Source organism: Scomber scombrus, chromosome 5 (genome assembly GCF_963691925.1).
Source record: "Scomber scombrus chromosome 5, fScoSco1.1, whole genome shotgun sequence".
NCBI lineage: Eukaryota > Metazoa > Chordata > Actinopteri > Scombriformes > Scombridae > Scomber > Scomber scombrus.
This window is the reverse complement of record NC_084974.1, coordinates 15,726,503-15,870,681: the sequence shown is the minus strand read 5'-3', so window position 1 is coordinate 15,870,681 and position 144,179 is coordinate 15,726,503. Positions and strand designations below refer to the sequence as shown.

The following is a 144,179-nucleotide window of genomic DNA, read 5'->3' as shown; positions in this document are numbered from 1 at the left end:
ACACACACACACACACACACACAAACATACACACACAATCTAAGAAAACACACCTCAGCTAATAGGCAGAGCAAGTCTGGTCCTTGAGTGGCCTTGGGAGCCTAGTTAAAGACTGCAGGGGAAGGTTTGTATGTAAATGGCTCTATTTCCAGCAGGAACAGGGTCAGAGGGGGCCCTGTGCTGTTTAACATTACCAGCAGCATCAAGCATGAATCAAGATGTCCATGCTTTGTTTGTGTACTGCCCATTTCTGCATGTATTTCCATCTGTGCAGGTGTGTGTAAAAGTCTTGATATGTTTATGTTTATGTCTTAGTGTCTCTCTATGGGCACATGCATGCTTGTGTGTCCCTGTGCAGGTTATCATCGACAGAGCGCAGCATTTAACGAGGGAGATGGGAGGAAAATAAATATAGTGCCTTTGAAAATGATTTCATCTCATCCTTTTATTGCCTTTCATTTCCACCCATTTACTGTGTGGGAGAGAGTATATGGAAGCACAGAGAGGAGAAAATTTGAATCATTACACCCCAGTGTCAACATTAGTTTGTCTTCCTTTATGCCTCTGTTTCTGCTGTGAATCACTAATACACAGCAGAAACTGCTGTGAATCACTAATACATTTCATGGAAATACATTCCCTTTTTCATGAAAAAAGAATGGATAAATTGCAAAGAACTCAACATTATGCATACACATATTTACATACTTACATGTTTTTCGGCAGAAGAGGTGCCGTTTATACCACATCTCCTTCCTCTTTGTCTATCTTCTCTGTGTAGCAACACCCTCCCTTTCCTCCTGCCATACTGTTAATTGGTTTGACATTTCCTGCCTCTGACCTAAAGAGAAACTGTCATTAGATGAGCTGACCAATGAGAGTGGTGGAATGCGACCTGTCCATCTTTTGGTGTGTGTGTGTGTGTGTGTGTGTGTGTGTGTGTGTGTGTGTGTGTGTGTGTGTGTGTGTGTGTGTGTGTGTGTGTGTGTGTGTGTGTGTGTGTGTGTGTGTGTGTGTGTGTGTGTGTGTGTGTTAGAGAGAGTCAGTGTGTTTGATTGCCAGGTTGAGAGGTCAGAAACTGTTGGCGTGCCATTCTTATTTCGTCTTCCCTTTTTCACTCATGCCTCACCATTCTATCTGTATGGTGAGGTTCCCTGCACTTCCTGTGCTTGTGTTTGACCGTGCTATATCTTTCTTTGGGTTGTCAGGGTCTGGGGTCAGCTGTTGGAGTGAAGGATTGTGGGATTCCATTAATTTAAGTAAAGTACCCTGTAATTGTCTGAAGAGGCCATGCACACAGGGACACAGTTCAGGTCAACAAGTAAACCATCTCTATATTTGGGTTACTAAATACATTTTTAAAATACAAATAAATACATTTTAAAAATAAATGAAAATGATACATAATAACTTATTTGATAAAGCAGCAAGAGCACTGTTTCCTTTCAGTCAGTAAGATTGAACCCAATGATTCCTACTCTTCACCCTTCATGTAACATGCATATACCTTCAGTTACTAATACAGTAAATGAAGGTATATGCATGTTACATGAAGGGTGAAGAGAGAAATATTAATTCCAGTTATAGAGAGGGATTACATTTTTGTAACCAGGCACATACATGTGTTAAAGTCTCCGCATTAAACTAATACATTGGATGGCCATGTGCACTCCAGAACAACATTAAGGAGTATTTTCTAAACTGGGATCCCTATTAAAAGTAATACATCATTTGTCCGTGCTTTCCAAGACTGTTAAAAATCACTGTTAAAAAATGATAACAATGTTTTCTAATGTTATGCTATGGTTAAGGTCTGGTTCACTGGCACACAAAAAATTAGGGAAAAGATCCTGTTTTGAGTTTACATTTCTTGCAATTGTTAAAGTGGGTTAAAGTTACTACTTCCTTAAAGTTAAGCAACCATCTTTGTCATGGTGACAGTAGTAACCATGAGGTTAAGGTGTGGCGATGATTGTAGTTACATTTGGTTTTTTTAAACAGCTGCTGGATGGCATCTGTCACCTCATTTAAATCTCAAATCGTTAGTGGTGAAGTAAAGAAGCCTCAGATCAGCCAGTAAAAAAAACATTAACTATCATTTATTCAGTTTAAAAGAACAAATTGTAATAGCAAATGACATCTTGAACCACAGTTGCATACATTTTATTTCCAACATGCATTTCATTCCAGAGAGATTGTTATATGTGGCTGGTGGGCTCTTAATTAAAGCTGTTCTATGTGTGAGGTCAGAGCCTACAACATTAGGACCATTACCCCAAGGAGCTGAGAATCAATGCAGTTGGAGAGGAGCATTCTTCTTTTTCTTTAACTCTATCGATTCTCATTTACCCCCACCCATCCACCCGCCATATACTACCACTGCCCAGTTCGATCAGGACGAGTGTGCACAGAGCAACTTGAAGGTGAAATCTTGGACTTTGCATGTGCGTGTGTCTGCGTGGGTGGATAGATGTCTGGTCCAGATGTTAAAGTAATGCTGTATGTATTATTTATTTTGATAATTCCCAGATTTCTGTTCCGTGATCTGTCTCCATCTCCCAATTTTTCCTCAGACAAACATCACCTACTCTTGTTTGCTACCTGTTCGCTCACACTAAACCCACTATCTGGCTGCGCCACAGCTGGAGGTGAGGGAACACTATGTGAAAGTAGAGTATGTACCGTGTTTCGCCTCGAGCCCTTCTCTTTATCTATCCTGCACTCCATTTTCACTTTTCCCCTCCAGCTCTTCTATCAAGCTGCGTTGTGTGTCTATGGTATTGCTGCATTCCTCTTTGCAATAGAAGCAGGAATCAAAGCACACCTTTCTACTTTTTTTGTTTCTTTTTTCATATATCAAACACATACCACACAGTCTCAGAAATGACACATTTTAAATTACCTCTCTCCTCCTCACTCTGGCTATGTTGTAGATGTTGGTATAATATACAGTGAAGGGCAGCAATTAAGAAAGTGGCCTTTAAGTGGTCTCTTGGTGTATTATATGTGAAATGATTACAGCAGTCTGCTTTTTTAAACAACATCTAAATCTGTCTCAGAAATGAGCGGCTGATAAACATCTGAAGTAAACCAGTTCACTGTGTAAATGTTAAGTATAAAATGTTTCCTCTACAACCCGTTGACATTTGCTATCATTTTTCAAGTTAGCTCTATGAGGCTCAATATTAGCTTAACTTAACAACAAAGTGCATTTTTTGGGTATTTTCAGTGGTGTAACTGGGAACCTGGGAGTGTTCATCATCATAGAAGTAGATTATAAGATTGTGGTGTTTTAACATATTAGGCAAGGCAAGGCAGTTTTATTTATATAGCGCATTTCATACACAGTGGCAACTCAATGTGCTTTACATAAAACAAACATTTAACAGAAAAAATTGAAAAAAACATGGAATTTGAGAAATAAAAATACAACCCAATCATAGTAAACACATACATACACCCCCCCCCCCCCCACACACACACACACACACACACACACACACACACACACATACTAATAATAAAAACAAAGTACAGAAACACAGAAAGAGAGAGAAATAAAATACTATAATAGAGCATTAAAAATAAGACTGCAGCATAAAATAATGATTTTGAAATGAAAATTTAAAGTGCTTTGAAAGAGCTCAATCATAAGCAGTGTAAAGAGTTGTGATGTTTATTGCAATTTCAACAATATCTGCTATCTTACATTTGAAACACAGGTCTGCTAGCTCACTGGAGCTGCTCCAGTCTGCAGATGCTTCTCTATGCCTATAGTGTTGATAGGCTATAACTAATGACATATAACCAATCGTATTGTGAGAGTGGTGATTACAGACAGCTGCATCACAAAGTACTTTTTCTTTTCTTTCTTTTTTAAAGGATTCCAATAACTGTAAAAATGCAGAATATCGGATCCAATAATCAGCCAGGCCAATAATTAGTTGACCCGCATCGTTCATTTCTCAGTCTGCCAGCATATAATCACACAAACAGCTACAGCATAGTTTGCTATAAATGATGGCACAAATAAAAACACAAATAAATACCACAAACTCTGTTTATGTAGAGGAAGGAATGAGGTTTATGATTCACTCCAAGCAATTTTCTTGATCATATGATTGATAGTCACACAACATCAGTATGATATTATGAGTATCATCACTCATGCAGGCAAACTGACAGTAAAATGGGCTGTAGGGGTTTGTGTCCACCCAGACTAATGTAGCAATATTAGCAAAAATATTCTTTACACACCCACACTAAACCGTCTGCACGTGTGATGTTTATGTTACGTGTGTGTTTGCAGCTACAAGGTTATTTCGGAGAGTAGTGCTTATATATATTAGCCCTGGATCTGATCATGTATTCTACAACATCACTGCAACCTGGAGTCCTGGGACTTTTTACAGCACGTTTGTCTTTGAGTTGGGAAATAATGGCTGTTATTCAGGGCACGGTTATCAAATCTGACTTTTAAATTGTATACAAATACACATCACACATTCAGTGACATCCCCTTTCCTCTGCATGCCCTCAAATGCTTTCCATTCTATTTTCTCTGTTTGCCGTCTCTCCGGGGAGGACTCGTATGAAAAGTCCACAGCCCAGGGACATGCACTATTAATAGCCCCCCTAAATGAAGCCATCCATAATGTTACACCACTTCCGTACACACACAGATACACTCACACATGCACACGCAGCGAGACACTCTCCTCTGTTTGCCCTGGGACATATTGGAAGTGGAGTCTGTTGGGATGTGGGTGTAGGAAAGTAAATTTGACTGGGTAACAAAGGAAATGATTGAATGAGTGACCTTGGAATGGTAATAGAGATAATAGACAGACGAGAGGTCTAGTTTTATTAAAGGTTGCAGGAGGTGAAAGACTTAAGTTTAAACTTAAGTTGCTTAAGTTTAGCAGGGGGAGTGGAGTGGCAGGGGATGGACAGGAGTAATGGTAAAGGTCCTTCAAGACAAGGAAGACATTGAGGGGGAAATGTTGTGAAGGAGGAATGATGGAGTAAAGTCAGTCAGTACTTTCCTGTATAAACCTATTTTTAAGGTTCACATTCCTTTGCATATTCATTTTGATTCTTTGTTTGAAATCGTCATTAAAACATGATGCAGAATTTGCATCACAAATGCATCAAACAATTTAATGAGATGTAGCACATAAGATATTTTTGGTTTCTCTGGAAACTTGCTCACTAATTCTAAATTTGTCACATTGTTTCATAACTTTGGAAATTAATATCAAAGCTGGCCCCGGAAACAAGGCTTTAAGCGGAGCACAGTTCTGTGGGCGTTGTTCCAGCATTGCAGCTGCATTACGTCACTGAGAGCCGGTGTTTCTGTTCCTGGTCTGTCTCTGGATATTTCACACTGCCGTTCGCTCCTGGGCTCTCGGAAAGGGAACCATAATAAATTGTGCTCTGCCACATCGCCCTACTTCCCTCTGCTCTTCTCTCCCTTCCTCTCCCTTCCTCCTCTCTCTATCCCTGTCTCTCTTTTCTCACCCAAACAGTTTGTTTTCAACCTCTGGCTTTCAGTCTCCGTCCTTTGATTCCCTGTCTGTGCTCTGCTACCACCTCCTCCCTATTCCCCAGTCAGAGTGGTAATGGGTCTGAAAGATCTATGTGATGTAATCCAAACAGACTGCAGTTCTGTGTCAGGGATGCCGCTCCCTCTGCTCCTGCCCTCCCCCCAATTCACCTCCACCCACCAACCTGCAGTCTCCATTCAGGCATCTCTTGTGTGCCACTGTGTCTCTCTGGCTTTATTGCATTTATGTTTCACCTTTTGATCAAAGAAGTCTGTTTAATCTGTCAGCCTTTCGCAGGCCAGGACCTTTTGATGCCCCCATCTATCATGCACTGAATTAGACCAAAATATATCTTGATAACATTGGCAATATATTTTATTGTTTAGAGTGAAATTGCAGTGATAAAGTCTTTAAAGAGGCATCCAGGTTATTCACTCACAACATTCAGTATTCTTTAGGCTTTTGCATCTTATCCAAATATGGCAACATTTTTTGCCAAAGTTAAATATCTCAATGTAGGATGTTGTTTTTACATAGGGGCATAGGATTAGAGTGCATATTGGCAGTATTTCTGTTGCAAACCATATAGCTCTGATGTTTCAAATGTACAAATGAATTGCAGATCATTGCATGGCTGACCTTGTGAACTGTGGTGGCCCTCGGGGCTGCAGACAGTTGTTCAGCTGATCAAAGGGCTGCATAAACGCAGTGAACTTTTGTACCTGCATATATCAGCGCTCTCCTCTTTCCGTCACTCACTTACCACTAACTTTCTCTCCCTCTCTGAGGAGGAAGCAGCAGAGTGTGTCTTGTCAAAGAGCGACAGCACTTTTATCTGTTCATATAAACTAAAGCAAAAGAGGGAGTGCGAGAGGGAGATGATGTGGAAACAAAAATGTGTTTATGCAGGGACCAAGAGGATAGATAAATAGATAAAGGGAAACCAGTAGAGAGAAACCAGCAGTGAGAGAATGCAAAGAGTGTTGGTATGGAGAGAGAAAAAAAGATATTTATAAAAAGCCACATGTGAGTTAAATATTGACAGCAAGGAATGCTGGATAGATGACTAAGATTGAAGCCTGACCTCCACCGAGGATTTCCCTTCTTTCTTTACATTTACATTTATTTTATTTATCCATGTCCCATTCTGTATTTTTGTCTGGCTGTTTATTGACCAGTTGCACTTGCCTCTGAAAATGTTTATGGGTGTGACTTTTTTAAGGAAAGCAAGACATACTGAACATCTTCACTTGTTTTCTCTCAGTGATTTCTGAAAGATTTTCCTCTTGTTTGTTATTCTGTCTGTTCTGTTCTTTAAATGCACATCCCAAGTTTCTTCTTTGAAGCCAAGCTATAGAAAAAACACACGGAAGCACATTTATTAATTATTCGGCCAAAAAATGCATCTATCTTTATATAGTATTCACTATGTCAGCAATTTATTTGAATTGACACCATTCTTTTAGTATAATTTGGCTCTTTTATATTGACTCTTCATTTTAATGGGTTACAAGTGGAATCTGCTGTTAGCCATGTAATGAAGTCTAAAGATTTAGGCCATGCTCTGTGAATGTGGGGCAATAGTACCCATTGCTCTAAATCTGTTTCAGGCCATGAAACCATAATTATGGTTTAGTAATCTAGTGGCTCATTGACATGCTGCTCTCCTGTTGCCGGAGGTCGGAGCTAAGCGTCGGCAGAAGTGGATGCAAACAGAGAAACAATGCACTGACGTCAATACACTTATAATTTCCTCTCCTCAAAATAGACATCCATACATGACAAAAAATCCCCCAAAAAGTGTTCCCAGAGAACAAAAGGCTCCACCAGTGCTGTGTGGCAGTCACACCAAGCAATGCTGCAGATTTAGGTCAATTGCTGGACAGTTGCCTCACAGCTCTGGAGCTGAGTTGCAGCTTTTTAACAGATTGGATTTACCCTCTCTTCTGCTCGCGGATGGGCACTTACTGTATTTCACATAATGTTTTGAGCGAGTGGATTGGGCAGCAGAGTAAAGCATGAGAGAAACAGGGACAGGGAGAGATGATGTGGACAGTTTTCAGGGAAGTTTCTAGATAATTACCAAGCAGGCGTCAGCTTTTGTTATAATAATATAATTGTTGGTTGTTGGATTGCATGTATTGAAATGTACCCCATTTCAAACTATTTAAATGTTCTTATGAATTGTTAAGCATAATACATTTTCACAAACACAGGTACATATAACTTTTCACTAATAATAATTATTAAAGAATCATTAAAGAATTACATTAAATTCAATGAACATTTGCATGATCATTGTAATTCGGTCCTGTCATAATCTGTAATGTTACTTTTGTGAGATTAATGTTGCTTTTCATGCAGAAAACAAGTTTTCTATGAAAATAGAAAACAGCCTGTCTGCTACGTCCATATTCTGAAATGCAGTGTCCATTAAGCCCCTACTTTAGTGCACTCTGCTGTCCTCTTTATTCAGATACACTTTCAGTTTGTATGTTTCTAGTTCTGTTCTGTTCAGGGTTGGCTGTATGTGTACTGCCTTGCAAGGGACTGTATGAGGCTGACAGGTAATAGTTTAACTTATTTCTTCCACACTCAGTTTCACTTGTTTCATCGTTGTCAAAAACAGTGCATCAGTGTGACAGCAGCATTCTAATTCGCCTTGGCAGAAGATATCATGAAAAGGGCAAGTGATACAGCTTTTCTTTTTTTTTATAAAATAGAAAAAAAACATAGTACAAGTGGTTGTTGACAGAGGCAACCGGACCAGATGAAAAACAGTTTACCAGCAACCGTATAACTGTAAAGCTATTTCTGTTTCTTTCTTACTTTCTTTTTTTCATTATTATTTTATTTTATTTCATTTATTTTATTTCACAGAAATAGGCAAGTTTTATTACTTCTTAGTCTTAGATTTCTCCTCATCCTCACTTTTTCTTCTTGACACCTGTCACACATACCCCATAACATATCTATTCAGCCTGACCTTTATACGTGCCACAGGCAAAAATTCTCATTTTCAGTTTAACCTGCTCAGTTCCTTTTAATTAAAAGTAATCTTAATTTCCAAAATGCACACACGCAAACAGTCTTAGATTCACACACAGTTCAACACACACATACTGTACACATGCTCACGCTTATCTCCCTAACTTCTTTCTGTCAGGATGTAAAGTCTGTGTGATAAACACTAATACTATCCCCTCTTAGTAATAGATAAATCAATGCTGTACTCTTCAGCCCAAACTGATACAGCAAGCACTCATTACTGCAGTAACGATCGGACCGCCTTTGCACTGACAGAATTGATATAATGTTATAATGTTGACGCTGGGATCATTGATTTTCTGTGAATCGTAGTAAGGAGCAAGGAAAGGAAAGGAAAGGAAAGGAAAGGAAAGGAAAGGAAAGGAAAGGAAAGGAAAGGAAAGGAAAGGAAAGGAAAGGAAAGGAAAGGAGGAGGTAAATGCCTATGCTTCATCTCACAGATTATTTGTTATTCAATCTCTCATCACTAAATCCTTGACTTCACAGGATTAAAGAACCAGTGTGTAAGATTTGGGGGTGTGGACTTGGCAAAAATGGAATATAATTGTATATAGAATTTTTTAAATAGTGTATAGTCCCATAAAAATAAGAATCATTGTGTTTTCACCATCTTAGAATGAGCCCTTTATATCTTGTCATGAACTGGCTCAGGGTTCAGACAAAGAAGGAGGAGAACACACATGGAGCAGGTTCACTTCCACAGAACCTACTATGCTGCACCACCATGTTTCCACAGTAACCCAGAGCAGACAAACCCAACACTGGTTCTAGAGAGGGCCTTTTGAGTTTTTTACAGGTTTCTCCTACACAGTTGGAAGGGGAGGTTTAGGACGAGGGCTATTCAGTTGGTAGCAATCTGCAACCTCTCCACTAGATGCCACTAAATCCTACACACTGGCCCTTTAAGAAAGACAGCGAAAGAGAAAAAATAAAGGACTACAGAGGGTGTCATTTTAATTCAGTGACTAATACCATCAGATGCTACATTTCACCTTGAGGATTCTTTATGTAAGTTGAATTTTGTATCATCTTATTCTCCCCCCACCTCTGTGACAGTGCAATAATGAGCTGCACTCATGGTAGAGTTCAAATCAAGTCTTCAGGCTGTTTGGTGGGTGGTGGAGCACACTGAGTGAGAGGAGAGGAGCTCAGTCACAACAGTGTGGCAGTGATTCAAAAAACAAGAAAAGAAATTTAGTTCATGCTTCTTTTTTTGTTGGCTGAATAAAAGCAGCTTGACTTCACATTTAGATAAAGATACAACAGGAGGATATTTTTAAAACGAAGAGACCTTTATACTTGAAAACTTTCCAAGGAGCAGAATCTTTTGAATTGGCATTGATATTCAACATGGTGGCCTCTTGTTTCTGACAGCAGATTGAACCTAAGTCCTTGAGCTAGTTGACAAGCTGTTTAATCACCACGCAACTGCAAAATAAAAGAAACATATGAAGATTGCATCACTGCTGTATTGTGTGACTTTGTTATAATGTGTCAGTGCCAGTTAAACAGGTCTCTTTGCACATGGTAAATTACTGAAAAAGTGCTGTAGTTTCCTGGGAAACCACCTCCTCCTCGTTTAATATATGATATTGAATCTTCTATAGCTTATATGGTGCACTTACATCTTTCATGTATTTTATGACTCTCTGCATTCTCACCAGGTTGTGTAAAAACCAAACCAGAAACTCACAAATACAGCTCTTTTTATTCTCTGCCATAACATAAGGGACTATTGGTGTTCATATTCAGAGCCGTCATAGTTTCAGTATCTCCCTTGAGACTCTAAGTTATTTCCATGCATATTATCGCATGTCAATTGTGTAAATTCTATTCACAGAGACCATATGTGGATTATTTTCACTTAGTCTGCAGTCTTAATTTACTGTTTCATGCATTTTCGCGGTTTAACAAAAGTTGTATCTAACTCGCCCACCACTCATATGAATGGCAGCTGGTTACTCTGCTTAATTCTGAGCCAGAAACCACATGGCTTGCCAAAACTAATCAACAACAAGTACACAGATGTACTCAGTCACCCTTTGCATAGCCCCATGATGCTAGAACATGTGACTGCCTTCACGCATGTGCTGCAATAACATTTTTTTAAATTTGAGATGGATGATCTATTTTTCATTTCTTCGCTCACAGTTAGTGGAGGAGTTAAGTAAGTGGACCAAAGTGTCATTGTGAATCTCATGTTCTAAATGTAGAGCAATCGCTTACAAGTGTAAAAGAAAGATTTCTTGTCTAACATTTACATTTTAAATTCAATATCTCTCAAAGACATTGCAGAGTCAAAGCAGACATTGCAAAGTTTGCATGTTTGCATTATGTGTAATAAGGTAAAGGTCATAGCTATAATTATTATTGTTATCAGGATTTTTTTTGTTGTTGTCTGTGTGTCAATTTCTTATGTTTGGATGAAAAATCGAGATTCTTTTCTGGATTTTTTCAACATTTTGCAGAGCTACTATAAATAGTATCATGATTTCACTCTGCCTGCTCCTCTTCTATTCCAAGTCGAATTCTGCATTGACAAAGACAAACTTTTCTATTGATCTGCTGAACGCTTCCCCTCCCCTTATATCCCACAGGAAAATTAAAGGAGGATAGAAAAGCTTATGTTTTTCTCCCTTCCTCCTCCCTATTCCTCTCCTTTGTCCTCTCTGCACTGCTGCCCCAGACAGCCCTGAAGTAATTCAGATCTTTGACACATGCCCCGTCTTTATGCCACCATCTCCTCTCTATGTGTCTTTGTGCGTTAGCAGTTCTAATGTGCGAGGCGTGAGTCTTTTACAACATGTTCAATATCACACCACAGGGCCTCACAGCCCAGACAACAACTATAACAATGCAGAGAGAGAGAAAGAGAGAGAGATAGAGGGATGTGATGAGAGATAGCACTGAACTATCAGCGCAGAGTAAACCCATTTGTCTTCGTCTTTCCATATTTGCAACACCTCCTACAGCCTATAAAACATACCACACACAAACAGACCCATGCACACTAACAAAGAAACATATATCTTCCAAATTCCACATCATACATCCCACAGAAGCTGAACCACTCAGATTTCTAGACACAAACACACCATTCTCCCCAGGCTATGCTTCAATTACTAAGCCAACAGGGCTAGAAAGTGGAGACAGATATATACACTGTTTGGACCATCTGTGTTGCCATACTGTACATATTTGTGATCTTGTGATATCCGTGAGTGCAATGTTGTAAGAATCATGACTCAAGATCGTGTAATGCTACAATAAAAGCATATATGACAAAATAGGAATGTATTCCGAATTAAAAAGTGTCACTTAAAAGGGACATATTATGCTTTATATGATGTTTTGTTATTTATTTACTGATATGGTGTCAGATATCTAAGCTAAACATAGTCAAAATTCCAAACCTAGAGGTGAACGTATGTAAAAATGCTTCCTGAAAATCAAAAGCCATTTCTTCAACCTGCTCTGAACACTTTGTTAGCGACATTTTATTTATTTTTTTAACATTGCTGGTGAGCTGGCATAAGCTTGTCTCCATAGCCTTTGTTACTAAGATTGTTACTTATTTGTGTTCACTCTCATATTTCAGATCAGATTTTGGCTCAAACATGTGCAGATGTATTTGAGAAGTGGACATTTCGAGTAAAAGAGAAAAAGTAGTGAAATCCCGCTGCTATAATTTGTTTAATGGATTGTTGACATAGTCTCCCAAGTAGCTATCGACAGAGACACAACTTCCAGAAGCTAACCAATCAGAACAGAGTGGGCCATAAAGAGACAGAGGTTGAAAGCAGAGTACAGTAAATCATGCAAAGATATTCCCAGATTTAAAATATAGACTTGTAAATGTGCATGATGTGCTCCCTTTAAGGTTTTATTTTGACTCAAGATAGGTTCTCCTCATGCAAAAACAAAACAAAATTGAAACTTTACTGGTGAAAGCTAAAGAATGATCTTATTCTATTGCTAATGTTTTTCTGGTTTATTTTCTGGCATCCAGCACTAACTGTATCCCAGTGAGGTTCTAGCTATGCACATGACTATTGAAGCCAAATGTATGAGCATGTAGATTACGAAATGGTGCTCAATGAACCAAATACATCAGACAAACCCTTTCAGTGTGTGTGTGTGTGTGTGTGTGTGTGTGTGTGTGTGTGTGTGTGTGTGTGTGTGTGTGTGTGTGTGTGTGTGTGTGTGTGTGTGTGTGTGTGTGTGTGTGTGTGTGTGTGTGTGTGTGTGGAGGGGGACCTTCAATAACCAGTTGGATACTAACATTTTGACTGAAAATCATTCAAATTACAGTCAAACTTTATTTAATGTAACCTAATTGGTCATTCAACAGAAAGGGATAATATATTTATACTAAGACAATGTACAATCAGAGTTATTGCTGCTGTAAAACATTTACAGCTCTTTTAGAATTCGAGTTTTAAGAGCCTATCAAGGTTAACTAGCGTGGTGCTCAGTGGACACGGACATAGTTCCTGAGTAGATTAAATTCCTAGTACAGACAGACCCAGTGATAGTCTGACAGGCGGGCAGACTGAGGGGAGATGTGTGCTAACATTTGCCCGGTTATCCATTGATCCATGCGGGTGAGTGTTGAGGCTTTGCAGATTAGGTGGCCTGCCTGGGGGCTCTGTGGAAATCAACAGGATACACTCACATCAGACCGTCTTAACTGGCCTCTGCTTGTTGGGGGATTTAATCTCATTGTCACAAGCCTGAGTAATAAAGGTATTAAAACATGGGAAAGTTGTTAGAGTGACTGAATGTTTAACAGTGGCTCCCAGATGGTGCTTGGTAACCAATACACATCATATTCAATTAGTGGTCACTGATACTCTGGTATAAGATGTTTAGATGTGTTTCAAGGCTCAGTTCTTGTGTGATTTAGCTAACTGACTGATGTCTCCAGTGATTTTTCTGTAAATGCTCGTAAACATTGGTGATTTGACAAGTCGGGCTGATTACTCTTCATTTAATGGTGCTAAAGCTGCCCATGGGGTAAATTATCATGGGAGGGAATATGATTATTGTGTTTCCCACTTAGTGATAGGCCTTCCTCCAAAGGGGGTTTTTAGTATCGATGCTGTGTCAACAAACACCATCTTTTTTTGCTTGCCTCGCAATAAATAGGTGCACTATCTCCATTTCCATTTCAGGCTCAATTAGGAACACATTGACTGGGTTATGGTCAAGTGAACACAAGCGAACATGGCCTGTAGGGAGGGGCGCAAGCTGATCATGCACAAGATGGCAGCCTGGTGTGGGAGTGTTATAAAAAAAAAAATCAGAATTGATACCACTAAGGGGCTCAGCCCCCTTTTTTCCCCTCTATAGCGATTGGTGTTCCTTAAATAGTGAATGAGTGTGTCATGTTTGTATATGTATGTTTGCGTGTGTGTGTGCGTGCCGGATGTAAAAGCAGGACAGGCGCTGAGTACCTCTCAGCTCTCAGCTCTCCTTTTTCTCACGTGTTCCCCAGAGATGCATATAGGCTTGTTTTAGAGTGCAGAAAAAGAAAGGAGAGGAAGCTGAGGAAAGAAAGGGATTTTGTTTTTTTAACATGTCAGTGTAAGGTGAGTTATGTAAGCATAAAACACATTGCCTCATGTGTTTTTGAATTTTTCAGTCCCCATTCCTCCTTTTCTTCCTTTCTTCCATTTCTTCCCTCATTCCTTCTCCTCTCCACCGCCCACGATCTTGCCCTCACTTCTTCTGCACTACCCGCCTGCCAAGTTTCCTCTACTCTAGCCCACCTGAGCCCAACACCTGTGTGAGCAATGAGTTCCAGGAAAGGGGGCCAGGATGCCGTCGCAAGCAGCTTGTCACGAGTTCTCTCCTGCTGGGTAGCTACCTCACACAGCCTGCCTGCCTGCCTGCCTGCCTGCCTCCCCTCTGGAAAGTCAGAGCTACCCCAGAGACTGCGTTTCTGGAGGAGACTTTTTCTGCACACTCTCTGTATTTAAGCAGCTGGGGACTCTCTATCTGTCTACTGTATTTACAGATACATTTACACTCAAACATAGCTGGTGTGCACAGATGCACACACATACAGTCACAGAAACACATTGTACTCTTAACATAATCTTCCTAAGTGTGGGCTGCTTGGTGGTTGCGAGTCATGATAACCCTCTCACCACCACCAGATGGCCTGCTCTCACTCATCAGTGTAATGATCTGGCACCCAATCACAGTCTATGTAATATTCATGAATGAAAACAAGACTGGATGGTAGTGTAAAGTGTTTGGTGAGGAGGAACAGACATAATGTGTGTTTCTCTCATTTATTCAGATTCAGTAGTGCTTCCACATTTTATGGTGTTTGGTGTGTTGATGTCATCCCAAAATCATCTCAGCCCACAATGTAGGAGTGCTCATCGGGTGTAGTGTGTAGTGTAAACAAAAGCTGGATTCATTCGTCAAACTGGGCTGCATCATCAGCTGAGTTAGCAACATTATGCAAGATAGAAAATTATGCTGCTTATAGAGTTTTGTAATTTAAGTTTCATATTGACTTTTCCAGACTGCAACACAAGACATTAAGCAATATAAAATAATTAAATAACTGATAATATAACAAATCTGCACACGTAAAAGTAGCTGATACAAATAAAATAAGGCAAATACATTCAAAACAAATACAACAAAAATGAGGCATCACATTTTCACATTAAAAATAGCAGTGAGACTCCTTATTCTGGTTCCTTTATACATTTTTAACCATTCAGCAAAATCAGGCTTTGTCTAATTTCCAACAGTGAAGAATATTTCTTGAAGCGCCAAACAAGCCTGCCATTTGTTTGGTTACACCAAGTTGAAGGACAGACCTGTTGCCTAAAGAATACAACCAGAGAGATCTGGGCCACAGCAATATTGCTCTGTGGGACTCGTCAATACTAAAACATTCCCATATTAAATGGAGGAACACACCTGCCTCATTAAGGAATCTGACTTTTCATCAGATGAAAATGTTAAAATGCTTTCACCCAGACCATTTGTTTTGCTATTGTGATTATATAAAATAGAGAGAACTTTTCAGGGCATAGATTCAGCTAATGCCATTACGTTTCTGTATGTATATAATATAATAATAATTATAATTATGAATTGAATTGTATTGACTTGATCAATGAATCATCTTATTGTTTCAGCATAACTCATTTTTTCAAATGATGTTGTATTTACCATCATCGCTGTGATTTATTTTTATTGTCTTAAATTTAATTTAAAACAAGCTCAAATCTGGCAAAGAGCGAAGCAATGAAACGTGACACTGCTTTGTTATCTGTGGCAGCCAATTAACTTCATACTACCCCCCCATGCAGCCACATAAATACGAATAAATACACAAACTTGCCTGCACAAAGGCACACATAAACAACATAAAGCTGTTATCTGTGATATGCAATTAGGGGAATATTTACCATTGTGCTGATGGTAGCAGTAATGACTGGAGTATTAATCTATTAGTATGCATAGGCTGTCTGTGATTTGCTCTGGAACACTACCTTGCATTGTTAAACAGTGAGAGAATAAAGTGTCTACCGCAATTATTTTCTCTCCTTCTTTGTTTCACTATCTTTCTCTTCTCTGTCCGAATAACATCTCCTGTCCTTTTACTTCTTTCTTTCTTCATCACATTCCTTTTTTCTCATGTTCAGTTTTTCTGCTCCACTCTTTCTCTCACTAATTCACCCTCCCTCTCTGTCCCCTGTCTCCTGTCTACTGTGTATATAACCATTTTCGAGACGAAAGGCCAGGGAGATTGTCATACCAAGAAAAACAACAGGATCAGTCATTACTGTAATACAAGTCACCTAAAACAACATATGTTTACGTTCAAGTGACAGGAGCCCTCTAGCAGTTGTAGTAATTATGATGGGAGTAAAGGAGGAAATCAAATGGCTTAAAAATATAACAAAACATCGGACTGCACTTTTTTACAACTATTATTGTAACCATGGCAACAAAGGTCGTCAAACGGAAAGGAAGTAGTTATTTCAACCCAAACCATCAAACCATGATTGTTTTTAAATTTGACCAAGTGGGTTTTGTGTCAAAACCTAACCAGACTTTTGCCATAGAAGTGTTACATCATAAAACATTTTTTTTATTCTCAACAGTGATTTGTAATGGTTTTTGGAAGGCACTTATAAATTAGGGTTACACCATTTAAATGTTCCATTTAAATTGTATTTGCTAGCATGTTTGCTAATTAACTCTAATTACAATTTACAACTGAGGCTGATAGTAATGTCATTTGCGAGTAATTGATCATAAGTATCGGCCCTGATTGCCGAGTGGTTACTGTGCATGACACATAACTGCAATGGACCTTTGTTGAACATCATACCCATCTCTATCTTCCCTTGTTTCCTGTTGGTCTCTTTGCCAGTAACTGTCCAATAAAGGCAAAAAGTGCTATAGAGTAATCCTTTGAAAACAAAATTTGCAAGATATTGCCGCAAGAGGAAACATCAGGGGATCAACAAGATCGTTAGGATTCATCCTCTCTGCACCATATCTGGGCCAAATGTTATGGAAATCCATCTGATAGTTGTTGAGACATCTTAGTCTGGTCCAAAGTGGCGATACTGTCCGACTAACCAACTAACAGACACAATGACCAACATCGTCACTCCTAGAGCTGTGCCACTAGTCTGGCTACAAAAGAAATGTTCATTGCTCACTACATAAAACTGAAAAATTAGCTTTTTGCTCTTAACATGAAAAAAATTAGAAGAACCTCAAGCAAAGTTTTTCTTTAATGTCAGCAATCATTTTGCAAGAGTAGAATATTCTGTTTTGGAGTCAACCTTTTTATCTCCTTTTTTTCTGCACTCATCCCCCTCCTGCTCCCTCACTCTCCCTGGTGTAATGACTCATCTAGAGTGTTGAAGCCCAGCTTCCAACCATGCCACTGGCCTCACAATCGCACACAAAGCAAGGCAAGCTTGAACCTAAAGAGTACACCACAGTCAGTCATCTCCCTCAAACCAGGAAGGAGGGGTGCCACATACAGAGAGAGTGAAAGCAAGAGGTGAAGAAGAGGCTGCGATCAATGGCACATAAGCACAGTGAGAGACAAAATAGAAAAAAACACAAGAGAAAGAGACAGAGGGAGAGCTTGTATGTCTAAGAAGAGACAGAGACCTTACGCAGAAAAATATATAAGAGTTTAACCACTACAGAAAGTGTGCATACATGTATGTTAACCTATCTCAAGTCTACTTATTGTGCATGGTCAACCCAGTCTTACATCAAAATGTGTAATAGCTACATTGGTCCACAGTGCAAAACATGCTAGCTTCACAAACTACCTTAAAATTGTGCATCCCATGAAGAATAAAAGGAATGGTAGCCATTTTGTCTGTTTGAACAGTCACCTGACATGGATACAAAGCAATAGAAAAGAATAGGCTGCGAAAATGTGCTGTGGACCAACATAGCTATTTTGATCTGAGACTGAGTTGCCTGAAACCAACTTAACTCATCCTCAGTAGAGAATTACAGCCCTCCCTACAGCACAAGAAAATACAGTGAAGAGTACACTTAATCCATGTACACACAGAATGGGGTGGGGAAGGTCTGCGTACAGCTCGTGAAGCATCTGCTCAGTCAGAGGCAGCCATGAACTGCACATGAACCAAGGACCTGCATTTCTCTCAGTAAGAGATCTACCACTGTGTTGGAAAAGTAGCCACTGAGGTGCATTAGATGGCGAAAGGATGGACTGGCTAAATCTATGTTATATTGATCTTGTGATGTTTTTCCAGTGCAGTCAGACAGGTGTGAAGAGTATGAGAAGATATGGGACAAAGGTGTTAACAGGCTACAGCAGAGGAGCAAATGAGTGTGATTAAAGTAGCTGGTCGGTCAAACTGAATGTTAATATGATGATGTGGCTCAGAAAAATGTATCTGGGGTTAAAATAAACCCACAATTAACTATAGCTCTGTTTTGTATCAAAGATTGAACCAAAAAAATCTAAACACATCTATTATCAGGAGCATTTCATGACTGTTAGGTGTAAACCATGTATCTCCAATGCTGTAAAATGTTTACGTTCACAGGTAAGCTAACGAAAGATACGTGTATTTTTAGGGTTAGGGTTAGCAATTACCAATGAGTTGTATGACTATGTACGTGAAAGGGGTTCACTGAATTCAGCTTATGGAATCTTTCAGTTCATTGATGTGGTTTTCCAGTTTACAACTTTACTGTTTTGGTTCACTCTCTCTGTTCTTATAGTGTCCTTTTCAGCTATTGTAGCAACTGTTTTCGACAGAAAAGGTCTGATAAGCTTTGGTGAGCAGCACACAGAAGACAAGTGGTACCTACCTGGTGAACTGAGTGGAGCATTTAGCAGCTAAAGAGCCAGTTATTTTCTCTGGAGTAGATTGAGACCAGACCAGAACTAAAGGGAGAGTGAATAGTGGACTTTGGCCGTGTAACAGCCGATAATGTAATGACAACCGATAACATAATAATTTTGCCCCATTTTTTAATGTAGTAAGCCAATAACGTAATAAAATTCCTGGACCAATAACGGGCGTTATCGGCCGTTATTGAGTTATTGGCTGCTACAGGCCCTCAATCATGACTCCATATGAAAGCTAATTTTGTCCCATATCTGCTGGAAGTGTAAACAGGGAACTATTTGCTAACCTATTTACCTTATGAATGTTGTGGAGTTATAATATGTCAATTTTGTGATTTGTGCTTCTTTTGCATGCTTGTTTTCTTGCTTTAAACGCCTTAAAAGTGACCCCTTGTGGTTATACAAAAAACACTGTCCTCTGTGAGACATTGTAAGTAGTGCAGTATTAGGGAGGCAGTCTGAGTGTGTGGTTGGACACATAAAGCATAAGACCTTACTGTGGTGTACATTCTATATCCCACATACTCAAAATGTGTTTGCCAATTTGCCTAACCAAACATTTACCAAAGTGGAGGGAGATAAGACAACGTGTGTATAAATATATATAGGCACTGAACAAATCATCATCCTCATTTAGGTATGACCAGTGTTGATAGAAAGATCAGAGGAAAGACCAGGTATGTACCAACACAGTCATTCGTTATGTCTGTTACCAGGCATAAGAATGTTTTTTTTTTATCGCCTGAAACTTACACTTTTTCAAGATACATGGTTCTCCTCTGAATGTGCTGATATTCTAATTTTCACCTCTGCATCTTGTTTGTGATTTAAAGATGGCTCTCCAGAGGAATGAGTCAATGGTAATGTTAGCAGTCAAGATAGAACACGTTTTCATAGCCCAACTTTCTCCTCTTTTCTAAAGGGTTTCTTGGCCTGCCATCCTATCTGTGGAAGAGACACCCAGTATTGATCTGGCTCTGACACATCACCAATGACTCACTGAAGAGGTAGAGAGAGGGAAATATGTGTGTCAGTGTGTGTTTGTGTGTGTAAGAGACACAGAGAGAGAGAGAGAGAGAGAGAGAGAAAGAGAGAGAGAAATAGAGGGACAGGAAGATGTGGGTCATCACAGTAATCCCTGCAATCGGACAACGTCCTTCAAAGAGAAGTCAGTAGGGATGATTTCTCTGTCTCTCTCTTTTTTCTTTCATGATAGCTCAAAGATAACAACATGTTCACATCAGATTGTTGTGTCACCCCAGTCTCATATCAAAATGTGCAATAGCTACGTTGATGCACAATAATGGTCCTAAAATTATTTCATGAGGCCATTAACTGTTTTTCCACAGAACACTTAACACTTAACTCTTCTCGAGGATCTCAGTCCAACAAGACCTATAACCTGTGTTATACCCTCACATGTATCTCCTGCCCTAATATGGTTTATTCTTTTAATCATATCTTTGAGGGATGGATATTACGAACCTTGAACTCTTAGTTGGCTTTTTGCTGCAACTCAATGTCCCAGCCAGGGTAGAGAAGTAAAAGCTTATCATTTTTATGGTGCAATTTTGATGCCTTTCAAGGTGATGTTACTTCAGCAGATAAATACAAGTCTTAAGGCTCCTCTGTCTCAGTTGTAAATGTTTTTCCAAAACAAGACCAATTTTCACATACTAAAAAAACTACTTTAGCAAGCTGCTGTTAATCATGATTTACCATAAATAATGTCCTCGTGCAGAAGCAAAGATCACAATTTAGAAAGTGAACAAAAAACTATGATTAATAGCAAATATGGCATTTTTTTGCCTTTATTGTACAGTTGACAGTGAAGTGACAGACAGGAAACAAGGGCAGAGAGATTGGTATGACATGCAGCAAGGCATACCTGGCTCGATCCAGGGACGTGCAATATTGTGGCACATAAGTCTCTATACGTGCACTTTTAAAATGTAATTATCACAAAGATATTGGTATTATAAAGCTTTATTTTGTTTCTTTTCCATCTTTTTCTTTTTTTACATATTTAAATAAACAAGGTTAGATTTCCAGAATAAAGGGAATGCATTTGCTCAAAAAGCATCTTTATTTTTCTTTTTTCCTTTTTACTTCTTTCCCACGGCTAAAAGAAATCACAAACAAACATGCAGGAGACAATGATGGCAAATCTGTGTTCTCACTTTAATTCATGCAGGGGTTTCTGATCAATTTATTTTCTTATAATACTATTACCAACACTTTGTATTGCAACAGAGCGTATACCATTTTTTACCATCAAAATCTGCCCATTTTTGTCACCCAGAGCACACTTGATGAAAAACTCTGGTTACATGCCTGAGTAGACAGCTCAACATGAAAGCCTGAATAGGATGAACAGCAGAAAAGGTACTCCATATTTTCAGATATATTCAATATCATAGTTAGTTTCAAGTTTCAAAGGACTCAGATACCCACATTTTCTTTAATAGAAGCAGCCCTATTAGAATTAGAATTAGAATTAGATGTCTGTATAAAAGAAAGCTGGACACTTTCTCACTATTCCATTGGTGTCCAGAGAGTCTGTCTCTAGTAGCACTGCTGTACCACAGCCCTCTAAAACGCATTACAGAATAGTATTTGATGGGAGAGTCTTAGAGGCATAGAGCTTTATTCACAGAGAGTGAGAAAGGATGTGAAAGTGTGTTGGAGGTTTAGTTTGGAGAAAAAAAGAACTAGGGAAGCACAGAGTGCATGAAGCAGAGTGGCAAATGAATCAATATGGTTTCCCTCACATGCTCCAAATGTGATTCTTAATCATCAGTAGACCTTTTCAGAGTTAGATGAGACTCTGCATCATCATCATGGCCATCTTTTTTTAGACAATCATCTGTGTGTCACATGCTGCACATCCTCGGAGCTGGAGAGGCAGAACACGTCATCTGATATGGAAGTCATATCACACTGTAATTTAATTAATTGAACCTTCTCTTTCCACTCACTGTTTCATTTGACTGCTTACTCTCTTTTTCCCTCTTGCCCTCTACCTTTAGAACATGTATATGGACTCACACACCCTCGAGTCCACCACACCTGTCATTTCTGCAGTGCAGGCTGACCTACATGCCATTGATCTGTCCAAGTGATTGATTGCAGCTGCTGAGGGGTTTCGGTCCCTTTTTTACCTTCAGTACTCATTTGCACATGACAATACACACTACACTTTTGTACATTAGTGTATACAGAAACACATGCATACCATATCTTGTGATTAGGATTGTGCAGACACTTAGTGTGCATTCTGTGAGCTATGGAGTTTTGTTGAGAAATTGTAAAAGTGGATAATACAGTATATAATGTAGGCATGGTTAAAAAGAAAACAAATACCCCAGCTTTTTCTCACTATATGTTGTCATTATGTGCTTTTAAAGACTTTAAGCCATATAGGCCAGACGACATGGCTCTTGCAGGATTTGTTTGTGTGACAAACTTATCACTATGAGGAAAGATAAAATGCCATTCATTCCTGTTTATGGGAAAACAGAGGGCAGGGGAAGGTGGATATAGTAGAAGGACGACTGGTGTCTAAGATTCCTGATAACACACAACTGCCTTGCTTTGTATACTGATAATGTTTCTGCTGCAACTGTGTGTGTGTGTGTGTGTGTGTGTGTGTGTGTGTGTGTGTGTGTGTGTGTGTGTGTGTGTGTGTGTGTGTGTGTGTGTGTGTGTGTGTGTGTGTGTGTGTGTGTGTGTGTGCCCCCTTGTGCTTTACATCTACCTTTGTTAAGGACCATATGTGCCGACAAATTTAATTAAATGAGAAAACAACATGAACATTTTAACCACAACTTCTGGGTTATTTCTGTTTGAGGGTTTGGAGAATGTAGTAATGTTCAGCATTAGCATTCAGTTCAGAGTTTAGGTAACGATTACATAGTCACTTGTTGGAATTTGTAAAAAAATAAAATAAAAAGGTTTAAGGTTAGAAAACAAATCAATTTAAAGCTTTTGTTAAAGATTTGCAGCTGAGAGTGCTGCCTCATGAACATGCAAAACTAGGATCCTACATCTATAAAGCCAAGGTGTCAATCAATATTGACCTTTCAGCCTTTTCTCCAACAGTTAATCCCTGACTCCAGGCCACCCAGGACCTGACTCGTGTGAACTCATCAAAAAACTCTCTGTCGCTTTGCCTTCTATCCCACTGTCTTTCTCTCGTTTCATGCCTCCTCTATCCTCTCATCTGTGTGATTGATGCTCGACTCAAACCCCAGTTCTCTCTATGACTCTCTCTCTCTCTCTGCCTTTCACCCCTCCTTTCCCTCCTCTCTCTAACCGCCTTTTTATAAGTATGGTAACAGCAAAACATTCTTTTTATGTTTCCTCTTGCGTTTCATCTGCCTGTCTCCGTCTGGCTGCCAGCGAGTTCAGGTTTTGTTTATTAGGGCTTCCTCTGATATCAAATGCTCAAACACATAAAAAATGTATGTAACGTTATTTGTGAATTTCAGGTTCAAATTCAGAATCATTCATACACTCAGATACCATCAGTGTTTACATACGGATTGATCAGTGATGTCCTAAGTACATTAGAGTCTTCTTTCTATTCTGATCTAATAGTTACCTTTTCCTAATTATTCACTTACAGTATACTTTCAGATTCATGAATGAATGAATTTTTTTGTTTGTTTTTTTTTGTTTCATAACACGCATTGTTTATTTGATGTTAATATGCACAGGGACAAGTCTGTAACATGAACTAATTCCATGTATAACAGCATTTATAGCCTAAGCTAGTTTGCAATGCCCATCCTTAGATTATTTAAAACGCTCTATCCCACGTGGGATTACATGACACAATCATACAACATATAAATAACAACATCCAGCGATTGACCTTTATGTTCAATATAAAAACAAATCTTTGCTGATGATAAATCTTATTTTGACAGTATTTTGCCTTTATAAATATCAAATATTCGGTTAACATATTGTTACCATATTTTACATTCTTTCAATACCAAAAATCTAGTAGCAGTTGAGCTCTAATCAGAACTGTTCAATTATCTTTTCATTTCCTGATTAGATTTATCATCAGATATTCAGCATACAGGGTCCTTAAGTTTTTACCTCATTGTGGCTAATGTACTCAGGCTTCTCTCTTATGAACTGTCATGTGCTGAGGTCTCAGCTTTTGTCATCTGTCCTCCTTCCTTCCTCGTTCTCCCCTTCATCAGGGCTAATAATAATGATGTCCAATTAGCACTTTGTAATTACCTCATCACCCAGAGAGGCCTGACGCTGATTGGCTAATCAGGAATGTGTGTGTATGTGATGAGAATGTGAAATCCCTAACTGATTTGGAATCTCTTCATGCATCTTTCTCTCTGGGTGTTATCCCTTTCACTCCCACCTGCAGTAGATTTATAATAGAGTTTGGTTGTGTGTTTTGCGTCACTGAGGGAGGGGGTGCAAACCAAAAACCTCTGTGTAGCTCATAGGAAGCAGGGGCCACACAGAGATATTTCCTCCAGAGGCACTGCTGTAAACTTATATGTACACACACATAAACAAAGAGACATATGTTTATTTCAACTGATCATTACCAACTGCTCTTCCCATCAGGCCTTTGAAAAGCAGCCACCCCTCTCAGATGTAGTGAAGCAGGCAGCTCCTCTGAGGTATCACAAACACACAACAAATCCGCTCAAGGTGTTGATTGTGCACATTTGTGTGTGTGTGTGTGTGTGTGTGTGTGTGTGTGTGTGTGTGTGTGTGTGTGTGTGTGTGTGTGTGTGTGTGTGTGTGTGTGTGTGTGCATTCTTTCAGTCTACCTCCTGCATCAATCATTGTCCACCTTCTAATGAGGGCGAAAGAACAGACTCATTAAAGCACCTCATTCTCCCACCAATAGAGCCAAGTTAAGGAATGGGTGCTAGAGAGAGAGACAGAAAAACTTAGAGATAGTGATAATGAAATAGACAGAAATAGAGAAACAGATTTATATATGGAGTGTAGAAAAGGTGTGACAGAGAAACTGCTAGTGAGAGAGGGAGACTTAGAGGTGGAGAGGAGTGACAGAGACATGAAGAGCTGGAAAGAAAGACAGACAGCCAGACAGAGGGAGGGATGGAGGATTCCTGGAAAGCGACAGACAGCAGGGTTGGTGGGGGTGCACATGGTGGATGATAGTTTTGTTTGTGCAGGCCTCCTTTGTGGCAAGTGGAGAAATCTCCCAGATTTCCTCTTTTCATGTGCTGTGTTTCTGATGCGGTGCCAATCCGTCTGCCTGGCTAAAACTCAAAAGACCCATTTACTCCCTTTATTTCTCTCTCTCTCTCCAGTTTTCTGTTCTCTTGTCCTATTTCTACACGACTCAGAGGCTTGTCAAGAGCTACTTTAAACCCCAATGTAGGCACATGGTTTTCATCTGGTTTATTATAATCCTATCAACCACATGGAGTCACATTGTTGTACCCTGTTTTCCTATTTGTAACCACACTTCAACAACAAATCTGCTGACATTACTCATTTTATTGGTCCTGGTCTTTTTCGTTGTTGTTTTGTCTTTCATGTTGCCCTTCTGACACCTCTGAGTGTTTCACATTTAGAGTGGTGTTATGGGGACGCAGTTTGCATTTCTAAATGTGTGTGAATGGGAGGTAAAAAAAAGTGGGGGTTTTTAAGTGTTCAAAAGTGTGTGACAAAAAGTTGGAGACCACACATAGTTCTTAAATAATGCAAAATATATTTTAATTTAGTAAATTAAATAAGAAAATACACCAGGGTGTGTCCATTAATTGGTCACTATGTATGCAATGTATTTGTGAGTGGCAAGGAGTGTGTTGGTGTATGGAGGTGAAACACAAAGTACACACAAGTTATGGAACCTTTAAGATTTGATTTATAGCTTCCTGGGGCCTGTAATAAGGGTAAGACAAAGCTCCATGAGACAGGGAATCCACTGTAATATTATCAATCCCCTTAACAGGCCGAATGTCCAATTGTAATGCTGCAAAAACAAACCACCACCACATGAGCCTCTGATTTGGGTTCAAAGAGAGTTCAAAAAGGTGAGTGGGTTATGGTCCGTAAACACTGAGATAGACGTTGCAGAGTCAAGGTAGGATGTGCCACTAAGCCAGGATTAATTCAAGTGCGTCTTTTTTTTTTACCATTGAGTAATTCAGCTGGTAGGTGTTGAAATTGTTGGCAAAGAAGCTAACTGGGCGTTTAATACCTTGTTTGTCAGCTTGAAGGAGTACGGCACCTGTTCCAATATGGCTTGCATACACATAAAGTTTGAAAGGCTGATCCAAGCGGGGAGCTAACAGAACTGGAGGAGAACACAAAAAAGCTTTAATGTTAACAAAAGCTTGCTGACATGGAGGACCAAATGATCACGGTAGTTTTTCCTGCAAAAACAGCAATAATACGCAACTGAACCAAAAAATCTCATTAATTTCTTTTTAGTTGTGAAACAGAAAAACTCATCAATAGCTGAAACCTTGCAAAAAGGCTACACAAGACCCTGGCGCATAACCATGATATGTCATATTGGCTTTTGCAAACTCACATTTCACTAAGTTTACAGTCAAATTTCCATCTGGTAGTCATTAAAACAAAGCATGGATACAACTTAGATTATCACCACATCTTCCAAATATACAGCTCAACCTTCAAGTCCATTAACGGCTATAATCATAAGTCACTGAAACATAGCTGGTGCGTTGTGTAAGCTAAAACCTATGACTGTATAAGAGAATAGTCCAAATTGTTTTATGAAAGCAGATATTTTTCTTGAGCTCTTGGGGTTAATGGCATCTGCCATTATCTTGAATTGGTTTTGCACTACCCCCATCAATGTCATATTTATTATTGAAGGCATGTCCCCAAATAAGGATGGATAACATCCAACCCAGTACACTATTCAACAGGCAGGTGACCTCACAAAACATCTAAACTGTGATTCAGAGTACTTTAAACGATCACTCGGTTAAGAATCATCTGTCACTGATAAACTCCCCCTACACATACACACACTAACACACACTAAATGCTGACTGCAAAACTGTAAAAGCAGCCAAAACAAGACACACTTCTGAGGAAGAGGATTTTGAGACATCAGCCCTAACCTGAGACGATGCACGAACATAATATGGTCTGATCTGAATGGACGCCATCAGGCCCAATATTGCCCTGCGGAAGACAGAAGCACTGTGATAGAGGATTAACTACTGTTTAAGCCCTTATGTCTGGGGCTGCTGCACTCTGTGCTCTTTGTGTGTGTGCATATGATTGTGTGCATATGTATCTGAATGCTTGTGTGTGTGTGTGTGTGTGTGTGTGTGTGTGTGTGTGTGTGTGTGTGTGTGTGTGTGTGTGTGTGTGTGTGTGTGTGTGTGTGTGTGTGTGTGTGTGTGTGTGTGTGTGTGTGTGTGTGTGCATGTCCGCTCTAGCACGCCAACGTGTCTGTGCTGCAATGTCTGCTGCTAATAGATTAGCAAAGAGAATGGCCGAGCTCTGAGACAAGAGGAGGGGAAAAAATCATGAGAGAAGAAAAGCAGTGGAGGAAAATGGAGAAATAATTAAGAGGGGAGGGGAAATATTGACTGATATTGGGAAATGACTAAATGAATAGGAGAAGGGTGGTATTAAATAGGAATGAAAAGAAGGAACCTCTCAGCACAGAGTAAATGAGGTTAGGAAAGGGTTGATGAGATTTGAAAATGGAATGAGGAAACTCAAGGAGCAAAGATATTTATGAGGAATGCAGGCTGGGCTTTAGATAGTTTACAGACCTGTGTTTGTTTGTTTGTTTGTGTGTGTGTGTGTGTGTGTGTGTGTGTGTGTGTGTGTGTGTGTGTGTGTGTGTGTGTGTGTGTGTGTGTGTGTGTGTGTGTGTGTGTGTGTGTGTGTGTGTGTGTGTGTGTGTGTGTGTGTGGGAGATAGATGGACAGATGAAAGCATAAAAGGCTGCAGATTTAGGTTCACTTATCTGTGAGGCAGCAGTTATAGTGCCAGGGGCTTCCCTCTTGCTTCCGCCTCGCTCTCTTTTTTAGTCCACTACCAAAGGAGCCTGTTAATTCTTTGGGATCCAACATGCTCATCGCTGTTATGCTGTTATGCATGCGTGCACACACAGATGTCTGCTTAAACATTCATAAATTCGCAGTGTGAAGCTGTACATGTGTGATAGATTTGTCTTTACACAAATGGCACATGCAAACACAAACAAACATACACACACACACACACACACACACACACACACACACACACACACCTAGTTGCCACCATCCATCAGGCCCATCCCTGGTGTGTCCTGTTCTTGCCCATGGCCAGCAGGTGTCACGTCGAGAGGAAACTTGGCTCACGCTGAGCTGTTGGCAGTGGACCAGGCTGTCTCCATGTCAAACACACAGAGAGAGACCAGTATTCTCACACTATGCTTGCACACAAATATACACTCGCTAATGTACACACACACACACACACACACACACACACACACACACACACACACACACACACACAGCTGCTGGCATGCCTCAGTTTTCTGACAGGCTGACAGAGGGCTACTGGCTTTACACCCACACAACTGTGCTTCCCACTGGCCTTCAACTCCATCAATCTCTGTAACATAAAACATAAGCAGACACATAAGCCCGCAAGCGTACAGTATGTGTGAAGAGAGAGGAGAATTTATTGTTAATTTTTTTATTTTAGTGTTAAATATAAAATCATCCAATGTATCACAATATATTTATGACATCATGGCGCACCAAATTATCCAAGCATCCCACTTTCCTACAGCTGCTGATTAACAACTTTCATAAACTGCAGTACCTCTAATATTCAGTGTTAATTCAATCAATTACCGGTCTGCCAAATTTTTATGTAGCCTAACACTCCAGCATGAATCCAGACCTCTGATTTACCGGTCCCAGTCCCAAATTTTGTTAATCAGTTAATTTAGCGATAGTGTTTTTCTACATTTGGAGAGAGCCAATCAGAACCTTTGTAGGTTAGTAACATCTTCTAACCATCCTACATCATAAAGAGCCAGGATCCAAACAAATATGGTGCAAAGTGTGAATGAAATCTACACACTTACCAAGGCTGTTGTAAATCAAACGACTGAAATAACAGCTTTTATATCAGAACAACACTGTGCATTGAATGCAGTTTAGCACTTCAGAAGAATGGTGTTTTTGCTGTACTCCCCCACGGACTTTCAGAAAAGGTTTAATTCATCATTTAGCCCCTGTGGTATTTGAGGAAATGGGTTGCAAGAATTTCATGTTTATAGTTTTTTTTTTCCCTTGATCACCTCGAAGCAGGATTAAGTGTAAAAAGATGAGAGCCATGTCTTGACAACAGCATGATTTTAAATGCACAGCATAAACGAAATAGTGAACACTAAATAGATAAATGAAGACTGCTCAGCATGTTACAAATAATGTAAGACTGGAAGCTAACTGCTCCTATCCACCATTAAAGAAGCTTCTGTATGAGGCACTTTTATGTTTTTGTACAATGCTTTTCTTGTATAAATTGAAAAAGTAATAAAGATATCTTTAAAAAAAAAAAGAAGCTTCTGTGTCACCTGAAAATGCCACAGGAACGGTTTAGGGCAAAAAAATCACCCGACAGAAAATGGTTAACAAGAAGCCAATGTCAGAGTGATAACAAAATGGCAATTCAGAGAACATCAGCTTATCAGCAGGAAAGAAGGACCCGCAGTTATTTGTTTGTAGGTCATTAGCATTGAGTTTGCACTGTTTACAAGGATTGTGCAGAAGCTTTGTATTATTATAGATGTATAAATGCAAATACAGTGTAAATGCACTGTAGATAAACATAATTGATGTTTCTGTCATCCTCTGGCTACATTAGATTTCCATTTTTACAGTACTTGTAAGCAGATATTGTTTCTCACCTTAGGAAATGTGTCTGTGGGATTTTTTTTCTGCGTATGTTATTTGGCCAATTTAAAAGGACAATGCTGCATGATGACAGTCAGAGAAATAAAATCCCCTTGGTGTCCTCATGTATGTCCATGTATATGTTCATACTGCAGTACATTGTATGTAGGACAGCAGAGCAGGACATTCATAGATCCATCAGTTTTCTGATGCTTTTTCAGACCCACTTTCAGTCTCTTACCTTACCATAGACAAGCATGCCTGTGCACACATAGACACACACCTAAATGACAGGTGTCCCACCTTGGCGGCTCCCCATTTGGGGTCAGAACAAGGTTAGTGGCTTTCTCATTATGTGCCATTTACTGTTTGGCTGTTTGGAGGGTATCTGGCAGTAAAGCACAGCTGAGGAAAGCCAGGAAGTGGCAGCAGTCAGAAGTCAGCCAGAGACCATGAAAAGGAAATCCTGCCTTGTTTAGTGGAGAATATGTGGCGGTGTGTCTCTTTCTACCCACTGCTGTGGTCAGTGTTCTTTGTTTATTCTGGAGCTTTGTTGTTCATGTTGTTGTTTTTGTCAAACTCTTGGCTGGAGAACAGTCACTTATACTCTTCATGCAATGTATTTGATGGACTGAATGTGAGCAGCTGGGCAGGACGATACAGCAGAGTGAGAAGGCTGTTAGTGATCGCTTAATTGAAATGAAAGACAATTGAATCATTCCTTCAAGTACATAAAAAATACCATCTGCATTGAAACACCTGCATGCTCAATAAATGTATTAATTTGTGGGAATATACATAATTTTATGGGCAATATGAAAAACATCAATTGTAAACCAAAATCATGATGTTTTTGTTTACATTACCATACACATGATAAAAGAAATAGGAAGTAGCTGGTTTTTGCAAAGCAAGGCAGAAGACTGACGATCGGATGTTATCGAAAAGGGCAGAGAAGATGGGGTAAAATGGTTGTTTTGGAGAGGTGATATTGTTTCTAGAAGTGAGAAGAATGGAAGGTGTGTTTAGTTGAGCCAGAGCATGGATGAAATTGTTGTTTAAAAGGGAAATGGAGGATGAAAGACAACTGTGACAAAAAACCATGACAACTTAAATTGTTCGTGTAATTGCCAGAGTGAACATAGTCTAGCATCCAGGTACTCTGCCGCACAGAAAGAGAAAGAGAGAGAGAGAGATAGAGAGAGAGAGAGTATGGCGGACAGAGAGATCATCACAAAATATGTTATATGCAATATATTGTATAATGTTTAGGTAAAATTTCCATGCACCTGCCTAATGCACACATTCAACTTCCACCAGCGTGGAAATACCAGAAATTCAGAAAAACGTATCAGGTTTTACTGTTTTGCTTTCTAATACATCTTGACATTACACTACTTGCCTCTTCTTTTTTCACTCTAGACAAAGCATTCATGTTATGCTTCCCTGCCTCTGCTTCACCAAAGCCTAAAAGACTGAAAGAGATATCAAACATAAAGAATGTTGGATTGCTGTGGGTGTATGTGAATGCAACATCCCTGGTTGAAGTCCAGACAGGGACTTGTCACATGTCACCTCCCCTCTCTATCTCAACAGTGGCTGATAAAAACGCTACATAGTCAACTCTGTCTAAAATAGACAACTAAATTGCAACAGCAAATATGTTTTCCTAGTAAGGAGATGCTGACTTATTTGCTATAATAATTGGTTTCTCTCCACATAATAAGAAACTGTTGTTAATTAACGTATTTGGCAAGTTGAAAAAATGTTGATAGTGAACATGAGTATGAGTAGCATATCAGACAATGTTGTTCTTTATTTTACCACCAAAATATCTGATCTTGCAGTACAATAACTGCTAGTACAGCAATACCAAACTTTTATGGTTATATTTAGGAACTGGCATCACTTGGTTAAGGTAAGGGTTAATGCGCATGTTCCCTGGCCATCTGTCTGTCCACACTGGCTTTTTTCTTCAAACCATTTACACACACACACACACACACACACACGCACACACACACACACACACACACACACACACACACACACACACGCACACATACACACGCACACACACACGCACACACACATACACCAACAAAACAGAGTCAAAATCCATTCAGCAGCTCCTTTTAGACAGATCTCTCACAGTAAATCTATAATTAGAGCAAAGTGGGACTGTGTCTGCAAACAGCAAATGAGATATACGAAAACAATTGTGTATCTTATAAATACAGGAACCACAGGATGGGAGGATTTGTAAGATGTAGAATGAGGTGATAGACAGGAGAAGGGAGTGAGATTCCCTGGGCAGTGTTGAAAGTGAATATCAAGGTTTTTTGGTCCAGATCAAAGGACTGACCTCCTCTTATCCTTCTGCTCATCACCCCCTTCCTCGCTTTTCCTTTTCATCATCACTCCTTCACTCACTTCCCTCCTATACTTTTTGAGTTTTTCTCTCATCCAGCCCTCTATCTCATCTGTTTTTCTGCTCTGACACTTTTCACCACCCTGCATTCATCACCACTCACTCTTTTCTTCCTCACTCACTTTTTCCTCTTCCTCTAGTCACTTCTAACTATACTGCCTGGCCACCCTTTTCCCATCCGTGATTCCCCCTATTTTCTCTCTCTACTTGTTGTGTTGTGTGAGGAATGGTCCAGACCCTTGCTATCTCCACCATATACCTCGAGCCTTTCTCTCTCTCTCTCAGCTGCATGTGAGGGATTGTGTACATTCAGTAGCCCAGCTATCTCCAAATAGCCCATAAATCATTGAGGCTTGGCATGGCGGGGAGAGACAGCCAGCCAGGGCAGAACTATTAACACAGCTGAACCACACTCATCATTGTCCCCCTCTCATTCTCACCTCCTCTGTCCCTCACAAACTCCTTTACTCACTCTCTCCTGTTTTATCCTCATGCTTTTGTCCTCTGTCTCACATTGGCAACAATTCTGCTTGTTGAGCATATTTGGTGAATATAATGGTGTGTCGTGCTAAAACAATTATATCAATTAACAATTGGAACTTGTATTAACTGATTGTTTTTAGATCATGTTAAGGCAGTGGAAACAAGCTGTAACAACACTGACATATCATCACATAAAGTTGTTTCAGAGAACTTCTACACACATCCAACAGATCAGGAGCAACATTAATTTCGGGTTTCATGTTTCTGGCTGCAGATAAAGATAAATCCAGTATTCTCTCTTGTTTTCATTCTGTTTTTTGGTTTCCATTAACTCCTGTCAAAAATATTTAGTTCTTTAGTGGCTTAATGGTCCACTATGTTCACCAGCTATTTGCTAACTTCATCTGTCAACAGTTTTGTGTCAGGCAGGTAGTGGTACTCAGCTTCCTGCTGGTTATCAAAACTGAACTGAACTAAAACAGAACTACATCCCCCTTGTCAAAGTCTCAGAAATAATTATAAGATGCTGTTAAACTCAGGTCTAAAATGATTGTCAAAACATTAACATCCCATGTACAGCTTAATACTTAACAAGTCCTCAAAAGTAAATATTATCAGAGACCCAACTCATGTTCTTTATGACTACTTTAACCTAATGACATCATAAAGGTGTTTTACATAACCCATATGTAAAAGAAACAAGGACATTTGGTTTGTATTCCAGAAGCCATTAGATTTGCCAAAAAACGAGAAATAAGCAATAAACGGTCAATTTATCTTGTGTATAAAATTGTATAGAGGAATGCACTTTGTCTTTGGACACGGTTTACATAATACACAGTGTTTTATATAATGTTATACATTAATCTCTATGTATTTTAACTCTTTCTAACATTGCCATATTTGTATTTTTAGATTGTCATTGTGTATGTTAATGAACTGGGTATTTTGTTTACAAATTTGCTTGCCTCAAATGACCCTTTGAGGGACAAATAAAGTATTTTGTATTAAAGAAACAAGACAATTAGCTGAACGATGCTTAAAAAGCTCTGTAGACATGAAGGGAATATGTAGGGTGATAATTTTCTGTGAGTTAATCACTGCAACCGTACACATGATCATATCATCTATTGTTAATAGAAATATTGAGTATAGCCACTTCATCAACTAAAAATACCAAGCATTTGCTAGTCCCAGCTTCCCAAATGCTAATATTTTCAGCTTTTCTCTGAAAATTTGATTTTGAATTGTTAGTCGTCCAAAACAACCTTTCATTGACTAAAAGTTTGATCAATGATCAACAGATTTGTTGTCCATAAAAATATTTGTTTTAGAAAGCTCTTTACAAAATGAATGATATTGTTCATGCAGAACTATTCAGCTTTTACATTGTCCTTTTCCTTTGCAAACCAGAGAGTGGTGCTCCTCTCTGAGTCACTCAGTAAGACATCTCACTGTGAGGAAGTCAACATGTTGAGCTCCAGCTGAGCTCCAGTCAGCCAACAGATGGATTATACTCCGCCACTGTGATGCATGGCTTTCATTTACCAGTTTGCTGAATGTGTTCTGTAGTCACTCATTGGTATTCATTGCTCCTAAATGCCTCTCTGTATGATGGCCATTTTATTAGGCTACAATGCTAAAGTGGGGTTCTCCCCGCCTAGCTAATCCCTGTGTGGGTGGAGGACGAGGAGCCATAATGCCAGCCTGTTATTGAGCTGTAATCCCTCATGCTATCCCTCCCTCTACTTTCCCCATTAAGAAGAGAAAGAGGCAAATAAATTAATCAGTGCGTTAACTTGTATGAACAACATCATTTCAACAGGTGCTGCTGAAAGTCAGTGTCTCTCTTTTAGTGATCTTATTCATCAGCTTTATTTCCTTGTAAGCATCTCTTTAGCAACCTTCAAGCAAAAAACCTGCTACTGTGGCACAGAACTCCACATCTCCCAACTGTTCCAATAGTTCAAATTTGTGGCCCATGAAAGAAATGAAAGGGAAACTGAGAGAAGAGTACTTCAAGCAATCTCTTCAGCTTTTCAAACAGATGCTCTGCTTGTCTGTGTGGGACAGACACTCTGATACATTGGTCTGGAAGTGTCAGTGGTATGCAAATTCATATTCATTTAAATATGTGCTTTTCATCGTCAAGTCATGGTGTGCACCCCCCTGACACCGCAGCCTTCCCATCTGTTAAAACAATACATATTCATATATACTCACACAGTATACATGCATCCTCAGATAGTTACTTTCTCTCTGTCCTCTTCTGTTTCCTCTCTCTCCCTCTCTTTCTCTCTCTCGATCACACCCATAAATGCACAGTCACATCAAAATTCCTATCTCTGTCCTCTTCTCTTTCCTCTCTTTCTCTGTCTCTCTTTCTATCACTCTCTCTCTATCTTTTTCACACTCATAAATGCACAGCCATATTAAAACTCTTATATTCAGTCGTGGGAGTTTGATTGGGAACACGAAGAGAAATTACTGATATTGTTTAATTTCCCTCGGGTCCACTGTCTTAGATGAGCCCAGAACCATATGGCTGCCTGCCTGTATGTGCGCTTATGTAGACCAGCATGCATTTCTGTGTGTTGCTATAAGTATTGGTGAGCTTTTTCTTTGGAAGAATTGACAGGTTTTGAAACTCCTCTTCTGTGTATTGTGTGTCTCTGTCAGTTTCGGAGTAAATGTTAAGTGTTGAGCTTTACATTCCCCGTTCGACAGATGGGTCAGGCAGTTTTTGGCGACCTCTCCATGTGTACTGAACCTGCCAGCCCATGCCTCTCAGCCACCTATGATTTCCTGTATAGTTCATGTCCCATAGGACTGGGATGATTGATATGTCAGGCAGTTTGCTGGCCACCTCTCAGGTCCTCAAGCCACTGAAGTCCCATCCCTGTGGTCTAAAGATGACTGATTTGTCAGGCGGCTCCTTTACTTTAACTGGGTTTTTTGCCTCCTGCTGAGCCTCATGTGACCAGTTGAACAGACTTCTGGAGGGTTGTATGTCAGCTTTCACAATATGGATGATAAATGCTATATATTCTCTCTGTTTTCTTTGTTTCTTATACCTTTTTCTTTGGCTCTCTTTTTTATTGTATCCCTAGCCAACTCAGTCTCTGAATCTCTTATTAGTTTTTGTCTGCGGGAATTGGCATGTAGAGTTATGATTTGTCTGGGCATAGTTGCAAGTTCTGCAACCTGTCAAAGAAACCTATCCAGACACAGTAACACACAGGGACACTTTTCATCTGTGTGTGTACGTGTGTGTGTGTGTGTGTTAGAACTTAGATAAGCTGATAGATAGATAGATAGATAGATAGATAGATAGATAGATAGATAGATAGATAGATAGATAGATAGATAGATAGATAGATAGATAGATAGATAGATAGATAGATAGATAGATAGATAGATAGATAGATAGATAGATAGATAGATAGATAGATAGATAGATAGGTCACTGTGTACACATACCATCACACACATTTCAGCATGTCTAATTGGATGTAAATGGTGGAAGGTGTTTTATCTGACAGCCTTTGGTATCACTGGCATACCAATCCGACGACGTAGTACCCTGAGACTGGCAGATCTGTCCATCATTCCATGGTTACAGACCTCTGGGGAGGAAGGGGAGCCTTTGGGGAAAGGTAGTTTAGAGTACAAAAATAAAGTAGATAAAGTGTGTTTGAGAACAGTTGCAAATGGAGTAAAGAAGGAGAAAGGAGGAGCTGGTCAGCAAGTTCAAAGAGAAGAGCAGAAATGTGGAGAATCAATGCTTATTATCTTCCTTGTTTGGAAAGCTATACACAGATTCTCTATAAATGAAGATTTTGAGGATGCTGCACAGGTGGAGTACCCATTCTGAGTCATAGTGACTGTAAGTAGTAGACAAGAGGTAGTTACTGTGTATAAAGTTGCCTTTTAGCTTCAGAGTCAAAAACAGCCGTCAGGATGGAGGCAGAAGTGGAGGTGGCCTTTCTCATTAAACATGACACACACACTCTGTTGTCCTTCTCCACTGTCTTCTTCCACCCTTCATTTTGTCCTCTAATCTGCTGCCACACACTGACAAACATTGACTTTCACAAAGTTGCCTCCTCCCGCTTATGTTCACCAAGGAAATACGTTGTGTTGAATCCTTGCAGTGCTGCTGCTGTTGATCAGATAGTTATGCTGCTGAGGAGAGTCAGTTCGGGAATAACACTAGACTGATAGTGAAGCCTTTTTGGCAGAGAGGGTAAAGATTGATCGCGCAGACACACACACACACATCCATGCATATAGTCACACACTCCCAATCTGAATCTGAACTATTTGCCTACGCTATTGTGGAAGCACTGGCCAAGAAATGGCAAATAGTTATAATTGTTTCACAGCCCTATCTAGCATATACACATGGACACACACACACACTTATGCATTTATAAGGGGACTAGGTGAGAACCACTGTTAAAAGCCTCACGTGTTCCTAACTAAAACTGGTCTGAATATGTGTGTGAATGTGTGTGTGCATCTGTTTACATGTCACATTGCTTATGCTCAATTTAACTAGCAGCTGCCCTGTGCAAGTCACCCTGCTCTCTCCACACACCCCTAACAAGTGATTCAGATGCACCGATAACAAGGAACACACACACACAAAACACAAGCACAGACCAACCTTTTCTGAAGTATCCTCCAGACAGTGGGTGTTAGCCAGCAGCAGTTTAAGGGAAATTAATGAGATCTTATAATGAATGCATCACCAACCTGTATGCAGTTGCCTATAGGAGGACTACAGAAACACACACACAAACACATAACAGGGAAGACTATATTAACAGACAGAGATGGAGACTGCTCAATCACTATGGTTACACAGATGGGCCCCAGAGAGAGGCCGGCCAGCACTGAGGCTGGAGGCAAATGACACACTCTGGATATGGTTTTATATTTGCTGGAAGTTGTCCTTTTCCTCCTTCCTCCTTCTTCAAAAGGTAGGATTTGTGAATGGGTGTTTGTAGTAATCATTTTCTTACACAATATTTTCTCACTTTGAAGAAATTATTTCAATTCACCCTGAACTGATAATGTCACGTTTGATTTGGTGTTCAAATAAAATGTAAAATAAAAATGTTTTGTATTTAATATCATCAGTCATAAAATATATGAAATCATTGATTATATAAACTGATTTCATTCAAGTTTCATTTATATTCTGTCTGGAGCGTGTACTCTGAAGTGTACCACTGTGCTTCCCTGTCTGTGTATTTAACTGAGCCTTTAGGCCTTATAGAATATGGCCTATGACAGCAAAGCAGACACAAACTCCTTTCTCTTCACACTATAAACTTTCATTGTCCCTTTTCTCATCAGGGAATTATAGTGAACGATATCGCTTGTATGTGCTTGTATGCGCTGGGACAGGCGGAGAATATATCATGTTGAGGAAAAGGGAATTGAGGTGAGGGAAGATGGTTTAGGACTTTCCTTCTCTGTCTTCACTCACATATTACTTTGTGGGGTTAAATCACATCACAGTCTACAACTCCTCTCACCTCTGTACTTCCTCTTCATCCCCCTGTTCTGCTTTCCTATTGCTCCTTCTGTCCCCTACCAATCCCTGAGGGGACGTATGTTGTCATCCCTCCCATCTCTGAGGGCTCTGCAGCCTGACAACCCAGCAGTCTGTTGTCCCTAGAGGCCAAGGGTGCTGCAAAAGCAGGAGGAGAGATACATTATAGGCCTGTGGTGCGAAATAGGAGATGGCTATGGCTGTGGTCGAAATAGAGCTCAAGATGGGGCACGTGGGATGCATGCACACATAAATCTGCGTGTAAAGTGGACGCATATAAACAGTGAGGCTGAGTACACTTCTGTGGGCAGTGAGATCCTGCTGTGTGTGAACTAAGGTCATCCAGTATGTGTGATCATGAGCTGAAAGCCTTTCTCAGTGAGTCGCCGCTTTAGATACATGGCTGACTATTCTTAGCATAGAGACGAGACACTGAAATACTAGCCACTCTGTTTATTGGGTAGCAGCTACACCTGTCTGCACTGGGACTGAGGCAGGCACACACAAAGAGAGAGAGAGAGACTTGACATATAGGCTTATATAATTGAATAGTTTGTAGGCGGTGAATTTTATCGTGATTCTTTTCACTGGCCAATATTGTCCCCATTTGTCCTCATCCATTTGTTCCCTGTAGTTTTATTCCTCCCTAATTCAGTGCATTCCTATGTTTATCTTTCCATACATCCATGAATCTTTCCTCTCATTCATTTATGTATTTATTCATCAACATTGCTGTTCATATAGAGCAATAAATCAATATAATATTAATACTGTGATATGAGATTCAGTATAGGGATTTAGTAAATTGTTGGGCCAGCATTCTTTCAAAATTACTCCCTCATCTGGTGTTTCAGTGACCCCTCATGTCCATTATGGCATTTCTATGTTAAGCTTTTTTCTTCATTTTGGGTCTGTATATTTCAACACTGTTCTTTCAGGATCTTTAAAGGCAGGGATTTTCTGATGCGATATGATGTGACAACCGTGCCTAAAGACAAAAGGGTTTGTAGATATTCCAAACAGCCACATTCACAGGTGGGAAAAGCCTGCTGTCACGGAGAAGGGCAAGACCCGATAATCTTTCAAATGGAGAAAGAGGTGCTCTTTTCTCGAAGATATTTATAGTGTTGCACTCATTTTAACAGTGTGAAGAATGAAAAAAAGAGAGCTTGAGAGAGAAGTTCAAACCCTGCTGACTTTCTCACCTCTAGTCAAGCACTGCGTGAAGTAGGCGTGCTCGTGGAATCGCTGGTTTTTGAAAGTTACAGTACAGCGGGGCTGCTTTCAGGTGCTGTTAGTCCATCTGACAAGCACCTTGGCTAGGACATACTGATGCCTTAAATCTGTGTTACGGTGAAGTGAATTTTCTTAGCTTAATTGCAGCATAATTGTTATCCTATTCACATTATTTATTAAATGTTTCATGAAGCAACAATACCACATTATATTATTAGTTTTAAGATATCACAGTATTTGAGTTAATCATAATTGACCAGTGCTTGTTGCGGTCTTGTTATATCTCTAACCAGTTTTCCAAATTGGATTTTCTAAGTAGTAGTACTATACAATGAATCTGCTTGTCCCTATCTTTTGTCTAATCACCCATCCATACTTAAATCCTTCCTTTCATCCATCATGGCATCCATCCTAACAAATAACCTTCTGTTGATCCCCTAGGACTTCATAGCACTTTTCTTTTGTGCCATATATATTTCCCTTATCTTTGCATTATTGCATCTCCAGTTTGTAGTGAGCAGGAGGCAGAGTGCAGGTGACAGTAAAAGACTCTGCAGCAGATCAAATGAGTCCGTCTCGCTGTGACCAGACCTGGGGAAGTGGTGGCCTTGTCGTCAGCATGTGACACGGGTACCCGGCTGGAGCTTCCAGACAAAACTAGTCAAGTGCGAAACTAATCTACCTATCTATTTGTCTGAGAGCAGCAGAGGCAGTCGGAGGTGGTATAATTGTGCTTGGTGCTATAAGTATTGCCACTTTTTTTTCTCACGGTTATGGAGGCCAGATTTCACAGTCCATTTTTAAAGCGCTCTGTCTATCTCTAAGCTGTTTTAAATTGCACAGGCATGCTGATAATTGAATGAAAAACAGGTCTTGAGTAGGAAGGTGTTTGTGTGTGCCTGTGCATGTGTGTGTGTATGGTTTAAAGCCTGGCTGCATTTATGAGCAATAAGCTGTTGTTTGTGATCCTCTGTGAATGCATAGATAATGCGTGTCTTAGTCAGCAAACTGGTAGCCTGTATATTATAAAACTGTGTTCAAGGTAATTGACTGAAAGGAGGCGAAACAGCAGAATAGAGGTGAAAGATAAAGCCAAATTGGGAATAACATAGATTGATGATGCCATCAAAATCTAGCACATCATGTCTATATCCAACCTGAATTTGAGTTTACACTTTCACATATTTGTATCTCTGCATTTCATTAGCATCTCCATCCAATTGCCCTTCTGACCAAATCGCCTAGGTGGTTAAAATGTTAATGAGTTGGATACGTTTAATAATGTCACCAGAGCAAGGCTCATCAATCACACCTTCATATGGAATACCATAATGCTGACATGAATACAGACTCAATGCAAATTGAGTCATAATGCCCCTTGATTTAAAAACAGAGCAGTTGTTCCTCATGTTCATAAAATGCTGTGTGTATGGCATTCCCTCTATCCCTCATACTTACTTCCTTTCATACTTTTCTTTTAAAAAAAAGATTATTTTCTTGTCTTTCAACTTCTCTTGCAGCTTTCCTGCCAGTCTCCTTTGAATAAACCTCATCTCTCCAGGCATTCCCTCTCAGTTTTACGCCGCAACTTGCTGTCGTTTCTCCCTTCAATTCCTGTCTCTCTGACAAGGCCTCCTGTGCAGACTGTTTCACGTGTTTTTCCACACACTACGCACTACACACATACACACAGTATACACACACACATATATACAGTACTAGCATAGGTGTTGCAGTCTCTCTCTCTCTCTCTGTTACTATGACAGTGCTGTCGTTCCCAGATAGATGTCAATTTAGATGGGTTGCACCAAGATGGCAGAGCATACTACGTCTCTCTAGGACTCTATACTGTTGGCTTTGTGTGTGTGTATGTGTGTGTGTGTGTGTGTGTGTGTGTGTGTGTGTGTGTGTGTGTGTGTGTGTGCGTACGTGCGTGCGTGCGTGCGTGCTTGCTTGCGTGCGCGTGTGCGCTGTGCGTGTGTGGGCGTTGTTATAGTGGGCCTACATACTTGAGTTAGGGGTGGACTGTATGACAGTATAAACCGTAAGATGTTAAAATGTATTAAATTTCAGATTTTGCCATGCAATTGATACTTAAGTAGATATTCGTTGAATTAATTGTTCGATCATACCATTGTGGGCAATGTCGAAAATTATTCAGGACTACAGAATGGCAGTACTATACTTAATCTTATTTCCCTTAATATATATTGATATTGCAATATGTGCTGTGATAAAAGATTATATCTATTATTGCACACAGCCTGATCTGTAGTTTAAGAAACTGTATGTGTGTAAATTATTCTAAGCACTTCTTAGGACTTCTTAACCATGTTGTCTTAGAGTTAAAGACATTTTCTTCTAAACACATTAAATAGGTCATAAATGTATTTCTAAAAAAGGTGTAAAAAGCATTTCAACCATTTAGATTTGAATTTTGGAGCTAGGCTTCACAAACTGTGTTTCAAGATTTCTGTGTTCAGGATTTAGTGGGCGGGTCTGAAAATCACCACTGTGTTATGTACTGTGGCGGTGATTGGCATAAACCCGCCCCTGCTGCTGTAGTGGTATGAATACATTCAGTGAACTCTACTACTATTACAGTCTACAGTTAGCCAGTTAGCTGAGATAGCCGCCGAGTTAGCCGCCGAGCTAGTGTAGCGGTTGTGTGCTCTATCTCTGTTGCGTTGTGTTATTGAAGAAGCACCACCACCGTCACTTTCGGCATCCACATGCCATTTATTCTGATGGTAAAAGGAGTGATATCCCACAGTCAGTCTCTCACATGGACTTCTCAAAAATGCACAGAGGTGGCATTCACAGACTGTTACCCGAGTTACAGGAAAATTAAATGAATAATACAGCATACCTGATGGTAAAAGGAGTGATATCCCACAGTCAGTCTCTCACAGGGACTTCTCAAAAATGCTAAAATAAAATAACATAAAATAAGGTAAGTTTGACTTGGTGCTAGCTAGCAGCTACTACTATTCACATACAGAGCTTGACTATCAAACCACCGATAACGAGGTGCACTCAACACCCTGACTTAAACAATTCAAAACACTGATAATATTGACATACAGCATTTTGTCATTGGAAGCTTAAGTCATGATATAAGATACAGAAAAATACTTTTAGCCATAAAATAAGGTTAATATCTCTATTTTTACGGAGCTGATAAAATGTGCACCTACCACAGAGACGGCATTCGCAGACTGTTACCCCGAGTTCGGGGCGCACCCCCCAAGTCTGCAGGGGCCCAGCAGAGGGCGCTGCACTCATATTACTCTCATAGTCTCTGTGGTAATAGCCATTATTCTTATGCAGAGAAATTAAATAATAAAATACTAAAATACATAACACAATAGGAAATAGACAAATGGCCAATAATGAATTAAAATCAGTGCAAATACATATTAGAAATGGCAAGTAGAATCATTAACTCCATTACACTAGCCCGCCGAGCTAGCAGCTGAGCTAGCCGCCGGGCTAGCAGCTGAGTTAGCAGCAGAAAGCTCTCAGACATAGCGTCCATGTTTCGGGTAGAGGTGGTGACTTTGATTGACAGGTGACACTTGGTAGGGGGAGGGGTTTCAGCGAACTCGGCGGGCACGCCCACAGCGTTTGGGAGCAGAGAAAAAGGTTGATTTTTACACAACTTTGAAGCCTAAATTCATATATTTGGCGATTTTTTTAATCATTCAAATTTGGCAGGGTGGTTAACAACACACTTTTCTGTGGTATGTCAAACTCAGAACACATATTTATTCTTACTTTAAAGGAAAAGGTTGGCAATTTCCAATTATTTATTCTTTTACTGTCAACAAATCTCATGTGCAGAGTAACACCAACAATTCATTCATTCTAATCACAAATATTGTGTGTATCCAAAGCATAATATATTGTATTAACCTATTAAAAACACATCAGCGAACCACACTGATGCACTGAGTGACATGTTCCTTCACCCTGAAGACTACAGTTACAGTAGTTTGTTTAGAAACAGCTTCAAATGACAGCAATCACATTTTCTGCTTCAGGAGAGAAGTTCCTTCCATGGCAGACGCCACTGTGTGTGCACAGTAATGCAGTTAAATTTACAGAGCTTTGCTAGATTGTTGTGCTACATATCACAGTCTTTTGACTTTGTGCTACATTTTAAATTTCTCAAAGAACTTCAGTACAATGACGTTGTGGTATGAAGCACAACAAGCTACAGAGGTCTGCCACACAGAGGAATAAAATATATTTCAGACTTTGGATACACACGCAATACTTGTAGGAACAGTTCATTATTTGTTTGGTTCTACATGAGATTTGATAACAAAAAGAAAAATATAGAAAATTGCCAGCCTTATCCTTTAAGCTGTCTACGGCAGTTGGCAGACCAATCTCAACTCAAAGTCCACTTACAGTACTTGATTTTCAACTATTTTACGTGGTCTTGATCAGCAGATGTAATTTGCTCAGCTGTCATGTTATTGTAGATGATAGCAGCAGGTTGCATTAAGCATGTCAATCTGAGGTCAGCAGTTCACGCTCTGGTCGTGTTTTCATTCTAATCACAGTCTGATGAAAATCCATAATCCAGACTTCTCACTGCTATAAATTAGTTAGTTACACACTAATCCTTCCCAGGAGCATTGCTGATCCAAATAAAATACTGCTGTGATTTTCCTCCTTACTGTCTTACATCTGTTTATGTGGGTGTGTTCTGTGTGTAGGTGATTCATCTTCATCCTGCAATCCCATTTCCTTTTCCTCTCAAGCCTGTGCTCAATTCAAGTCAAGATAATTCACGTGATTTACTGTGCCAAGAGAATAGGAGACTGTATGTAAAACATATAGTATAAGTGTATGAGTGTGTGCATATGCATGTGTGTGATTAAAAGATATATTTGATTTTCTCATGGGTACACTTTGTTCACATTTGTTTGTCCCCTGTATCCCGGCATACAGCAGCCACTTGTCCATTCCTAATTAGTGTGTGATCAATAGCTGGTTGTTGTGATGCTGTGCGTGGGGAGCCTTGTCGGCGCAAAAGAACAGTGACATTTCAGCGGACAGGGATTACTCTGTTGACCTTATTGTTGTGATTAGAATTCAGCCCCAGCTCCCCCAGAGATGACCTCACCTTGTTCACACTGCGCCAGGATGCTGGAGGTTGTTCAAACCTCCCCCCCTTCCTCCCACTTCCTCACCTCTGCTGTACCATTCTGAAACATCCTCTGCTTGCAATTTTTTTCTTTTACCTGTTTTTTTTTTAACTTTCTCAGTTTCTTTCTATTTCCTACAAAGATGGCAGCATCCAGCTTTTAAATTATTGCTACATCCATCTTTACATGTTTGCTGAACCTTCCATATTTCCCAAACTGTCATCTTCAGATTATATATCACAAGATTTGCAACTTCATTTATTTGCAATTTTTGTGTATGTGTGCACATGTATGTAAATTGGCAAAAAGACTAGAAAGAGCGAGTGCACAAAGCAATATCTGTGACACATCTCAAATATAAATAGTGTTTTCTGTCATTTTCTCACTTCCTTTTTAGTTAACTCTGATGTATTCTTAAGCAATCACATTCTTCTTTCTTTTCATGTACCACTTAAGCTGGCGAGTAGTGTAGAAGAAAAAGGAGTCAGTGAAAAGGAGAGGAGCAAACACTATCTGCTCTTAGAGGAAGCACTGTATATTTTGTCCTCCATTTGCTCTATCTTTCCTTTCCTTTTTTTCTCATCTGTTTGCTTTACCTCTAAGAGTAGTGATTGTGGACCATTAAGACCATAATGTCTGGTGGAAACAGGTAGAGATGGACCAAGAGAGTAAAACTGCACTGGCATGTTCAAAATTACATTTGGAGTTCCACAGAAAGATTTCTTTGCTTATCTTCTTATTAATATAGATATTAAGACACTTAGCTCAGGACAAGACCCTTCTTGGACCAATTGAGGAATCTCTTATCCACTACACAAACAAACAAAGGTTTTATATCATATTTTTATGACAACTTTCTCAGCTATATTAAGCAAAATATAGATAGTGGTGGAACCATGGGAAAACGATCTTCAAACTGTTTAGGAAAATGATAGTTGGGAAGAATGTATCCAAGCCTCTCACTCCATTGTTCTTTGATTTAAGGAAATGCTAAATCAGATACTACACAGACATCACAGATCACCTCACATCGTAAACAAAACAGACCCCAGCAGATCCTCCTTGTGTGCTTAGTGTAAAGTTTCAGCTAGAGCCTATATACATTTTTGTGAACAATACTAAAATGTACTAAATGTACTCACCAACAACATTTTCTTTTTTTTTTCTTTTTTTTTTCTCTTATTTTATTTATTTATTAGCAATACATGAATATTAATTTGTTATTATTTCAATGTGGGTAAGTGGAAGAATTTTTCCTTTTGTAATTTAAGTGAACTAAACCAAAATGGCCAGGAAGGCCATCTATACTGAGCTAAAAATGAATCCGTGATACTTTCTGGTGCATTATGTCTCAGCTATGTGTCTGCTTTTACACCGCCACAGTGATCTGTTCTCTCCTCAGCCTCTGATATAAAAAGAGCCATGCAGCGCCATACACATCGGTTACCTTGACTAAATCGGTCACAAGCTGCACCAGGCTGTTAAAAAAACACCACAAAATTCTGTGCTACATACTGTAGTTTATTTTTCATTTTATTCTCTCTCATTTTATTTTACTACAGATTGAGTAACTGAGCAGAGTAGTGTAGAGTAGATGATTGTGTTGCATTAAAAACATGACGACCAGACATTCAGTCATAAATTCAGCTTTAAAAGCCTTTTTAAGATCATCTGCCTTGGGCTGTCTTGTTATAATTTTGCCATCTGTTTGCACCTCACCTCTCTAAACCTTTTTGAGAACAAACTCACTTTACTGATGGGAGAAGCTCTCACAGTGATCAATGTTCATCATATCCCATTATTATTATTATCACAGCTGTTTGAAAACTCATTTGAAATGTGGCTGGCTGGGAGGATGGTCACTGATTACCACATGCCCTGACTTATATTCCACCAAAACCTTTTGCATTTAGTGTGTCGTGTGTATATGATCAAAGATAACTTGGATACACTTAGAGCTCAAGCAAGAGAACAACAAGTCTTTTAAACTACTAACATTGTAACGCTGACCCTCTCCTGCACTAAATGTGTGTGTGTGTGTGTGTGTGTGTGTGTGTGTGTGTGTGTGTGTGTGTGTGTGTGTGTGTGTGTGTGTGTGTGTGTTTGTGTGTGTGTGTGTGTGTGTGTGTGTGTGTGTGTGTGTGTGTGTGTGTGTGTGTGTGTGTGTGTGTGTGTGTGCGTGTGTGTGCGTGCGTGTATGTGTGTGTGTTTGTGTGTGCTCATTCATTCATATTTACTTTGATGGCATGTCCACTCTGTCTGGAGGGGCATAGCCGTTGAATGGCAGTGCAGGGTTGTCATCATCATCACCATGTGTGACTGGCACACATATGTGGGATAAGGCCTGGAGTGGCTCAGTAACTGTGGGGGTGTATAATGGAGCGCCAGCAGGTGAAGGTGAAGGATTGTGGATTTAGTTGCAGTATTTTGGTTCTGCCGGAGGGGAAGGAGTCAGTTGGTGGTGGGGAGAAATACAAACCTGTCACACCTGTTTGAAGTCCGCTCTGCTTATCAGAGAGTTTTTCCAGCTCACAGAACATAGCCAGACTGTCACTATGCAGAAGAGAGGAGAGGAGGGCACAGGACTGGACAGGACAGGACAGGACAGGACAGGACAGGACAGGACAGGACAGGACAGGACAGAGGAGGAGAGGAGAGGAGATCATTATGGCACACACACATTGGATACAGGGAATGGATAATTGTATAATGGTTACAGTAGTGAGAGAGGAGGACAGCTGTGGAGCGATGGCGGTAAAAATGGAGATGGAGTGGTGGGGAGTTGGATGACACTGGGGGAGAATTCCTCTGTCGCCTCCCACTGCTGCCAGCTTAGTGATAACATGCATGAGTAGACCTTAGGTGAAAGAAGATGGGAAGATGAGAAGAGAGGGAGGATAGGAAAAGCAGGGCAAAATTGACAGATTCAAAGGAGCAAAGTGGTCTGAAAGGCTCCCACAGCCTCCCTCCTCTCTTCATCCCCTCCTTTATTCACAGGGGGCTGCTGCTAAGGACGTTAGTGTCCATTAAAATTGCAGCATGTTTACATTAAATGAACAGCCTTGTGCTCTCTTCACCTCCTACCTCATCTCACCCTCCTACATAACACGTATGCATCATAATTCAGTGTATTTACTGATGAACAACCAATGCTTTCAAATGTAAATTAACATACAATTTAAAGCCAAATACCATTGCACAGACCTTCCTCTTATAAACTCTCAGCCATTTGGCTTTTGGTGAATTAGCTCAATCAGAATCCATTTAAGTGCTGATAATGGGAAACTCTTTTACATTACTTGCAGTTTTGTTAAATGTAGCACAAAGTTGCAAAGTCATGCACAAGACACACATGCACGCCCAATTCATCTATTAGCTATACTGATGGGCTACCCTGGTGTTTAGTTTTTGAATGATTCAACACACTCCAGTGCAAGGTCCATTTGCTGTCTGATTCCTTTTTTCAGGGAGGTTTTCTCAGTATTCTGCGGATGATCCCTGCCCCCTCTCTGACAGTGTGCTGTGGGCTTGATGCCCTCATGCCTATTTACCCTCCCAGCCTCTTCAGCAGCGATTTCTGATGCTGCATTGAGCATCAGGGGTGGCACATAGAGCCTGGAGAGAGATGAAGAGAGACGGTGAATGTAGAAGTGAGAAGAGTAGAGCTAGTGTAGATGAGGAAAATACCTGATTGTTTCATTGAGAATTTCTCATGAAGGTGCACAAGGAGAGAAAAGGGGACATGATATCATCTACAAGGAGCGTGCGGGTGCTGATGAAGGTGATAAGGCCCCCTCCAGGTGTATTCAGTGCCAAAATGGCCAAGGTAACATCCTCCCTCTTCATTGCCAGGGGCTTTTGGCAGCACCTCTGACAGCACATGCACCTCTGCTGCATCTCTGCTGGTGGCTGGTTACCATTATAGTTATTTCAGCTCTCAATGGCTCACTCTGGATTGCCTTTTGTACATTATGGCTTTTGAGATTAGAAAATGCTCAAATGTTTTCCTGTAAGTGTATTGGATAAATTTGTCTTATTTCTAAAGAGCAAATCTGGCACACAGTTCTGGCTCGGTATCATTTTGACCACAAATATTTCAATCCTGCTGGACCTCATTCAATGCAGCTCTCTGATTTTGGCTCTAAAACAGTTGCCAATTAACCTGCTATTAGTTAGCAAAGCAGAGGTTCAATGACCAAGCCAGCGCCAGCGGGTCTTATATTTACCCTGCTCTCTTTAGAAGGGTTTCATTAATAAATGACAAATGTAATTAGAGAAACCAAACCATCATTTTATACAAACTCTAGCAATCTCTTCACTGATTCTACCATTATCCATGCTCTGTGGTCATGGATTAGCTCTAATCATCACTGTTGTATTGTATAATCCACTTGAAAAAGAAGGCTATTATGATTTAAACTGCTATAATCTGATCTCATTTCCTCCACTGTCTCCCCAATTACTTCATCATTTAGCTAATCTCTGAATGAGTGTGAAAATGCTGCAATAAAATGATACTGATTTGGAGTCAGTAAGGTTTTTAACACCTACCATGGTGGATGGTTAGTTTAGTTGTTGTGCTAAATTCAAGATAAAATAATCCAAATATGGCACCAGAGTCCTGAAAGCAAAGAACATATTTGTATCATATGCAAGAGATAAAAATAAAAATATTTACTGATTGTCCAAAAACAATAAAGAAACTGATATATAGACTGTTAGATACGTATTGTGATGGTTTGATTTTTCAACATCTGTGACTTGAAAACATGAAAAAGCCTTGGGATGACTATTGTTGCAGCAGGGATCGCCTATTATACTATATAGAGGGAAAGAAAAAGAAAAAGAAAAAATAGTTGGTGCTCAGTAATAGGCTTGGGGTAATTATTTTGATTTGTATGCTTCAATAAAAGCTAAGATAAGAGGATAGAAATCGTAATGATACTCACCAAATAAAAAATACTAAGACATTTCAAGAAAATCTAAAGAAATATAATTTCTTTAAATTGAAATCATAAGTGAAATATATATATCACAAATACATATTGTTACAGTATAAGTTTACACGACTTAGAAGATGAGAATGAGTCCGATCAAGGATAATATATTCAGAAATGACAGTACAAATGGTAATTAATTCCTGCAAGATGTGATATTCTGCAATAAAGAAAATAAGATGGAGAAAATACCAAAAGTAGATATAACAAGTCCACTTGTGAAATCCATACAGAAGAGCTATTATTGGCTGTTAAAAGAACTTTTAACTGGCATAATCAGTGGCAAGCACATGGTGATCCTCTGTAATTACAGTGATAATCAAAAAAGGCTTAGATTGCAGTTTGTACATCATCCCGTCAGATAATCCTACTGAGTGTAAAAGTTGCCCATTGACTGCTGATGATTGCACCAGATATCATTTACTGAAAACAAATACAGCTCTGAAAAAGAGAACCTTTAGTTTAATAGACTGTACACGGACAATTAACACTCCAACACTGACTTTTATCTGAGACGTTGAGAGAGTTTTTGATCTGGCCTATTATTGCTTCTTTCTGTTTTTTCTTTCTTTGTGCAAATTGTGGTAACAACAAAGGCTTAAATAACCTACCTTAAAACAGTGAATTGGGGTTGACAGCAATTGAGTGTGTGTTTGTGCGTGGGTGCGTTGGTGCGTGGGTGCGTAGGTGCGTGCGTGCGTGTGTGTGTGTGTGTGTGTGTGTGTGTGTGTGTGTGTGTGTGTGTGTGTGTGTGTGTGTTCATGCGTGCGTGTGTGTGTGTGTGTGTAAAAGTGGTGTATATTAAAAATGTATGTAAATGCAATGTAAATTTGGAAATTTTATGACGGACAGCAATGTCCGAAAGGGACAGCATGTAGTTTAACAGTATCCTGAGAATTATTTTCATATTGGATGGTTCTGCAGTGCACAACTCAAGTCCATTGCCAGAGTTTCGTGCCAATACAGAAAGTAGTATGCCCTTTACTGTATGTACTGAAGCAGAAACTGTATAAGTCAGGGTGGTGGTTAAAGCTTTTGGCATGTTCAACTTTTATACCAGAGTTTGCATCCCATTACACACCAACTGTACAAATGTAACCACAATATTTGCCTATCCTTTACCATATTGTAGTTGCCATTGCAGAAGCAAATCGTCTAAAAATGCAGGCATTAATGTAATCTTTGTAAAATAACCCAACAACAACAAGGTGAAGATAGAGTTATTCAGTTGTTGCTCGGTCTTTATCCCGTGCCATTTCTGTGATGATGAGTTATGAGGCCACGTCTGAGATGGATGCAGGAGAATCTCACACCTGGCAGTCCAGGATCAATAATTGATCTAGACAGTGTGCCACAACCTGCCAGGGTCCCTTAGGGTGCACATGCACACATGTATTACCTGAAATCACAGACACACACATCTTTTTTCTCCTGTTACTCTAATGATCTATACACCACCAACTCAGGTAGAGCCGATCAGATGTCAGATTGTCCTTAACCTCGACAACTCTGTGGTGACCTGGCAGATGACATGGTTGCCTCTGAGGTCAAACTGTGCAAGCTGTAGTTCAGTACTGGCTAATACTGAAACCACCAGACTACAGTGTGATTTCCCCAAACAATCTTGTGCTCAGAGGTAGAATATTATCAAAGATGTGTGCACGTAGGAAGGGGAAGCAGCAAAAATAGTGGACAGTCTCTTCCTTTTTTCATATCCACCATCAACCCTTTTCCCCTCTTTTTCTGTCTGTCTCATACAGTCCTCTTTGGTTTAATTTGCTCCTTAAATCAACTCCCGCTTCCTCCCTCTTCTCTTCCCCACAATCTCTGGATGTTTAGTCTTTTATGAGAGAAGTTGGAGAACAGCAGGTGCGAGGCCTGCACAAAACACCAGAGAAGTGATCCAATTTGGTGTGGGCAGTAAATTGTGTGGACATCTGCGCACTGCACGGTGCAGAGCAGAGCTGAGCTGAGCACAGGGCAGGGTGGATGCATATCTCTGCCTGGGTGTACTGCTGACAGGGCACAGAAACAGCGAGGAGAGTTGCCAGAGAGGCTGGGGATTGAGACCTGACACACTCTCAGTCTCCGTCTCTATATCTGACTTTAACCACTGCAGATGTTTTCTGCTGCCTTGCAAAAAGAGCAAAATGGGAGGGAAATATGGTTTGGAAATGTAAAAATGAGTGAGAGCAGGAAAAAACAGACCAATATTCATCCAGAGTGTGAGAGATGTGTTTGAAAATGAATAGGAAAGCTTTAGAAATCTTAGAAATTTCAACATGACCATCTCATAAACCTTAAGGACACTCCCCTGTGCTTTTTGAAAATGGTCTTCAGTAACAGCACACAGTCCCAAGCCTGAATCTCTTCTCAGCCCCACAGGACACCTCTCCAGGCTGGGCTAATTGAACAGATTACAGGCCGTCCCTTCTTTCCCTCTAATTAGCATCAGAGTGCCATGGACTAAATGGGTCTGGAGTAGGTCTCGGCCCTCCACTCTTGCAGGCGATTAAGATCTCCTGTCACAGCGGTGACTCTGGTCATAACTTCATTAACGACTTGGCTGACTTTTCCAAACTCTGCTGGTTCCAGTTCCCTGGGGGAAGTTGGGTCTGAATCCAGCTTTCATCCAGCATAAAGATCTTTGATTGGATTTAACATTTTTCTTGCAGCATTCTCAGCTCTCAACTTTTACAGGAAGTGCCCCTGTTTTTTTATTTTGGCTGATATAAATATTGAAATGTAACCAGTCCGTGATCATCTCCTCACTCATTTTCATCAGCACAAGCAGGGCAGTAATCACTCTGATTTCTGTGGTGATTGTCAATATCATCATTAGCAACATTTTCATCTTCCACAACGTCTTCATCACTGTAATTCTCTCCCTCCTACCCCTTAGCATTACTATTGCCTCCCCCTTCATGACATTTATAGCTGTTTATTTTCTGCTCTTGCTTTCTTTATGGTTATGACCAGATGTACATATCTTGGTCTTTTATGTAATTGCTAGTTTGGTTGTAAGGCTTCTTAATGAATCTCTACGCTAAGATGTGTGAAATGCTGTCTACCACTGAACGATCCATTTAGCCTCCATTAAACCGAGCTAGATTAAACAAATTTCGTCAGAGTATGTCGTCAATGCGCAACAACCTGTACCCTGCACACACTATACTGTAGTGCAGACTAGAGCTCAACATGCCTCCCATTTACTGTAAATTAATCTAATAGCTTTCATTGCTCATATATACATTCAACAAGATGCTCTCACAATTAATTTCACACTTCGTTAGCAAGTGAAATTGTTGGCTGGATATACAGTATGGAAGGGAAGATCAATATATTACAGGCAGGTATTAGTGGTGCAATCCAATAAGTGCTGGGGTTTCGACAGATTGTGTAAACACAATTACAAAAACATGCTGCAAAGCCGCTTGGTTATGCATCACAGCACATGAACACATTTCAGACACAGATGTATATACACTGGCAAATTGTTGCCTGCATGCACCCTCCTCTTTGTTGCTCCCCTCTTCACTCACCCAGTGATTTGAATGGAGTAAATCATCATTGTGTTTGGGAAGGAGATTGATGGCTGGTCTGAATGCTTTGGCCACCCATTCTATTTAGAAAGGCAGGTCAGTCGACCAGTTAAGGATCCAACCTCTATTGTGGCCATCTGACATCTCTATTCATCATCACGCAGTATGCATCCTGCTACTGCTGCTGTCTCAAGGCACAGGCTGCCTTCATACAGCCTGAAGGTGGCACTTTGTGTACATATTGCAACAAATAGAGACTGTCCACATAGGCTTGGTGAAAAGGTGATATATAGCATATGACGAGATAAATTTATCAACCGTCAGACATTTTGTTGCACTGTTTAGTGGGATATTTCCCTTTATAAATAATTCAGGTGTACCAGGTCAGTGTGGGCAAACCAGAACCTCTTTATAGCAATATAAGATTTTTAAATGAATGTGCTTAAGTATTGTGACTCATTAGATATTTAAAGTTCAGCATCATATTTCACACTTATATGATCACCACTACAGTAACTGGATTTATCGTAAGATCAGTCTCTATACATCCCACAGTAACCGTGTTTACCTTCTTCCATTCACTTTATAAATATGATTAGACTGCAGGCTACACACACATAATTAGAGTTACATACAGGTAACTTCAATTTGGCCTTGTCTCATGTCTCAGTAGGCTTCTCCCACACAATCACATTAATTTATTCATTAATAGAGAGAATGGATTGCGGTTTCACTGAAAATGAAATGCTAGATATGAGTCACTGGAAAAAGTCTTTCTTGAGCTTTGTTCATGTTGTCAGCACTCTGAACAATCTTTACAGGCATCGGTCAGTACATGCAGACAGTTCTTGTGGTCCCCATTTGGTATCTCCATTGCCTCCATAGCCCTGACAATGGTATAAGTGGATTTTTCCCAGTGGCACACATAAGTTATGTTGTACAGTGCCTAAGCATGAGCCACCATATATACAGAATAACTCATAAATCAACCTTTAAGGTAAGCATTATTAACAGAAGAAGGCGATTTGTGGTGCAACGTGCACATTCATTTATATAAAACTATCATTATCAAGGAAACTTACCCAGGTTTTCTAGTTTGTTAGCAAAATCCTTATGCACACAAGATTGAACATGTGGGGCTCAGAGAAACCCCTCTCTTTCTCAGGAAGTAATGGTTTGATAAATGTTTACAATTTTCCATTTATCTTTACATGTAGGAATCACTAAAAGTCAATTACATACTGTAGGACTCTTTTTGGCATTAGATGATAGTAAGAAGTATGTTTAGAAGCTATAGGGAGTCTTTAAATGGTAAAAGTATGTAGGTTTCTGGCATGACAGCCAGGATTGGGTCTTCTTTATCTAAAAAAGTCATGACATGTAGAGAGAGAGGTGAATGTTGAGTCTATTGTCGGGCCTCTCGTGGCTCCGTGTGTCTCATAACCAAGCAGGACATTTCCCATCTGCAGGTCTGGCCTTGTACCACAGTCATGTTTCTGACGCTTCATTTTCTGTCATCTGGTTCTGCCCGAACCTTATTTCAAGGTGAGAGACACATAGAAACAGAAGAACAGAGAGTAGGAAAGAAATCCTCCAAGGTCACTTTTGGTGTCTCTCCGTTAGAGTTGGTGAGTTCCTGACAAGGCAGAGACAGTTTCAATTTCTCACCGACTGTCAGGAGCTCCCTGTTTTTTAAACGCCTGAGAGACAGATATAAGCAGAGGAAGATGTTCCCTGACTTTTCAGTATTATCTGAGGGGCATTCTTTTCTCCAGCCTTATCTCTCTGTCAGTAATGGGCCTTTGGTGATTTCTGCCAGATAGTTGCTGCGGATGGACTGTTAGGCAGGCAGATAGAGCAAAGCTTTCCCAGATACTGTAGATCTAGACCGGGTTGTTTTTCCACATGATTCTGCCCCCTCAGTGATTGGTAAATCCCATTGAATGGCAGTTTGACAGACACCACACCTCTGCTTCTTGGTAAAGTGAAGGAAAAAACAAAACAAAACAGGAGGAGTGATTGATCCAAGATGCCTGAAGTGGAGCTGCACATCATGTTGAGCGGTGAACTTTCTTTGACCATCTCCTCAATCAAAAGTACAGTAAAAGTCATCTCCTTCTTCCAGGTGTGATGAAGACATGGAACAAAGGACTTCGATGTGCCACATGGACATCTTCATTCTGCCCTTTTGACACCATGCGTGTTGCTGCTTTTACTGTTTTGTGAAACAAGTCGCTGAAGGGAAGAATGCCATGTCAGCTGTTTTTGAAGGCTTTGACGCTATTGGGAAATGGAAACTTCAAAGAAAGCAAACTGTGTGTGCACGCATGTGGTGACCTAAACAATATTAGCCTCCTGTTGACAAGTTAATGATAAGTTAATTGCCTGGTGTACATATGAACTTTTAGTCCTCACATTTTCTCCAAGATAAAACCCCACATAAGTGCCTCAACCACCTTAAAGGCATTCAGTTAACTCTACAACTACTCCCTTTACTTCAATATGACCAATTAATGTTTGGGGAATTGGGGAGGAAAAGCAGAGGGGAGGAGTGGAAGGGCTGATAAGAGAGTTGAAAGCAGTGGTGGGGAATGGAGTGGGAGCAATAGGCTGGCTCCTCTTTGGGGAGATCCCCACTAGCGCTGTCCATACTGTAGAGTAAGGAAAGGCTCAGCCAGGGGTCTTTGAAGTACTGCTCTGTTATTACATGGATGAACTCCTTTGTGCTGCTATTATATATTCAATGCACCATATCTGAAGACAGCTCCCATTCTTCAAACAACTACAAATCTAGGCTGCGCCCAGCCGGCCATGTAAAGCAGAGCAGAAGAAGTTGTGGAAGCAGGGTGACTCACTGAGAGGTTCCCAACAACACCACTGGAGTGCAACACAGCTCTTTTGTATTTTCCAAATGTTTGGCTTTACCCACTCGAGATGCCGATTTCAATTCCTAATCATAACACTTATTATACAAATGATTTGGAATGCGTTTTACTCCTGCTGTAGATGAGATTTGTTTGTCACTGACATTTAACTCTCCATTTCGGAATATGTAAATTACCAGCTGCTGCAAGTGGAAACAGAATGCAACATGAAGATGTCGTGGAATGTTGGAGTTAACCCCTCTTCAGCTCTGACACTGCAGCTGCCGTCTGCATGTGTTTCTGCATGGGTGTGTGTGTGTGTGTGTGTGTGTGTGTGTGTGTGTGTGTGTGTGTGTGTGTGTGTGTGTGTGTGTGTGTGTGTGTGTGTGTGTGTGTGTGTGCGTGTTAACTTATGTCTACTACAGTGCCTTTATCCTTAGCTAAGATAGAATAATAGCTATGACACTTGTAGAGAACACCAAAAGTATACAGACATCTGGTGCATCAGATTAGCTATGAGTTCATAAGAGTTAAACTAATGATTATTTTCTTTATTGATTAATCTTTTACTAACAGTCAAGTCTATGAAATGTCAAATTTCTAACAAACTCTCGGAGCCCAAGGTAACATCTTCAAATATCTTCTGTCCAACCAGCCTACACCCAAAGATATTGAATTTGCAATCACAGTCTGAAGGGTCTGGAACAATAATAGTTTAAGCTTTACTGCAATAGTTCCACTCTATTAAATCATGTCTTTCTGAAACTGATAATGTTCAGTTTTTGCTGACACTGTGTCACTGAGGTGTTTCTGCTCATTCTTCAAGGCTGCAGTTAGTGATATTGCACTGGGAGGTGTTTGCAGTATTCTTTCACCCCACATATGCGTGTTCTTAAACACTGAAAAACAGTAGAAACATGTTTATCAGAAACAGGTTTATTGCCAAGTAGGTTTTCACATACAAGGAACGTGCCTCAGTGTGGTGCATAGCAATCAAAAAGTAGAAGGTAAGAGAAAGTATACAAAGTAAGAAAAATACCGTTCCCAAAAAAAGATATGTGATCACAAATAATATAAATAAAAATGTAGAATAAGTTTATTGAATAAGTTATTTATAATTTACAACAGTTGAATCCACCCATGTGTGGCACAGACTCAACTCAAACTGAACATTGTAAGCTTCACAGATGTAAGTTTTTTGCAGGGATGTTGCACTAGATTACATTACATTGTGCCGATGTACCAATACACTGGCAATTCGGTGTAAAATGAAAATAACAGTCTTTGCTTTAAAACTGTGAAGTAGAATAGCAAATATAACAGCAGAGGGGTCCTTGGGATCCCTGCAGTTTTAAATATGTGATGGCTCGAAAATGGGGCCTGGAAATATTCTAAATTCAGAACACCAGAAGTAGCCTTTATGTTTAATAATTCACTTAAATACTCTCTCTCTCTCTCTCTCTCTCTCTCTCTCTCTCTCTCTCTCTCTCTCTCTCTCTCCCTCTCTCTCTCTCTCTCTCTCTCTCTCTCTCTATCTCTCTGTGCCATTTGCAAGGTCAGTGGGTGCAGAAGGTTGGGCTTTAGTTGTGTTTTGTCCTCGTCACTTTCTCCTCTGCTCGGAGATGCAGGCTGCGACAGAGAGCCGGCTTATAGGAGCTGCCACAAACAGAAAACCTGCGCAAAGCAAAGGAACAGGAGCTTGTTTTGCGCTTAGTTTGAAGTCATGTTTCTGACTAATAACTGAGTTATAAAGGCCGCCTGGTTGGGTGTGAGCTCTGAAACGTGCGCAAGCCCACAATATAAAGGGACGCACTTAACTCAGAGCAATTTATTTTCCAGCTGACGTGGGAGAGAGAGGAGCGCAGGCTGAACTGCTTGGTTGGGCATCTCTCTGTGTGCCGGGGAGGAGAGCAGAGAAGCGGCGTTGACCTGCGGGGATTTTAAGCCATCCACGTTATTTTTTCATCAGGACTCAGACTCCGGTTGGCTTCACTGTGAACAGACTACACTCAGAGCGATGACTGTACTGAATTATCTACCGGCTCTCTGTCATTTCTCCGGCGAAGCCTTCAGCCCCGCCGTCCGCCCTTAAAATAAAGCTGCTGTGAACAAGTCAGCACCATCACCGTCGCCTAACAGCTGGGATTTACACTTTACCATGTCTTGAGACGTGGAGGGGAAGCTGCAAAGATGATGACAGTGAGTATAGCCTTGTTTAAACGCCACTGATGTCGCATCCTGGCTACTTTTAGCTCGTCTCTCGGGGACAGGTTTTCTCCAGGCAGGCAGTGACTTTAATTTTGACCGATAATAGTGACAATGGTGAATCGAGTGGGGGTCAGCCTGGTCGCAGCTGTAGTGGGTGTCACCCGCCGTGTGATAGTGTGATGCTGGGCGTTTCTGTCACCGCTGTTGCCGGGGGGATATCAGGTTCCTCCTGGGACTTTTTTGGGAACATGACATCATTTGAGTAGCCTATGAATGACTCTGCAATTTGAAGAAACGCACGCGCACCATGTTTACGTTTATAATCAGAATGAGGCTATATGTGTCTGCCCCCTCCCCAACCACCGACATAAATAATAGCCTATATGTAGCCACATGTAATCATGCTGTCATGCGTGCAGAAATGCCACTTGGAGTGCGCTCGATGGAAAGCAAAGACTGGGCGTATGCGATGATGCCCCCTTGGCAAACCATCTCTACCAAACGACGGGCAGAGTTGTGAGGGGTTGTCTTTGACGTAAATTAAACGCCCCCCTCAAGCACCCACCCGGCGGCGGGGTGGGGAACGATGCAGCTGTCAATTTGCATGTATTTTGTTGGCCAAATCCAGCCTGTACACTGCGCTTCGGTTAATCCCACAGCGGATCAGCTTTACCGCCTGCCGGGCCGTCTTCCAGCGCCTTCCTTTCTCTCTGCCTCTCTCTCTCTCTCTCTCTCTCTCTCTCTCTCTCTCTCTCTCTCTCTCTCTCTCTCTCTCTCTCTCTCTCTCTCTCTCTCTCTCTCTCTCTCTCTCTCTCTCTCTCTCTGTCATAAACACACACTTTAAATGATTACATTATTCTAATCGGGCTCATGTGACCATCGCGTAGCTATTGTCGTGATAATATTTGGAAACCAAACGCTGCTTGGAGACTGCACACATCGGGATACTTCAACAGAGGATCGGTGACCGAGATTTGAAACGTGATCGCCTTGGATACGCTTTCTCTACTTAGCGATCTTCCCACTTTTGGAGAGGAAAACCCATCCGGTTCCTGACGCCGGTTTTTATGAGGGGGGTGGTTCTTTCCGTTCTTAAAGGGTGACAAAGCCAATATGACAGACTGGCTCATTCACACACCAGAGGGACTGGTGACCGCGTAGTGATCCAGCGCATTTGATGAGCACGTCGGTAAGGTTGTTTTCCGGTGTGCTGCTAAATTGATACATTGTGTGGTGAAATATGAGCACCCGTGCTGCATTTTGTAACCTAAATATTTTCTGTTATAAATTCACATAATCCCGACCGAAGTCATGTTGCTGTAAAACACAAGGTCTACGCGAATTCAGAGTATTAGGCCATTAGTAGGCTGGTAATGAGTCCTCCCCCTTCAGTTGTAAACCTAGAGGGGCTCCTTGAGTTTTTCATGTCAAGCACTCGCAGATCGTTGGAAATGAACCCAAACGAACTGAATATAGGGTTTGAAATGTCTCTTCATTATCGTCTAAACTAAGGGATAACAAGAAAAAAACTCATATATTCTGGAAGTGAACTAATTCATCAGTGGGTAGAATAATACTGATCTCGGAGGTCCCAACAACATAGTGGCCTACAATTCCCACTGCTTTTCAAATAACTTAGTTTTAACTATGTAATGAAGCCTCGCAATCACGTCTAAGCAATATGTGTATTTGTGGTGCCTGTGCCATCCTCATCCCTGCTGCAGCTCCACTTCTGTTCTCTCTGACCTGTTAGCATTTCATGGTGAAAGGAGAGTTCCTTAGCACACTGTTACTTATGTCTCTACACTGCATCAGCAATTTGTGTAGCTATCTAGTCTCCAAGATGCTGAGTCACATTGCTTCACCCAACATAGATATTTTCTGCACTGTTCTCTGACGTCAACAGCCAGTGTCTGCACAGGTGTGGTTTAAAAAAAAGCTTAATTAAATGTGTGTATATATTTATTGCTATTTCCCCCTCCAGTCTTTTATAACAGGCGAAACTACTTTGAGTCCTTGTAGTGTTAACCAGTATTCAGCAATGTTCTTAATTAATTAATTTTTTTGAGCAAATCATAATGTGGATCACACAGCAATCTGTCATTACTTTGTCTTCCCTGTGAGAAATTGTGTTGCTCCTTGCTTTTCATTAACTTTTAAAAGTGGTGTGAGGCACTGTGATAATGTTCTCCTGCGGAGAAAATACTGATAACTCTGTAAGAGAAGGCTCAGGTCAGGAGGATATTTGTGGAGGGTTGTAAACAACGCAGACATTTTCATTAGGTGTGAACTAATCAGTCAGGCGGTGATCGGGGCTCTGCAGGAGCAACACAGTCAAGGGTAGACAGCAACGCAGGACTCATTTGTCGATGTCACAATTTCCAGTCACATGTCAGTGTCACTCACTCTCGACCCTCATAACACCCTGTTTTGTCCCTGTGGTGCTGTGCAGATGTAGCAGTGGGTGGTGGGATATTATTCTGACTCATCCAGCCACACGGACTCCACCTTCACTGCGTGTGCGTCAAGTAATGCACAAGCCCACACACATACATGTTCACATTGGCTAATACAGAGGAATGTAAAATGAATGAGATTATTGGTTAGCAAAGTCTAGCAAGATGGTAAGATTTGGAGTAGTGCTTATTGTCAGGGAGCGGACTAGAAACAAGTCCAAGAGAGACAGTGACTGCAAATTCTAGTAGAAAGGAAGTTCCTACAGGACAGGAAGTGCTTTGTGGTTGTCGTTCTCAAACCACAACACTGGTGTGACTAATCTAAGTGAACACACTTCCCTAAATAATCTTTTCCTCAATAATACATTTTCCTCTTCTCTTCCCTCCTTCCCTCTCCTTTCTTATGTCTCTTTTGAACTCTTGTACTTATATGTGTCCCTCTCTCCTGTCCCAAGTCTAAATCTATCTGTCTTCACCTCTGTCATTGCAGGATTACCGGGAGGATGGCATGGACCTGGGGAGTGATGCATCCAGTCGCTCCAGCTCAGAGTCCAACTCCAACAAGGTTACGCCTTGCTCCCCTTCTCTTGACCTAGCCACTTTGGAGGACTACAAATCCTCCCCATCTCTGGACCTGGTCACCTTAGAGGACTATGAGGAGGATGAGGACTACCAAGAGTATAAGAAAAAGGTGATAGAGGAGTGGGAGAGCGAGTATGGAGAGGACTACACCTCTCCACAGCCTCCTGGTCAGGAGGAAGGCGGAGGAGGCGTCGTAGGGGTTGACAGGGTCGGTGGAGGCTACAGGAAGACAGTGAACAGCCGCAGCCTTGCAGAAGAATTGCAGGATGTGAAGACCGTCCCACCCCTCCCGGCCCCCAGCGGACGCACTGCCACCTCAGCTGCAGCCGTCCCCGAGGAACTGAAACAGAACGGCAATCTGATTTTGCCCAGGAGCAACCAGCTCCACTCCCCTGGTACACCACAGGGGGGCACAGGGACTCCCAAGCCCAGACACCGCAGCTCCAGTCAAGGCAGGGGGAGCCGCAGCAGTGGTGGGGCTGGCAGTGGAGGAGGCAGTGGAGGAGGCAGTGGAGGGACTGGGGGACGGATGGGGGGATACAGAGAGGAGGAGGGTGTAGAGGAGGAGCCTCTGCCCACCATGGACTGGGCAGCCCTGGAGAGGCACCTGGCGGGGCTGCAGTGCCGAGAGCAGGAGAACCAGAACCTCAACCACTTCCAGAATCACAACATGGGCAAGACCAACTACACCTCAGTGAGTGTGCAAGGATTTTACATGTTTCAGTCTGTTCTTGTTGGCCTTTTAAGATTTTCTTCTTATGTGTGTCAAAGGTTATCCCACACATATTTTTTCCTAGTTTTCCCATACTCTGGTGGGCTGCTGTAATCCAGCAGTTATCCGTGTCAGATGGACCCTGGAAAATATGAGGTCTGGTTAGTTGGAGTAAGGAAGAGGGATTAGTTGGCTAATGTAGCACTAAGCTATGTGGCCCAGCTATTAACCTGACCATCATGGAGGTCTGACTACACAGCTGGAGGGAAGTGGAGGCTCCCAGCAACAACTCAACTCCCAGAAATGTGACTGTCATATTGTTATGAGTGAGAGCAAAACTGGAACATAATTATTATTATTTGATGATTTTGGGCAGAAAAACACAGCAGCAAAGGCTCATGGCTGACCTTAGAGACATGCATGTTCTTTGTTGTGGCCATGTGGTATTTCTACCAGAAGAGGTCAGTGTTGCATCGACATTCTGCAGAGAGCAGCCGCAGGCCCTTCATGTCGCACTAGCAGCTGCACTGAAGGCTTTTCTGATTCACTTGCAATCTCATGATATAATTTAGTTGAAATCACAATCAAAATTAGTTTTAAGTTATTCTGTGGGTCTAAAATTGTGTAGTTTTAAAACTTTACAGTGGAGCAGAAGAAAATTGTTTACAGCAACCACAGTTTCGGTGCAGTCACTTCTGTCACCAAGTAAAACTGAGCCAGGGTGAGTGTGTTTGGAAGAAGAGAATTGGTGTTCCTTTTGGCATGCAAGCACCAAAACCTTTTCCTCACTGCACACAGACAATGGCTGAAGCCAGTGCCATTGTGAGTGTGCTGTGTGTGTTGTGTGTCTTTGTTTGCCTGCCCTGGAGGCCCCCTCTGTCTCCCTGAGGCATGTCAGGAATGCAGCGGGAGAAGTGGGGGATGAGAGGAAGGAAAGAGGGAGGAAAGGGCAAGAAGATGGTATCGTTGGGACCAGGCAGTTCAGGGCCACATGGCTTGTGTGTTTGCGTCAATGTTCATTACCTGCTGTCCATCTGAAATGGGAAGGTCACCTTCTGGTATGTGTTAGTCTGGTGAATGTCTGGTCTCTCTCCCTAGGCAGTGGTCTGTGATATAATTGACCTGGGTGGAGGAAAATCTCTTGAAAGAGAGCATCTGTCTCCACATGGAGCCACTATCTTCTTACAACACATATGCACACACACATAAATTCACACACGTTCCTCTCACTGTAGAGACATTCTTGGTCACTGTTTTGTGTGCACATGAAGCTATAGACTTGGCCCTATGTGACAGACAGAGATAGACTGGATCTCCAGCTGTCTCTCTTATTACAAGGAAAACCTTGGGCCTCAGATTTTGATGGTCCTGTGTAGATAAGAAATTGGAATTAGCCGTGTAATCCTACCTGAGCAGGGAGCTGAAGAGATATACCAAAGAAGACCGGAGACACATACTCATATCTTGGACATTCCTACTCTCAAAATCATCTGAGTCATATGGATCATATTAGTCATATCAGTCCATTCCTGAGCTCCTGATTAGTAATTTGACCTTTTGGTTTGCTAGGTTCCTTTTCTGAGCCTCCCCCTACAGTAAAAGAGGACCGTGCAAGTATTGACCCCCTTACTAACCTGTTAATACAAAAGCACAAAAGCAGTCAAGTGGCAATTTAAGAGCCAAGACTCTACTGGGAAAAGCTCCGGCCCTCTGTGACCCTGCAAAAGATAAGGTATAGATAATGTGTGGACTTTACGACACAACATCCCCCTTCTCTTTCTATGCCAGGGGGCATCTGAAAGTCTTAATTCTCAAATTTGCAGGACTTACCAGACACCCTAGAGGGAAAGGGAGGGCTGGTGCTTTTAAAATGTTGTTAAATATTTAGACATCCACTCAAGCGGGACCCACCAGTGAGACGGTGCATGTGTTCATGTATGGAGGGGTCTGTCTGTCTGGGATCTTGCTGTGGTCCAGCGGGACATACATTCATGCTTCACTAGAGCTTCAAAAGCATCTGTGTTTTCCGAACAAAGAGACACTCAAAGCTCAAAGCTTATAATCAGTACTGGTCGCTAAGTGTATGGAGACTGGTTTGGCTTAAACACAGTTTTGGTTGTGCTTAAGATTTTTTTTTTTTTTTTTAATAAGGATCATTAAAATCAGGGATATACAGACATTTCCTGCATCCTGGTTGTCCTGTTCACATCTCCATGGCAACAGGCCCTGTCTGAGTTACAGTACAGGAGAGTCCTAAGGGCCTTAAAAAGTTAATTGGGCTGTGTTTATGACCTTACTGTAAAAAACACTCTTGGTCGAGGTAATTTTTTTCCACTGTTCAGGTACCATAAACTGAATGTCTACTTGTAGATTCATGTAAAATACTTTGTGGTACTTTATTTTGTGTTGTGTTTCATCTTTGTGGCCCCTTTTGTATGAATGAACTACACTAGTCATATTGGTGCAGGTGTGTTTAGTTAGGGTGTGGTTTCTGGCTGCTATAATCTCAGCATCTGCCTGCAAGCTGTGGGTGTGGGTTCAGGGGGATTCATGAGGACGAGGGGCATTGTGACCTGATCGTAATTTGTTTCTAATGAACTCGGGAGGCACGTGGCAGAGAGGGGCCCACAGGGACCTCAAGTCCATCAGGGGTAACACAACCACTAACCCTCCATTAAGCTCTGCAGCCCTGAAAGGTAAACAATAATATTATTGTTTCAAGGCTGTCTTGAGGCCAAGGGGAGGGGGAGGGGGGGGGGGGGGTTAGGTCACATGTCCTCAGAAATTTACCTGTATGTTTTCCAAAGTGCATACTGGAAAAAAAAAGATTAAGAAAATATCCATGCCCAAGGCTACTTCTTTTTTAAATCTCAGACTGCACACGCCCAGACTTACTCACACAATTTAAAAACACCCCATGGGTAAACTGTGGATATAAAGATAGGGCCTGTGCTGAGACCTGCAGCACCACTCCCATTTTAAAGAGACCAACTCTCTCTCTCTCTCTCTCTCTCTCTCTCTCTCTCTCTCTCTCTCTCTCTCTCTCTCTCTCTTTCTCTTTCTCTCTCTTTGTCTCTCTCTCTCGGTCACACACACAAACACAGCCATATGACTCAGATACAGTCATACTGTCCACTCAGGTACAGGCTCACAAGTTGGCTCACTAATGCCTCACAACATCTGTGACAGCCATTATATATATTCATATCTACATTACAAATATGAAGCATATTGCCCCTAAGGTAGAGAAAGACATGTAAAACAATTTATATGTTGTCTGCATTCATCAAAAAACAACTTACAATTGGGATTCCCTCTCACCATCTCACACTGCATGACAATCTACTCAAGTGTTGGCAGTGTTGAAGAGCTTCCAGATTATGAATGGATCTATTTATTTCCACGTAGCAGATTTGAATGGAATGACCTAATATGAATAAAAAATGATTTATTATTATTATGCTAATGTATCTTAATTTTGTGCTTTTAGATCAGATGTGGTAATTTACCTTTTATTTTTTATAGTAATAGGTCGACAAGCATCTACTTAAAAGGAAAGTGTCTCTCACGCACGACCATATAAACAGTGAAAAGGCCAGCAACAGCCATACCAAAATAGTAGAAGTGTGGACAATGCCCCAGAAAAATACTCACGAGTTGTGGAAAATAAAAGGATGAAAAAAATGAGAGGTCGGAGAAAAAGAACAAAGACGAAGAAGGGTTTCTTTTTCTTTCCACTGTCAGCTCTCTGATTATGTACAAGTTCAGCAGCTGAACTGTGCTCACCACTCTCCACTAACAACCTAACTACTACCTTCGCTCAGTACTCAGACATCGCCACGTAGAGGGAGAGAGGGCAAATGAAGGGGAGAAAGAAGAAATTGTAGGGTTTGAGAAGTCGTGGATAGTGGATATAAATAACAAAGAGTGTAAAGTAGTCACAGTAGACCTTGGTCCTGACCGGGAAAACAAAGCAGTGAGATGTGAACTCAGAAGAGTAGCGAAACTTCAGTGGTAGAGGGAGATAGCTGGGATCAAAAAGAGGAGTAGAAAGGTGAAAGAAGGTATGTGGGGTCAGGGTTGTGTTTGATTGAACGCCAAAAAGGGCGGGAATTTGGAGGAGGAGATAGTCAGCAGATACATGGGTAGGAAGTGGGAGGAGGAGACAGAGATGGGGGGCAGGGCTTTAGCCAGGTGTGGAGAGGGCCTTTTGAAGCTCCGGTGTCTGGTTCAGCCCCTTAGGCTTAACCACTGCTCCTCGTGTGTGCCGGTACCAGCTGAAACATGCCCGGCCCTCAGCACATCACGTCAGCTATCACACACACAGACACACACATACACACTCTCCTTAGGCTGCACCACCTCTGCTTCAGTCAGGCAGTCCTCCTGTTAGTCTGCACGCACACACACACACACACACACACACATGAACACACTCACGTCACTAAATCAAAGGATATCTTTTTCTTCTCTTGGTATTCTGACAGTCTGCCAGTGTTGGTAGATGTTTTTCCCTTTTTTATCAGCAGAGTATTTTTCATCTCAGCTTAACCTTGGATTCCTCACAGCAAGTTGGGCACCTAACTCAGGTATAGCAAGATATGACTAACTTTTTTTTTTTTAATGTGCTTTCTGTCCAGTTTCAGCGACCCTTTTTTATTTTGCATGTAATGTGATTTGGCTGTTGTTAAACTTAGACAAAACCTGAGAAAGTTCAGACTCAAAGTAAGAAAAATAGTTTGGCAAAAGCTTCCACATGTATTTATAGCCTAGGGTGCTACATTCCTTTGCTGTCACATGTTGTCTTTTGAGTTTGTATGTAACAGAAAAGTTAAATCTGCGGCAACGGGAACATAAAGTAGAGCCAGCTACACATCTGTCCATGCATCTCAGTTGACTAACAAAGAGCAGGTTCATGCTGGCAGGACTCTCACTATGTGGGTCCTTGGTAGCTTCTCTTTTCTGGCTTTCTGGTAAAGAAAGAAAAACATAAAATATGCAATGCTCATCTATTTGAATTCTGCTTTAAATAACCAAAGTTTTGCACTGTGCACCTGTTTTGAATGTTCTTTTACCTTGAGCTACAGAGAGTTCGTAAAATAAGAACTCCGTAAGTACTAGAAATGAGAAAGTCTGACTGTTTTATGATTTTTTGTCGCTTTAGAACACCTACACTACTAGTCAGAAAGAAATCATGGAAGAAAAAAAGAAAAGGCAGAGGCAGAAAATAATAACAAACTACCTTAAATGGGTAAAATCAGTGAATCGCTAGACTGAACAGTCAGTTAGCTCTCTCACCATTGCTCTTTCAACATGCAAACATGTCTGCTTAGTGTGTCAGAACCTAAAGATATATATACTAGTGTTTATTGTTGAGGGGCATTTATCACTGAGAAGCCCATCATTAATCCCATGGTTATTAACAGTGTTGAAAAAACTAAGTCAGTATTACAAGTCAGATGATCTGCTATACAACACTTGTTTGGAGCACATTTATATGCTAATGCAAAATCTAACATTTTGCAATCAAGACTGACTGCTGGCTGGCACTGTATGTATTGTTTAAACATTCAGCTGACAGATTATACACAAAAACTGTAACCAGTGGCAACACAAAAGTCATAGAAAAAGGGCAGGATCATCAAGTTCAGATGTCTGCCTCAGTAGGTGTGGTACCATCTAAATTGCTCTTATCTGGTGTCAAAGTACAGTTTAACCTGATAATCACTCTTCATCTAAACATATAAACAAACACATAAACACACCAACCGCTTTTGTATTGATGAGTAATATTAACACTATAGGTGAATATGAGCTGACAAAAACAAACAAGCTTCCCATCCAGTTGCTCAAGGTGGAAAACCCTAACCTTAACCCTACTACTACCTACACACTAGGGATGTCCCGATCCAGCTTTTTGCACTTCCGATCCGATACCGATATTGTTGCTTTTAGCATAGGCCGATACCGATACCGGCCGATCCAAGCATGTATTAAAGATTAAAGATATTTACTTATTTTGTTGTTATACTCATGTTGAAAAGGGTTTTGCTCTTAAGAACAACTAGCCAACTTAATTAGGTTAGTTTGACTAATCCACAATGGTTGGTAATGAGAAGCTGACCTGTTTATTCTTAACAGGGTTAAATAAACACAAAATAGACAAAATAATAAATAGTCAATTAACCACACAAACTGAATTGGCATCAGTGCTCTGCTCTTGAACAACAAGAGTGTAAACCAAGGCTTAAAAAGCCATCAGTGCAAACAATATTGTAAACTGTATTAAAAAAGCAAAACACACAAAAAAGCTGAGTAGAAAATAAATAGTGGGATGCTGGACAGGTCGCTAGGTGTGCTGAAAAACGCGGACCGGATTTGGGGGGAAAGCTGAAAAAACTGGAATGGATTACCTACAGCGGTGCGCTGGAAAACACGGACCGGAGTTTGAAAACAAACTGGATCGGGATTTTCCCGTGCAGGCCGATCCGATATTGATATGCATTTTTTGCTAATATCGGCGGCCGATCCGATCCAAATATCGGATCGGGACATCCCTACTACACACATTGGTGTGTTTGATGATCTAGAATGATGTCACCAAGGCAAGCCAGCATGTTGTGGGTAAACTAGGGCTGGGTATCGTTAAAAAATGATGATACTATACCAATACCAGTACCCTTAAAGTGATACCCATGCCAGTAGAGTACTTCATTTAGTAGCTTTTTTCCATCATGTGAATGGAAGCAATCAATTGCATAAAATGCCACCACTCCATGTCATCGAAATGTTTTTTGTATGAATATCTTTGGAAAATATTCAAATCATTGGCTAATTTTTTTCCAGATCTGGGTACAGAAAGGATTGAATGCAGGTATTATTTGACTGGAGAAGTTTCAATACTACGTGGTACTTTGTTATTTCAGTCAATACCTTAAAGGTATCAAGTAGCAATATCCATCTCTAGGATAAACCAAACTGAAGTGCTGCTCTAAGGGGAGATTAAATGATCATGTTTTAGGTGGAAAGGTATAGCTTACAGCTAAACATTCCACCACAGTTAGTCAAGATGATCATTGGGAAAGATACATAAAGATGAACACTAACACACCCTTCCTCTGATTCATTCACACATGATTCATGGAGGTTTGAGAACGGTGGATAAACTGTCAAACAGCTCTTCAGTGTGTGTTATATATATTTAAGCAATGGGCCTCATGACATGCATGTCAACCCAGGCTCAGACCAAGTATCAAACTCATTTTACTACACAGTTTCGAATCCCCACTCTTCTTTTTCTCTTCCATACACCCTCTGTCCTTCACTACCATTCCCACTCCTGTTCCCTGCTAATTGTCCTCTTCCTCAAGCTGTCAGGAGGCATTATAGTCTAATGTTCTCACACAGCCAAAATACAGCAGGAGACCATTTTCTCCCCTCCGCCTGGCTCCCCCTCTCCACCCTATGAAAACTATCAAAGACGGGGTGCAGGCTGTGAGTGGCAGAGCGTGCTGTGGAGGAAATGGGGATTTATGTAGCTGTGAGGAGACAGCCTCTAATGTTATAGCTTTGTGTCAGTCCTCATACTGCACAGTCACCACAGAGCAACACATTCGCACACAGGCCAGCTTTATAAGTAAGAAGGGGGCTGAAAGAGACAGAAAAACAAGGTTTATTTCAAGAGGGCAACAAAAAGAGAAGGAGAGTGGGAAATTGAGAAAGAGAGAGAAAGGTTTTATGTTTCCCAGGTAGTGAAGGATTTTAAAATCCTATCCATCACTTTTTGATTTTGATTTCTCTAGCTGTAGGAATAAAGCCTTGAGTCAGACACGCACACAGAGCTGAGTTTGTGTTGAGTGTGTGTGCGCTTGTGTGGACATGAGTGTTCATTTGGGTGGAGCTGAAACATAAAACACAGCTCCTCTCTGCTCTTAATTACAGAGCGTGTGTTTGGGTGTAAGAGAGCGAGAGGTAGAGACATGGGTTTTTATACTGGGGCTAAAAATACCAATAATCCATGTGTAAACCACATCTACACACAAACAGACTGTAAACAACCAACAGTATTTTTGTCTCTATGTTTCTCACTCTTGTGTTATCTAAGCTGTTCATGTGACTGAGTGTGTGTGTGTGTGTGTGTGTGTGTGTGTGTGTGTGTGTGTGTGTGTGTGTGTGTGTGTGTGTGTGTGTGTGTGTGTGTGTGTGTGTGTGTGTGTGTGTGTGTGTGAGACAGAGAGTAAGACATTGTGCCAGGTCATGCTGAGAGCTTCATCTGTTGCTGTAGTGAACTGAACACAGAGCACTTTCATCTCTTCACATACCCATAACGCAAGAATAATCATTCCATCAGACCAAAGCAGGGTTGCAACTTTAATTAATGAAAGGTCTAGCCTGGGAAATGTCAGTAATGCTGAAAATGGCTAAATGTCCTAGCTGGGTTCCTTTACAATTTCTTAAGCCTAAAGTGACTTGTTCATTTTCCTTTTTTGGCTTACCAACAATCCCAAACCCCAAACTATTCAGTTTACTATCAAATTAGTCAAAGAGAAGCAGCAAATCATCACAATTTGAAGCAAAATCTGAGGATTTTTAGCCATTTTTCTTCTAAAAATATTCATATTCTTCTAAAATTATTGTTTTGTCAAGCTAATTGACTAATTCAGGTCTGCAACTTATGATTATTTTCATTATCATTCATACTGCCAAAGATTTTCTCCATTATTAATTTTGGTCTATAAAATAGAAAAAAATCACAATATATAAAATATACTAAATTTACAATGATATAATACAGAGAAAAGCATCTAATCCTCACGTTTGAGAAGCTGGCGTCAGAGAGTGCTTGGTGTTTTTGCATGAAAAATCTTTACAGATTGATATTCTATCAATCAAGTAATTCATTAATCAACTATTTCTTTCAGATTTAAATGTCCAGTGTTTAGAGTTTAGTGGCGTCTAACAGGACAGGCTTAACAGAAATAGAATATAATATTCATAAGTATGTTTATTTAGTGTATAATCACTTGAAAATAAGAATCATGTTTTCATTACCTTAGCCCTTTATATCTACATAGGGAGCGGGTCTTCCTCCATAGACCATCACAATGTTTCTACTGTAGTCCAGAACAGACAAACCAAACACTGGCTCTAGAGAGGGCCTTTTGCGACTTTAATGGCCACTGAAGGTTCATCTTCATGCTTTGAAGGGGAGGGGGAGAGGTATTCCATTGATTTCAATCTGCAACCATCCCGCTAGATGCCACTAAATCCTACACACTGCAACTTTAAGCTAAAGTAATTTTTTTCTACTTCTTTATCATTCAGCTTTTACTTTCCCTATTTTGTGTATGCAGTTAAGACAACAAGAAGCACATGAAGATATAATTGACAATGTGTGTTACAGCTCCTGTTTAATAAGAGACAGTGTCTGTGTCTAGTGTAAGTGGTGGTCACTTAGTCATTTAATCAGTTAGTGTGAAAAGTTGTTGTGGCGCATTTAAAAATGCGAAACAAACCTCACTGCAGCCTGATGGTCACAACATGCTAGTCTTTCCACCCCGAATTGCAGACTTACAGTCCTCATTAGAACAACCTCTGGTGGCTGATTATAAGAATGAACACACACAAACACACACACACACACACACACACACATGCACTCCCTGGCCTTCCACATCAGTTCCTCCCTGTCAGAGTGAGCTCATTACCGCCAGAATCTGGCCCTCACACTGAGCCAACCTGCTTTGCTATGCAGTGTTTTTACACTGGCACAAAATGTCAGCTTGCTAAAAGCATCTGAGCTCCTCTCTTCCCACTGAGAGGGAGAGGGAGGCAGAGAGAAAGAGAGGGAAGAGGGGGACGATGGAGAAATGTAATGAAAAGAAAGCAAATGTAGTTACACTGAAAGCCCAGGGAGAGAGGAAGGAGGGGTAGATGGCATGGAGGCTGGAAAAGAGAGAGGGCAAGCTGTTTGTCAGAGAAAGGAAGGAGGTGTCACAGCATGAAGGAGATTCATGTATTTTCCATGAGCTGTACAGAGTGTTACGGGGCATTATTTACCACCTAAAGTATAATTTCCAGCTTTTTCTATATCCCACTAGTCACAGTAGAGTGAGCCACCATGTTGTTCACTCAGTGATCAGTGACTTTTGATTAAGTATTCATTATTTCTGTTTGCATCTATAAATACACCCACATAGCAGAGTTGAATACACAGAGCCCCACATGAGTGGTGTTTTGATGTGTGGGATGAGAGGGGGGAAACGAGAATGAGAGGAGATGCTCCAGTGCTCAGTGTACACTGCAATGCTCCCTCGCAGTGAGAGTGACATACATAATAGCAATTTCTTCTTCTCTAAGCAGGCGTAATTGACATGCTTCTGTTGAAACCCAGCATTAGAATCAGCATACAGCTATGTTTAACATTCTCTTTTTTTCATTTTTGTTCTTTTTCTTTTTACTTTTCATATCTAACACCACCCAGCTCAGCCCAAAGGAACATCTAATAATGTGGCAAGTGTGTGGGAGGCTGAACTGTAGTCTGCCCGCCTGTTTGTCTCTAGTTAATAATATTTGTCATCTGCACTGATTAAGGCCACTTACATAATCACAGTTGTTGGAGTTTGTCTGTTTTTTGCTGCTTAGCTTTTTGTAATTTGACAATCGGGGGACGCACACTACGTATTCTGGGTAGTGTCAGATAGCGTTTTCCTTTATAGTGTGAATAAAGAGATCCGGTCTCCACCTATGCCGTGACTCAGATTGCAACCTTGACAACAGTGTGAAGGTCGGGAGGGGGGGGGGGGGGGGTCTTTGGACTGACTGCTGCCATGGTGATAGAGGAGAGACAGGGGGTTCCTGTGGCTTTTTATATCAAAGCATGACTCACAGATGTTGGACATCAAAGTTGTTTTTCTTTTTGCGCCTGTGTATGCGTGCGCTTGCCTGAAAGCACATGTGCTTCAGAAAGAGAAATCATTACCATGGATTTGTGTTCAAAAATGAAAGGCATTATGCTTTGTAAAGACTGGTACACACAATGATTGACTCACTACTCAAGGGTATGGCTTTCATTTTGATTTTTTTCACTCATTAAGTCCCAGTTAATATTCTGGTATGCTCGAGAAAAATGCATCTACAGGCAAAAGTCTGAAGTCACTGCTAGATGCTATTCAATTTTTCACACTCATTCTATAGTGTATGTTGGCCCTTATACATAAATTAATAAAGTGGCTGTGGCTCAGGAGGTAGAGCGGTCGTCCTCCAATTGGATGATTGGTGGTTTGATTCCCGGCTCCTCTAGTCCACATGTCGATGTGTCCTTGGGCAAGACACTTAACCCCAAAATTGCTCCCGTTGTTGTGCCAACGGTGTATGAATTCTCCCTTGTAAGTTGCTTTGGATAAAAGTGTCCGCTAAATGTAAATAAAGGCGTGATTACTCTTTTTTATCATTAGAGAACAGTAAGAAGATGATGAAGCAAACACACAGCCTTGATTTACTGAGTCGGTTTATTAGGTTGTAATTGCTAGAACATGTAAAACACTTTGAATCACCTTGCTGTTGAAATATGCTATGCAAATAAACTTGCCTTCAATGCCTTGGCTTGCCTTTGCTCATGTGTTAGAATACCTAAATTAACCAATCTAGCAAAGCATGGGCATGGCATTGAAAAAAGACAATCTCCCTACCACTTTACCACTTGAACCACAGCCACTCCTAGAAGATTTATCACATTTCTCGGTAAGCAGTGAGAAAAACAACTTTATCACAAGTCAGCATCATGCACAGATAATTATATTCGAGGTTAGTGTGGCAGGATTGGCACCGTTCCACTGAGTTCCAGCTGGGCACCATGCGGCAGGTCAAAGCAAAGCCAGTGATGTGCAGGGTTTGAGCAGAGAGATCAGAGCAGGGAGCTCATCGATCCACTTCCATGTCATTAAACTCAAGAGTGGTGTTATCGGGAAAAGCAGCGTCATCCAGCAGACATCAATATCGGATAGAGAGATCTGGCCTGAGAGGAGGGATGAGATAACAGGAGCCGTATGTACCTTTCCAAAAAAAAGACAAACATGAAAACTGAAACAGATGTGCAGTTTAACGGCATCAGTCACATTCTTGTGCAAAGCTGTTCCACTGCTTTAATTGGAGTGCTGATAGCGGAGAAAAACAGAGATACAGAATTCTTAAAGCACTTGAGTTGTAACTAAAAAAATATATCCATGAAATTGTTAGTCGATTAAACAATGAGTTAAATGATACAAACTTTAAACATCTTTGGGTAAGCGATTATGATTATTTTTTAAGAATTTTTTTTATTCCAAACATTCAGTGTTTCTAATTTCTCAAATGTGATAGTGTGCTGCTTTTCTCTGATTTCATCATTTGGTTCGGACTGTTGTTTAAACAGAAAAGGGACCCTTTCAAAATGTTTCTGACAATGTATAAACTAAAGTATTAATGTACTGATTTAAAATGAATTTATAGATACTAATAATTACAACTGCCAACCAAATGCTGACATCTCAAGATGGATAGAGTCTCTGTGAGATCAAAACCAGACAACAAAGAAACTGATTTATAACATTAATGGGTAGGTGCCAGGATGGAGGTATGTGTGAAGAGATGGAGAAGGGAGAAAGGATTATGTGAGTAGGTTGGCCTGTGTGTGGATTACAGACCGGCCATCTGCCACTATGGGATTATAATCTGACAAAGAGACAGACAAAGAATCAAGGGAGGCTGTACATACCATATAATGACCAAATACTGTGTATACTTTTACACAGTGAGAGAAGCATATTAGTGAGACATCTTTATTTAAATAAAAATTGTCCAAAACTGGCAAAATTTAAGTTTCAATCAGGAACTTTCTGATCAAAGAATGAAACATTACTAGATTTTCAGTACCAGCCCTTTGATACTTGATACTACCGACACATTTGACATTTGATACCCAGCCCTGTTGTAGGTTAATGAGTTTTATGGTATTGCGCCATTTGTTTTGTTGACCCTTCATGCAGTGCAGATAGGATTATGATTAAGGTTAGAGAATAAAAGTCACTCCTCTGCCCTTGCTCTTCTCCCCTGTCTCTATGTCCTCATCTGGCTTGACTCCATATGAAAGAGCAGAATGACATCCCAACCCTGACCCACGCCTCCCTCCTCTCTCTCTCCCTCCCTGCCTCCCTCCTTTTTCCACCATCCCCTCTCCACACTGGCCAACTCTGCATACACTCAGTCCACCAGCTCCTCCCCCTTTTCAGTCCAAACCAGACAGAGAGAGGCGATCAGGAATGCGCTCTGCTTTTCACTGCTCCCCTCCCTCTCTCTCTCACTCTCTCTCTCTCTCTCGCTCTCTCTCTCTCTCTCTCTCTCTCTCTCTCTCTCTCTCTCTCTCTCTCTCTCTCTCTCTCTCTCTCTCTCTCTCTCTCTCTCGTTCTCACAACCCTCCTCCAGTCTCTCGCTCCCCTCCCTCTCTCAGCTTTGGAGAAGCAGCGATCAGACCCTGCCCTTCTCTCTTGACAAACAGACAGATCAAAAAACAAGCAGAAAACAGAGATAGAAAGCAGTAGTGAAGACTCAACTGACTAGCAAGGAGAGGCAAGCGGGAGAACTGGTGATTTTTTTTTAGTTGGATCAATCGCAGGGCGGGATCCTTCCTTTCCTCTCTCCTACTTTCCACTGGAGTACCACTGCAGGGCTGGGAATCTTCTCCCAGTCCAATTCCAGTTCTCCCAGCTCAGCCAGCTCCGCTCTAGGATGCTGTGAAGGATGGTCCACCAGGAAAACTGTTCTTACCAGGTAGTTCTCAGATTTAGATGACTTAAGTTAATTGCCAATGTTTTAAATTTTGACGCAAGCTGATGTTGATTTTGATGTTGGTGTAAGCTTCGCTGATTAAGGCGCTATCATATGTTGTCTCTTCAGTCAGTTTATCATAAATCCTTAAATGCCATGTTGAAACTAGGCCATTGCTGCAAAGCTTTGGACTTGTGTGTCATTGCGGAGACTCAGACCTGTGTAGGAGCGTTGCTCTGTCTTTTGTGTTACGTGATTGTGTTGTGAATCTGATGGCTGGCCGGTTGCTAAGAGAGCACTTGACTCAAGGGAATAATGTCCTACCTCCCCTCCACCCCCTCCTCATCCAGCTTCATCAATCCATGTCAAAGGAGTGGATGAGGTGTGCAAGTTTTTGGTGTCATTACTGAACTCTGTGTGTGTGTGTGTATGTGAGTGTAAATGTGTTCTGTGCTGTGGTTTCATATTGAGGATGTGTTAATTATTAATTTCAGACAGTATGGTGAAAAATAGGATTTAAATGTGAATGGTTGCTTGGAGGGGTTGTGCTTGTTTTTGTATTCATGTTTATGAGTGTGTATGTGTATCTATATGTGTATGTGTGTGTGTGTGTGTGTGTGTGTGTGTGTGTGCTTCCTGCACATGTGACAGCAGTGTCCCACTTTATCTAACGAGGAATTGGGAGGAATGAAGTAGTCGTGATTAAAGGAAAGCAAGCACATCACAGCTGTACATCTGATTTTCTACAACCAGCTCTGTGAGGGAAGAGTCTGCAATGCAGTAGAGATGGAGAGTGGGAACGAGCAGAGAGGTAGATGAAAGGCAAAAGAGATGAGCAGAATATGCCAGGGGAGGCGTTGAGGGGGGAAAGAGGGAGCGTCTTTGATGGTAAGAAGCAAGTGTAGAAACAAGGAGTGAAAAGCTGCAGAGGGAGTGATGAGAAAGATACATGAGGGTCCTAAAGAGATGGGTGGATTGGCCTTGTGGGTGTGCTATCAACATGCAACATGAAACTTGGAAATCCAAATACTGTCCTCCAACTGTGTGACTTTCCTTTAGGGTTTAATTGAACTGAGTGTGAGTGATCTGTCTTGCTGTTTCCTGCATGGGATTTGTCTTAGTGTAGCTGAAGGGCTTCAAGCTGGTTACTAACAATTGTAAGCATTCACCTCCCTGTCATTATCAACCGTTATAAAAGCTGATCTCTTGTCAGCTCCATGCACATCCTCTTAAAGCTCAAGATTAGGCTTAGGATTTAATAAACTGCCCCTGGGCTTCCAGTTTGGGATTTTTGTGGCTGGAAAACAACTCACATTTTTTTAACAAATCATTTGTATTTATCTTGGTACATGTTCTACATATTTGTATGTCAGGAGGTTGGATTTTCACTTGTGTGGGTGAGTGAGGGAGTGGTTGTATAACAGGATAAGGATTTCCTGCCATGTTTCGTATAGATAAAAGCTAGATGGAGCAACGGAAAGATGGCAGGATGGACGGAAAGAGGTGAAGATAACCAGAGAAAAGTGATGCCGAAGGGCTAGTGTAGAGATAGAGGATGAGAGGCAGAGATGAAACAGTCGCAGGAGAGGTATTGACAATACAGCTTGAGCAAAGAGAAGCAAAAAATTGATAGAAAGAGAGCATTGAGAATGGCATACGGTTTTCTGAGCCAACGGCGATTATGCATGATAGGGAAAATGGGAAAAATAATTGACTCCAGTTTAATCTAGGAAATGAAAATTGAGGGGGGCTGTTGTAAAAAGTTTATTAACAGTTGGAGAAAGGGAAGGAAGTTGTCATATTGCAAAGAGTGAATCAGAAAAGAGATGAAGTGAATAAGAGAAAGAACGAAAGCGGTAACGGGACAGAGGGTTCAGGCTCTGATAACAGCAACTCTCTGGAGGCCTCTCAATTAGACTGGTAACCTGGCAACAAGCAGTGAGACAGCGCCCCTCACACGCACACATACATCGAAGGATGGAAAGAAGCAAAGGGTGATGGGGGAAAGAACAGAGGACTAGAGGAGGAGAAAGGATTAATGAGAGGGAATGAGAGAAGGGTTTAATGGGGGAATAAAGTGAACAAGGAGTGCTGAAGGCAGGGTGTTGTCCCTGTGTCTCTGTTTGTCTCCTGGGACAGTCTATGTTTCGGGGCAGTCTTTCTTTTGGTTATCAATGTTGTTTTTTCCTCAGTTTTAATTAAGGTGTGGTCTTTGTGTTTCTGTCTTTGGCCACTGATGACTAAGAGAAGAGAAAAAGATGAAAAGGAATGGAATTTAATGGAAAGCATGTGTCCTTCTGTTTGTTCACCCTGTAATGTTTAAATGAAGCTCCTTCCCACTTAATGTCATAAACAATTAGCCAATTAAGTCTTAGGCTGATGCTGGGAAAACTAACAAAGTGACCATTTGACCCATAGTCAACTAAAAACCATCCATCGATTGAAGACCTGTCAAGAGGGGTAGATGCATCATGGATCAATTTTACAAATAAACCATGAAACCAAGAAGGACAAAATAAAATGTTCATCATTAGATCACAAGAACAATCAATCATCAAGCAATCTACTGTCTGCAGTCATCTCCTTCATCTCAATGCAGCACTTAATTTCAGTAAGTGCATAAGTGAGTTGAAACCATGCTTTTGTTCATTTTATTTACCGGAGACTGAGGTCTCAATATGTCATCCTGTTTTCAGATTCTCGTGTAAATCCATAAATCTGGTGGAGCTGTTTTGCTGTCAGCAGCAGCACAAGCGGGTTGAAGGGTGATGGTGAGATTTATCAGCTTGGCCACAGTGTGTCATCTCGAGCCGGAGGAATACTGTCAGTTTGCCAAGGCCTCAGGACCCCTGATTGAATGCTGAGTCCTGTCACATACAGTATGTGTATATGAGCATGTCTGTGTGTGAGATAGACAGAGTATGTGTATTTAGGCTATTTTATCCATGCATGCAAGTGCAGTGACACTGTAACTGTGTATGAGGTATGGTCTGATGAATTATAAATGAGGACTAGCAGCACACTGATTGATCATGCTAGAAAGACAGAATTGAACATAAGGGTTGACAGTAAACCAAATTTATGGAATTATTCACATTTCAATAAATGGTCTGTAAAACATATAATTAAACTGGAAATAACCATAACAAAGAGTGTTGTAAATTCATCAGAAGTGGGCCAACACAAGAAAAGTAATGTCATGCACTGTATATTTACACAAGACTACGTGTCTACAGTGATGCAAGCAACTCTGTGAAGCTGTATTTTGGTACAGTGGTACTCTGAGCTAAATGCTAACATCAGCATGCTAACATGTTCACATTGATAATGTGATGCTGATGTTTGGCACTTTTGTCCATCCATCCAGTAAATGTTGAGATATTTCAGAGGATAAGTAAAAACTTTGACATGTTTTGAGGGTATCACAAATTTCTTTAGGACTCATTTTCTCTGGACCATAAATGTCTGCAGAATTTCACTGCAATCCATCATAATAGTTGCTGAGATATTTCAGTCTGGAAGAAACCGGTAGACTGACCAACCTATAGACTGACAATGCCTTTCGATAAGTCCTTAAAAATAGTTATTGTAACATTTAATGTTATTGAAGTAAATGTGAGTGCTTATCATGATGTACAATTGATAACAGAGCATTATTAACCAGTGTCACATTGGAAAAGAACTCTTCCCTCTAGTGCTGACCCAGATTTATCAAGACAAAAACAATTTGTTATAAAAGTGTTACACATAGTGTATAATTTGCTAAAACTAAACCTCCCTTAAACACTGGCCTCTGTGACACAGTGTGTGTAGGGGACTTCCCGATGGGCCGCCCCGTGCTCCTTTTGCAGCCCAATTTGTTTGGAACACAGAACATTGCCATGGAGAAATTCTCACCACGTTGCTATGGCAGCAGCCCCCTTTCTTTTCCTCCTTGTTCCAAAATAAGATCGGATCTGAGTCTCTAGCGTTCCTTTCAAACGTGTCAGGAAATGTGATATGCTGTTATAATATCACACAATGATATGCAGAAACATCACACATGGGTTTACAGATAGAGAAACTCATAAACAAGCATGGAGCGGGACTGACAGGAAGAGCGAGGGTATCGCCAGTGTAGGTGCATTCGTATCAAGCATATGCACGCTCACACATATACACACACCACACGCACACACACAGTGCCATTGGCCTTGGATGCCAGGCTTACAGGAGGTGCCAGGAACCCACTCTCCCACAGTCACCCTCTGTTCATTTGGAACAATACACCATTCTGTGTCTGTCTGTATCCGTCTATCTCTCCCTCTCTTGCTCTCTCAGCTGACTTGACAGTCAAGCCATCATCTACATCAGAGGAGAAAGAGAGAGAGAGAGAGTGTTTGTCTCAGCTGACAGTCTCAGTCTTTGCCCTTGAACTGTGATTGAGGTGATATTTGTGTACACATTTGAAAATGTGTGTGTGTGTGTGTGTGTGTGTGTGTGTGTGTGTGTGTGTGTGTGTGTGTGTGTGTGTGTGTGTGTGTGTGTGTGTGTGTGTGTGCGCGTGCGTGCGTGCGTGTGTGTGTGTGTGTTTTGCCTGCTAATTATGTCCAGGTAGCTAAGATACTGCTTCCCTATCAACCTCCTGTCCCATTTGAATCAGTGGTGACTTCACCTTCACCATGAAGTCAGCCTCAGTAATGAAGCAGAGAAGAGAACCAGCGGGCCCCACCCTTCAGCCCCAAACAGGCCACTCTCGCACACAACTAACACCACTTGTATTGGCTTGTGTGTGTGTGTGTGTGTGTGTGTGTGTGTGTGTGTGTGTGTGTGTGTGTGTGTGTGTGTGTGTGTGTGTGTGTGTGTGTGTGTGTGTGTGTGTGTGTGTGTTGTCTATATTGTCCCCAGCAGCAGCAGTCCAGCATGGGTGGTGGATTCAGGAGACAGCCAAACAATTCACTGCACTCTACCCATAATCCTTAGGGATCAACACAGAATCAAACCCACTTCCTATTTTTTCATTTAACCCCTGTGTGTGTGTGTGTGTGTGTGTGTGTGTGTGTGTGTGTGTGTGTGTGTGTGTGTGTGTGTGTGTGTGTGTGTGTGTGTGTGTGTGTGTGTGTGTGTGTGTGTGTGTGTGTGTGTGTGTTATTCCCCAGCTGTCTGATTATTTTTCTGTCTTCTCTTTCTATCAGCAGAGGAACAGATGAATGTGACTCATGTTCATTATTTTTCACTTAGCGTTCTCTTCCCTCTCGTCTCTCTTATATGCGTTTGTCCTTGGCTGGCTATTTTATTTCTTATCTGATATCCCCATCTTCCCCTTAGATCTCTGACTGTTCAGTATGATTCATCCTCTGAATCAGTCCACAGGTGGAGGTTTTGATGCTGAATGCAGAAACAGTTCCTTCTCCACTTACAGTCAGGTATAAGATTTTGCGTATTTCTTAAAAGCTTAAAAGAGCACTATTGTTTTAGAGCACTGTGTTTGTCTATCTATGGTAACTTGTCACATATGAGACATTCAGTCTTTTTCAACCTGGTAGCAAGCTTTGTGCATGTGTGTATTGATAACATGTTTCCTCAAAAGGAGGATGACCTACACCATCTGCAATGCCGATATCATTACTGATTGTAGGTCATTCGTAATCAATAGGACAAAATCCCAGTGTGTGGCATATAAATAAAAAAGTGTCCAGGAAGATTATTAGACATTTCTTATTACAGCATTAGAGCTGGGTATTTTTTTTTGAAAATTGCCAACACTGTTAAATGAGGTTTTTGCAAAAGTAGGCCTTCTCAAATGCATTACAATAGCATCTAATTTTATCTTAATGAAAAAGGATAAAATATAGTCCAAATCTAGCAAAATTATGATTCAAATCTGAAAATATCTGATAAAAACTAAGAACAACAACAAAAATTCTTTCAATTTTCTTAATGCCAGCTTTCAATGACCAGTTTTGGATACTTCATTGTGAGGTTTGATTCCCTACCCTACTGCTGCTATTGTAGTTGTACACATGTACATAATGTAGACCTGAATGATTTCTTTTACTTCTTTTTAGACTCCTTTTATTTCTCAAATATAATGATTGGATACTTTTCTATGTTTCATATTATTCTAAATTGATATATCTTCAACTGTTTGCTAGACAAAAAACAATTTGAATATGTCACCTTGGACTCTGGGAAACTCATACTTTACATAGACAATTAAGCAAATAACTAAAAAGAATCAACAGATTAATCAATCAAGAAATATAATCAGTAGTCGCAATCCACACTGAAGTGCATTTTTATTTGTTCATTTCACACTGAAATTACTGATTATGAATTATGGGCTCATATCCGTATAAACTTAAAATAATAATTCCCTGTCACGCCTTCCATTTTTCTGTGTAACCAGTTGATGGTTTGTGTTTGTGTGAAGTCATGTTCCTAGGCAATGTGATCCTGCAGCCATGTGTGGATATAATTTTCTGTCTGGGCGGCTATGACAAATATATGAGTCACGGGTTGATAACGTCTCGCAAAGATGAGATCATTACACACCATGGAGAGCTCAGATTGAAAATGTAATTCACTGATACAAGGCTCAAGCAATCTCTGCGTACATGAGGCCTGAGTGAGTTAGTGGTGACTGCGTGTGTGTATGTGTGTGTGTGTATCCGTGCCAGACTAATGGTCCATTGTGCTCTGTCAGGGTTTATTTAGTTGGCCGGGGCTGTGGGGCTGCTGGCTTTGGAGTCCAGACAGGGCACTATTTTTACCTTAGCAGAGGGGGAGCACAAGACCTACTCTGTGACATAAACACGCATATTTTTCACATTCATTTCACTTAAGATATGAAGATTAATCTACATTCTTTCACACAATTGTAAGCTATTCTAGATAAGAGGGTTAGGAAGCTTAAAAAGGAAAAACTCAGAAAAAAGTCCTGAGTGTGACAGAGGTTGAAATAAATATAGACTGGAGATACAACAGGAGGCTCCAGACACACCAGTAGACATCTAAACAACACACACACACACACACACACACACACACACACACACACACACACACACACACACACACACACACACATACATTACACTGTGACTATCTCATCACTGAAGTGTCTCTTTCCATACTGGTTGTGAGCAGCTGCTGCCCTCACGTCAGGGCGTGAAAACAGAAAAAAAAAACCTCCAGAGTGAGTTTCTCCTTCTCCCTCTCTCTGTGGCTCTCTCTAGCTGTGAGAGGCCACCCTGACCAGAGGGTGGAAGGTAGGCAGGGTCTAAAGGGGCCTTACCTCTGACCACTGTGTTTTCACAGTCCTTTGGGAGAGGCAGACCAGCAGAGGAAACCCAAAGGAGAGTGCAGGGAAGTGAATGAGTGTCACAACATGTAAGAGAGAGACAGGGAGAAGCCACCAGTGGAGGAGTAGATTTTTTGGATATGTCAGATTACGGCATGGGTGAGTTGACCAGGAGTATGATGCGTGCTGACTGGACCCAATCTCAGGAGTCAGGTCTGGACTAACCTACTGACTTGTGAGTAGAGACAAAAAGACAGGAAGACAGATAGAGGGGGAGGGAGGGATGAGGGAGGCGCTGGATAACATGGATGGATGTGGTGGAGTGGATGATGTCATCAGGCAAGCGTCCGGCCTCTACCTTAGTGACGACTACAAAGAGGTAAAGGACATGTTGGTGTTAAGTCAGCTTTTGAAAAGGGGAAATCTGGTTGTAATCTAGACTTTTTGTCAACAAAGACCTATACTCTACATACGTTGTTTGTGGCCCATTGATTCCTACTGAAGGAATCAATGGGCCAGGATGGATGTTGTATGTGGGATTGACTCAAAATTATGTGGTAGTGCAACAGTGTGGCTCACTTATGTGTTTTTAATAGATTTTGGACAACAATTGAGTTATTTGGCACATAGGAATGAGCTATCAGGCTATTTCTACAAAGAATCCTTTAAGTATAGCCTTCATTATTTTAAAATGCTGCATGCTGAGGACTGACAACTGACAAATCTGTGTAATCACTAGAGGTGGATGTTAATGTGTTTACTTTGATGTAGCACTTCAGGTTGGTGTGTTACTGTACAACCCAAACACTGAGGCTGACGTAATGCTTGAAGTTTGGGCATTAGAGCGCTTAGATATTTGTGGCAGTGCTATGACATAATACTGTGAGTAACTTGGCTTTTATCCTTAAATCTGCTTCATTCTTTGGCGGGTATAAAAGCAGATTCCTCTACTCAATCTTTTCCCACAAATCCATAGTCTGGCCCTCTCGCTGAGAGAATGCTCAAATGTCACTTGGAGACCCATTGTCCTGTCCAAGCGCACTTCATGCTCCCCATATCCCCTCCCTCCCTTTGTCATTCTCCCTCTTATTTTTTCCTTCGCCCTCCCCCACCTCTTCTACTACCACACACACATATATACAGCTTTTTACCACTTGCTGAGTTGTTCTCCTCCAGTCTGAGTGACAGGAGCAGCCTTTGACTGACCTGCGGCTGAACTATATTAGGGGTCAGAGGTCAGGTCCCCTATCTGGCATAGAATGTTGCACTGCCTAGATAGACAGGTCTCAGATAGCAAGCGGAAAGAAGAGGGGTCTTACATAGGCACAAATACATTTAGAGGCTGTAGTTTCAGTGTGTATACTTAACAAGAAAATACTCAGTCTTCACTCTATAAGTCGATGCAGTTTTAGAGTAATCTAAACCAGCAAGAACATCTGTGTGAACCGAGAGACTATACCGCACAGTCAAAACACACGCAGAGAAGACACTGACCTTGTATCTGTTTGTAAAGCTGTGAGCTCAGCAGCAGCTCACTGTCAGGCCTTGAAAACAAATCAGAGTGAAGCTGTCCTCTGTTTGGATTCTCAACACCGCCCACAGATAGTAAAAACACAGTGACACACACAGACGCAAACTTAGTAAAATCATACTTTAACCTCTTTGACTCCACTCACTATTTTGGAGCAAAAACTAAACTGACGTGCTCAAATTATAATGTCTGTAGCTCGTGAACCATGGTGGCTATATGCGTAAATAAGGACTTACTAGAAAGGAAACATTTTGAACTTTCTAGTGAAAATGTCAGAAATACCCTGGGTGATACAGAAATAGAGCAGAAGGTCTTTGAAGTGAGTAAAAGGTAACACTGCCTTGTAAGTCTAAATAACTGCCCGTGATTTTGTGTGTCGAGGTCAAGGGCAGTATACCTATGAAATCTTGCCTCACATCTGAAGAAGATATACAACACACTGTATGACAGTTTTACAGTGAGTCAGTTTTTTTTTTTTTCTTTTCATAATGAAAAGATCCAGGTGGATTTCCAAAAAAGACTCCAGATTCCATATTTTTGTAAATTACAGCAATACCACAAGGGGTGTGATGTAGAGAGGCAAGAAAGGAGAGAGTGACAACTAGTGAGTGCTGGTGTCTTAGCACAGTTGATATGGGTTGTTTTTTTTTTTAAAGCTCTCTGAACTGTTTTCCACATTTACAGTCACATTCACAGTTATTTGGGGGCTCTGTAATGTTATGCGTTTCACTGTTGCTATACTTAAACAGACTCACAGCCTGTGCTCACGAGACCTAGTGTGTGTGTGTGTGTGTGTGTGTGTGTGTGTGTGTGTGTGTGTGTGTGTGTGTGTGTGTGTGTGTGTGTGTGTGTGTGTGTTGTGTGTGTGTGTGTGTGTGTGTGTGTGTGTGTGTGTGTGCGCGTGCGAGTGTGCGTGAACAGCGGGTTCTTGTCTCCAACCAGGGAGTGAGGTCTCTGCCGGTGAAAAGCCTCCATTGTGCAGAAAAAAGGAGAGCACTTAGTGAGGAATGAAAGGAAAGAGAAGAAAGGGGAACAAATATTAATAAGTGAAGGGGTGATACATTTTAGAGGTCCTCTTCCACATTTGCATATTTTTAAAATTTAGATACAGAGGGAAGGATAAAAAAAAAGGAGACGGAAATCAGAGAAAAGGAAATGACAGAAACCCATTGGCATGCAGAGACACAATCACATTCATACACTTTTCAAATGTTAACCACTAAACAATTTCTGGCCACAAGTGCCAGCAATCTGGGGGTGGGTGAGGGAGGATGCTCTTTGTTAGTACAGATAATTAAATTCATCTTCCCTCTCTAATATAGATATTCAAGATTTTTTTGGGCTCAAAACAAGCACCATGCCATCCATTGCCAGGGCTAAATCACCCTCTGAGCCTGCAGATGAATAGTTAGAGTGCAGAGTGGAGGAGAAAATGTCTTTATCAATAAGCGTTTTTTCAGCAGAGGAAATTGCTAGTAGAATTTGTGGACAAACACAAATTAGCCTAATTGTATTCCTCCCAATCTAATTTGGACAGTGATGGCTGTAGTGTTCAAAGCTAGGAAATGAAGGAGGTGGTTAGGACTGTCACTCACTCCCACTCAATCTGTCTCTCTTTTCCCTTTCCCACATGCACATTAAAATGTTAATGTAATGGATCCAGCAATTTTCCATGTCATCATCATGTGGAAACAGGCACTCAGACAATTTGCCGTCCGAGGATTTTATAAGATTTCTGCAAATCTCCCACCAGAGCGCTAATGGGAAATGAATGGGGAAAGGTTACGATTACGACTTATTCATGACAGCTTGAATAGGTGACCCAGCCAAAAGAGCAGAGAGCTTCTGATTATGGCATGTGACATGCAAGGTTGGCACCTTATTTATCCAAAACTGAAATAGAAAAATCACATATGGAAGGCAAGCAAAAGGGATACAGATTACTTCCTGCATTAAAGGGACTCAGACATCTGTTGCATTATTTCCAATGAGAGAAGTATGTTTTCAGATTGATACTTGAGCTTTAAAAAAACAAAAAGATTAGGTAGAGCTGTTGGTTTGGATGATAAGGAGCAGAATAGGGATTCAAAACATCAGCAACACTTGCAGATGAAGACCACAGGAAAGCGTGATGAAGGCCCAAGCCAGAATGCATTCGTCTAACAATAAAGTTGTTCTATATACTACAAGTGTTGCGGGAGATTCTACCTCTTTTGGTTTGGATGATAAGAGAAGTGCTTACAAAAAGAGGTGAAAAGAGGAGCATGTACTTACTACCCATTCGCACCTCCACTCCTCAGTGGCATATTCCACACCTTTGTAAATGGTTTATGAGGCTGCAATGATGACTGCTTTACCACTAACAGCCCACCTAGACACAAACAAACACACAACACAAACATGCTGTATAACAGATGATGTTTAGAGAAGGACAGGAAGTTTTGTTGTCAGGCAGCTGTGAGATAAACTCATACATGACCTCCTACTTGCTAATCCAGTGATAACTTCAGAGTTGGTGGAGGTTTTAGAGGTTTTTTTCCCCCCACACTTATCATGAGAATGTAATGCTATGTTACAGTGTTGATTTCATCAGTGCCAGAGTGTGACTTAGAGCTAAAACAATCAGTTGATTAATGATCAACACACAGAAAATTAATTGGATTTTGACATTAGTTTCAGCCAAAATTTACTAGTATTTTTTCACTATTTCTGACATTTATTAATTATAGACAAAATGTTAAATTTGATAAATCAATAAAAAGAAAAAATACTGTCAGATTACATGATGATGAAAATAATCATGACACAGAGCAGTTACCAGTCTAATCAATGCAGAAGTTATGCATTTCACCCTGACTCTTTCACAGTTGTATTTCTATTATTAGTATATTTAAATATAACTGATTCATGTCACGCAATGTGTTAAACAGATTGTTCTTACGAATGCTTGTAATTTGTGGTCTTGTGTAAATAAGTAAGTATTATCCCAAGGCAGTAGTTAGATTGCCCTTGAGGAGTGATGAGCTTACCAGTGGCGGTATATGAAATATTTGTCATTTTAAATCATTGCAACAGCATATGCTGTCTGTTCCACCTCATTTATTTAAATATTTTTCACCTGTGACTATAGAGCTTTAAAGAATAGCTTTAAGAAACTATTCTTAAAAGTTCACAGCAGTGTTGTTTTATTACACAGTATTCTAATGCAAACTATCCTCCGACTCCTCCTGAATGTGTCACACTTCCTCCACAGCTGCACCTCAGCACAGCCCCCATTTGTGTTTCTTCTCAGCCCTCACTGCATGAGGGGAACAAACGGTTAACTATGCCCAGTGAACCAGTGTTCTGTGTAGTAACTTGACTGACTGACAGCGAGTCAGCTGTACTGTAGTCAGGCTTGTATGATTGATGTTTGTGTACATAAATGTGTGTTTGACCTGTACTTTACCTTACAGGCTGCTGTTGTCGGTATGGAGCATTGAATTGAAACTCTCAAGTGTGTTCATGTTGACTCCTCAGGCTATCTTTCTTTTAAGCACGCACACACACACACACACACACACACATTTTAAGAAGCAGTGCCAGGGTCCTCTACATGCCAGTGTGTGTACTGGTAGTGCCAAGTGCGTCTTGCGGGCTCTTGTGTGGAGTGGGATTATGTTAATTTGTCCTTGGTAAAGGCACTCTAACCAACGCCTGCACACTATTGTCAGGAGAGCCAGACAGAGAGAGGAAAGGAAAGAAGGGAGCAAAAGAGTAAAGAAAACAAGTGGGAGAGAGGTGAAGGTGTGATAAGCGATTTGGAGAGGACAGAAGGAGCTGGGGGGGAAAATAACGTGATGGGAGAATTGTGGAGGCCTGCAGGCAGACGGAGAGCTGTGGAGATGGAAGGAGATGACTGGAATTGGGGATAATAAGGGAGAGAGAGGAAGACAAATGACTGGTGAGGCTGAATCAAGTGGATAAAGAGAGCATGGGAATGCAAGGAACAGAGATGGATGAGACAGGTGGAGGATGTGTAAAGAAGTGAAAAGAGGAAATAATGAGATGATTCAAAAAGGAAGGGACAGAAATTATGCTTCAGGCTATCGGAACATCACTTTCTTACCCTCTCACTTTTTTTTCGTCATTTTGTCTTTATTTGATAGTGAAGGCTGAGACAGGAAATATGTATGGGGAAGAGAGAGGAAGAGCAAAATACTTCTTAACCATTCGGCATCCCTGTTAACCTTTTTTTTTTATTTCTCAATTTTGAGGTCGGAGCCCTCCAAAGTGTTACAAGAAAATAATGTTAGGCATCTGGTTATGGCATATGGTTAATAATAAGAAAGAAATAGAAAAACATTTTTGCCTCATAACCAAACAAGCATTAATGAAAGTATCATAAAGTTTGTCGTTCAAGGTATTACACCCAATCAATATAGTATTTTATTGTCAATCTAGAGTATATTTACATCTCAGACAATCAACTCAGTTATTATACTACAGTCTTGTTTGATGGTGTGAGCACTCGCAATTCACTAACATGGAAGTCTTTCCCATCTCTACTCTGCATCTCATATGATGTGAAAAAAGGAAAAGACTGGGAAGAAGTGTTCTGAACCTATGTTTTTACAGCTCACATCATGTAAACTCTGTAAACACTGTCCTTCAGGCGTAGAGATTTCTGCGCTGCAGTGGCTGAAGTTGAGGCAGACTGCGGAGTGTCTGAGAGACTGAAAGCCTCTTGCAAAAACAATATATATAATTCATAACGTCATGACAAAAATCTGGGCTCTAGTGTTTGTGTGCAACAGTAGCATGTGTGAATAGGTGCTTCATAGAATATAACTCTACCCATTTGATTAGAGACAGTCTGAGTTGTTTGTGAGTTTTTTGGACCTCAGCTGGATGTGTTTATCTGCCATCAACACAGAGGATATGTCCTATGGGGACCAGTGTTTGTATGAACCTGTGAAGTGCTGCCAATGACAACGCTGAGTTAGGAATTCAGGATTGGGATGTGGCCAAGTGACAGCAACTCAGGAACTAACTAACATTGGGATTCTTGCAGATTTACGCACGTATAAAACTGGTATTAGTGCTCTTCCTCTGGAGTTTACCAAACTTAATCCTGTGTGAGTCCTGCATGAGAAGGCCTGCTGTGAGTGTGTGAGTCCATACTGGTTGTTCTCTGAGACAACAGCACCACCTGTCTGTAAAATAGTGGTAACATGTTATGATCCCTAATTAGACATTTTAAATGGGTTTTTTTCTGCGCTTCAGCTGACACCACACTTTGTATCAGAGCTTGTTAAGATGACACTGAACCTTTTACTGCAAAATAAAGCGAGACTGCTGCTATTAATATACTTGCACCGACGATTAGGACTGTGAGAAAGTGCTCAGGGTAAAAGAGTTTCTATTTGCGCATGCAGCTAGTCTTGAGGAGATAAGGGTTTCAGGTATGTCAGGAAACTATTTAAGTACTTGTGTTTAAGCTGTTGTGATTACAAGCATCCACCCTGCTGAAGTGTCTATGAGGAAGATATGTAAACCCTTTCAGCCTGACCCTGATCTTTAACCTCACTGTGAATGGGAATGACAGATATCTCTGTTGGAAACCAATAAGTTACAAAAGATCATAAAAATGTAACCATATCTTTTTAATCTCCTGTTGCAGGCCCAAAAGAATGAGAGGGAGTCTATCAGGCAGAAGTTGGCCTTGGGCAGTTTCTTCGATGATGGGCCAGGCATCTATACCAGCTGCAGCAAGAGCGGCAAACCCAGCCTGTCCTCACGGTAAGACTTCTGGCTTCTTTCACATTACTTTTTTCTTAACCAATAAACATGTGACTGCTCCCTGGAAAATACAAGATGTGGGGTTTCTAGTATTTTTTGTGGTCTCATTATTCACTGAAAGGGGAAGTTATTTTAGTAGCGGTCATTTATATGCAAAGAAACATGAAATAACAAAGCAAAAAAACAAAAAAACACAATCAAAAATAAATCTGCAGATTTACTGTAACTTACTGTCACTTGCAACGAGGAAGGAAAAGAGAATAACAGGATTTGTACAATGAGCCAGATACGATTGACCCTTGTGGCTTTCACTTCCCTAAAAACTCTGTGCACTCGAACACACACACACACACAGAGACAGACAGACACACACACACACACACACACACACACACACACACTCTCTCACTTAGCCCCTCCTACACTATACCTTACTGGAACTCGATGATCTGGCTTAAGTGCTCTTTGTATTCCGGTGATTTGAATCACATGGATTTTTCTCAATATTGTCGCAATAGATTAATGACATGACAATAGGGAAATAGTCAGACAGATGATGCAATGGAAGCATTATATGTAATGTTTCCTTGGCATTTAGCTTATTCACCAATATAAATATATCTGCAAAAGCTCATACCAGCCAACATATCAGTCGGATTCTAGACTGTATGTTATTTCACCATAGCAGCTTCTAGTCGTCATAAAAGTTAGCGTACAATTTAGTGGCTGTTATGTTTGAGGGAGTTTTTTGATGCTGCCTCTCCAGAAAAAAAACAAAAACAAAAATCAATCGACCACTCAAGTTCTATTTTAATCGGGACTGATTGGATCTATGCTGTGTAATCAATCAGCTCTGTTTGTAATTACTGAATTGAATAAGCAGATTATTGATCCAAAGTGGGCACTATTCTCACACCTAGTGTTATTCCGCTCCTCCGTGGCAAAAACACCCCCACCGGTCCCAGGCAGATTGGATCAGACCTACTGGAGGCATCCTGGATCGATCCATACTGAAGACAAGAGGGGAGATGATTAAAAACTCAAGCCCTCCTTAATTCTATCCACAGCCAGCTCTTTGCTCTGGTGAAGAAGGTGGCTAGTGGCTGTTGACTCTCCATTTTCTTTATATTTCTGTACCTCTAGTGCACACAATATTGAGTGCATAAAGTAGTACTCACAGCACTCTAAATGCTCTATTGAGGTAAAGCACGTTGTTGAACTCATCATAGGTCATTTGTATTAGCAGCATTGATATTGACATCACTGTCTGTTTTGGCCCTGGTCCGAGTCAAATAATGCAGAAGCAGCTAACATTAAACTGACATGACTCTTATCTGCATTTATTAATATTAACATGTCTGCATCTGTTTCCATCTCTGTCTCTTCCTGCAGGCTGCAGAGCGGGATGAACTTACAGATCTGTTTTGTCAACGACAGTGGGAGCGACAAGGACAGCGATGCAGACGACAGCAAGACAGAGACCAGTCTGGACACACCTCTGTCCCCTATGGTACGCACTGATGTACAACATTAACTACACTCAAAATTGTTAGTGTATTTCTCAAGAATTCATGAATGAAAGCAGTCTGGAAACTACTACTGTTATGATGATATACAGAACTGACAGAAAGTGGTTGCATGTGTGAGCTCTGAGACAGAGCAAGACTAAAAGCAATGATGTAGAAATTCATTATGAATCAGGTTTAGTTGCGTTATGAATTTATTTGCTCATGTTTTCTGGCCTGTTAACCATTTCAAAGGCAGCAAATGAGAGGTGAATTTGAATACGCTCACCACAGCTATGGGTGAATGGCCACATTGACCTTCTGTCAGCCTAAGACATGTTTAACTTAAAGAGCGGTAGAAAGAGAAAATTATCATCTTTTCACATGTTTATCCCCACTCTCCCCACATCCCAGCTGATGTACATTGACATTCCTGTCAATGTATGAACTTTACATACCAAAATGCTAAGAATATAAGAACATTAATCTTCTGACCTGGTCTCTCTTATCTTTATTTTTTCCCTTCCACTGATGTTACCCGCAAATTTCTAATTCTGTTCACCTCCTTCATATTTCATTCCACTTCTCCATTCTTGTCTGTTCTCCCTCTTCCTACCACCACCACCTCCCTGTAGTCCAAGCAGAGTTCTTCCTACTCGGACCGGGACACCACAGAGGACGACTCAGAGTCTATTGAGGACACAGACTTCCTGAGTCGACAGAAGAAGCTGCAGGCAGAGGCAAAGTTAGCCCTGGCTATGGCAAAGCCCATGGCCAAGATGCAGGTGGAGGTGGAGAAACAGAATCGCAAGAAGTCACCAGTGGCTGACCTGGTCAGTAGCAGAATTATAGTGTATTTTGATAAATACTTTTCAAAAAATGTGAAACACTGATTTTCTGCATTGCTCCCAAGTTCTCGGACATTTTAGAATACATTTCAAAAGACTGGCCAATAGTTATATAGTAGCATACAAATAACACAAAATTATATATATGTAAAAAACCAAGAGACCCACTGATATTTATAATGTGTAAGAGTAGAGTTACTCCAAAAAACATTACAGACACAGATTTCCTGTTTCAAGCTTTTGGTTTGACTTTAAAGCAGCTATAATCAATACTTGTATATTAACAATGGATCATATGACTTCTTGTAGTGAGAATTATGACCCAACTCTGCTGTTCCCCTCAGCTCCATGAGCTTTCAGCTCATTGTTTTAATTTTCTGCTTCATTCTCATTGCTCTCTTAAGTGGTGTTCCTAGCCAACAGGCAGCTTTTTTCAGAGAGAAAATGCTCTGAAATTCTGCTGTTCACTACCTGCCCAACACCAAATGACAGCTAAAGAGCCAGATATTTTTTCTCAGGAGTTGGTGGTGACCACAAACAAAGCTAAAATGAGTCTGGGTATTGGACTTATATTTACCATGTGGCCAGAAATGCAACTCAAACAAATGCTAATAATGCTGTGCTGGATGTTGAATGTGTAATAAGGCAAAAGGTTTGCCACATCAACTCAAATGGTGATAATATGTCAGTGTTGTGCCTATAGCTTGTTTCTGCTGCCCACGAGCGGCTAAAAAATCCTGTAGGTTTAAAATTATGGTGGAGGTGTCAGGAAGCTTTTTGGCTAGTTACATCTGTTAGGCTTATAATGTTGCACTGTTTGTAAGACATCAACACATGTCAATAACCAATGCTCTCAATGTCATATTAACAATTTCAGTTCCTATAGAAGCTTTGAGAGTGCTGTTATGGACATACCTAACTGTATGAGGGGTTAACATGATTGAAACCGTTTTTAAACAATATTTAACACATGTTCTTGAGATGACATGGATCAGGTTTCCATACTTTCAACAATTAAACCCCTGATGAGTTTACCTGTTACTACATGGCTGAACAAAACGATTTTAAAGAGAACTAAAACTGTAATTAAAAGATAAATAACTAAAAAACAAATGGCCACGATGTCTATGTGGTGTGCAGCTGTGTGCACAGTGACCTGACAGGAGGAGATGTGAAAAAATATGCAGCACAGAGTGAGTTGTTGGTGTTTTTATGGAGAATGGGTCTCAGAACCACGTCTGCTTCTGGAGGAAAGACGCTCCACTGCCACTTAGTGATTTTATCAACAAGAAAATCATCTGAACATCTGTGGTTAAAACATTTGTATTAATCTGTTAATGAATGTGGGTGATTCTTACAGTGTCTGTTATCTATAGCTGTTTATACTGTAGGACTGATATGTTGATAAATGTACAGCCTCTGAGATGCTGCACAGACTGGTCAGTTATAACTTTCTTTTCAGCAAAAGTAACTCACATGTTATTCTTGAAACACATTGCTTGGCAAATGCGCTGTTATAATAGCCATTCACCAAAGTAACAGAGCTCCTGGCTTTTAAAGGGAATGGGAGATGACACTCTGATTGGTTTACCGCGTGTTACGCCCAAAACACACCTATGATTAATGAGGGGACTTAAGTCCAACCCTTTTGGACCTAGCGCATTGACCATTTTTCCGCCGTTAATAGCACTGTAAATCTAGCGCAAATCTTACATGAGTCTTAAATGAGTGATACAACTAAGTGGAGCAGATATAATGTATAATAACACATAACCTTTTTTCATTTACTTTATAGTTTCAGAGCATAATATGTCACATTTTGACATATTATGGTCAATATGTGTCATGTGACATTACATTTTTATCTGAATCGCCTCTTTACCAACATCTGTCATGAGGACCATTAGTCAAAGCACATGAGAATAGATGAGTCTTTTGTGTTTCGGTAACAAATGAATGTTAAATGGGAACTTTACGGGTCACATATATGTTACAATGATGTCACAGGAAGCATCACTCTCCCCTCCTCTGTTCCCTTTTTTTCTCTGCCCCCATTTTACAGTGATGATGACCCTGTTCATCATTATTTCATCCTATTTTGTCTGCCTCACTGCCTCCTCAGGAGCACACACAGCAGGGCACACACACACCCACGCTGTCAGACTTACGCACACTAGATTTCCACCCGGACTTGCAAGCAGAACCGCTTTACTTATTCAGAGAAAAGAAGGGCAGCTTGGCCCAGGTCCATTTATAATTCATACACCGAAAGCATTGACTGCAGTGTTTAGGGATGTAGCAGTGCTCAGCAGTCAGAAGACATCACTGCCACATCCGGACTGGACATACAGTGAATATTGAGATGTATTAGAGGTACAGCTGCCTGCAGTATCCACAACACCAGAGATCTATTAAACTGCAAAAGTTACACGTGCTAAATGCTTCCCCTATAACAATCCCTCTGCTGTTATCGTGCTGCCAGTTAGTTTAAGTCAGGTCCAACTAAACTGAATTTGTCCTACCTGCTTGCCATCAGCGAAGTGTGGGAATTCAGCTTGTACTCTAAGCCTGCATCCAAAAGTATGTGTGTACAGGAAGTGTGGGTTTTCCTAAATCTGAAAACTTGAGGGAAAGTCAGAGAGAGAAATGGAAGTGGAGGAGAAATTTAGACTCTCCTATAAAAACAAAATTTCTCAAAGAGTGTAGTAACTCAATCTGATATTGAGTCATTGCTTGTTTGCTAGTATTGAATATTCAAATGGTGATTTGTAATCTTCATTAGTACTATGACACTTAGTACCCTCCCCCTCACGTTGTCTTTTGACCGCACATTTCTCTCTATGCCCAGTCACTCGAAACTGAAACTGACACATGACAGTCCCTGGTACTGTTACATCAGCGCCAATGTGAAAGTGAAAGAGGGGAGAGAAACCAGCGGGCCAACAAGACACGCACTGAAGCTAACACTTACAGTGTGACACATGCAAAGAGAGAGAGAGAGAGAGAGAGAGAGAGAGAGAGAGTTGCCACATTTTTTCACCTACTGTTTGTCGAGACTTGAGATGAAAGTGGAAGGGCGGGAGAGAGAAAATAGGTGTTGGAGGCTTAAGAGAAAGAATGTAGACCGGTTGGATGAGAGTACTGACTGAGGGAAAGCTGGATAAACAAAAAGCAAATGATCTGCCTGTATGTGCCTGAAAAAAACATGCAGTGCTTTGTGATTTTTCTTTTCCTTATGTCACAACTCTGCGGTTCACTGAGAACATGCAGCAACTGCGGGTGTTTGGAGCTTTATTTACTCACGTACTGGGAAATAAGATAATTGGCATAAAGAAAAGTCCAAAAACTCCAGGACACTCCGTCATATGGAAGATTTTTATTTTCACTCTTAGCTCCTTTGCCTTTGATTACATAACAGACATTTTCATTAGATGAGCGTGCCTCAGAGTGGAAAAGAGAGATCATATTGTAAATGTGAGAAGGGAAATTAACCAGGTTGCTGCTGTCTGCAGGTGGGCTCACAGTGGGCTCCTAGGAAAATAAATATCATTGCTGGCCTCTAGTGACGAGTTAAGACCTGAGTTCATCTTCTGTGTAATTGTATAAAACACTGCCACACTGTTTGTGTGACCAAATAGCAGTGCCTATTTGTAATCCCCCAACTTTACAGTCTCCGTATACACAGTGATGAACACCTCCCCTTTGTTTCATCAGGGGGGAGTTTACAAAGAGAGCTGGGAGACTGGAGAGCAGTACTTTCTCACAGAAAAAAATTCAACAAATGAAAATACAACTAATCATACAAATCCAGGCAGCAGATTGAAGTGTCAATCAAAACAGCTGACTCAGTTACAGATTTCATTCAATTCATTTACAATTCATGCCATTGTAGTTTAGGGTTTTTTTTAATTTAGCAAACAGTCATATTCATTATGGAATAACCCTCTTACTATTCTTTTTTTGTGAATAGATTAATTGTTTAGTATACTATTCTGGAAAATAGTGAAAACTGCCAGTTCTTGGAGCTAAAAGTGGCATCTTGAGGTTGGCTATGTTTTTTCTGACCCGCACTCCAAAAACCCAACAATATTCAATATTTGCTTAATAACTATTTAAATGATTAAGCATCAGTCAAACGTTTTGATATGTGATATGTCCACGTATTTTATGATGATAACAAATCCATAAGTTTGCAATTGTACACATCATCTGCAGTCTTTATTGCAATACTGATAAAATATCTGAAAAAATAGACATTAAAGAGTCATTTTTGTAGTTGAACCTTGTTTTTATACATCTCTATATCCTCACCAAAAATAAGCCGGCGATATCCTGATCATGTTTCAACCTACAGAAAGAGAAAGCATGTCGAAAGTGTCTTTTTTTCATGTGTCTCTGTGTGTGATTTTTTCGGCAGCTCCCACACATGCCTCACATCAGTGAGTGTCTAATGAAGAGAAGCCTGAAGCCCACCGACTTGAGAGACATGACGGTGGGGCAGCTCCAGGTTATAGTCAATGATCTGCACTCCCAGATTGAAAGTGAGTTGACTTCACACACTTGCATACAGTAGAGTAAATGCACACAAAGTCTCTGACCTCTACTTTCAATTACAGAAATGAGCAAGAAAAAAAATGGGGAAAAACATACATGCATACTGACCCCTTGCCCTGCTCAGTGGATGTGAAAGTACTTGTATATATGTTAGTCAGTTCAAAGAACTGTACCAGTTCACAGCTTCCCCAGAGCATTTACTGGTACCATACTGTACATTGATCCTTGTACTCAGGGATGAATAATCTCTCATCTTACATAAAGCTGCTCCAAAAGTCCCCACAAGTCCAAAATCATGAGCTAGTTTTTACTTACAAAACAGATTTTCCCTTCAAAATCTCTTTTGTTGGTGTCTTCATATTTTCTTGGCAGAGGGAACAATAGCAGGAACATGTGATATGAAACAACCACAGATCACTGCTGTGTTCTCTGACTGTCAGTGCTCATCATTTTTTAGATGGCCAAGAGGAAATTTCAGAAAGCCATTGTGACATACAGTATTTGATGTGGACTTATGGCCATCTGTTGATGAAGGACAATAGCATGTCAGCTGTGGTCATTGTGGTGTTTAAAATATTTCCATACTGTATGTTATATAATGTTGAAAGTTTCTGATTATTATAACTTCTTTATCTTTAATTTCCAAAATATTTCATATTTGTATCGATACCTCTGTAGCTTGGCTACCTTTTTATATTACTCTTATACTTTCTCCAGGTCTGAATGAGGAGTTAGTACAGTTGCTAGTGGTCCGAGATGAACTACACATGGAGCAAGACGCCATGCTGGTTGACATAGAGGACCTCACCAGGTGAGGAAGCACTTTCAAAGAAATTAATTCACTGCTTTTACAATTATTATTTCACACATTTGGTGTAGTTTTTTTAATTTTTTTTATCACATTACAGAAAACACTTCTTCCTTTAGCTTACAAGTGTCAATATGTTTTGTAACTGTCAAGAAAGACCAAATTAAGAGCATGTTGGACTGTCTCAATACTTTATGAGTTCCCAACTCCACCCCAGGTCTATTTGTTCATGGTAAACATGGAAAATATTTTAAAGGGTCACAAATATACAGTTGAAACCAGAAGTTTACATACACTGTATAAAAAGACATATAACCTTTTTTTTCCTCACTGTCTGACTTTATATCAGACGAAACTTTTCCTGTTTTAGGTCAGTTAGGATTACAAAAATTATTTATATTTGCTAAATGCCAGAATAATGAGAGGGATCATTTTTTAGACAATTTTTTATTACTTTCTTCAAAGTCAGAAGTTTACATACACTAAGATTACTATGCCTTTAAACAATTTGGGAAAGCCCAGATGATGATGTGATGGGTTTGGAAGCTTCTGATAGGTTAATTGACAACATTTGAGTTAATTAGAGGCACACCTGTGGATGTATTTTAAGGCACACCTCAAACACACTGCTTCCTGTGCGTGTGACATCATGGGGAAATCAAAAGAAATCAGCCAAGATATCAGGAAGAGAATTGTGGACTTCCACAAGTCTGGTTCATCCTTGGGTACAATTTCCAGATGCCTGAAGGTGCCACGTTCATCTGTTCAAACAATTATACGCAAGTATAAACACCATGGGAATGTCCAGCCATCATACCGCTCAGGAAGGAGACGGGTTCTGTGTCCCAGAGACAAACGTGCTTTGGTGAGAAATGTGAGTATCAACCCCAGAACAAAAGCAAAAGACCTTGTGAAGATGCTGGCTGAAGCTGGTAAGAGAGTGTCATTATCCACAGTGAAACGAGTCCTGTACCGACATGGGCTGAAAGACCACTCAGCGAGGAAGAAGCCATTACTCCAAAAGCAACATAAAAAAAGCCAGATTACAGTTTGCAAATGAGCACAGGGACAAAGACCTTCATTTTTGGAGACATGTCCTGTGGTCTGATGAAACTAAAATTGAACTGTTTGGCCATAATGACCATCGTTACCTTTGGAGGAATAAGGGGGAAGCTTGCAAGCCTGAGAACACCATCCCAACTGTGAAGTACGGGGGTGGCAGCATCATGTTGTGGGGGTGTTTTGCTGCAGGAGGGACTGGTGCACTTCACAAAATAGATGGCATCATGAGGAAAGAACATTATGTAGAAATATTGAAGCAACATCTCAAGACATCAGCCAGGAAGTTAAAGCTTGGGCGCAAATGGGTCTTCCAAATGGACAATGACCCTAAGCATACCGCCAAATTAGTTACAAAGTGGCTTAAGGACAACAAAGTCAATGTTTTGGATTGGCCATCACAAAGCCCTGATCTCAATCCTATAGAAAATTTGTGGGCAGAGCTGAAAAGGCGTGTGCGAGCAAGGCGGCCTACAAACCTGACTCAGTTACACCAGTTCTGTCAGGAGGAATGGGCCAAAATTCCAGCAAACTGTTGTGAGAAGCTTGTGGAAGGATACCCAAAACGTTTGACCCAAGTCATACAGTTTAAAGGCAATGCTACCAAATACTAATGAAATGTATGTAAACTTCTGACTTTGAAGAAAGTAATAAAAAATTGTCTAAAAAATGATCCCTCTCATTATTCTGGCATTTAGCAAATATAAATCATTTTTGTAATCCTAACTGACCTAAAACAGGAAAAGTTTCGTCTGATATAAAGTCAGACAGTGAGGGAAAAAAGGTTATATGTCTTTTTATACAGTGTATGTAAACTTCTGGTTTCAACTGTATATTTTCATTTTAAAAAAAGCCTCAGTAATTTCCTAAAAGAGTTGGACATTGTAACAGATGTTACTCAAACAGGAGTAATGAGTGTCTTTTTAAGGTCTATTTTCAGCCATGCATTTAATGAGCTAAGGTGTTTGAAAAATAAAAGATGGACAATGCCCATGTTCAAGGGAATAAAGGAACATGTCATCCAATACAGTGGTGTTGCTACCTGATGTGTTTTTGGTCATAATTGGACTACAGTGGAAGTGAATAGGCTATATCATACACAGAAAATACTTGGTAGTCGGATCAATTCATTCTCAGTTTTGGGGTTATCATGGGATTTGTTGACAAGAAGAAAAGTGTAGAATAGTACCAGGCTCATCTTTTAAGTGACTGTATCTATTGTTTCTCCTTCCCAGGCATGCTGAGAGCCAGCAGAAACATTTGGCTGAGAGGACCCTATCCAAATAAGATGCCCGTCCCCACTCCACCCTGTTCCCCTCTGCCAAAACCAAGTTAAGCCCCGTTCCAAAACAGACTCCCCCCTTCCCTCCACCCCCCCTCACCCCTCCACCCTCTCCCGGCCATTCCACCTCTCCCTCATGTCGATCCAAATCCTGCCCGCTTGTCCCAAGTATTTTGCTCCTCGCTGCTTTACCATTCCCCCATGTCTACCTTCCTGTCCGACCCACTGACTCCAGTGGTAGCAGCAGCACAGAAAATTGGCCACCCTCTTTCATCTGCTTCTGTGATTTTATCCCAGCGCCAAGTGCAGGGGAGCACTTCCTTCTTCCTGGGAGGGGAGAAGAGAAAACTGATTGTCTGTTGTCATGGATTCTGTCCCCCAGCTTACTGTGCAGTGATCGGCCTTGCTTTGCTACTGTTTCTTTTTAACTTTCTACATTCGCCACTAAATTATAACTGTCAAATGCAAAAATTGTGGGAAAAAAATAAAATAATAGTGAAAACTTGAGTAGAAAGTCAGTCATGAGAAAAAAGAAACAACATTGTATAAAAAAAACGATGGAAAACTAACTTCTTCAGATCATTTTAAGTTGGACAGTAAAGTATTTCAAAGTCGACCTGTTTTTATTCTGCACAAATGGTAGTTTTCAACTGAGAAATGTTTATTTGAAGGTGCTAAAAGAGTGTAAAGAAACATGCCTGCCTTGTAGTGGAGTCGTAGCTTTTGGTAATACGTTCACTCTAATTGCTCTTCAACATTTTGTGAATGTTGATTTTCTGACACGAGTCATTTTAAATGAATAAGTGTGTTAATATCGTTTTCATCCTATTGTATTCAGAAACTTTATTTGAGGGAAGAAATGTTTATGTACAGATATGTAAAATAAAGAATAAACTTTGTTTCATATATTGCTGGTTTTGTCGTACAATATGTTGAATTTATGCAGCTGGATGACTTAGCTCTTTCATGTGGTCTTCCTTATTCTGATGAAATTATGAAGCATAATCACTCACTCACTCTGTTTCGGCCTTGCCTCATCAGGACAGTTTATTTCTCACTCTCTCGGGTTGGGTCACTATTAAAAAGAATATTAATTTGGACAACCCCTCTCACGATTAGGAATTTTTGTTTCCAATGAATAATGATGACATGTGGACTTGAACAATATAATGAATGGTCACTAGTAGTTGTTAATTAGTCAAGGTTTAGTCATGAAGATGGTGCTATCTTTCATACAATATATAAATATTTCTCTGAGGAAGTCCCCCCCCTCCTAAATGATGGGTCATCTGTCAAATCATATACTGTGTTTTTACTGAGTGATGGTAAGTTTCACTCATTGATGGTCCTTCAGTGAACAGAGAGAAAGGCCAGGGAACTCCTGTTAACAACATAGTCACCACAACAGTTTCAGAGTGTACACTTCCAGAAGTGACTTTAACACAAGAAGTGGATTGTAGGTCCCAAACCTGGGACTGGAAGGTATAAGGAGATGATGATGTCATACTTTGTGTACTGATGAAAATTCCACATTTTTAATTTCATTTTGACACGCTGTTTGCAGATACTGAAAAGAGATTTGACACACATGTAACATCAGAGGTAAGACACTTCCTTTTTTATGTCTCACACCTCTTTTTTAACAAGCATGATGTAAGATTTAAATTGTATTCTAGATTTATTGTATCTAGTTATACAGTAGTTTGAGCAGATATATAATGTTAGCCTATATTAGACCCAATGATCACCTCTCAAAGAAAAATCTGAAGTCTAAAATAGTGTTTTTGCAACTTTTACATGGATTTTTACATGGTCTTTCACAGTGTTATGTTACTTTATGTATTATATTATTTTATTATTACTACTTATTGTATGTAAGCAGCATTTTGATATTGTAGCAGGTTGAGGACAAGATAGTTTTAACTACTTTATATTGGCTATCTCTGTACATTCTAATTAATTAACCAAAAACCATGCAAATCAACTTAAAACTGACTTAAACTGCTTGTGTAATTTAAGTGCTTAACTTCTTAATACTGCTGCGTAGTTAAATCTACAAAAAGGCATCTATCAAATACTTTGTATGTAAAATCATCTGTAAAGTAAGTAACCTAAATTAAGGAGTAGGAAAGGCTACAAGTGCCTCAAAATTGATTATTATTTTTAATAAATATTGATAGAATAGAGATAGTAAAGTATAATTAAAATAGGGGAGAACGGGGTTGGTTGTCACATTCATCAGATCTCGGGCCCTAGAGGGTGCTGTTAAAAAATTTTGGCACTGAAAGTTTCAGAATTTAGGTGAGATTTTACTTCCAGGGTCATTTCTGGAGTAAACTGCTTGACATGGAGGTGAGAGGGCGTTTAGTGTTTTTCATGTGAAAATGTAAATATCCAACTCTTCAGTATTGCTCTTGTAGGCTTTTACACAATGAGTTTATATACACAGCAGACCCTGGTTCGAGGCGGACCTTTCTGCGTGTCCCCCCCATTTAAAAAAAAGCCTCAGTAATTTCCTAAAAGAGTTGGACATTGTAACAGATGTTACTCAAACAGGAGTAATGAGTGTCTTTTTAAGGTCTATTTTCAGCCATGCATTTAATGAGCTAAGGAAGAAGGTGTTTGAAGAATAAAAGATGGACGATGCCCATGTTCAAGGGAATAAAGGAACACGTCATCCAATACAGTGGTGTTGCTACCTGATGTGTTTTTGGTCATAATTGGACTACAGTGGAAGTGAATAGGCTATATACCCCCCCCCCCCCCCCCCCCCCCCCACACACACACACACACATTTTGTTTTCAGACACATTCCTCTTTTTATTTTCTATTTATACAAATTGATTGATCAATACAATTTTGAGAATATATACACTTTATCGATCAAGAATAAATCACAATGATTTCATGGAAAGAGGTCAAATATATTTTATTCCAACTTTATTGGCGACCGTTTACATATATATTGTGTGATATATCTAGTTCTTTCTTTCTTTTAAGATGGCAAAATGAGCAGGAACTTTGTCAGAAAGACAGACAAGATCCAGACTCCTCCAAATGTAAAGCTAAGAGCAGTCAGAGAGGTGAAAATGCATAATATTATTATAGAAGGATAAAAAATGCATGTAAAGGAATGATTTTTCCTGTTTATGTTCTCTTGGTGCAGTGTTAGGTTGTTGTATTTCAATGAAACTAAACATTTTAAATAATTTTTTAAGACTGTCTACATTTTTTATTTTTCTCCATTAAAATAACACAGGGACATCCTTCCCCATAGTGTGTGACAACCATCCCCATCGTGGGGTTGGTTGTCACAAGTGCAGAAGACATGTTTGATGGCCCATATCTTTTGAACAGAATCAGCTGAAGGAGAGTAAGACCACTCTATTCCTAAAAGGGGATTTATTCAGTTTATGGTTTATGAGGAATTCAAATGAAAGTAAAAAGTGTGACTACCAACCCCGTTCTCCCCTACTTATTGTCACACACCATTTTGAAATATTGGGATTGATCGTGGTCTTGATCTTGGTGTAGATTTTAGCGTGAAACTGGAGCAGTCACCAACCCACCACCCATTGGTGCTGAGGTCCACAGTGACGTGAACGACAGCAGTGACTGGTCCTGATACCATGGGTCAGTCAGAGGTAGTCACTAGTCAGACGGAAGGGATACCCCCGCAGTATCAGTTTGAGCCACGCTGCCCACTTCAAATAATAATCATCTGTTTGCATAGAATACCACAAGTGAGTTAAATGACGCACACAGTGGTCAAAGGGATGCAAATTAATCTGGGTTTGCCCGCCCTTTCATTTACTGCTACAGCCCTAAATAGTTTAATTGCGATCAATTAACCTTAATTAAGAAAGGGTGATTTCAAAGTAGACTGACAACACGAGCAGACTGCTGCACATGACTACTTTCTATACTGAATCACTGTGATGCTGGTGTAAACGCATAATGAACAATATGTCTGAATTGGTAACACATTGCTTACATTTCACATGCATTTTATGTTTAAATTGTATAACAACAATAGTTGCACACAATTCTGCAGTGGTCTGTCTTTTATTAAGATGTGTTGTTTTTTAAGTGTTTTTATGCGACGTGTTTTGCAGACGCTGTAGCTGCCTCTCAGATAATGAATAAAGGTATAAATCGTATACTTAAAGACTGACAGTTCGGATGATACAACTGCAGACGGAACAAGATAACATGGTCCAAGTCTGAGACCAGAATCATGTTTAATGCCCTTGTATATCATGTTGGTGTCCACAGCTGCCTCCTGCAAATATACACTATTCAGTCAAACAGACAAGTTAAGTTAGTTAGGCTCAAGTAGATGAACTCTCTGCACTTAACCACATATAGGCTTCTCTAGTCATTATACGTATTTCTCTCTCTCGATCTCTCGAAGTCCCTTTTTCTCTTCCCCTTTTCGTCCAGCCCACGTGCACTGGAATATGAACGAGGAAATTACATATAATGACGTTAAGTTTCTTTGTGCTCCCTTGCAGGCTGACTGAGGGAATCCCCCAAGACAGTATAATAAATACAAACCCAGACATGACAGCACGAACGAAGTGTTACTTATATACAAGACAGGAGCAGCGATCTATATCTGATCAGGGAGATGGCAAACTTTCATTTCTGTAAGTCTTATAGCCGAAAACACTGGTTGCCGAGAGATATGATACCTTAGTCAACTGCTGTTTTCCTCATGGTTATATTATGTCTTTTTATCATGCAACCTGAATATGGGATTGTGTAGGCTGATAAGATGCATGTATTGATTGTTAATATGCTCTTTCCATGCAGACTTCGCCAGCTGTGTGCTGCTGCTGACTTTGAGCTGGCGTACATCTACAGGACTCCCGGTGCGCACTCTGGACGCAGAGAATTGTGCACAATGCTCAGTGCTCTTCAAGAGCCTCTTGCTCAATATAACTGAGCTTCTCAACAATGTGAGTACAATTCACTTCTTGTAATACTGTATTGTATTTTGTTGTTTCTTGTCATAGGCACACCTCTGTAGGAATAATTAATAGCATTATTTTGTATTCTAGGATCTTTTGTGTTATGGCATCCGATCCGACAAAGTGGCGCTGAGGAGTAATGCTGAGACAGTGCTGACCTGCGCACCCGCTCTGACACAGGTGAAACTTCATTTGTTAGTCGTACGAAATATGAATTGATATTTAAATGTCGAATTGAGCTTTAAATTCTCCTAACGTTTGTGTAACAATTATAATGACGCAACAGCTACTGTGCATATATTTTTACATTTTCCAAAATATGATCATGTTGTTTACTATGGAAGGCTTTCAAGTGATTGTTTAAAATAAGAATCTTGGTGGATAAATTTAATGTTGGTCCATCAACTTTTATTGGATCAAATTTATAGTTACAAGGTGTTTATGGGTACCTGACTGGACAAGTAAAACAGCAAATGTCTAGTGTTTAAAACATGTCTTTCTTTTTTTAACCAACAGAATTCAGGTTGCATAATGCAAAGAAATTCACCCTTCAGTGAGGTATGATCCAGTTAAAATATATTTGTTGTTAATCTGTTTTTCTATGGACGTATTCTATCATTCATTCATAGATAGATAGATAGATAGATAGATAGATAGATAGATAGATAGATAGATAGATAGATAGATAGATAGATAGATAGATAGATAGATAGATAGATAGATAGATAACTGATGGGTATTTTTTCTTGTTGGTCTTCACAGAGTGAATGTCTGCGTAACATCATGAAGGACTTGGGTTACTATGCTGCTGCTATTGATTCCTACTTCAATTTTCCGCTCAGACGTTCTGAGGAAGAAAAGTCACTTCTGAAACCAACCCTGGGAATGATACAGACCCTGAGGAAGGTTTGTTTATTATGCATGTGTAGGAGGGGTAGAAAACCGTACAAAGTAACTGAATCATGATTTAAAGACAAATGTAGCGAAAGAGAATCTCCTGGGAAATAACATTTGAAAGTTGCCTGACAAAATCTTCCTTGGTTTATACAGAACTGCTCCCTGATGCCAGACGCAGGGAATGACTCCTCTGAGGTACTTTTCTATTCCTTCTGTTTGTTTGTTCCCTATTTACTACTTATGTTTCACTTTTTAAGAAAAAAATCAATGCCAACAGTTGTATTGATTTTGTTTAATTTGGTAGTTTATTCTTCTGTATTCTTCATACTGTGTCCTCTTCTGTCTTTTAGGAGAACCCTGCCCAGATGTGGGGAAACGACAGCTTCAATAACAGGCAGGAGATGTGTAAGATGATGAGAGGTTTCCACATTCGAACCATCACCATCAACAGAGCTATGGGCTACATCTCCTCAGGAGACCACATGCAGTAAATATCATCATCATCATCATCATCATCATCCAAATCAAGCTATAATCCTCTTCTAGGTCACCACGACCAAACAAACTCTTCTGATCATTCACTACCATAATTTACAACTACTGACCAAGTTGTGCTGTATGCTGTATGACTGTCTATATTATTAGTGCTCAGGCATAAGCTAGCTGTCTAGAATCCAGCCTTTTTACTCAGTTAGATAAATTACAAACTATTGCTGAGGTTAACAGTGAAGGCCATGTTGGCCAGTGTTTGAGGAGAATGTATCTATTTATTAGAGATCTATTTATTTCAACTATTTATTTGATGACATGTGATGTTATTTATTATGTATAATAAAATATTTATTTGATGCTGAAGCAGAGGTGTTATTTTGAATGAAACTAAGTGCAAATATGATACTTTGTTAGAAATAGCATTTAAAACTTACTGATGCAGTGGAAGAAGCATCTAAGTAAAACTAGGAAAACCACAATTTAAAATTACTCCATTATGAGCAAAAGTCCTACATATAAAAGTTGACTTAAGCAAAAGTACATTAGTATTAACAAAATGTGCTTAAGCAATTAGTACCAGTCAAAAGTTTGGACACAGCTCCTCATTCACTGAAATGTTAAAGTGTGTCCAAACTTTTGGTACCGTTGTTGCTGATGACTATTTATAAAAATGACAATCAAAAACTCATGCAAAGGATCACGTTTTGTTTTATTCAGTCAACATTTGCTTTTTTACTGTCATTACAAAAGTATTTGGATGGACTTAGACCTGAATGTAAACAAGTGCAAAAAGGACAAACTGGAATGTTGGTGGTAAAGCATTTAAGGAAGTGGCATTGCTCTCTTAAAGTAAACACTACTGCAGAATATCAACATGGAGGACCCTAAAAACATTCCTCATGCCATTTCTGCAGCTTTTCCAAAATAGTGTTGTTGAGATGCCTGGACGCAGTACCATTAAGAACACAAAAAGCTGTGACTATACCATTTAAATGCCCAGTATGTTGAGAGATTGTAACTGAAATATTTCCACAGGCTGTTTATAGCATATTTCATTAAACAATATGCTTGGATTTTGTACAAATATATCTATGCTGCCAGGCTGTAGCTGCACTCATTGATGAGGAATACTTCAATTAAGCCCTGCATCATAATGCTTGTGATTTGTTTTTGTTTTTTACACAGTGTACACAAAAACAAGATTCATATTTAACAAACAAAAAAATGTGCTTTTCAGTCTAAGAAATGTAGGAATGAATTCAAAGTTCAAGTTAAACATAAAATAAACCTCTTGCAACTCCAGCTATCTTACAAGTTCATATTTGACGAATCAACAGGCATAAACAAACAAAACAGACTTAAAAAAGTTTAGAAAAGTAGGTAAAAAAACGATATATACAGTACATAGTGTGTACAAAAATATAAAAAATGTAGCTCAGTAATTCAGCCTGCTTTGGACAGTCACATGCATGTGATGTAATGCTTAATTGTTTTATAAAAAAGTCCCACAAACATAACATTTTAAAGTGAAACAAGATACACAGGTTGGATTTTTCCCATTTTTTTGCAGTTTCAACACTACAGCACCTACATTTACATCTAGTACTGGCTACATAATTAGCTACTAAACATCTCAATTACCTCTACCTTGACCAGTCAGTTTTAACCTGATAATGCTAAGCATTACATTTCTGGCTACACAAAGGTACCTTAAGGTACAGCTGGACTGTTCTGTATTCATTACAGAACCACAGGACCACATGTGAACAAAATTAGGGGAAAATGCCCATCCAGAGTTAAGACAGTGGCCCTTTTTGTAAAATGCAGCAATACAATGACCCATCAATCATTTCAATGTCCAGAATATTTCTGAAACACAAACTGTAAGTAGAGCTCATGTTTGTTCAAGATACCAACTCTGGCTCCTGTTCCTGAGATGTTTTTTTTCTTCCAATAGTCAGTTTAATTCAGATCCCTTTCACTTGGCTGCTCAGTTGCCCATCATGTCTGAAAATAGACACAAAAAAACAATAACTTGTTTTGTGTGTTCATCAGAACTACAATGAATCTATAGACTTTTAGTTTTATCAACACGTTTTATCATCAAGGACTTGTTACCTATGTCATATAATAGTTTATTTAGTCTGACCAACAAGTGGACAAAACTGAAAATATTTATTTTATCACCATGTGTGACTAAGAAAAGAAGCACATTTTGGTATTTATATAGCTGAAACCTGCACATGTTTTAGTTTGAACATTTACTGGAAGTAATCAAGATTTGGACTAATTGACTTAGAGAATTAATCAACTGTTTTTCCATCTTTATATCAGGTATATCATTACCTCGCAGTGTGTGATCGACCTCATTTGGCAAGTCATCCAGATCCTTCACACTCTCCCACAGGTGGGCTGCCGTGGCCTCTCCCGGCCGTCTCCTGCTCTTCCACTCCAGCAGCATCTTCAGCTTTTGCATGGTCACATCTTTCTCTCCTGCCTGGATCTCATCCAGCTTACCGGAGCTCACTTCGAGAAAGATGGCCACCTGCTTCCATTCCTTCCCCAGCCGTTTTGCCACCTGCAGTAGCTGTTTTTCTGACATGTCCTGGCCCTGAGTTGCTGCCGTTTTCACTCCGTCTGGAAAAAGACACATAACACACACGCACGCACGCACACGCACGCACACGCACGCACGCACGCACACGCACGCACACGCACGCACACACACACACACACACAAACAGGTACTTAATTTCAGTATGATTTTAAACAGAAAGGTGCCTCGAAATATAGTGCCGTGTTCAGGTGCTGGTTTCTGTTAATTAGGACAAAATAAAGTTGTGCCTGAAGAAAATTTAGAAAGTCACCTGACTCATCCTGCCATCGAGATCTTTTACAGGCCGTTTCTTCTTCTGAGTGGCTGCTGCTCCTCTGTCTGCCTGTGAAAAAGAAAGATGTTATAAAGCTGTGAGCATATTACGATGGTTGAAAAAAACATGATTCAAAATGAGAAACAATGCACTTACTGTTTGTTCTTTTTCTAGGCTTTTTTTCTTTGTTATCCAAACAGTCCCCTGAAAGTATAAAAAGGCAAGAAAAGGCATCATCACTCTGGAGTACAACCCAAAATGCACACTCTGAAACACAATTAGTAGACAGGTGAAGCCCAGAGAAGACGGTTCTGTTCATTTGCAAGTGTCTAGGTTTGCATTTGGTCTCTTTATGGCTTCATGTGTGGCACCACAGCTATTGAAAAGTCATTTCTGGTATTAGACAAAAGTTTTCACTGGGAGACTAAATGCACGGATACCTTCTCTGATGGTGGCGGACCATACAGTCTCCTCAGTGTTCATCTCTATTAGAGACAATTTAAAAGGAGGAGGCTGCTCAAAGAAAGCTTCAAAGTAGCCTTTCATCTTAGTCACTGCAAGAGTGAATTTCAAATCCTGCACAGAGACACAAACATAATTTGACTGTGTAGTCAATGCAAAACAAATGCAAACTTTATATATACATGAAGTTGAAATATAAATGAGTCTAGGTGAGCGTACACACCATACATTCATATGCAAAAAACAAACCTCAGGTTTGATCTCCCCTTCTGGCTCACTCATTAGACGATACGTCCCTTCATCCAGTTTACAAGTGGGAGGCTTCTCTATCCGAATGTAGCGGTTCTTGTAGCACCGCACCTGCTTGGATATATCCTAGTTTACATACAGCAGGAGAACAACATGAATTAGAAGTCACTACTTACAGAGGATAAGCATGCTGAATGGTTAGTAGCATTCAATAACACATTTCCCAGAGCTAGAGTGGAAAAAACTGAAGGCGTTTCAGAAAAGGAAAAAACAATGACCCATGCCCTGTTCAATGATGGTCAGAGCCACATTATGTACATACATGCTACTGGAAAAATAACATCAATAGGGAAAACACAAATTATTGAATTTCTAGGAACTGTCTAGGTTAGGTTAGGTTTTTAGGTTGGAATAAAATTAGTATGATTACTCAAAAGTTGCACCACCACCCCCCGCCCCAAACACTCACAACCACAAACACACTTCCTTCCAGTAGTGCAGTGTTTAAAAAAATGACTGGGCATGATTGTCACGCAACTGTCATTATGTACAGTAATTCCCATGCCACTCTGACTCTCTTACTATAACAATAACATGTTTGTCATTTATAATAAAGGCTATTCTAAAAATAAACTATTAACTGCCCCACAACACTACATGACTACAATATGCTGACATATACTCTGTCACCTGAAGAAGTGAAAGTTAGGCCTTGGTTCAAATTCACTTCTTATTTTTTAGACTCTATTTCAAAGGTAAGGCATTTCGCTGGAGTTTTATCCAGTAAACACTTGGCATGATTAAAGGTCATGATTAAAAAATGTAGGGAGGGCTTGGGGTGATGGTTTCTGTTTTTTTGTGGTGTGCATGCAGAGTGGGTGTCAATTAAAACACAAAATGTTCAATTGACGTGAAAAGTCATGGACAGTTGACGCTTCTACAACAAAAAAAAGTTTTAAAATGATATATATCTGAATACTGTGTAGTAGGAGATACAGAAACATTACTGGGCCCTTAGTTTACAGATTGCGAAAGCAGCTTTTAAGGAAAAACATCTAAAATTGCCAGAACATTTACAGACATTTGCATGTCTGCTTGAAAGGGGCTTCCACTAACGGGTATTGTAGATATAAAATGAAAAAGTGTTGGGGAAATTTTGTTTCCAGAACAGCCGTTTAACAAGTTTTAAAATGTAAACAAAAGGTTCCATGAGAACCCAGCAGGTGGTTGGTTCAGCAGGTGCACCTGTTGTATTAGTCGTGGGAAGGGTTCATGATGCTCAGAAAACTGTTAATGTAGAGCCTACTTACAATGATTAAGATATTTTTGTCCATGCATGTGATGAGATGACCATGCCACTTTATTAGTTTGGGTAAACTGAAAAAAGCTGTAAATGTCACAACAACCCGAACTATCCCTTTAAATGCTCTGAACACCATCCAGTGATGTAGTGTCTTTAAGATGTACACAGTATCCATCAACACTAACCTTGATGTTATTGATTAATGATCTGGTTCCGGCCAACTGTAACCCTGTTGTGGAATCTGTAACAGAATCACTAAACAGATGGACTTTCACGCGTCTGTGCATCTCCTTAATCGGCCGCATTAACATCTTAAAAATGAATACATTACCCAAATTGCTCTACCCCCTTACCGCCACTGAAGTCATTTTTTCAGAGATTTAAGAAAGTAATAGACGCTCTGGGTTCCATTTTACTTTACCTGCCTCATGAGAGATGTCTAAAACAGCTACCTTTACACTTCTGAGCCAAAGAAGCTGGGGAAACCCCCCCCCCCCCCCCAAAAAAAAAATGTATTTCTAAAAAATACTATGTACATCTGGCATAGAGCCCAAGCATATATGGGGGAACCCCCCCACCCATCACCCCTGTCAAGCTTCATGGGGCAACAGCACATTTATAAATGGAAGGGAAGATGCTGGTTTTAAGATATGGGCAAACAAGTGATTGTTCATGATAATGGATCTATATAATGATGGAAATGTCATTCACTGGACTACAAGGAAAGTATAATATTCCTTTAAGGCACTTCTTTAAGTATTTACAAATAAACAAAAACACTCAGTCAACTGTTTCTAGACAAGTCACCTGAGTTTTCAGAGGATAAACTTAAAAGCTGAAGGCTAAATTTACAGGAAGAAATCTCTGAAGAGAAATTATCTTAGGTATGAATATCCCTTGTTTCCCAAAGTTGTGTTCGGTTGGTTACTGGTTACTAAGAAGACTGACCCTGCAATAATAGACTCTTACAAGCTAGGAGAGCTATAGGATAGAAAAATCTCAACAAACCACATAAATCCATATATTGAGGATCTATCCTCATGTGTTGCTATGGAAAAACTAACTAAAACTACTATAACTAAAGGAAAGCTGGGAGTTTCTGAAAATATAAATATGGAGTTTATGAAACTAAATGTTGGTAATGATCAATAAAACCAAGACTGGCCATTTTATTAGTATTTACTGCTTGTTATAATTAAAAACCCTTATAAAAAATATGGAAAACATTTTTTTTTTTTAAACCTTGATGTCAGACGAGCTGTTGGTGGCCAGGTAAATGTGGAAGCTGTAGTTGTTGTTGCTGATGTCACTGCCCAGCTGTTTGTAGATCAGGACCACCCCGTGGTGCTCTACAGACTGGTTGGTCTGGATGATGGGACCCACAGGGGAGAGGGACGACACACGCCACTTAACATGGCTGCCTGAGTGGTCCATCGTCGGCTCAATGACTGGACGGTTGTCCTTTATGTGCAGGACGCTGAATGTCATCTCATTTTCTTTATCTTCATGAAGAAAACAGTAGTTTGGAAAGTTTAATGTTTTCTTTTTGCTTTAGTGAAAGTTTAAAAAAAAATTATATTTTGAATTAAATTTTAGTTGAAAATTGAAAAATATATTACAGACAGATGGCCTTGATAACATCCGTCTTATGGGCCAAAATCTTTATTAATCAATATCGTATATTGAGCGTAGAAGACACCAGGGCTGAGATGGCCTTGATACTGTATGTATGCTCACCAGCCAGGCAGACAGAGTGAGGGAACTGAATGGACTTGAGGACGGATGCATCCTTGTTGACTGTGTCCACGTTAAATATCGGCCCAGCAAACTTCCAGGAGTCCTGGAGGAATGCACCAAACTTGGACCAGGACAAGACAGAGTACCGCACAAGGACCCGCTCCGATGCTTCAAACACCATGCCGGTGACTGAACACTCATATGTGCCCTCTGCCTCCAGCTGCACCCTGAAACACACACAGAGTCACTGATGCTGCAACCACTGAAACGATATGACTGTGTACACACTACAGGAGTACCTGGAAAGCGGACTTTACGAGACGCTTCGTACTTACTGCAATCGCCCCTTCGAGATCCTCCTGGGAGTAACGAGCTCATTGCCATGGCTCTGTCAAACAAACCAACACAGCTTCAAATTATAACATCACCAAAAAAAAACTAGAGATTGATATGTTCAAAGGACGAGGGGAGCAAAAGTCATATACTGCCATGCCCAATGTAAGAAGGACGTCAAATACAAGTTAACAAGGATAATCAAAAATATAAGGCAGACAACACTGTGAGATAAACACACCTGCTGTATGGCTTTGCATTTTTCACAGCATGATTTGAAGTTCCCCTCATCTGTCAGGATGAATTAAAATAAACAGAATGTTATTTACAAGACAGGTGACACGATCTCCAGGACACCAGATGTGCTGGAACATCAGTTTTGATTTTCTTACCTTTCCCATTTGGAACCTCTGCTTTAGGTCCAGGGTTGAACTCTAGAGGGCAAAACAATTCATGTCCAATATTACAACATGAAATTCATACATTCATACAATTCATAAATTCTGAGGCTGAAACCTTGTGTCAAGCCTCTGGCAGACATTCTATACAAAACTTTTCACATCCTTGGCCAGTTTTTTGGGTGCGAGTGAGGGTGGAGCACGCTCAATTAATTACATATTGAATTCTGTGTTCCAAAAAAGCCAGCGGAGTCCAACATTTTGTGGCATCATTATGTAGTGTGGCTGCCATTAAGATGTGGTTGTGGTTATTTTCCGCTCACCATGGCAACAAGCTAACATGACGGATGGGATGTAAACAACAAACAAGTCAGAGTAGTTGCTCAGTCTGGTAAGGAAGTTTTTTAATATATGTACTTAATTTGAAGTTTATCTAGATATAATGAACTGCCTCACCATCTTTTGACCCCTCAGCATCGGCCTCTTCATTGTCTACAAAGAACACAAAGGAGATAAATTTAGCGAAACCATTCTAGCAATTTTGACTGTATATTATCAAATCATTGAGTTTCAGGCAGCCTGTGAGGCTCTTGGCTCAGTTCTTACCTTCCTCTCCTTCATCTTTCTCAGCGCAGGCTTCTGGTTTAAGTCAAAACGAGAAAAAAAGGACGGTGAGGAACAGAGAAATTATAGGACATGTTCGGCATTTTTAGAGAAATGGTTATGTATGCTTTTTTGCTGGGAGTTAGATGAGAAGATAGATACCACTCTCAGATATGGAGGTGATAAAGATCTTCTCATCTAACTCAACAAGAATGCAAATGCATGAATTTAAGAGATGTGATGGTATTAACTAACCTAAGTCCTCCTCCTCTTCTTCCTCAGAGCTTTCCTCAGTGGATGTTCCTGCGTTCTCTGTTTGTTCAATACATATGAGAGGAACACATGAGAAAGAACTTTTCACTAAATTTCTAATAAATGACAATTAAAATACCACAATGTTTAAATGTTAGAGAAAAAAAAAGACTGGAAAAGGAATTAAATGGCAAAACTTGACCCATTTTCTTTTGTATGGGTTATGTGTAAATGAAGTAAAATGTATTTATATAGCACTTTTCACAGCCATATGTCACAAAGTGCTTTATATCGGCAAGAAAAACTAAATAAGGTAATGCAACAATACACACAGGAACAATAATAATGTAATAAGTAAAAGAAAGAAAAATGAAATGCTGAAATGTGGTTTTCTTTCCACATTTCAGCATTTCATTTTTCAAATGAGTAAAATGAGTTTCACTGGGTTGATGTAACTTTTTGCTTACCTGAACTGCTGCTGTCACTTTCTGTCAGATTATCTGTAACAAATTAGTAATTGTTTAGAGGTTGGTGTTGTTTGGTCTATACGCAATAACGTCAAAACACCTCTACACATCTTATTAGTCATTGCTTTTACCAGATAATTATTAATGTTTGCTTTTATCCATATTACCGTCAGCACTACGGAATATTCATTACTTTTAAAGGTTTGATACCATCATCGACCCATTTTTGTGGTCATTACCCAGCAGTTAATGCATGACCAGTTTTCTGGAAGAGTACAGACTTTCATAGTAACGTGTTAATTTAACCTTAGTAGGGGAAGTCATGTGTAGTGAAAAGAGAGCACACAATCATCTGTGAACTTTGTAAATGTAAATAAAATGACTTGCGGATTTCTTTTTCTCTTGCGCCTATTTAGAGCTAAGAAAACCTCAGGGCAGCGATGTGCCCTGTTACTATACTTGTCCACTGTTCTTCACATTCACACAGTTTAAAAATTACAAAGGGAAAGCAATTCGGTGAAATGAAGTGACAAAAATAAGAAGTACAGAGTTTTAGCCTCTGTCACTGGGGCTCTTCCTTTAACAGGTACAGCCCCGATGATGACTGAACTCTACTTTTACTTACACTTGTGTACTGTGTCTTGTTTTTAAAAACATGTCGACTTCGTCCATATTAGTCATCAAAAAAGCCCTCAGCAGGTCAGACTTAAATCAACAGATTTTCATTCCCAAGCAGCTGAACTGTGGTACCCTGCGAAGCAGTCTGTGATATGTGCCATACATTAACATCCTGGCACATTTATACAGATGGGTCCAAAGGAACTGCTGCTCCTCTCTTCCCAGCAGCAGCGAATGTCCATGGACTGGGCCATCTGGCTGAGTGCCTGGCCGGCTAATGGATGGAGCCCATCCTCTCTGGCCCACAGAGTTTTATCTTAGACTAACAAGCAGATGCTGCCATCGTTGCTCCGCTTGCAGCAGCTCCCTCATCAATCTCGCTCCTCCACTTCACTCTATTCGTCTGCGTCGCCTCTCTCTGCATTCTTTCTCTCCACCATTTCTCTCTCCTTGTCCTCACATGCCTTTTCTGGCCAATCTCTATCTCTGCTGCTGTCTCATATAGCTAGCAGGCATCCCTCTTAACTCTGGCATGGCTGCTTCTCTTCATCAGACTGACAAACAAGGTGGAGAGCAAACACCTGCACACACACACACACACACACACACACACGCACGCACACACACGTTAACAGCTTTAAAGGTTTAGGTAGTTTCATGGGTGTTGACTGCCATCTGCTGGTCTAAAAAGAGAACCTCTTAACATCTTAACATACAGTTTCCCCCTTAATGATAAGGTTGTTAAACTGATCTTCACACTGTTTTGATTCTGTATCAACTTTTTCAATTAAGTGACAATACACATTTACAAATGTCAAAAAACCAAAGTATTTTTATCAAACAAGAAATCTTGTGCATCAATTCAAACACATTTCCCCAAAATTCAGCCTGAAACTTCTATCTTTATCTATCTTTGGCAACCTTAATATCCTATAGAATTTAAAACCAACATATTTGTTTATTTAGGGGTTTGAACAAAGTTTGGTTGGTGTTTGCATGTTAAAAGATCTTTTGGGATGAACCAATGGAATCTGCCCAGCCAGAGTGTAATAACTCATCATCAGCTACATTTGACAGATTTCTGACTTTTGTGGTCAATGTCACTATAAAATTCAGTGTTTCCGCATTCAGTTACATTCATTCAGTTGAGGTATCACAATTGGTATGTGGAGAGAAAAGGTCAGATCACTGCATTTCTAATCATCACCAGTTGAATGTCTATCTTTTATAATTAAGTCAACTATAGAGGAATTTTTTTAAATGCTAAAAAAAAAGAAGCAAACATTAAAGGAGCATCTGAAAATATAAATACAAATGTGTGTGTATAGCAGAGCTTGTAAAGTGTGGTGTTTGGCATTTTAAAAAGTAAAAGCAAAACTTGGGACAAATGATTGTGCAAAAACCTTGCTGGCCTTTAAGGCAAATCACATGGAAATTCAAGAGGCCAAGCAGTGAGAAAAGAGCAAAGACAGGAAGGAAATCCAAATTAGTGACAAATAAAAGATGGGGATGCACACTTGTTCAATATATAATGTATATTAGAGTAGACTGAAATAGCACAGTCACCATATTAAAAAAGCACACACCTGCTCTGTGAGAAAGTGAAAGGAGAGCGCATGGCCAACAGTAAGGGGGAGGGAAGGGGTAGAAAATGGGTTCATGTTTACCTTTGTTTTCAGGTGCGGGGATATCTCCGTCTCTGCAACGCAGAAAAGATAACATTCAGACAGCTATAAATTACACAAGAGTCATGCAAGACCGTCTAATGTGTGCCGACAATCTTAGAAGTTATGGCTCTTGTTATTGTGCAGCTGCATGCTCTTGTAGTACACGCAACTGCTGCTTTCGTACAGGAACAGAGACGGTCGAGCTAGTTTGAGAAAACAGGAAATATGTGCAAGCTGCCTGTAAAGTATCTCACTTTTTGATACTTCTGACACCAACCCATCCTGTCATACAACAAATTAAAGTCTCCACCCAAATTACCACTCTGACCTACTTTCAGAGCAGTGTTGATGGCACAGGAAACCAGCCAGGGGAAGATACCAGCTGTAGACTGTTGCTATTAAACAAAACTGGACAAAGCCACACTGACACTTTTTATGCTTTCCCAACTCAGTGTCATACACGACGGTGTGGCCAGATGATTCATATAGTCATTAGTCATATTATTAGTCATATAGGGTGAATTTCATATAGTCATGTATCTACTTTCAGTGGTATCATATTGTGGTAATATGATTGTATGATGTCAAAATGTTGCTGTTCAAATAATTGATTTCAAGAAAACTGCAATTAAAAATGTATCATATTTGTTTTGTTTTACACACAAAAAGATTTCTGATATATATAAATGTATATCCAATATGTATGAATTGTGTATACAATGGTTAAAATGTAACTTAAGTACAAGATTTGACAAAATGAATAATATAACAAGCTCTTAAAATACAACACATTATTAAAGATGAAACCAGTGGTTTCCAACCAGTTTGGCTTTTGACGTCTTACAAAAAGCAGCTATGTAGTCGAGCTCAAATTTCAGATATCTATGAGTTGTTAACAGCTCAACCAAATAGTGATTTTTCCATCTAAACTTCTCACATGGTTTCAATAAATGTTCAAATGATCCAATATTTCACCTAAATTAAAGATTAGAGGAAAAATCCCCAAAACTGAAAACAGATCTATGTGTCAGACCTTTGCTTTCTTTTTTTTTGTCTTCTTTACTCTCCCATTAATCATCTCACAACCCCTCACATTCATCTGGTGAGCCTTTGACAGTGTTTGTCTTTTTTTCACTTAAAAAAACCCGGTGTTATATGTAAACAAACTGGCATTTGAAGGGTTATAATCATGAAAATTAATGAATATTTGATATATATTATCATGATTGATGTTGATTAAGAAAATAATTCATTGAAAGTGAAAAATAGTATTCATTTATAATATTGTTTATGGCTGTCTTTTGACATTTTTGTCCCTACGGAACTCTAAGTAACACTTTTTTTAGTGAGGCACACCAGTGTATATGCTTGACTGAAAAATTAGGTATAATTTAATTTAAATGAGGCATATTGACCATAATTTCCAAACAAAACTAGGTTGGGTGATCATTTATACTTTGTGCTATACATATATATATAGACATATATGGGTCAATGATGTGACGCTACTTTTTGTTGTTTCCATGTGGTTTAGTCAAATTTAAAAGGAGTTACATTTTTAAATAAACGTATGAATAATTTGCACACAGAAAAACACAATATATACATTTTAATAAACCTGATGCATGCTTTTTAAACTATTTTAAAGACATTTTTGAATTGCCAACCCTTATTTGTTACTGACCCACATATACACACACATATATACATATACATATATAGATAGATAGATAGATAGATAGATAGATAGATAGATAGATAGATAGATAGATAGATAGATAGATAGATAGATAGATAGATAGATAGATAGATAGATAGATAGATAGATAGATAGATAGATAGATAGATAGTCCAAAAATAAGAAAAAAGAAAAAAAAGTCAGTCATCCCACTCCTACAGTGTGTAGTTATAAAGCTGGATGGCCCAGGGGACCTCCTCAACCTGTCCGTTGAGCATGACAGCGACAGAAGTCTGCCGCTAAACATACTCCTCTGTCCAGTTAAAGTTCTGTGCAGGGGGTGGTGGTCACAGACCTCGAATTAATCCCCGCTGCCATGAAAAGTGTCATTCCAGTTCTCTGAAAAACTCAAGTGAACTTCATGAGATTGACCCTCCAAGGGCTGAGGGAGTGAGTAATCAGCAACAGCCACTGTGCTGTAGATTAACTGCTGTGCATTGCAGTTTCTCATCATTCGCTATGACGTCAATGAGCTGCTTATTTACACTATTTAAAACAAATATTTAATGTTCTTATAAAGTTGTTTCTTGGAAAGAATTGTACCAATATACTTGTAACAGTTCTGTTCAGATTTCATTACCATACAAAGATTTGCTGTTTGGTTTTTATGTTGTCTGCAATTCATTCCATAAATAGTTTCTCTATTTAAATGTGTCTCTTTATAATATATTGTGTGTCATTTATATATTTATATTATGTTTTATGAATTACATTGTTGTTGAAAGGTGCTATATGTATGTATAGATAGATAGATAGATAGATAGATAGATAGATAGATAGATAGATAGATAGATAGATAGATAGATAGATAGATAGATAGATTTAAAAATAGTAGTAAAATATAATAGCACTTTAAAATCTTTTGATTTGTGTTACATTTTTAGTTAATAGAATTTAGTTAATCAATGAGCAAAGTCCAAGTGCCACAGTTCAAATGTGTCTGAACATAGGACTGGATAAACCGGTTGATGCAGTCTGAACATCAACAAGCCGCCACACGTATGAGATCTATCAGGGGGAATCGAGGGCAAGCCAAACCCACATGAGAACAAGTTCACCACTAGCAGGCGTAGGTCACACATTTCGCCCTGCATCTGTCTGTATTTATTTTCCTGTTTCTCTCCCTCTACTTGTGCAAAACTAGGTCACAGAAAAATAAAATGACATATAAAGATAAAGGTTATTAAGGCTGACGAAATACTGGTCCTTAATTTGCCATGTGTTAATCGTGATAAGGAACCGTGGTTTCCTATTGTTTTCAAACATCTGCCCAGGAAACACTCTTTTCTACTCATCAAGGTCACTCTGCCAGACAGTCACAAACAACTCGGAGGCTCATTAGTTACCATTAATAACCATTATCTGAGGTAATCTTTTCTTCCTTTGCTCTAATGCGTTCAGACACAATGAATTCCATCTTCCTTCTACAACACGCGATAATAAAATCTGTCTGTCTCTGGTTCAGAGATAAAGGCCACAACATTTACACGCTTCCTACTAACTTCCCATTCACACAAAGAAGAGAGAGGACATGTGTTTGTAGATAAACAACAGTCAGTTGGTTGTGGTCTACTACACAGCAGTAAAAAAAAAAAAGAACCTGTTGACCTTTGATACTTTTATTTATTAATATTATACCACTCTGTTTTCACTGGGTCACTGAATAGCTTTAATCAAAACATGACCCTGTAAGCTTATATTATACTGCCTCTGCTCCTCTCTTTATATTAGACCTCATATATGTCCCTTATGCCTATTTATCATTTTTTTATTATTATTTACTGAATATATTATAGGCTGTAGTACAATGTTTACACTAACACTTATTATATTGTTTACTTACAGACTTTTCCAGCCCTCATCAACTGTCTGAATACACTGAGGACAATGAGTCATCAGTATCACCTTACCTGCCTGTGCTTCACAATACAACTCATAATGAATATTGTATGACTCTTGAAGATTTAGGTACGACTAATCTGAGCTTCACCATCTGTTTTGCATTTATTATATAAAATATTAAGACGTTTAACATTTTAAATCATCCCTAATGATGATGAACTGAAAGCAGGTGGTTATATTTATGTGCTTATATTAGTTAAAGTGCTTGTTTTTAATCCATTCTATGGTGAGGTCACATTGACAAAACATCACAAATGGCATACATTTTTCACTTTTACAGTATCACTAAAAGCATTTTTGTATTTAACAGTATGGCCTATGACTTATAATACATTTATTGGCAATCTTGGTTGGTCTCCATGATGTCACATTGTCGTCAGTGACTCATCATAGTTTATCAACACAGCAGCGTGCAAGGCAACAAAGAGATCACTGCTTCCGTTTTATCCAATGTGTAATTGTCACAACAATTAAAGCAATGGTTGCAGATTTATTTATTTTGCTTAAAATGTACTGAAACAGATGACCCCAAATAACCGAGAGAAACAAAAGACTCCACTTCCTGTGTTGACGCTAAGCAGTTACAGCGTTGCATTCATCCCCTGCAATCGAAACACTCTCTTTTCTTTATGGTGACATATTTAAAATAGTCTTACCCGTTCTCCAGATGACAAGCCGCTCCGCAGCTCGCCATCTCTGCCACCATCCTCTCTCTGTAATCAAACCCCGTTATGGTTTACTTTCTCTTCTCCCACAGAGTGCAGCGTCTGCACGTAAAAAGCACCTGGAAGGCAAAATGGTGCAACCATTGGCGTTCGGTGTTTTGTTAAAGCTCTAAGCAGCAATTGGCGCATTACTGGTCATCAGAGCCCTCGTCGCTCGACAACTTCTTCACATCAATTGTCCATGTGAGAGCAGCAACCCTTCTTAAGAAAAACAAAACATCTGGACCGAATAAAGGCGCGTATCGTTTCAAAAAAAATCCAAAAACAAAACAGTCATCCAGTCTCTTTGCAGTGATGTGGATGTATTGTTTGTCTTCACAGATATTGCGCGTGTTGTGGATGCAACAAAGACAACACAGATCTTATCATCATGTTGTTCAGTACTGCACAGTACACTGCAGTAAACGCCACTAGGTGAATCTTCGGCACTGCGCAGTTGCGGCGCAGCGCGGGAACGCACATAAATAAACGCAACATGTGGGCGGGGAGCAGCATCCCGCCTTCAGCAGGGGCTTTGTAGAATTATGCTGATCAATTATAGCCGGATCTCTGCTGCCACCCAACATACACACCGTTTTCTATATCAGAGATACCAAGAATACAGTATGAAGTCAGTGATAAGGACAGTGAGGCTATACTTTACACACCTTACACAGCAGTAACATATCTGGCCCTGGTGTTTGTGGAAATACAACAGAGGATAAAGTGAAACATTTTAGAAATGTGTAGACATCTGTTAATCTTTTTTTGTATCACAAAATTCAGGTTTATCCTAAAATGGACTGTCCCAGTAAAAGAACGACAAAGTAGTTGGAGAATCAAGCAAACTGTGATTTTGTTTACTCTGGTTTCCAAATAAGGTGTCTGTATTAATCCTTTTTTTTTTCTTAGTTGCACATGTTCTCCCACACAGAAAGCAGCAAACGCTCCACAGTGCAAGTAGGTCACTTTAAGCGGGAAAACATGCACATCAGATTACCAGGCTGCATTGCGAGCAACACACCACCAGATGTCACATCACACAACAAAACAAGTACAAGTCAGCAGCAACACTGAGCCCCTTGCACCAGAAGACATATTCAAACTTGATTCATGTGTTTGACATTGTAGAATAAGGTTAATAATGCCATGTGTAAAGAATCAAAGGAGTGTAAAAACTTCAGTCAGTATCTATCACAGCTCACTGCCCAGCAGAGAGAGCAAGAAGGGGAGGGAGAGCTCTCTGTGAGATGTCAGGTGGGAGAAATGAGTGAAGGATCAAGGGCTTTCCTATTGATCTTCCACTCATTGATCTCATCCCTTGCTCCTCTCTCCATCCACCCGTCCAACTTTTTACGGATGGATATGGAATTTGCAGCAGAGAGGAGGGACACAAAGAGAGAGAGAGATACTGAGATGCTGCAGACTAGAACACTATCCAAGTCGGAGAGTCTAAAGGGAGAGATCAGCTCCTGTGTGCAAGAAGAGACAGCACGACATCAGACACAGTGGCGAGACGATACCCCCAATATCCCAGGAAATTAGAGGAGATAAAATGAGAGCAGTGGAGGAGGAGGAGGAGGAGGGGGGTTACGAGAAGAGGACAGGAAAGGTCAGAAGGAACAGGAGAGATGTGCATGGATGTGAGGAGAGAGAGTGAGAAACATAATGAATTAAAAGGAAAGGACTTCCTGAAGACTCAATTTGACTTGATATTTAAAGGCAAAAAGCTGAGAAAATCTGCCCTCGGACCAATATTCTATAAATGCCATGCTGCTGTGTGTTTCACTCACTTAGATTTGTTTTGAAACACTGCTTGCAATTGGACGTTTAATACGCTGATTCAATTAAAGAAAGGAAGTATTTGTTGTGATTTTTGGCTTTTGTGCTGCTGTAATTAGCATACTAAGCACTGACAGACTGGAAAGACTTGCTTTTTGACTTTAAGTGAAGTATCAAAGACTTGGGCTTGATCCCAAACCCTTAAAAACAGCTCTTGGAGTTATGTCCTATGAGTTGTAAACATACAACTCTGAAAAGCAAGTAAAAAAGCAAAAACTGACATAATCTTCCCCTCTGCTGAAGCCTTTGTGTGTGTGTGTGTGTGTGTGTGTGTGTGTGTGTGTGTGTGTGTGTGTGTGTGTGTGTGTGTGTGTGTGTGTGTGTGTGTGTGTGTGTGTGTGTGTGTGTGTGTGTGTGTGTGTGTGTGTGTGTGTGTGTGTGTTATGACTGGGCTTTTTTTTACAGATGGACCAACCTGTTTGGAAACGATGATGTCAGACACCCTTGAGGGTTAATATGAGCCTTCATTGTGCAGACTCATTATCCATCATACAGACACAGACACACACACACACACTCACACACACACACACACACACACACACACACACACACACAGTCCATCACATATACGGATGGAAGGAGGAGGAAAACCCATACCTCTGTGCTCAAACATCCCCTTTATAACATACATGTATTCACGCACACAGATGCACAAACAGTGTCTTCTTACTCTGCAGATGAGGAACGCCACAATGGGCTATTTTGCCATCCAGGCTGAGTTGTCACTGGAAAGATCCATAATAACAAAAGAGCCGTGACTGTTGCAGCCCAGCATAAAGAAGCCAGAGAGACATGAACGGGGACAAAGAGCAACACCTTTGCATTGAGAAAATGGGAAAGAGACTACAGAGATTGTCCAGAGATTTCAGAAGAAACCTCATACAATCCTGTATAATGTATGATCCATGGGCCTAAGGGTTGGCAGTTTTCTAAAATGATTTCCTGAGCAATCAATAGGATAACGTCCCTATAGAAAAGCATAAAAACAGAGCAGCGTGGTTGTACTCAGCGTTTGGATCAAAAAGGGAGAAAGGTTTCATAAAGTGTTACTTAATAGCATACAACTTTGGACTTGGATTCAAATGCTAATGATTTGAAGCGGTGACTTCATTCACCAAGCCTTTTTCCCTTTTGATTTCATTATCTGAGGCCAATTTCATGTTTTTTATTGTTATATTTATACATATTGTTGTTTTCTAGTATTCTCCTCCCTTCTTTTGTCCTTTGGGATTGAGATGTTTTTATATACTTTATCCTATTTCTTCATCTCACCCACACAGTTTATACTCCTTTTGTTGTATATTTTCAGAGTTTTGGGATTTAGATGACAAAATAAATCTAAGACCCCCCCCCCCCCCCCCCCCCCAAAAAAAAAAAAAATTTGGGTTTTTGTCACATTACTCAAAATGCCCTTCAAAAACAACAGCAATAACAACAGAAGCTGAGAGGCTGTTTGATGTAATGTCCCTTCATTTCAACTGTTGATGAAGATAATTCATTTTAAAATGTAAACTCTTTGCAGTGCAGTGTTACAGATAGTATAATATAGGAAATAATGTCAATGTAAAGCCGCTCAGTGAGGCTATGTTTGCAGTGGTGCTTTAAGTTAAATTAGCATGCTAACATGCTCATAACTATGCTAATTTAGCATTTGCTAACTAGCACTAAAGACAAAGTACAACTGAATCTGGTGGGAGTGTCATTAGTCTGGCAGGTATTTGGTCATTAACTACAACTTTAAAAAGTCTGACCAGATGATGGTGTTAAATTAGAAGTAAGAAGATCACCAATTCAATCCTGAATGTGTGCACCAAATGTTATGGTGGCACTAAAGGCAACATCAAGGGATCACCAAAGTCATCATCTGGGAACCGTGAATATCTAGTACAACATTTTATGGCAATCCATCTTATAGTTATTGATTTATTTCAGCTTGGATCAGAACGGTAGACAGACCGACTGACATTGCCATCCCTCCCTGGAACCATGCTGCAAGTGTGGCTAAAATGGTTTGACTACTTAAACCTCTGTGTTCCTAATATTAATTTTAAAGGCAGCTTTCAAGTATGATTAACTACATTTTCAATATAGATTTACAATATTACACACTGCCTATATCTCCATCTGGGTGTATCTACTCGTTTTGAAACTATATCAAATTTATTAAATGAAATGCTCAAATCTAAGTTGCCAAATTTCACTGTACATCATTTTATATACATCTCTTTAATTTTACATGCAATATTTAATATTTTTTGAAATCCTGGCATCATACATTTCTGTGGATATGAGCTTTGTTGACACACAGGTGTGAAGAAGTCTTATACAGTACCACAGTGGTCACATGTTTTATGCTCAACAACCCATGTATGGAATTTCATTTTGTGAAACACATTGGAGTTGTTCCAGAAAAATTTTGTATCATGTGTAAATTGTGTTTTCTAAGATGACATGCACCACATCTGTTCCTGATGTTGTCAGTGTGCGGATCTGACACCTACACAGCATTCTAATACAAACCCCGACGGGATTGGCTTTAATTGTTGTACAATTCCACATATTAACAGATTTCCTGTCTCTGGACATCCATAAAACGGGATGGAGGGATGGAAGGATGGAGGGAAGAGGCAATGAACGAGTAATGGAGGCCATAATTTGGGTAAGAAGTGGGAAAAACGAGAGGTTAGTGCCTCTATGGTCTCCGAGGAACTTGAGTTGACTACCCCCTCCATTTCTGCTCTCACATTAGTTTATACCCCACCCCACCCCCATCTCTTACACATACTCTGCACTTATTTATCTATATTACTTTATACTTAGCCTGTCAGCGTTTCTGTATAATGTGTGTGGTGTCATGACCTCTTTCTTTTTTTATCTTTCCCTCTTTTTCTCCATGTTGTTGATTCCTTATTTCAGAGCCCTCAGGGAATTCTGTGCATTCAGAGGCCACAGAGGGATGACTCCTGGGACATAACGTGGGCGTTTTAGTAGGAGGGACGCAACTGAAGACTTAAGTCTAGTCACCTTCTGAAGCACAGACCACCCCTCTCTCTCCTCTGCTATGAGTGACTCAGCGCAGGAGTGCGGAGGCAGGGGGTCAAAAATCCCCTGCCCTCCGCCTCCAGTCTCAAAACATGTGGTAATGGGAACATTTTATCCTATATTTAACCTCCAGGTGTCTGCCCGGTGTGTATGAGTGTATGTATGCATGTGTGTGAGTCATCTGCAGTGTTTGTAGATGGGTTATCTTTTGGGGAAAAATGAGGTTGACCTGGTCTTTTGGGTTGGTTTGGGGCTTTGTGGCTTTTTGACTTGGAAAAGCTGTGTCTGCCCCCCAGTGCTCCACACTCGCCTCGCTCTGATGAAAACTATTAATTCTGTCTGAGGGCAAGTGTGTGTGTGTGTGTGAGTGTGCATTAGATTTGTGTGAAATGCAGACACTGAGGAAAAGAGGCAGGACATGGGAGAATAACGAGTCAGTTGGCTATCACTCTATAAATGCAGTAATATTGTGAATGTAATGCCATTGTTTTGCTCTGTCAGCTAAATTATATTGCAGTTAGTTAAACTTTTTTTACACACCGTGGCAGTGTGGAGGGATGGCATTGCCAAAACATAAAGTGGTTGATATATATCTACATAAATCTATCCTGGCAAAATTATGTTCCCATTTATACAGAAAGCAACGATGCTGACTCAAATCACTTAGTGCTATTACCCATCAAACCTGTCTAAATGATAGAAGTGTATTATGCCTTAGGATCATCATAAGAGCAACCTTATACAGTTATTCACCATACTGTCAAAAAGCCCAGATCAGCAGAAACCTTTTAGCTCATCAGATTTATTAAGAGCACTGAAAGTGATTCCCTTGAGACTGAGAAGGGGATTTTAGCCCTCTCTTTTTGTTATGGATTTTTTTGGCCTCTTGGAGCAGGTTTTCTCCTCAAAGGAAGTCTGAATTCTGATTCATCCCCCAGCCAAAAGCTACACAACGCTGGGAGAACAAGCCACATAAAGGTAATAGGCACCCACTTTCTTTCAAACATGTTTGCAAGAAATGACCACATCCACACGCTTGTTCAGTGGAGTTAGGCACAAAGCACAACGTTTATGTAGTTAAGTCTGTCCCGTGACCTGTGTCACATGTCAACCCTTCTCGCTTCTATATGTCATCCACTCTACACCAGAGTATGTCCAGTAATACATAAATGGGAAAAAATGCTTGAAACTTCACCCACACAAACGAACTACAACACAAATATAGATGCTCCATACATAAAAGTATGCACACTCCTCTTAACACACACGCATACACACAGTTCCATACACTTAAAGACCTCTGAGCCAGCAGAGCGATAAGATTAGAGGAAGTACGTGGGTGTGAAATAGCTGTGGTGTGGGACTTTCTGGATTCACACAATCTACACTGACTGCAGGCCCTGCTTTTTATTAGAGTTCAAGCTGATGGGAATACACAGACTCTGATGACACCCACACACGTATCCTGCATTTCTGGGCCTAAAACTGCATAGAAACAGTATTTACACAACATTAAACAAGCCAAAAATTATGCACTCATGCTCCATAGTCTGCAATTTCCCAGTCATAACTATTATTACATATGCTTACACAGCATTTTTTTAATCTATCTATGACACTATATACTTGATTATACAAAAGAACAATATACCATAGCATGTAAAGATCAGATTGTTTCATTAAATACAGCAAGAGACGAGAGAGGCTCAAGCTGGTCTCGGAGCAGCGACCCCGAGGTTTTGACTTGTGCTCTGCTGCAAACAAAGTGAAAGCCAGAACCATCAGCGGGTCCATTAACAAAGCCTGAGCACTGACAAAGCTTTCCTTGTTTCATAATTAATGCAAACGTGATAACCGTGACATTGACCGTTGGGCGGTCCATACATCAACATCTCTGACACTTGAAAATGAACGCTGCCATTCATCATTATACAGAGCTAATGGACCCCATAATACTGAATTATTAAGCACAACACAAGAGACCTTTGTGCCAGATTAATGGAAACATACAGCACATTTATTACAGTGTTGCACTACACTCAGTGTGTTATCATTTTAATTGTTAGCCATACGGGAGGCTACTACTTCTAATTATCGTGTCAGTTAATGCGATATGAGCACAGTCGCCTTTGTGTTGCTGGTGTTAACGGATTTGTTTCATCTCTGTCCTCTATCTAAACCTACATCTGTCTGTGTGCATCAAAAACCCATCTGTTAAATCACAGAAACCCCACTTTGGTAAATATATATATACTGCCATGCATTGTTAGAAAACAACCACAAACACTTGTCCTAAAGGCCTTTCTGGTCTCTAATTAGTCTGATGTGTTTGCTGAAAGCTGCTCCTAGATGGACGGAGGACAAGAAAGAGGAGGAAGAGATATAAAAAAAAGATATATATATACATACATATGTGTGTGTGTGTGTGTGTATATTGAATATATATATACATATATATATATGTATGTATACAAGAGAAGCACTTTGTGGTGGACGTGAGGGAAAGAGAGAAAAAGATGCAGGATGTGGTAGACTGGCACACTCTCGAGGAGGAGAAATAGTGAGAGAGAGAAAGAGAAGAGAGAGAGAGAGGACAAACAAGAAAATGAGTGGAGAGGGAACAGATTATAGTTTGATATATTGTCTTAAATCTCAGTGATCAGTAAAAAACAAAGCTTTAAAAAATGGAGAAATGTTGAAATGCACCCAGCTTTCATAATTACTTAGATTGGTTTAATTTGGGTTTCATTACGGATCTAAAGATTTCAAGCTTTTCTCTGAAGAAAGCTGAATCTACTTTACTTTCAAGACAGTGGATATTGAAAGCTGTGATCAAAAATAGCATTTCCCTGTATATGTCAATAAGAGCCCACTGAGAAGCAGAATAGGAGAAGTGCTGGGAAAGCCCTGAAAACAATGGACTGAAAAGGGTTTCTGAACTCGACTCTCAGAGCTACTGGCCACTGGCTATTGATTGTGTAGTTGTTTATTTGGTTAGGAGGACGCCCTGCGATCATATTTCCCTAATCGAGGCAGATTACACAAAGAAATACGATACATCATAAATTAGGTTGCATGATACTGCCCTTCTACTGAATTTCACGTCATAATTCCCCAGTAATTCAATTTGGTATATTGTGCATTAGGCCTTGTTTGGGAAAGAAAAGAAATACAGACTGGCTATTAGTGACAAAGAGTAACATGAAGACAAGAGCAGGTAAAACATTCCCTAGTTTAAAAGGATTCGACTCATGATTTACACTGGAGACCTCACAAAAGAGAGCAAAGCCATATATCATCACTACGATACCCTTTATCTAAAATATAGCAACTGTAGTCTTCACTGTTCTGTCTCAATATCATAAATCCTATTCACTGAGGAAAAGAGGGCAAGATAATCCTTTCAGATCCAATAAGGACATTAAAGCTTTGAGAGTGACCTTTGTCAATCTACTACAACCACTGCAGAGAATTATTCATAGTCCCTGATTCATTGCAAAATGCCCAATTAATCACACTGGCTTAATTAATCAGTTAATATTCAGTATTTGTACCGCAGCCTACTGAGCCGTCTGTCATACTTGGATGTTATCCAATGGGACATCTTTAGTGTAAATTAACACGCTGGGCGAGGAGACTATCGTTTAAACTGGAGATTTAGTTTTATGGTTATGTTCTTCAATGCTGCAGAAACATGGTCCTCTGGGGTGATGCTGGACTAATGTGAATCCAGACACTCTAATGGGGGGCCATTACAGCCCACATTGCAAGAACTATTCATTTTTTATGAGAGGGGTAGAGCTGTTGGTGCCTTATATCAGGGGCAGTCACCCTTACTGGTTACATCTGGCACTGTGTCTATTCAATTAGTCTGTGAGGGTACATGTTTAAAGCATGGCTCAGCTACTGGGGGCAATGGTCCCTAAAATGGTGTCTGAGGACTTACAAGGTTCCTTCAGGGGGTTGCCCCCAGTGGTGAAATATAACGAAGTACATAGACTCAAATATAAATCTGAGGTACCTGTACTTGTACGAGTATTTCTTGCTACTTTATATTTGGACAGCTATAGTTTTCAGTTTGGCTTCTATACAGATTTTACATATAGATCTTATGATTATCTTAAAAATATGAACTGTTGTATAAGTTAAAATTAGCTCCATCCTATCAAGATACAACAATAAAATGCTATTTACACATTAATGCATGTGTACTCATAGTCCCTTAATATAATACATCATAATATAACACTTACAGGGGCCATTATTTTTTATTCTTGAAGTACATTTTTCTAATAATACTTACACATGTTTACTTGAGTGACATTTTTATTGCAGGAATTGTAATAGAGTATTTTCATATTGCTTTCACTATTTAAATGATCAGAATATTTCCTCTGCCACTGCAGAATGAGGGCCAGTCGGATATGACAACCTGAAAGTAGGTTTTCTCACTCAACCATCTGTGCTTGTCACCCCTCCTACATGTACAGGATTTTCTACTGAATCTTAATTAACTACATAAATCATGGTGGTATGCAGCAATCATTGTCTGAGGGGGTTATTGATATGAAACTGTTGGAGTCCCAAATCTGTCAGGCAGTTTAAGTAATACTGGATGTGATCATGTCAAATGACAGGAACCATATTTGTGGGTTACACTTGGAAAAGGCCATGTTAGGAAATTGAGAAGAAAAAAAAATCTTCATAATGATGTAAGATTATTCATGATTTCCATCACTGCTCCCTCCTGACAGTGTTGTAGCTCCACTCCTATCGCCAGTAGGCACCTGCTGTCCCGCTCCGCGCTGCAGTGGCTGTGAGAGCGGATCGAGAGCACATGATTAGTCCACAGCTGGAAAGGATAGCAGACCTGTAACACCTGAGCGCACGGGCACCGGGAGACGCAACACACGCACACTACTTTCCGTCCCTGGCGATCCAGAAATGATGCCCCGTGTGCCGTGCTTCGCCAGCAGGACGACGTGCGGGACCACTGGCACCTTTTTGTGGGCATGTCTGGTCTCCGCTTGTCAAGCACTCCGGAGCTGCGGGGGGGTCCAGTGCGGCGATGGGCAACAGTGCTGCCCGCCCATCGTCAACGGGAACGGCACCGCCAGCTCCACGGTGCAATGCTGCAAGCTCCCCATACACATCTTCTTCGACAACGTAAGCTGGTTTACGCGGAAACTGTCGGGCATCCTGATCCTGTTGCTGCTCTTTGCCATGGGTTACTTCATCCAGCGGATCATCTGCCCGCGGCCCCGCCGGAACCCGCACAACGACCGCGGCGAGGAGCCCTCCCTCTTTCACGGGCACGCATCGGCGTCCCAGGACTCCCTGCTGGACCGGTACCCAGAGCACAGCATCGGGGGCTTCGTCTCTCCAAACCTGCCAGCCTACGACGAGGTCAAATACTTGCCTACGTATGAGGAAAGCATGCAGGAGATGCACAGAGACCGGTCCGATGACAACTTGCTGACGGAAAACGAGAGCAGCTGTCAGGGCAGAGAGAGAGCAGCTGGACCGAGAGCTGGAGAGCAGAGACGGGATGTGCTGGAGGTGTCAGGACAGCAGCACAGCCCAAGGACATCTCGAAACTCTGTCTGACGGGAAACAGATCTTGGGCAATGCTACAGAGACAATAAAGCACTGTTATTTTAATATCATCAGGGTCATTTTCTTGCAGAGATATAAACTCAAGTGCAATTACAATCCTGAATGTTAAGAATAAAGGAGGAGGCTGAGAAAATGTACGTGTTTTGCGAGATTATAGGGGATTACTCGCCTTTTGTATGCAAATGACCGCTTGGGTTAAGTAAAGGAGATTATAAAATAAGCGAGGGCTGCTGAAATTGACGCTCTTTGTGTTTTTGGGACAGCTAATTTGGCTCCGGTACAATCGCATTAAGTTTTACTTCAGCAACTCAATTTTAAGTGGCACCGTGAAACAGTTCTTACTCATAATGCTAAATATGCTGCTGGGTCTGAAAGACTGGCTATTCTGTCTATATCAAATTTGCATCCAAAAGGGGAAAAAAAATATTTAGGTTTTATTTTTCTCAGTGACCTGAAATGTGGGCTGAAAGGGAGAGAGAAGGGGTGAATATCAATTTAAATGCTGTCTGAAGAGCATGTTTTATCAGCCAGGTTTAGAGCCGGTTAGTTTATCAGCATGAAAGCAATATTCTGTCAAACTGCTACATACACACATTTCACTGAGAGCTGAGCATTTTATCAGTGACATGAGCTGTGTCTGATATGCCCACTGAAAAAGCTGAAGCCACAGCATAGAAATGCAATTGTTTTTTAAATGGAAAATGCTTTAATCCTGGGAGCCTTGCTGCCTTAGGATATGAACATGTATCAGTGTCTTCCAGGTTCTGAATTCAGGAAAACAATGGCAGAGATTACAGCTGGCACACTGATATGGTGTAAGCTACCAAGAAGACAAAGTTGTATTTCGATGATAGCAATTGTCAGACCAGATCCCAACTGCTGCCCTGAGCGGCACTGATGCTGTACAGGTCACACCGAGCAAAGGAGGAGACAAGGGAGCATCTGACGAGAAACAAGCGTGAGATTGAGACAGGACTCTCATGTCATGTCTTTGTGCTGACAGATTTCGGCAGATTGATGAGTACATTCACATCTGCCTGTATGTTGAAGTGTTTAGGTGTGAGACAAAAAGTGTCTTTTTGCTGCTTACAACCAAGCTGACACGACACACACCTCATTACATCAAGCTTGATGGCCTGATGTTTACTCGGATTAAATGTATTGGTGCATATGCCGTTAACTGCCCATTAAAATGCCTCATTGTTATAATAATGAAAACACTAATTTGTCATTAGGTGTCGCATTACTTTGAATTTGAGTGTAGTGTGAAATGTTAGCAGCTCATTTGGCCAAATGAGAAGCAGAAATGTATATTACAACTTGAATATCCACTAGGTCAAATAAGACTTATATATTGACCCTTCCTGAATGTTAAAATGTTGTTATGCTTCTTTAATGGTGTTTGAGTAGTTGTAAAAGAACAGAGTTGCCCTAACCTTATCAAATCAGCTTAAGTAATTTATGTGCCATTGAAAAGACTAATGTCTACTTATTTGGACACTTTGCTAACAGGCAGTATTTCCATTATTATTCACCAAAGTAAATAGAAATAAAAAATTATATTAGATGTTTAGCTATTAAAATGTTAAACAGAGTCAAATCAACCTAATTGAAGAAGTTGGTGCTAAAACATTTGTATCAGCAAAAACTAGACTTGACAATTAGAGACCTTGAGCTCCTCTGATGCTACTGACACTGAAAGTCTGAGTGTGATTGTGGTGGCTTGTGTAATCCAATACTGCCAGACCATGATGGCAGAGCCAACAGTGAACACTGATGGCTTTCCTTTCCACAGGGAAATATGTGGTTGGCTGGGTGGAATTTGCACTTAAAAGCATTCAATCCATGCTCAAAAGATGAGATGAGATGGAGTATGTGACCCCAAGATGCATGAACTGTTAGCTGTGCATGAGTGCTACTCGAACCGTAAGAGGTGTGAATGTTTCTCTCTCTTTCACATCCACTGCATTTCATCATGATCTCCATGCATGAGTTGTAACAGAGGGTTTGAGATCAGAAGGCATAATCAGTCTTCTAGAGGCATTTTAATCAGATAGTATAAAACTGGGACATCCCCTGGCATAGAAGAGGAGAGTGACATATAGTTCTCATTTCCAATTAAGTACACATTTCATATCCAAACATATACTGTGTGTGCAAAGTTGTACAGAGAGACACACAAAGAAAGTGGAACAGCACAGAACAGACAGAGACAAATAACAGTACACCAATATACACACAATGGACTTGGTGTAAGCAACATTAGAATCTGTGCCAATGATTGTACAGCTACTGTATCACTTACCGGACCAAAACGCAGATAAACTGTAAAGGTCAAATCAATGACCATTATCTTACTCATAAAGACTACATTAAATCCAGGAATTGTATTTTTGGGGGAGCTGTATTGTTTGGCCATAAATGTAATAGAAGCAAACTCCTGCTCCTCCTACAGTATCTGTTTTGTATTTTTGCGCAGTGTAGTTTCAAATATATTTAATATTAACATTTTGCATTTATTGTTACCACTGAGAGTCCAAAGGCGTAGTCGTAGTCTGAAACATTTATGCACAAGGCTCAAAATATCTAGTGTCCTACTAATAAAGGGTAAAATTGAGCAAAATGCATAATATAGGAATAACAAAAAAAGAAAGAAAGTGCTAAATGTATTATTTTCTATTAACAAACAGGGAAACAATATCCAAAAATTGTGTTGTATAGTTTGAGAGCATTTTCAATCATTTTCAGTGTGTGCAGCCACTCTCCGTTCTGATGCATGTGAAACCTGACTCCTCACTGATAAATCCTTTCATAGGTTAATGGGGAATAGCCTGGATGACTATGGTTTATCACAGTGAGTGGGCTTAGAAAGAAAGTGACTGGAGGGAGTAGAATAAGAGAAATTGAGTGAAAAAAAAGCAACAGCAACAGAGAATGAACCCATTGATAGATTTTCCTACATCTACTGTTTTCTCTCATGTTTTAGCATCTGTGGCCACTCACAGTTTCGGGGATTGTGCCGATCACTTTCTACTTTATCTGCCCACACCATCATGATATGGTCTAGCAGTTGTTTCTGGAGGGCCCTGAGACAGATCTTCTCTCTCATTTGTCGCTCTTGGGCCACTAGAGTAGATGGATAGGCTATAATGGTCCGCTTATGTACTGGCCCTCTGCCATCCAGTGGGTGGAGCTGAATGGCAAGCGGTTGGTTTCACACCTCAGCAGAAAAGGAAATACAAGAATAACTCAAAGAGAAGTACATACTGTGGATATATTCGACTCTAAACACACAAGCACTCAGAAATACCTTCTGGGTATATGTGTAAGACTGAAAAAACACCTCAAAGACACTCTGTGATCCTTATATAAAACTGATGAGGTATCAAGACATTAAAGGGATATGTAAAATGGGTAAAGAAAGGTAAAAGAGGAGATTTTTGGCTGAATATAAATAGTATTTTCATCGGTTTTATTAACTAACATTCTGTTTTGTTTACATAAAACATATAAAGTGTAAAAATATCTACATATAAAGACAACATCAAACAATCAAAACATCTGTAATAGTCATAGTCACTGATTCAACCAAATTAATTTTGACAAATGGGAAAAAGTAACAATTAACTTTGAATTTGAGACACTGAAATATCTGAGAAGCTGACATGACAAAAAGGCCATAGCGGTGTTACTGAGAAATACAGATACCCTTACTGATATTCTATGAGTCAAGTTATCCACCCACAGCATCAGAATGCCTTGTACAATGTTGCGCAAATGTCTTATATTACACAGCATACACCACAAGTTTATAGTGTAACAGTCAAAGTCAAGTGTAATATCTTTAATCGCTTACTAATCTTCACATCTCTTACTGTTCCCTTTTGTTTTTACTTTAAGATAATGTATTTAAAACTAATGGTGGAGATTATACCTCAAGTACAGACATTCTTTTATTACTCTGATGCTAGGCCAAACCACCTAATATCCACCAAATGTCAAAAACACATGGGAATCAGTTTCTGCAAAGCTGATGTTTTAGAGAATGGTCCCCTGAACATTAACGTCGCGAGGCCAGGCTGCTCCTGACAGAGGCATTAGCGGCTTTCTCTCTCTCCTTAGACAACTCCATCTCTATCTTTGCCTGGATTTTCTCCCAGTCCACCTCAACCTGGCAGAGAAACAGACAGATGTGATGAAATAAGATTAGATAAGATCATGTTCTTTGCTATTAGCAGTAGGAGACTGATTAAGCCAAGCAGAGTCACTAATTTGTCTTTCCTCCATTTTTGTTGTTAACAGCTTAGTTACACAGTCAACTGGAGGTGCTCAGGGTATAAAAGCAGTGTGTAAAAAGCTTATAACTCATGGGAAACAATTAGAAAAGAGCATCCTCCACTGCTAAAAATGCAAATGATTGCCACCCTAATTAATTAATGCAGTGCAGCCCTGGCTTACCCCCTCAGCATACTGCAGGAATCTCTTATTGGTCTCCTTTCTGCCAAATTTCTGTAGGAACTTCTTTCTATAGGCCAGCACAGTGTCCACATGGGTCTTGTGTTTGACTGCCAGCTCCAGTGCCCTGGACACAGATAAAGGTAAAGATACAAGAATATATTTTGCAAGGACAAACATTCACTCACCTCATCTCTCACCCAAATATTAGACCTTCTATTAAAAATATCTCTTATGAGGCTGGTAAAAAGCATCCTCCAACAATAATCATATTTTCCCTCTCCTTATAGCTATACACAAACAAAGATTAGTACCTCTCCCAGTTGAAAAGGTCAATGTTCACTTGTATGGCTTGGTAGATGAGACCAGCTTGTAACAGAGTGGCCTCAGCCTCCTGGACCTGACCACTGAACAGCAACATGTGGGCCAAAGATGACTCCTTAGACGGCTGTTCCTTTATGAAGTTGATGTACTGCACTCTTGGTAACTGGGGGTATGACAAGCAGAGAGAAGAGAGGAGACTGTTGAAAAGAATTTCTATGGAAATCCTTTAAGCTGAGATTCAACTTTGTGTGTCTCTCTTTGTGTGTGTGTATATTTTTAAGTTGGAGTACATGGTTTGTACTGGTTTGACTGATTCATTAACTGATGCTCTTACCTCTCCAATGGCAGCATAAGCCATCTCCGCTGTGGTCAGCTCCCTGTTGGCCACTGCCATGCCAGCAAGACATGCCCACAAAGACTGGTCCTGCAGATGAGAAACAGAGAATCTTCAAATGACAATATTGTACCATCTGACACACTGACGAGCAAGCTAGTTTTTGTTCTGATTTGTAAGTAGTCACCCATTTCAATAATGGAACCTTATACCTTTCTGTACCTTATGTAAAGAATATAACAGTAATATATATAACAATCTTAAGAATATAACAAAGCAGGATGTGGGTGGCAGATTAAAAGTAATTAGATGTGTGTGCATACACAAGGCATAAGGACAGGATATGATGGTGTCTTTATTGTGCCCATTACATCCTGCTCATATCTTGGAAAGCCTCATTTTAGTCGTACATGGAAGTCTTTGAAACACATGCATGACACACACACACAAACAAAGACATAGACACAGGGTTCATACAGATTTTTAGGAGTAAAGTTCAAGGTCTTTTAATGCTAATTTCCAGAGTAAGGGATCAACAGAGGACTTATCTGGTTATAAATGACAAGTACATTCAAGAAAATAAATGTACCTTACAAGGAGCAAATAGCCTTAAAATCATTTTAAAAATAGTTTACATGTTTGCATATAACAGCGGGTACAGCAATATTTGTATCTGTTCAAAGAAAAAAAATAATCACATGATCAGATTATCCTGTATTATTAGTCTGTGGTTAGTGTATTTACATATTTAGATTAGAAAAATATCTACATATTTAAATCAGAAATAGTCACATGAGTGATATATATATAAGTACATTAGAAAAGTTTAGTGCTCATGGCAACCCATTCCGTTTTTTTACTTTTTCATTTATTTGATTCTCCACAATCTCAAGGTGGATCACCTTTTCTTTTGTGGCCTGTTGAAATCCATGTGTTCATCTAATCTGTTGTCTGCTGTCTTGGTTGAAGCTACTGAAAAAGTAAGACTTGAATCTATGATCATAGACTCCATCAGGTCTTTATCACAAGATTAATCATGGATGTGGTCAGATTCCACAAGGATCTGAAGAACACTGATGAGTTTCTTCACACTTTGATGAGCACTCTTGGGTCCAGCAGATTGGAGCCTTTTCAAATAGCTTTGAGACCATCCTTATCAAAAACAATTTACAGCTCTGTCTGAACTCCAGCCTCAGCTTTGAGCGTTTGGGTGTTTCTCTCTGTGGTCCTTAAGGACTCTTGCTGTTATGAATCCAACATTCAGCTTTGTGACATCAACATGGTTCTCCACATCATTATATTATAGCTGTAGCAGCTTCAGTGTGGTGGTGGCATTCTGCATGACAGCTAGCTATATGAACTTCACCAGTAACCCTCTCAGCAAACTGGAAAGATCCTTGTTCATAAATGGTAGTATGGCTTTACCACTCTGTTATTTCTAAAGAAATGATTTCCTTTGCCACCATGAGAAAAAAGTTCAGTTTTGCCACTTTTCCTTGTTATGCTGCAATTATGTAGGTCTTCAAAAAGGGCAGGATCCAAAGAGCCCACTCTGTCACTTCCATATTCTCCAGCCATCTGTGACTTCAGAAATCAAGGGGGGGAAACTTGACGATCCAGTCACTGCTGAGTAGTCCTCCCTCCTCACTGGAACATCTTTAAAAAGCCACTTCAGGCTTGAGAGGGTGCTCGCTAGCTCTCAGTTGGTGGCTGCACAACCAGCCCTGAAAGAATTGTGCAGAATGTGCAGACCGCAGCTCCCAACCTCTACCATCTTCTTTGCCAGTTTGGGTTTGTATGTTTTTTGCAGGAGTGAGAAAAGCTTCCAATTTACATTGTGGCCATCCATTGAAATCTGTATGAGGCTGTGGAAACTGACATCTGTGTACACAGATTCAATTTTCTCATGGATTTGGTCTGCAGTGTGATGCTCCATGAAAAAAGAAAGGAAGTGCCTCGTTTGCACACAACTGTCATGCCAGTATCTTAAGTGGACAAGCTGGCACCTCTTCATTTCATGGTTCAAACTTTTACCAAACAAAAGCACATGTCCTGATTCTTTCTTAATTCTCTCCTTCATTAGTGGTAAGAAAGGGGATGCTATGCCAAATGTTCCAAGATATGTTGCTTTCTTCTCCCCACAAGTGAACTGCTTTGTGATGTCACTGTCAGGAAACATGGTTTGGAAAAAGCTCCAATGTTCTCACATGACTTGTAGGAGTAATGATTCGTAATCACTTTTGTTGCCCAACTAATTTCTGCCATCAGTGTTGGGTTTGGGGTAACAAAAGGTTTCAGTGTGTTTGCACTGTTGCCTGCTGCAGGAGTAGCTGTTGTTTCACCACTTGATGTTTAAACTTCACTGTGGAGTGCTATAAATGTCGGGTGGAAATGCGCCACCGAGGTGGGACACGACCTGAGCTTTTACCTGAGTCTTCATTCTTTTTGCATTGAACAAAAGGGGGAAAACAGAAACAAAATGAGGATATGGCATTCAACAGACCACTCAATTATAAGTAAGTAAAATAAGCTCCATTTCTTGAAATATAATCTAACCAAACATACTTAACATTAAATTAATTATTGCAATTTAATTAGAGCAATTACAGCAAAAGTAAACCTGGCAAATGCACCATATGAACCAAAATAAATGAGTCTGCACTCATGAATTGATGTGTTTTTCTTTCATAGTAGCAAGGGAAAAGATTGTTGCACAGACAGCCTTCTTTATTGTGTAATTATTGTCATAGTTCAACAGCTCCTGACCTGAACATTTATGGGAGAGTGCAGTGTCACATGACCTGCTTAAATTTTCACTAGCTATATAGGACGAAGGGGACTAGGTAAGGAAGTAATGTGGATGCCAACCTGAAAACCTCAAGCAAGTAAGCTTGAAAATCTTACAAGAATTAAATATCTTGCTAACAAAACGATGTAGGCCACACATTGCTTGAGTATGAAAACCTCTGTTTGGGCACGCACATTCTGTGGAGGATAGTGCTATGGTCCCGGGTGTGATTATAAACAAGGCGTAACGCTCCATTTCATAACCCGAATAAAATTTATACAAAAGACATTTAGAACTCAAATATGTTGACTGTCACTTTCAGTTAAGTTAGGTTATTGGCATGTGGCACGAATTACAGTACATGAAGGGTACCATACACTATACAAACATGCAATTTTACTTAGCTGTCGTTAACAACTTTTAGACAAGTGTAACTCTTACCTCTTGAATGGTTGGCAAATGCTTACTCCCCCATCATGTACAGGTCAATCTCCTATCTGTAAGTGGTGGCTTCCTTTCTGTGGCTTCTCTCTGAAGCCATTTTTCATATTTTTTGTTTGCCTGCCAGATGTCATTAAAATGACAGCCTGGCATTTTGCTAAAGCCATAACAAAATCTACCTGTTCTCGTGTAGCAAATGAGCAGGTACAATAGTTAGCTAGTTACTGTCACTGTGCATGCATGCACAATGTCAAAGGTCAGAGGACAAGCCTCATGACGCCATGTTTACAGCAAAATGGAGCCATTGACTGTAAAAAAAAAATTTAAAAATGGACATAGCCATAGCTATTGATGTCAGTCATTGGTTTGTGGACTCCCATTTTCAAGCCTCAAGTTTGGCATTTTGACCATTACTATCTTGGATTTTTGAAGACAGAGGTGACTAAATTTGGACGAAAGGGTGGCACTAACCCTAGTGCTAGCTGCTAGCTTGGTTAGCATGGTACATACAGTCTATGGTTAACTGTTATAATGATAATGCTAATGATAATTTTGCAAAAACAAAACAAAAAACAAGCTTGAAACAAAATGTAGCTACTGGAAAAACTGACAGCTGACTCCTTAGAGGGACTTTTAGTACAACTGAATGTAACTTTTATGAGCTGAAAACACACTGAAATAGTGACAGCAATGTCTATACGTTTATTCTAATCTGGGGTTACGATAATTAACATAACCTACTTAGTTTCCCAACATGTTTAAGCTCTTAATCACTACTTTCAAGTCTTCTTCAATACATTATGATGCTCATGTAAAATATGGTCCCATTTAGAGTAAAATAGATGATGGCGAGACTACCTTGTGAATGGCAACAGCACTGGTTGTTTGCATAGGTAATAAATCAAGTGAGAAGTAGGGTCAGAATGAAAAAACGCGCTCTTTTCATTTCGGCATCCATGTCAATCAACCTAGCTGCGGTTGTTCCGCTCTGCGTCTGGTGTGAAACGCCATGAGATAACAAATAAATATGACGACAGGACTGTTTCATTTAAAATATTATAAGATTCTTGGTTTACATGATTGATTGTGTCGAAATTATGTTGGGAAATCAAGCATTTTTCAAGGACCACATTTGAATTCGAGCATATTTCTAGCCTTGAAAGCATAATGGTTAAAATTAAACATTTTTCAAACTTTCAAGACTTTGTACAAACCCTGCAGACATTTTCTGCACACAGGATTAATGATTGTAAACAAATGTGTCACCACTCTGCTCTGTGCAGCTGCATTCATTAAATGGAGCCTTAACCACTAGTTGGCCAACAGTTAAAAAACCTCACATTGGAGTCACCACTCTGTAACACCCCCTCCTCGCCCTTTAATCACTGTCCGTCACTAAGACCAACATCTCTAATCGGAAACCACTTCTGGAAAAAAACAAACAACACTGTCATTCCCTGCTTGAGGTCAGAATGATACAAAAACATAATCACAGATGAAAAATTCAGACAAATTATTCTTCTACTGCACTGTTTATTCAGTAATATTGTTTGTATGTTTAACTTCACACTCCAGCGTATCAACTCCTATCAGGTGTGTACTTACTGACAAATATGACTGTGATTCTGGGAAAAGCCAGGCTGCCACCAAACTTACCAGAAGTAGAAGGGGGGGAGGGACTAAGGAAAAAGCTCTTCATCCCTTTTGTCCCACCCTGCTCTTGCTACTAGCCGTCCATTTCTCCAGAGTTGTGGTTATTGCATCATCACCCAAGCAAAGACACAGAAGTCTCACACTGCGTCCAGTGTGTGTGTGTGTGTGTGTGTGTGTGTGTGTGTGTGTGTGTGTGTGTGTGTGTGTGTGTGTGTGTGTGTGTGTGTGTGTGTGTGTGTGTGTGTGTGTGTGTGCATGTGGTAAGTTTACACATGTGTATAGTGGCATGTGCATTTATGAGTGAGGTCTAGGGGGGCTAAATCCGGTAAATGGTGTCACCAGGCTAATTGAAGGCTAATTAAAGCCTGCTGTTCTGGTCCCATAAACCTGTCTACTACCTTCTCATTTCAGACTCTGTGTCGCTCCCTCCAATACATATGCACACGTGCATGTGACACACGCCACAGGAACCCGAATGGTCCCAGAGCCCTAGACTGCAGGACATGTCACACTATCTTAAGGCCAAATATATTAATCCAAATGTCAAATAGAAGAAATTAAATTAAAATAATGCACTCTTTGATACATATTTAATATGAAGATACAAACACAAGCAGATATAGCGATGTCATCATGGGTATAACCAATTTCAAACTGTTAATATTTTACTTGTCAAGATTAGTCTACATAAATCGAGAAACACTGATATCTTACTTTGGCAAAGCGGCAGAGGCGCAGTGCATCCTCCCAGCGTGCAGAGGTGCTGTATTCGTGAAGGAGGGCTGGGTAGGGAGGCACACTGCTGTACACTAATGAACCATCTCCTTGGCGTAACGTCACCTTGGTGCCCACATAATTCAGAATGTGGGGTGCACGGCTGAACTCACTTTGAAGGGGACAAAAACACACATCAGAGTTAGAATGAATGAACATGTGACTATAGTCTCACAGTTTTGTTGTCATAGAAAAGCCAACAAGAAAAACTTTTAATGTTTGTCAAAGTTTTCGAATTTTAAAACGTCTTACTTTATAGTTATCTATATGTGTATGCATTTATGAATATTTTATCGTCAAACTGTCTGGCCTTGCTATCAATATTATCAGAGTAAACAACAGATATCAGCCAAATGCCAAAAAACAGTAGATGCGGCTAATGAGCCTTTCTAATCTTCCAGCTATTTTGGTCCGTCGTCAAACACTGTTAGTGCAAGTTTGGTAAGTACAATAGGTGAAGTTGATTAAGGGATTTATCAGTCACTGATACTGGGACTTTTTCAAAAATGTAACTTCTTGCCGTTGCGCTCAATTTGATCTGAGTTACTCAAAGCCATATCTAAACACACTGCTTCAAACAAATATGAAGGCTGTCAGGAAATGTGTCTGATAATATTGATGAAAATGAAAACTTGTTAATATTAAAAATGTAGTGGATG

General features: G+C 40.2%; 4 protein-coding genes across 6 annotated transcripts in view; 2 read left to right on the top strand and 2 right to left on the bottom strand.

The window, feature by feature from the left end:
- Window positions 1-58,239: 58,239 nt before the first annotated feature.
- Window positions 58,240-101,434, top strand: schip1 (schwannomin interacting protein 1). Of its 2 annotated transcripts, XM_062418904.1 has the most exons (8): window positions 58,240-58,371; window positions 61,327-62,112; window positions 90,409-90,527; window positions 91,920-92,037; window positions 92,668-92,865; window positions 97,298-97,421; window positions 98,152-98,245; window positions 100,537-101,434. In XM_062418904.1, the coding sequence occupies exons 1-8, from the start codon at window positions 58,363-58,365 to the stop codon at window positions 100,586-100,588; spliced, it is 1,500 nt and encodes a 499-aa protein (XP_062274888.1). In that variant the 5' UTR covers window positions 58,240-58,362; the 3' UTR covers window positions 100,589-101,434. The 2 variants fall into 2 exon arrangements, with proteins under 2 accessions (XP_062274888.1, XP_062274889.1); XM_062418905.1 differs by lacking the exons at window positions 58,240-58,371; window positions 61,327-62,112 and adding an exon at window positions 75,634-75,936.
- Window positions 101,435-105,213: 3,779 nt separating this feature from the next.
- Window positions 105,214-106,944, top strand: il12a (interleukin 12a). The gene is made up of 7 exons (XM_062419613.1): window positions 105,214-105,232; window positions 105,399-105,544; window positions 105,647-105,736; window positions 106,073-106,114; window positions 106,319-106,462; window positions 106,607-106,648; window positions 106,804-106,944. Exons 1-7 carry the CDS (start codon window positions 105,214-105,216, stop codon window positions 106,942-106,944), a joined length of 624 nt encoding a protein of 207 aa, XP_062275597.1.
- A 705-nt stretch (window positions 106,945-107,649) lies between these two features.
- Window positions 107,650-122,484, bottom strand: si:dkeyp-97b10.3 (uncharacterized). The gene is made up of 17 exons (XM_062419399.1): window positions 122,201-122,484; window positions 117,905-117,936; window positions 115,620-115,652; window positions 115,156-115,212; window positions 114,904-114,936; window positions 114,754-114,789; window positions 114,292-114,333; window positions 114,141-114,190; window positions 113,902-113,954; window positions 113,567-113,793; window positions 113,072-113,331; window positions 110,527-110,652; window positions 110,256-110,391; window positions 109,972-110,019; window positions 109,813-109,884; window positions 109,292-109,582; window positions 107,650-108,952 (listed from the first exon to the last, which is right to left on the bottom strand). The coding sequence occupies exons 1-17, from the start codon at window positions 122,248-122,250 to the stop codon at window positions 108,936-108,938; spliced, it is 1,563 nt and encodes a 520-aa protein (XP_062275383.1). The 5' UTR covers window positions 122,251-122,484; the 3' UTR covers window positions 107,650-108,935.
- A 13,733-nt stretch (window positions 122,485-136,217) lies between these two features.
- The window catches only part of ift80 (intraflagellar transport 80 homolog (Chlamydomonas)), a 42,464-nt gene continuing 34,502 nt past the window's right edge, over window positions 136,218-144,179 (bottom strand). For both annotated transcript variants that reach the window (XM_062419060.1, XM_062419059.1), the window contains exons 16-20: window positions 143,461-143,632; window positions 137,865-137,954; window positions 137,521-137,693; window positions 137,210-137,333; window positions 136,218-136,922 (exon numbers count right to left, since the gene is read on the bottom strand). In XM_062419060.1, coding sequence (XP_062275044.1) covers window positions 136,812-136,922; window positions 137,210-137,333; window positions 137,521-137,693; window positions 137,865-137,954; window positions 143,461-143,632 — 670 coding nt within the window. In that variant the 3' untranslated portion in view covers window positions 136,218-136,811. The remainder of the gene's footprint in view (window positions 136,923-137,209; window positions 137,334-137,520; window positions 137,694-137,864; window positions 137,955-143,460; window positions 143,633-144,179) is intronic.

Excerpts from the sequence above, each read along its gene's own strand:
- schip1 (XM_062418904.1), top strand. Across the intron at positions 90,528-91,919 it reads AAACCCAGCCTGTCCTCACG|GCTGCAGAGCGGGATGAACT; the intron begins GTAAGACTTCTG and ends CTCTTCCTGCAG. Across the intron at positions 98,246-100,536 it reads GACATAGAGGACCTCACCAG|GCATGCTGAGAGCCAGCAGA; the intron begins GTGAGGAAGCAC and ends TCTCCTTCCCAG.
- il12a (XM_062419613.1), top strand. Across the intron at positions 105,545-105,646 it reads TAACTGAGCTTCTCAACAAT|GATCTTTTGTGTTATGGCAT; the intron begins GTGAGTACAATT and ends TTTGTATTCTAG. Across the intron at positions 106,649-106,803 it reads CAGGGAATGACTCCTCTGAG|GAGAACCCTGCCCAGATGTG; the intron begins GTACTTTTCTAT and ends TCTGTCTTTTAG.
- si:dkeyp-97b10.3 (XM_062419399.1), bottom strand. The coding sequence starts at position 122,250 with ATGGTGGCAGAGATGGCGAGCTGCGGAGCGGCTTGTCATCTGGAGAAC. Across the intron at positions 114,334-114,753 it reads TGCTGAGGGGTCAAAAGATG|AGTTCAACCCTGGACCTAAA; the intron begins GTGAGGCAGTTC and ends TTTGCCCTCTAG. Across the intron at positions 113,332-113,566 it reads TCACTCTGTCTGCCTGGCTG|ATAAAGAAAATGAGATGACA; the intron begins GTGAGCATACAT and ends TTCTTCATGAAG.